This window comes from Porites lutea, chromosome 3 (genome assembly GCF_958299795.1).
Source record: "Porites lutea chromosome 3, jaPorLute2.1, whole genome shotgun sequence".
NCBI lineage: Eukaryota > Metazoa > Cnidaria > Anthozoa > Scleractinia > Poritidae > Porites > Porites lutea.
In genome coordinates, this window is record NC_133203.1 from 5,545,648 (window position 1) to 5,689,826 (window position 144,179).

A 144,179-nucleotide genomic window follows, 5' to 3' on the forward strand; every position below is an offset into this window, starting at 1 on the left:
GATGACTTGGGATGACTAGGGATGACTGGGCTTACTAGGGATGCCTTGCAATAACTGGGATGACTAAACATGACTAGGGATGACTAGAGATGACTAGGGATGACTAGCGATGACTAAGATCAATAGGGATGACTAGGGATGAGAAGGGATGACTAGGGATGAGTAGAGATGACTGGGATGACGAGGGATGACTAGGGAAGACTAGGGATGACTAGGGATGACTGGGATTACTAGGGATGACTAGGGATGACTAGGGATGACTGGGATGACTTAAGATGACTAGGGATGACTGGGATGACTTGGGATGACTAGGGATGACTAGGGATGACTGGGATGACTAGGGTTGACTAGGGATGACTAGGGATGACTTGGATGACTAGGGATGAATTCGGATGACTAGGGATGACTGAGCTGACTAGGGATGCCTGGGATGACTTGGGATGACTAGGGTTGACTAGGGATGACTGGGATGACTAAATATCACAAGAGATGACTAAGGATAAGTGGGATAACTAGGCATGACTAGGGATCACTAAGTATGACTAGGATGACTAGGGATGACTAAGCAAGACTAATCATTACTTGGGATGACTTTGGACGAAAAGGGATGACTAGGGATGACTGAGATGACTAGGGATAACTACGGATTACTAGCTATGACTAGGGATAACTGGAATGACTAGGGATGACTACGGATGATAAAGGATGTCTGGGATGAGTAGGGATGACAAGGGATGACTGGGATGACTAGGGATGACTAGGGATAACTGGGATGACTAGGTATGACTAGGGATGACTAGGGATTACTACGGATGACTGGGATGACTGGGATGACTAGGGATGACCAGGGATGACTGGGATGACTGGGATGACTTGCGATGACAAGGGATGACCAGGGATGACTAGGGGTGACTACGGATGACTAGGGATGACGGGGATGACTTGGGATGCCTGGATAAGAAGGGATGACTAGGGATGACTGGGATGACTAGGGAAGACTAGGGATGACTAGGTTAAACTAGGGATGACTAGCGATGACTGGGATAACTTGGGATGACTAGGGACGACTAGTGATAACTGGGATGACTAAAAAGGACTAGGGATTACTAGGGATGACTGGGATGACTAGGGATGACTAGAGATGACTGGGATGACTAACAATGACTAGGGATGACTGGGATGACTAGGGATGAATTCGGATGAGTAGGGATGTCTGGAATGACTAGGGATGACTTAAGATGGCTGGGATGACTAGGGATGACTAGGGATGAGTAACAATGACTGGGATGAATAGGGATAACTAGGGATGACTAGCGATGACTGGAATGACTTGGGATGACTAGGGATGACTGGAATGACTAGGGATAACTAGGGATGACTAGCTATGACTAGGGATGACTGGAATGACTAGGGATGACTAGGGATGATTATGGATGACTGGGATGAGTAGGGATGACAAGGGATGACTGGGATGACTAGGGATGACTAGGGATGACTTGGGATGACTAGGTATGACCAGGGATGACTAGTCATGACTAGGGGTGAGAAGGGATGACTAGGGATGACGGGGATGACTTGGGTGGACTAGGGATGACTTTTAAGAGTAGGGATGACTAGGGATAAGTAGGGATGACTAGGGATGACTGGAATGACAAGGGATGACTAGGGATGACTAGGGATAACTAGGGATGACTAGCGATGACTGGGATGACTAAGGATGACTAGGGATGAATGGGATGACTAGGGATGACTAGCGATGACTGGGATGACTAAAAATGACTAGGGATTACTAGGGATGACTGGGATGACTAGGGATGACTAGGGATGACTAGGGATGACTGGGATGACTAAAGATGACTAGGAATAACTGGGATGACTACGGATGACTAGGGATGACTGGGAGAACTAGGGATGACTAGGGATGACTGGGATGACTAGGGATGAATTCGGATGAGTAGGGATGACTGGAATGACTAGGGATGACTGGGATGACTATGGATGACTAAGAATGACTGGGATGACTAGGGATGACTAGCGATGACTTGGATGATTTGGGATGACTAGGGATGACTGGGATGACTAAGGATGACTAAAGATGACTAGGGATGAGTAGGGATGACTAAGATCACTAGGGATGACTAGGGATGACTAACGATGACTGGGATGACTAGGGATGACTAGGAATGACTAGGGATGACTAGGGATGACTGGGATGACTTCAGATGACGAGCGATAACTGGGGATGACTAGGTGTGACTGGGATGACTAGAGATGACTCAGATGAGTGGGATTGACTAAGGATGACTAAGGATGACGAGGCTCACTATGGATGAATAAGAATGACTAGAAATAACTGGGATGACTTAGGATGACTAAAGATGACTAGGGATATCTGGGATGACTAGGAATGACTAGAGATGGCTGCAAAGACTGGGATGACTAGGGATAACTAGGGATGACTTGGATGACTAGCGATGAAGTTGGATGACTAGGGATGACTGGGATGACTAGGGATGACTAGGGATAACTAGGCATGACTAGGGATGACTGGGATGACTTGGAATGACTAGGGATGACTAGGGATGACTAGGGATGACTAGGTATGACTGGGATGACTAGGGATGACTAAGGAGGACTAATAATGACGTGGGATGACCTGGGACAACAAGGGATGACTAGGGATGACTGGGATGACTAGGGATAACTAGGGATAACTAGCTATGACTAGGGATGACTGGAATGACTAGGGATGACTAGGGATGATTAAGGATGACTGGGATGAGTAGAGATGACAAGGGATGACAGGGATGACTAGGGATGACTAAAGATGACTGCGATGACTAGGTATGACTAGGGATGCCTAGGGATTACTAGAGATGACTAACGATGACCAGGGATGACTGGGATGACTGGGATGACGTGGGATGACTAGGGATGACCAGGGATGACTAGGCATGACTAGGGGTGACTAGGGATGACAAGGGATGACAAGGATGACTTGGGATGACTAGGGATGACTTGGAAGACTAGCGATGACTAGGGATAAGTAGGGATGACAAGGAATGACTGGGATGACAAGGGATGACTAGGGATGACTAGGGATAACTAGGGATGACTAGCGATGACAGGGATGACTAGGGATGACTAGGGATGACTAAGATGAGTAGGGATGACTAGCAATGACTGGGATGACTAAAAATGACTAGGTATTACTAGGGATGACTGGGATGACTAGGGATGAGTAGGGATGACTAGGGATGACTAGGATGACTAAAGATGACTAGGGATGCCTGGGATGACTAGGGATGACTAGGGATAACTAGAGATGCCTAGGGATGACTAGGGATGACTAGGGATGACTGGGATGACTAGGGATGACTAGGGATAACTAGGGATGACTGGGATGAAGAGCGATAAGTAGGGATGACTAGGGATGACTGGGATGACTTGGGATGACTAGGGATGACTTGCAATAACTGGGATGACTAAAGATGACTAGGGATTACTAGGGATGACTGGGATGACTGGGATGACTAGGGTTGACGGGGATAACTAGGGATGACTATGACGACGGGGATTACTGGGGATGAGTAATGTGACTAGGGATGACTGGGATGAAAAGCGATGACTAGGGATGAGTAGGATGACTTGGGATGACTAGGGATGACTGGGATGACTAGGGATGACTAAACATAACTGGGGATGACTAGGGATGACTAGGGATGACTAGAGATGACTGGGATGACTAGGGATGACTAGGGATGACTAGGGATGACTTGAATGACTAGGGATGAATTCGGATGACTAAGGATGACTGGGCTGACTGGAATAACTTGGGATGACTAGGGTTGACTAGGGATGACTGGGATGACTAAAGATGACAAGGGATGAGCAAGGATAACTGGGATGACAAGGCATGACTAGGGATGACTACGTATGACTGGGGTCACTAGGGATGACTAAGGGGGACTAATCATGACTTGGTTTGACTTGGGACGACGAGGGATGACTAGGGATGACTGGGATGACTAGGAATGACTAGGGATGACTAGGGATGACTAGGGATGACTGGGATGACTATGGATGACTGGGATGACTAGGGATGACTAGGGATGACTAAGAATGACTGGGACGACTAGGGATGACTAGGGATGACTAGCGATGACTGGGATGATTTGGGATGACTAAGGATGACTGGGATGACTAGGGATGACTAGGGATGACTAAAGATGACTAGGGATGACTAGGGATGACTAAGATCACTAGGGATGACTAGGGATGACTGGGATGACTAGGGATGACTAGGGATGACTAGGGATGACTGGGATGACTTGGGATGACTAGGGATGACTGGGATGACTAGGGATGACTAGGGATGACTAAAGATAACTGGGGATGACTAGGTATGACAAGAATCACTAGGGATGACTAGAGATGACTAGGGATGACTAGCGATCACTAAGATCACTAGGGATGACAAGAGATGACTAAGGATAACTGGGATAACTAGGTATGACTAGGGATCACTAAGTATGACTAGGATGACTAGGGATGACTAAGGAAGACTAATCATTACTTGGGATGACTTGGGACAAAAAGGGATGACTAGGCATGACTACGGATTACTAGCTATGACTAGGGATAACTACGGATTGATAGCTATGACTAAGGATAACTGGAATGACTAGGGAAGACTAGGGGTGATAAAGGATGACTGGGATGAGTAGGGATGACAAGGGATGACTGGGATGACTAGGGATGACTAGGGATAACTGGGATGACTAGGTATGACTAGGGATGACTAACGATTACTAGGGATGACTGGGATGACTAGGGATGACTGGGATGACTTGGGATAACTAGGGATGACCAGGGATGACTAGGGATGACTAGGGATGACTAGGGGTGACTACGGATGACTAGGGGTGACTACGGATGACTAGGGATGACGGGGATGACTTGGGATGCATGGATAAGTAGGGATGACTAGGGATGACTGGGATGACTAGGGAAGACTAGGGATGACTAGGTTTAACTAGGGATGACTAGCGATGACTGGGATAACTTGGGATGACTAGGGACGACTAGGGATGACTGGGATGACTAGGGATGACTAGCGATAACTGGGATGACTTAAAATGACTACGGATTACTAGGGATGACTGGGATGACTAGGGATGACTAGGGATGACTAGAGATGACTGGGATGACTACAGATGACTACGGATGACTAGGGATGACGAGGGATGACGGGGATGACTAAGGATGACTAGGGATGACTAGGGATGACTAGGGATGACTGGGATGACTATGGATGACTAGGGATGACTGGGATGACAACCGATGACTAGAAAGGATAAGGGATGACAAGGGATGACTAGGGATGACTAGGGATGAGTGGAATGACTAGGGATGACTAGGATAACGGGGATGACTGGGAATGAATAATGTGACTAGGGATGATTGCGATGACAAGCGATGACAAGACATGACAAGGAATGAGTAGGGATGACTAGAGATAACTAGGGATGACTGGGAAGACTAGGCATGACTGGGATGACTAGGGATGACTAGGATAACTAGGGATGACTGGGATAAGAAGCAATGACTACAGGTAACAAAAGATGCGAGTGGCTGACTAGGGATGACCAGGGATGACTGGGATAACTAGGGATGACTAGCAATGACTAGGGATGACAGGGATGACTGGGCTAACTAGGGATGACAGGGATGACGGGGATGTCTGGGGGATGACTAAGATGACTAGGAATGACTGGGATGAAAAGCGATGAGTAAAGATGACAAGGGATGAGTAGGGATGACTAGGATGACTAGGGACGACTAGGGATAACTGGGATGACTAGGGATGACTAGGGATGACTGGGATGACTAAGGATGAGTAGGGATGACTAAGGATGACTAGGGATTACTGAGATGACTAGGGATGACTGGGATGACAGGGATAACTAAAGTTGACTGGGATGACTAGGGATGACTAGAGTTGACTGCGATGACTAGGGATGAGTAGGGATGACAAGGATGACAAGGGATGACTGGGATTAAAAGCGATGACTAGAGATGACAAGGGATGACTACGGCTGACTACGGATGACTAAGATGACTAGATATTACTAGGGATGACTAGGGATGACTGGGATAACTAGGCATGAGTGGGATGAGTAGGGGTGACTGGCGATGACTGGTATGTAAAGCGATGACTAGAGATAAAAAGGGATGAGAGTGGCTGACTAGCGATGACCAAGGATGACTGAGATAACTAGGGATAACTACAGAAGACTAGGGATGACAGGGATGACTAGGGATGACTGGGATGACGGGGATGACTGAGGATGACTAAGATGACTGGGGATAACTGGAATGACAAGCCATGACTAAAGATGACAAGGGATGGGTAGGGATGACTAGGGATGACTAGGGACGAATAGGGATTACTAGGGATTACTGGGATGACTAGGGATGACTAGGGATGACTGGGATGACTAAAGATGAGTAGGGATGACTAAGCATGACTAGGGATTACTGGGATGACTAAGAATGACTGGGATGACAGGGATGACTAGGGATGACTGGGATGACTAGGAATGACTGGGATGACTAGGGATAACTGGGATGACAACTGATGACTAGAAAGGACAAGGGATGAGTAGGGCTGACTAGGGATAACTAGGGATGACTGGGATGAGTAGGGATGACTTCGGATGACTAGGGATGACTAGGGATGACTGGGATGACTAGGGATGACTGGGATGACAGGGATGACTAGGGATGAGTGGGATTATAAGCCATGGCTGTGGCGTCTTATCGGAGGTTCAACTATATTAGGGATGAGAAGGGATGAGTGGGATGACTAGGGATGACTAGGGATGACTGGGATGACTTGAGATGACGAGCGATAACTGGGGATGACTAGGTGTGACTGGGATGACTAGAGATGACTCAGATGAGTGGGATTGACTAAGGATGACTAAGGATGACTAGGCTCACTATGGATGAATAAGAATGACTAGAAATGACTGGGATGACTTAGGATGACTAAAGATGACTAGGGATATCTGGGATGACTTGGAATGACTAGAGATGGCTGCAATGACTGGGATGACTAGGGATAACTAGGGATGACTGGGATGACTAAGGACGACTGGGGATGACTGGGATGGCAATCGATGACTAGAAAGGACAAGGGATTACAAGGGATGACTAGGGATGACTGGGATGAGTATGGATGACTGGGATGACAGGGATGACTACGGATGACTGGGATGACTAGGGATGACTAGGGATGACTGGGATGACGAGGGATGACTACGGCTTACTAGTGATGACTAGAGATAAGTAGGGATCACTAGGGATGACTAGGGACGACTAGGGATGACTAGGGATTACTGGGATGACTAGGGATGACTAGGGATGACTAGGCATGACTAGGATGACTAGGGATGACTGGGATGAGAAGCGATGAGTAGAGATAACAAGAGATGCGAGTGGTTGACTAGAGACGACCAGGGATGACTGGGATAACTAGGGATGACTACGGATGACTAGGGATGTCAGGTATTACTGGGATGACTAGGGATGGCTGGGGTGAGTGGGATGACTAGAGATTAATCGGATGACTAGAGTACTAGGGGTGAGTAGGACTGACTAGGGATGCCTAGGGATAACTGGGATGACTAGAAATGACTAGAAATGACTAGGGATGACTGGGATGACTGGGATGACTAGGGATGACTAGAGTTGACTGGGATGACTAGGGATGGCTAGGGATGACTAGGATGACAAGGGATGACTCTGATGACAAGCGATGACTAGAGATGACAAGGGATGACTACGGCCGACTACGGATTACTAGGATGATTAGAGATGGCTAGGGATGACTAGGCATGACTAGGCATGACTGGGATGACTAGGGATGACTAGGAGGACTAGGGATGACTGGGATGAGAAGCGATGAGTAGAGATAGCAGGGTATGCGAGTGGTTGACTAGGGACGACCAAGGATGACTGGGATGAATAGGGATGAGTACGGATGACTAAGGATGAGAGGGATGACTGTTATAACTAGGGATGACTGGGATGACAGAGGATGACTAAGATGACTAGGGATGGCATGGATGGCAAGCGATGACTAGAGATGACAAAGGATGAGTAGGGATGACTAGGAATGATTAGGGATGACTAAGGATTACTGGGATGACTACGGATGACTAAAGATGACTGGGATGAATAAGGATGAGTAAGGATGACTAAAGATGACTAGGGATTACTGGGATGACTAGGGAGGACTGGGATGACAAGGATGACTAGAGTTGACTGGGATGACTAGTGATGACTAGCGTTGACTGGGATTTAGTAGGGATGACTAGGGATGACTAGGATGACAAGGGATGACTGGGATTACAAGCGATGACTAGAGATGACAAGGGATGACTACGGCTGACTAGGGATGACTAGGATGACTAGAGATGACTAGAGATGACTAGGGATGACTGGGATTACTAGGCATGACTGGGATGACTAGGGATGACTGGGATGACAAGGGATGACTGGGATGATTAGGGATGACTGGGATGACAACCGATGACTAAAGGACAAGGGATGACAAGGGATGTTTAGGGATGACTAGGGATGACTGGGATGACTAGGGATGAGTGGGATGACAGGGATGACTAGAGATGACTGGGATCACTAGGGATGACTGGGATGACAAGCGATGACTAGAGATGACAAGGGATGAGTAGGGCTGACTAGGGATGACTAGGGATGACTGGGATGACTAGGGATGACTAGGGATGAGTAGGGATGACTAGGGATGACTAGGGATGACTAGGGGTGACTGGGATGACTAGGGATGACAGGGATGGCAGGGATGACATGGATGACTAGGGATGACTGGGATGACTGGGATGACTAGGGATGACTAGGATAACTAGGGATGGCTGGGATGACAAGCGATGACCAGAGATGACAAGGGATGAGTAGGAATGACTAGAGATGACTGGGACGACTAGGGATGACTGGGAGGACTAGGGATGACTGGGATGACAGGGATGACTAGGGATAACAGGGATGAGTGGGATGACTAGAGATGAATCGGATGACTAGAGTACTAGGGGTGAGTAGGGTTGACTAGGGATGCCCAGGGATAACTGGGATTACTAGAAATGACTAGGGATGACTAGAAATGACTAGGAATGACTGGAATGACTGGGATGACTAGGGATGACTAGAGTTGACTGGGATGACTAGGGATGACTAGGATGACAAGGGATGACTGCGATGACAAGTGATGAGTAGAGATGACAAGGGATGACTACGGCTGACTAGGGATGACTAGGATGACTAGGCATGAGTAGGCATGACTGGGATGACTAGGGATGACTAGGATGACTAGGGATGACTGGGATGAGAAGCGATGAGTAGAGATAACAAGGTATGCGAGCGGTTGAGTAGGGACGACCAGGGATGACTGGGATAACTAGGCATGAGTACGGATGACTAGGGATGACAGGGATGACTGGGATAACTAGGGATGACTGGGATGACGGGGATGACTAAGCTTGTTTCTAAAAAATGACAAATTTCATTTTTAAGACAATTTGTGATTTTTCCTCAAATCCTCTATCTTTCATAGGGATTCATGTTCACTCGAATGCAATAAATATTTTGTCAAGTTTAAATCACAAAACAGAAAGTTATATCCTACCTGTACAATGCTTGTTACAAGGACTGCTAACAATATTAGCACCACAAATGTCTCGTAAACGCGTGCCATAATTCCCTGCAAGACAAAGAAATATTGGTTCCTTCCTGTAGGTACTGAGGCACAGTACAACAAAAGAAACAAAACAACTAAATAATAAAGCCCCCTGAAGAACTCTATTTTTTGTTCCTTTGTTTCTTTTGGGGGGGGAGGGTCAGGGGGTTTGAGGGGTGGTCATTGTTGGGGGTATTTCCATATTTTTGGAATAATTGAGGTAAGAACTTTATTTAGACTTGGTACTTGTTAGTAATGAGGCTTGCATTAAAAGATCCCGACCAGTAAACCGTTCCACAATACCACTCCAAGAATAACTGAAACTGTTTTTGAAAGTTTCAGTATGGGAAAGTAGCACTGTGAGTTTGTTTTCTGTATTTCTTTAGTTATATGGCGTTAAGTCCATCAATCAATCAAATACAAATCAAATACAATCAAAATACAAAGGTGTATAAATAAAATCTGTAATAATTACAGCTATGTTATAATATTATTCAATTTTAAAAACAACTCACTAAATATGTAAAAACTTAGTAATAAAGACACAAAATATAAAAAGCTAAAAACCTACTGAAAAGCCATATACTAAAAACGCGACTGGAAAACTATAATACACGTTCTAAAAAGCTACAATCGTGCAATATAAGACACGTTCTAAAAAGCAAAAATCGTACAATTTACTTTTGAAGTCATTACGATTAATAAATTTTGAACTCAGTAGTCTCATTATTAATAGCCTTATGCGTGAGAATACATAAATCAACCTTACGTTGCAGCTCAAGTTTACGCCAATTGGGTGACTAAAATAGCTCATCCAGGCTAGTATCGTAATTTGAAGAAGTACCTAAACAGGCTGGTCGAGTGACGGGGTTCTGTAGTTTCTGGAGGTTCTGGGAGAGGCCCTAGTAACAATTTCTACAAACTGCGCACCAGTAACTGAACTGAGGCCATAAAAGAGTGCGATAAATATAGTGAGAAGTGTTTCACAACGTTTCTGACAGTGAGAAAGGCTTAATTGAACTAATGTCACAAGCAGTTTTTTAAGAGATCATGTGAATATGGTCCTCCTGATTCGGGTTGCAGTCAATTTTTGCACCAAGAAATTTAGAAACCAAGACCTGTTTAACCGGAGCATCATTGAATCTCCAATTCGTTAGATAGTCTCTGTCTAGATCTTAAGCCAATGAAGAGAATCTCTGTTTTTTTTTTCATGTTTAGCGTGAGCTTGTTATCTACAAGCAAAACATAGACCTTATTCAGATTATAATTAAGCCGCACATTAATATCGTTGATATAACTATTAGCAAAGGTAATGCTAGTACATCATCCCGTTGGTGTACACTCTCAATTGACGATAATGCAGACAATTGGGCAAGTCATTTATGTACAATAAAAATAATAAGGGGCCTAAAATGGTCCCCTAGGGCACACTATTCATGACAAATGTCTCACCTGACTTACAGTCCTTTACTACAAAGGTATGTGTACTATGACTAAGATATGACCTGACCCAGTCTCCTTTGGAGCCAATTATACCATAGGGAAACACATATCCCTAGTGATTTGTTTTCCCCACCTGGGAAACGCATATCGCTAGTGTTCCCTCACCTGGGAAACACATATCTCTAGTGTTATGTGTTCCCCCACGTAGGAAACACATACCCTTAGTCTTATGTGTTCCCCCACCTGGGAAACACATATCCTGAGTGATTTTAATTCCCTCAGTTGGGAAACACATATAAATAGTTTTATGTGTTCACCCACCTGGGAAAATATCATTAGTTTTATGTGTTCCCCATCTGGGAAAAACATAGCCCTAGTGATTTTTGGTCCCTCAGCTGGGAAACTTATATCAATAGTTTTATGTGTTCACCTACCTGGGAAACACAGCTCTAGTGATACGTGTTCCCCCACCTCGAAAACACATATTCCTACTGTTATGTGTTCCCCCACCTGGGAAACACATATCCCTAGTGTTATGTGTTCCCCCACCTGGGAAACACATATTCCTAGCGTTATGTATTCCTTTACCTGGGAAACACATATCAATAGTGATTTGTGTTCCCCCACCTGGGAAACATATCCCCAGTGATTTGAGTTCCCATTTTGATTCAAAACACTTCTCAAGTTTTTGCTGTATTTTACTTCAATATAATTTGGTTAAAATGCTTGTGTTTAAGTTTTCGAATTTAACCTGAACGACAGATGCATGAACATGTGAGAAAATGTAGGTTTTGCAGGTTTTAATCAAGTACAGATTGGGTGAAAATCTAACGAGTGTAGAGCGATAACCTTATGATGATAATTTCATAGGACATAAAACAGAACAATAAAAAGAACTGCCTAAGGCTTCGCTAAAGTCATTAAACATCCTAGAACGCAAACCTAACAACTTTGCGTACGATTTAGACATTTTGAAACGAAATTTCGAATGACTTTTTCTCATGCTTTGAACGACCTCTGGACTAACGCTTTTAACAGTTTCGCTAACACTTCCAATGGTCACTATAAGGTAAATTTTTCTAATGGTTTTACTCACGGCTTTGAATGCTTTCCCAAGCCGTTTTAATGCTTAGTTAACGGGTTCATAATGCTTTAAGAGGCCAAAATCTCATTGGTTCCTAGTAATCAACTCATAGTTCCTCGAACCTTATTGGCCTGAGCAACACACATCCGAACAGACGAAGCCACAAACCCACAAAGATATATACGCTTAGACTACTGACATATGAGCTTTTTTTTTTTCAAAACAGCTCAAAAAAGGGAGAATTCTAAGGCAAGAATAACAGTTTTATGGGTCCTGGCTGATATTGTACAATGCTTCCTCAAGTGGTACAGTGCAGAGGACAATTGTTTAGTCTGTCTACAGACGTCCCCCTCCCCGATTTTTTTCTGAGGGAGGGGGGGCGTCTGCATACAGGCTAGTGATTGTTTTCTTTAAGAGAAAAATGTTCTATTATATACATGGCAGGTTTTTGTTTGAAATCTAATGTTATTTGTACATTTCACCACCCTGAGGGCCGCAGTCTCTTGCAGTAGCTGTTACGGTACACTCACAGAAGGGTACATTTGTAAGATAAGCCAAGTAACCTGACATTCATTGTAAACAAGGCCAGGAAAACAAGTGTAAACATACCTTCTCAGAGCTGCACGCAGAAGTAACTGATGAGCAATAATTCAAAATGTTCCTTACAAGACCGATCGTAATAACTGGAGTCTGTGAGCCTGGAGTTCTCGCCTTGTTTCTTCTATAAACATTGTTTGAAAATAAATTGAAAGAAAAAAATAATGTGTTTGATTAATTATCTCTGCTTAAACCGAAAACAGAATAATTTAACTTTATTTTGTCACCATTAGCATTGTTTACTGTGCAACTAACGTTTGCTTTGTACAGAACATATTCAACAAGCCATCAATCATAAAAACCTTTTGCGAATAAACAAGTTTACAACATAAAATAGGGCCTATTAATAAAACTAGAACACGACTACAGCCCTAGCAAACAAGAATCAGCGCCGTAGCTAGTATGAGGCCAACCGAGGCACTCGCCTCGGTAAAATTTTGACGAATTTCGCCGATCATTTTTATTTTACATAAGCGATCATCAGATATTTTTAACGCATCATGATATTACAAAGAATTCAGCAATTCAGTCAATATACTATGAAAAAATTACCATATCATCGATCTCAAGGGGCTACGTACGTTAACTCAAATTTTTTTTGAACAAATACTGATCAAAACCATTGGCGAGGTTAACGGTCACCCAGATTATGTAGCTTGTTTCTGATTATTGCTTTTTAAATTCCACTTAAATTAACTCGAAAAAAAGTTACCGAAAGGCCCAGAAAACGCTGCAAATCGCATTTCCGAGAGACTAAAGTTCAAAATTTCTCGGGGGGGGGGGGGGGGGCATACCCCCGAACCCCCCTAGCAACTCCCGCCTGCCTCGGTTGGCCGTTTGGTCTGGCTACGGCACGATTTTGTTAACTTATATAATTAAATCTTTCTCTAAACAAAAAAAACTAGGAAGCAAACTTCATGAACTACCTAAAGTCAAATGTTCAATGCTAATAATAGTTTGGTAAACAGTACATTGATACCTTAATAAATGCTAAAATGGAAATGACATAAGCTTCAATTTATGATCTTTCTAAATTTAAATCTATGCAAATCTCCCAGACGGGATATATGTACACAGGGAATGGCAAATTGTCAGCGGGTATTTACCACTGACTTAAGATATTAAAAAGGAAAATTAAAAAGAAATTCATAATGTGATATACTCACCAGCCAAACTTTAAAACTCGAGGATACAACAGTTCAACCAAAAGCAGCAATGTACTGTCAGTCCAGGTTCAGGATTTTTATCTCTACACAACAATTTTAAGTAAGAATTATGCACATTTGACCCTGAAAGGCTGAATAAAAGTCAAAGCCTATTAGCTAGAAAGTCCAGTGTTAATGTTGTGGACGATCTAAAACAACAATATTAGAGATAAAAAAGGAAAAAGTTAGAAATCTAGGAAGAAAATGCGCTCAACCATTACCTGTCAAGATTAAGGGTAACTAAAATGTTTCTGCTTTGGTAAGTATCTTAATGAAATGGTTTCCCAAATTAGAGTGGTATCCCTACGTTTCTCCGTTCCCTGATTTATTGTGTTATCGGCTTGAGTGTCACCAGTTTACGCAAAATACGTTTCAACAGCTGTACACTCGGTCGAATTTCAACAAAAAAACCAGTTCCTAAAGAAACCAGGATTCCTGTTGTCTGCGTTGATAATTTTAGATTGGTATCCCTGTTTCTCTGTTCCCTGATTTATTGTGTTATCGGCTTGAGTGTCACCGGTTTACGCAAAATACGTTTCAACGGCTATACACTCCGTCGAATTTCCACAAAAAATCAGTTCACAAAGAAACCAGGATTTCCACAGTCTGCGTAGATAATTTTAGATTGGGGTAATAAAAGTTGATGTGCTCTTTAACGGAACAGAAAAGGGGAAGAAAAAATGGCAGAAATCTAGGAAGCGGAAGACTTGCAAACTTAAAGCACTCACCTGTTGAAGCCGAGAATGAAATACACTCCTACTAAGAATGTAACCATGGACAGTTAGCAGCTTATACATCAATTCTGTCTTAGTTAGGCAGCAACAGTAGCTCTGAAAGCAAGGGTAACAAAACTTTGAAATATACATCGTAGTATTCTTTTTTATTAAGGTTGGGTACATACATAACGTTAGTGGTAACACTGTTTGGAGTTTATAGGATTTTTCTTAGCTCCAAAGAGCTGCAGATTTGCTCTTTCATCATTTGCTACACAGTGCTATGGCAATAGATATGTCCATTTAATCCTTTAAGCCCTAAGAGTGATCAGCATGGAATTTCTCCTTCTAATATCAATGCTTTGTAAAACAGATTGGTCATGAGAATTACATGATCACACAAGATAAATTTGCTTAATATTTTATCAACTTCTCCCCAATACATCTGTAGGAAATGAATAGGGGCAACAAAAGAGAATCCAAATTTTGATCTTAGGGTTTAAAGGGTTAAACGTTCCTCCCTCTACGCGATCCGCCACACAAATTACCCACGACTTGTTCTATGCAGGGTTCACAGCATAATCAGTAGAGCAACAGCAGATCTAACTTGAAGGTCGTACGTGGGTGCGAATCATACCAAGGCCAAAAGTTCTCTTTGCCTCATGTGGTCCCCAAATTTCTTTTATTTGGGCCAACCCTCATTGGAGTTTTATGGCTTAAACCTACCAGAAGTTGACAGGTTATTACTTTGTAGTTCCATTCTGTCCCTGTCAAACTTTTTCATATGGACTTGTTGAAATCTGATGCATTATTCAACTGGACATGTATCATTTCCCTTTACCAACATTTTATCCCGACAAAAAAGACAAAAGATGTTAAACATGAATGTTATTCTGGAGAAATAATGTTTACAAAAAATGAATGTATGTGAATCAGTAGCCAATATGAGCACTCTGAAGGGAGACAGTTGTAGTTTGCATTTGTATTTCTGTCCTGTAAGAAGGTTGTTTTGCTGGAGAATTTTAAAATTCTTTTTTTCCTCTATGGCCTCCCTACCTCCCTCCCTCCCTGTGTAGTTCCAGAAAACATCCATAATCCCCCATGAAGGGCAACAGAAATTCCGGGGGGAGGGAGTCCAAAAGGAGGCAATTTCTGAGGGAGTTGGGGGGTTGTTTACAGTGTTTTTTTGTTTTTTTTTTCCAGGGGAAAAATACAAATATCAAGATATAAATATCAAAATTTATGTCAGCTTCTCTGTTGAGCAATTAATAAGCTACCAGATATTTCACTGTTACTGGTCTTCATAACAGGTATTATTGTTTGCATTGACCATCTTTTGTCTATGGTGGGCTAAACACTTTTTTGTTTTCACGGCTTACATGCAGATAGTTTTCTTTACAGTGTAATACATCAGCTCATGAGCAAACTTCCGGTCATCTAGCTGTTGCTTTATTACGTTTGATCCTTCATATTAAATTAATTTTGGTCAAGTTCTAAGCATTCTCGTAACATGCTCGAACTAAAAATGAAGCACCGGTATAACCCATTTCTTATATGAGAATGAGGCACACAATTAGAAATTAATGATTGAGGCTGAGTAAGTTATGAGGAATTATGCAGATCAAGGAGGGTGTTATCCACCGTTTGGCTTTGGTAGATAACACCCTCAGAGATCTGCATAATTCTTTATACCCTACGAAAGCCAAATTCATTAGCTGCTTTATTATTCATTTGAAAAAAAATTCCACGTCGCCCACCTGGGAAACACATATCCCCAGTGATTTGAGTTCCAACACCTGGGAATCACATATCCCTAATGATCTGTGTTCCCCCACCTGGCAAACACATATCCCTAGTGATTTGAGTTCTTTTACCTGGGAAACAGATATGCCTAGTGTTATGTGTTTCCCCCACCTGGGAAACACATATCCCCAGTGATTTGAGTTCCAACACCTGGGAATCACATATCCCTAATGATCTGTGTTCCCCCACCTGGCAAACACATATCCCTAGTGATTTGAGTTCTTTTACCTGGGAAACAGATATGCCTAGTGTTATGTGTTTCCCCCACCTGGGAAACACATATTCCTAGTGATTGGAGTTCCCCTACCTGGCAAACACAAATCCCTAGTGTTATGTGTTCCCCCACACGGGAAACCCATATCCCTAGTGATTTGTATTCCCCCGCCTAGGAAACACATCTCCCTATTGTTATGTGTTCCCCATCCTGGGAAACACATGTCCCTAGTGTTATGTGTTCCCCCACCTGGAAAAAACACATATCCCTAGTAATTTGAGTTCCCCCACCTGGGAAACCCATATCCCTACTGTTATGTGTTCCCTCACCTGGGAAACACATATCTCTAGTGATTTGAGTTCCCCTACTTGGGAAACAGATATCCCAAGTTATTTGAGTTTCCCTACCTGGGAAACACATATCCCTAGTGTTATGCGTTTCCTTTCCTGGGAAACACTTATCCCTAGTGATTTGGTTTCCCCCACCTGGGAAACACATATCTCTACTGTTATGTGTCCCCCCACCTGGCAAGCACATATCCGTAGTGATTTGTGTTCCGCACCCGGGGAAACACATATCCCTAGTGATTTGTGTTCCCTCACCTGGGCAACACATATCCCTAGTGTTAGGTGTTCCCCTACCTAGGAAACACATCATCCCTAGTGTTATGTGTTCCCCCACCTGTGAAACACATATCCCTAGTGATTTGTGTTCTGCTGCCTAGGAAACACATCTCCCTAGCGTTATGTGCTCCCCCACCTAGGAAACACACCTCCATAGTGTTACATTCTTACAACCAGGGGTCTTACAACTAGAAGTCTTACAATCAGGACTCTCACAACAAGCGGTCTAACAACCAGGACTCTTACAACAAGGGGTCTTACAACCAGGACTCTTACAACTAGGGTTCGTACAATCAGGACTCCTTCAAACAGGACTCTTACAACATGGGGTCTTACAACAACAAGGGGTCTTATGACCAGGGGTCTTACAATCAGGACTCTTACAACCAGGACTCTTACCACCGGAGGTCCCAGAACCAGGACTCTTAAAACCAGGGATCTTACAACCAGGACTCTTACAATCAGGACTCTTGCAACCAGAACTCTTACAAGCAGGGGCCTTACAATCAGGACTCTTACAACCAGGATTCATACAACCAGGGGTCTTACAACCATGGAACTTACAACCAGGGGTCTTACAACCAGGACTCTTACAACCAGGGTCTGACAACCAGGGGTCTTACAATCAGGACTCTTGCAACTAGGTCTCTTACAACCAGGGGTCATAAAGCCAGAAGTCTTACGATAAGGACTCTTAAACCAGGACTCTTAAAACCAGGGGTCCTACATCCAAGTCTCTTAGAACCATCGGTTTTACCATAACGACTTAGAACCACAGTTGTTACAACCAGGACTCTAACAACCAGGACTCTAACAACCAGGGGTATTACAATCAGCACTCTTACAACCAGGTGTCTTACAAACAGAACTCATACAACCAGGAGACTTACAACCACAACTCTCGTAACCAGGGGTCTTACAACCAGGGGTCTTAACACCAGGACTCTTACAACCAGGGGTCTTACAATAGGGACTCTTACAACCAGGACTCTCACAACCAGGGGTTTTACAATCAGGACTCTTACAACCAGGGGTCTCACAACCAGGGGTCTTACAACCAGGACTCTTACAACCAGGAATCTTACAACCACGGGTCTTACAATCAGGACTCTTCCAACCAGGGTTCTTACGACCAGGGGTCTTACAATAAGGGGTCTTAAAACCAGGACTCTTACAACTAGGCGTCTTACAACCAGGGGTTTTATAATCAGAACTCTTAGAACCAGGACTCTTACAACAAGGAGTCTTACAATCGGAACTCATACAACCAGGACTCTTACAGCCAGGTGTCTTACAAGCACGGGTCTTACAACCAGGGGTCTACCAAGCAGGGGTCTTACAATCAGGACTCTTAGAACCAGGACTCTCACAACCAGGGGTCTTACAACTAGGTGTCTTACAATAGGGACTCTTACAACCTGGACTCTCAGAACCAAGGGTTTTACAATCAGGACTCTTACAACCGGGACTCTTACAACCAGGACTCTTACATAAAGGGGACTTACAAACAGGACTCCACAACCAGGGGTCTTAAAACCCGGACTTTTACAACCAGGGATCTTACAAGCAGAGGTCTTACAACCATGGGTCTGACAACCAGGGGTCTTACAATAGGGACTCTTACAATCAGGACTCTCACAAACAAGGGTTTTACAATCAGGACTCTTACAACCAGGATTCTTACAACCAGGGATCTTACAACCATGGGTCTTACAATCAGGACTCTTACAACCAGGGGACTTACAACCAGGACTCTTACAACCAGAGGTTTTACCATTAGAACTTTTACAACCAGGACTCTTACAACCAGGACTCTTATAACCAGGACTCTTACAACCAGGGGTCTTACAACAGGGACTCTTACAACCCGGACTCTCACAACCAGGGGTCTTACAACTAGGACTCTTACAACCAGAGGTTTTACCATTAGGACTTTTACAACCAGGGTTCTTACAACCAGTACTCTTACAACCAGGGGTATTACAATTAGGTCTCTTACAACAAGGGATCTTACAACTAGGGGTCTTACAACCAGGGGTCTTACAACCAGGACTGTTACAACTAGGGGACTTAAAACCAGGACTCTTACAACAAGGGGTCTTACAATTGAGAATCTTACACACAGGACTCTTAGTAAGAGCGGTCTTACAAGCAGGGGTCTTACAAGCAGGGGTTTTACAATCAGGACTCTTAATATCAGGGCACTTAGAACAAGGGGTCTTACAAGCAGGACTCTTACAACCAGGCGTCTTACATCCAGGAGTCTTACAACCAGGGGTCTTACAACCACGGGTCTTACAACCAGGAGTCTTACAACCAGGGGTCTTGCAACCAGGGGTCCTACAATCAGGACTGTTACAACCAGCACTCTTACAACCAGAGGTCTTACAAGCGGGGTCTAACAAGCAGGGGTCTTACAACCAGGACTCGTACAACCGGGGGTCTTACAACCAGGACTTTTACAACCAGGGGTCTTACAACCAGGAGTCTTACAATCATGGGTCTTACAATCAGAACTCTTTTAACCAGGACTCTTACAACCAGGGGTCTTACCACCAGGACTCTTACAACCAGGGGTCTTACAACCAGGACACTTACAACCATGGGTCTTACAATCAGGACTCTTACAACCAGGACTCTTACAAGCAGGGGTCTTAAAATTGGGACTCTTACAATCAGTGGGGTGGAGAGGGGGAGGAACTGGGGGCGGTCGTAAAAAAATTTTTTCCGCCTTTTGGACCTCACTGGAGTCTAAAAATAAGGGGGTACTTGGTGCCCTCCCCTGGATCCACCACTAGTGTAAAGGGTACCTGTGCATTGAAAATAAAGCAGTGGGATTTCTAAGGTGGCCTGTGTGAGAGACACTTATTATTCATTACTGTTTGAATTGTTACAAAATGGAGATACATCCTCGAGACGATAAATGATAAATGGTTTGTATGTTTCCTTTCCGAATGCTCACTGAGATATGATAATTTAGTATGAGAAAATAGAAGGGATTCCCGTCACGTAACATCTCCATTGAGCTGAGTGTACATCATGCCGAGAATTAAAAACTCTAAAAAGAAAATGGTCGGCTATTGAATACTATTCGGGTGAGAGAGGAAGTTCACGGAGGAGAGATTGTGTAGCATTTCTTCATTTTTTTACAAAGGCACAATTAAAAATCGTGACTTAAACCTATTTTTATCACGCGATCTCCTGTCTCACCGTACCAAAATTATCATATCTTGGTGAGCATCGGAAGTTAGCCAAGTGTGGTCATTGCACGCGAGCTAAACAAGAATGCTGTATAATGACAGACTAGAAACAATAGAAAACTCCCAAAGCACAAACTCAGCCAAAACGCTAAAAATCTTCAATGTTTACTTAAGTTTGGGCTTATAAAAGATAATGTCACAGTTTTTCAATGAAATTCAGAATCCGGGTAGTAAGGTAATCAATTGTGGCCCTGAAAAAATTTGAAGGAAAAAAAAAACTATGAGCTTTGAAGAAAATGCTTTTTTCGTGAGAAGGACTCTTAAACGCTGACAAACGTCAACAAATAGCTAAAACTATAATCTTTATATGTTTGCATTGCTCGAAGTCGTGCGTGTTTACAAGGCACTAAAGTTTTTTGCTGACTTGCAAGGACCCATCTGTTATAAAGATCCCCAAAATAAAGGGATAAATCTCATAGTTTATTAGACATAATTGTTTAAAGTTTGCTTATCATTTTCACATAAATTATGACCTAAATTTGGAAACTGCTGAATTTCTCACATTGGGTCTTTGCGATTTTGGTGAAACTCTGTTCAACACAAGGCACTAACGCGAACTATAAGTAGGCGAGAAATTTTCACGTAAAAATGCCGGCAACAGCAGAATTTCGACTCAGACCCCAAAAGGCATGGCACTATAACCACGTGACATTTACTTCGATCGCCAAAAATTTTATGCTATATTGTAGATTGATCTATATGTTATCCATGCTATATGTAAGACGTACGATCAAAGTAAAGGTGGGGATACCAGAGAGCTTCAAAGTAGGATGGTACCCTCACAAAATAACTGGGTCGAGTCACCTTCGATATTCCCGCAATCTCCCGCTATGCCGCGGGGGTCGGGAGGCCGGGGTTTCAATTGACTGACGCATAATTAAACTAGAGGCCAGAAGTTCGGATGGGGAAGAATTCAAAGCCTCACAAAGTTTAATTCTCGCAATCTTAAAATTATCTTATAAATCTACCTACCTGATGTCTGTGGCCTTCCGTTCGATCCCGTACTCAACGGATGGAGTGTTAAGGTGCCAATTAACGTGGTCTAATCAATCACACGCAAACTTTCTGACTCTTGTCGCAAAACTAAACATGGTGAAGACAAATTAGATAGTTTGTCCCAAAACATCCAAAAGAATGCTATCAAAACACGCACTACAACAAATCATTTTACCCTTCTTACCATTTCTGTAGTGTAATTAATTAGTCCAATGTGCAAAGGATTCACCTTCATGCAGCACAAACATGGCGCGTGTTGCTTGGCGCGGCAACTTAGCTATCGAGGCAGAACGAGAAGACCCTGGGAATGACAACAAATTTCGACATTTTTCTCTGTTCCAACTTCTCAATCGACTTTAATCAGGGACTTATCTATAAACTTAACATAGTGTATACTCACCTTGTCAACATCAGTAATCATTATTTCTTGGCTTATTTTGCCAAAAAAGGGATAACGAAATTTATTATATGAAAAACGTTTTGACCAAAACAATTATATAAACCCCTTCGCAAAAATCCAATTTAGAGAGCCTACATAATCGATAGTTATATTGTGGAAGGCCTATTTTTCTCTAAACTTCCACGAAACATCATTCCTAGGCTATTTGGCAGATAAGCAGGCAGTAGACAATTATTTTCAAAAAATCACTGCCTGACCCCTTAGAATTGGAAAAATCTAATTTGGCGACTATGTACTCTATGCTACTTTCGCACATCCCACGATGACTGATCAAAGTCGATTTTTTAACAGTCTAGAAAAGTATGATTTCTATGGAAAGTATTACTAAACATCATTTTACTCATTTTACTGATTAGGGTGAAGCACTTTTTTAACGGATTAGGGTTAAGCGCTGTTTAGGGTTAAAAACGTTTTTTACCGATTTATAGGGTTAAGCGCTTTTTGGCGTTAAACAGGTGGGCGGACACCATTCATAAAACCTAAGATGACTGCCAACATAAAATTACTCTTAATGGTCCAGATGTCATATTTTCTGCTCTAAAACATCGCTGAACTTCATTTACTTGTGTACTTAAACTTAAAATCAACATTGAAAAGAAGCACATTAGATCTGATAGGACTGGAAGAATTTTGGATAAAAGGACATGATATGGGCTCAAAAGGAATTGTAGATACAATAAGGCAAAGGCTTAAGGATATAGAACTCCGACACTGAATGAGTGAAATATATAACGACGTAAGAAGAATACTGACCAAAATAACAAAATGACAACATACCGAAAATTTAAAACAATAGAAAATTACAAATGTGAGGATTACCTTCGCCAGGTTACCAATACCCGCCACAGAATAATGTTAACAAAATTGCCATTAAGCAACCACAAACTCGCAATAGAAACGGGCCGATATTGACCTTAAAAAAAACCTGAAGAAAGAAAATGTGCAGTGTGTAAACTAGAAATGGAGTATGAATATCCCTTTGTAACTGTATGCTCGCTTACCTGGAAAAAAGAAACGTTCTACCCTATCATTGTAAATTAAGGCCCAGTTCAAACGTCGAATTTCACGTGCCGAATTTAATTGCTATTTTAGTCGACTAAAATAGTCAAATACGGCATTTGATTCAAACGTCAAATTTACCTCACTGAACTGTGTCGAATTTAACTCTCTTCGCTGTCAATATTCTCAGTAATATAATAATAATTTACTAAAATTCATTCATTAAGTTCGGCACATGTGAAATGCGACGTTTGAATCAAAAGTCGAACCTAAGTCGAATCTTCGACTGTTTCAGTCGCAGATACGGCAAACGTCGCATTTAATTTAAACAGTCGAATTTAATTGATTCGAACGTCGCAATTCACATGTATTTAACTCTCGCGTTAAGTTCGGCACATGTGAAATTCGACGTTTGAACCGGAGCTAACGCTCGTGTTAATTAAGGTATTTGAAATAAACGCGACTTAAATTAACGCGATTTGAAGATAAATTTGCTTCCCAGTAAAGGTAATTAACGTAAGAGAGGGAATAAAATTTCAAAATGAGGGAAATTACCGCGAATGCCACACCAAAAAAAGAAAACAAAGAATTTGTTGACATCAGCAACAAATGTATTTTAACAGTGTAAAGCTTGAAAATACAAACAAGGATCGTCCAATTGTCCTTAAACGTATGTCCCCTGTGTCCTTTGTGGCCCCTCTTTCCTCTGTGTCCCCTGTGTTCCTTGTGTCGCTTGTATCTCCTTTGTCCCCTGTGTCCACTATGTCCCTTGTGGGTCCTGTGTCCCCTTTGTCCCCTGCGTCGCTTGTATCCCTTGTGTCCCCTGTGGCCCCGGTGTCCCCTGTGTCCGCTGTGTCTCCTTGTGTCCTCTGTGGATCCTGTGTCCCTTGTGGCTCCTGTCGCACCTGAGGTCCCGATGGCCCATGTGTCTCGTACGTCATTGCTATGCCTATGTTGCAGGCGGGGGGAAAGTTACTCCGGATTTCAAGTGACAGATATGATCGGAGGAGTATTTTTCGATTCTTGGATTTTTTGGCTAGGAAAATTTAACAGTCGTGTTTTTCGGTATTCAAAACAATCTGAAGATTCGTGCTAGTGCCCACGTATCCTGGCCGCAAACAACCATTCTATTCTAATTTAGTTTTCGTGTTTTATTATTTAATACTTTCTGGAAAATTTTAAAACGCTTGGAAATTTGGCATAGGAGTTTTGGGGGGTTAATTTTTGGTCGAGGAGTTTTTATGGGTTTTATTGGAAGCCCTAAGCATTGGGTTGATTTTTGCCCCCATTCGATCATCCCCGTCACTAAAAATCCGAAGAGTATCCCCCTGGGGCCGCTATGACGTTAACTAACGATCCATCCACAAGGTTTACATGTATACGGAGTCATCGAAGCAAAAAGTTGCTTACATCTCCACCGGTGTGTGATAAACCCAGACTTGCAGGTAAACGAGGGAAACATTAATTGTTGTGAAATGCTTTAAAAGATTCTCTATCCCTAAACTTTAAGTCTTCTAAAAGTCTAGTTAACCTTTTAAGCCCTAAGAGTGATCAGCATCAAATTTCTCCTTGTGATATCAGTGCTTTGTAAAACAGAGTGGTCATGAGATTGACGGACGTGATCACACAACATGATTGTGCTTGATATTTTATCAACTTCTCCCCACTACTTTTGTGGGAAATTAATAGGGGCAACAAATAAGAATCCAAATTTTGATCTTAGGTTTTAAAGGGTTAACGGATTGGGAATCTGTTAGAGCATTTCGCAACAATGTTTACCTCGTTGACCTGCCAGTCCGCAAGTCTACAGTCTGCGTTTGTCGCACGCAGACAGCCGGCCTACCTTGCATCAGTGCTCGTGCTTTCTTCATGGGCTGCTTGCTGTTAACTCAATAAATATTCAGTGGGCATATTGTCCAATTGAATGCATGGATTTAATCAGATTCAGTGGCTGTTGTAATTGGTGAAATTCATCGAAAAAATAACGTCAACAGCAGAATTTCGACTCAGAACCCAAAGAGGCGTGGCACTATAACCACGTGACATTAACTCCGATCGCCAAAAATTTTATGCTATAATGTAGATTGATCTATATGTTATCCATACTTCATGTTAGACTTACGATCAAAGTAAAGGTGGGGATACCAGAGAGCTTCAAAGTTGGATGTCATCCTCACAAAATAACTAAGTCGAATAACCTTTACTTGATAACCTTTGTTATTTTCGCTGCTTTTGTTTAACATTGATAATCAACGCGTTTAAAAAGAATACATAATTTAGCAAAACCAAAGAAATGAAATACTCCGGTGAAACTGTTAAAACTGTTTAAAACACCCATAACTCGTCTTTTATCAAGTCCCTAGAAGCACTGGATTTTTAAACCTTAATAAAAAACCACTATTCGCGCTCAGCAGCCAAAACATAGGGTCGTGGGGAAGTTAAGGGTAGAAATTGATCACAGACTTGGTTAGGAGTGTTGTTTTTTAAGCGCAGTATGTAACAATCTGTAAACCCCACTACTACAGCATTGATGTAGGAATCAAATAACAATGATTAACTTTATTTGTGACATGTCCTTTTGTTCCACAAATTCAGCTACAGGAGAAATTTGTAGTTTACAAAATGTGCCACTGATTTTCACTGAGTCTTGTACAAAACAACAATAACTTAACGTACTTAAATGAAGTACTAGATGACGTACTAGATGTCGAACTATACGACGCACTAGGATACGAATGAGAACAGTTGCAATGGTGAACGGATGACAAAGTGTTAAGTATGAAAGATATGCACTATTTATATAACTAGTCATATAAATATGAAAATAATTTAACACTTATTATAAGATAATTATAATAATTGTTACATATGTGGAGAACTCCGCATTAAAGTAGGATGTCTACTTTATAAATTAACAGCCTTTGAAGAGTAAAGAATGGATACATAAACTATGATGTCGATCTGTTTTGCAACTACACATTATTTTACTAAAAAACTATATAAGGGCACTTTTCACTACCAGCTTCGAATGTCAAAACTGTTAACATGATTTTCATGTCGTCAAGCAATTTGAACGTCCAGGAGTTCAAAATCAGAAATGCAAGAATAATCACTTTTTCATAACAAAAATTGGTGTGGTCAGTTAATGCTAAGCCTTCCAAGCGTTCCTGCAGGAACGCGTAACGAACCCCTGAGAACGTCTGCGTAGGAGAGTAGTCAATGCTTTCTAATCATTATCAATCGACTTCCGTTAATAGATTGATATCGGAAATCGATGACCAATCGATGAGAGAAAACTTTGTTACTCAACCCATGACTGCTTTTTTGCTGATTATCGTCGTTTACTTATCCGTTGTTTACTAGTTGGATTACCTTTCTCGATGATCTCTCCATGAGATCAATTACCCTGCGATCAGAGGTTTCTCTCCTGCCCTCGCAGGGTATGAGATCAATTACCCTGCGATATACCATTTTTATCGATAGAAAATCGATGAAACTTTAAAATGAAGTTATTCTGTTTATCACAAATTGGCCAATAACAATCGATATCAATTAACTAACACCCACCGATTAACATGAATTGATCGCATGGTTACCGATAATCGCTTTTCATCGATTGACTACGCCAGCAAAACGGAAACAGGCGCAGAAAAACGCGAGCGGATCTGAAAATTGTTCTTAGCCGATTAAACCCTAGTGTCAAAATTTAAATTCTCACTTGCTGTAATTATACGTTTTCAACAAAAGTAATAGGGAGCATTTGAAGCATCAATAAGATTCATGTTATGCGATCATGTCTTGATTCTTGTGACCAATCTGTTTTATAAAGTAACAATATATTAAAGGAGAAATTTCATTTTGACGATACTTAAGGCTTAAAGGGTTAACAGTAAAAGGATTTCTTCTGCTAATATATTAAGATAAAGGAATATCCATAAATAAATGTAACACTATATTTGTAGGCAGTAAATGAAACCCCACTGCCTCCTTTAGTTTCTATCGCAGCTTAGTCCCTGCAAAATAATTCTGGTCATACCAGCATACGCGCTATTGATGCAAAGCATCTATGCATCACTTAAATGGAAGACGCCAAGGTTCTTTCTAGCCTCCCCCACAGACGTTCTTAGGGGTTAGTCACGCGCTCCTGCCCCGCGTGACAAACGTGACGCGTAGCGAACCCCTAAGAACGTCTTTGGGAAAGGCCAGGTTCTTCTTTGTGTAATGTTGCGTTACATTACCTCACCATACTGTACTTCTTTCTTCCCAACCAGGCCTCTACAGACACGAGAGGGATCGGGGCAAGAAGTAACTCCTTGACAGTATCTTAGCCACAATAATCTAAAAAGCTTTAACGTCATTGCAATGTGTCTTTCATACGAAGAACTGGTTCAGTTTATACCGTAATCAATATATTTCCATTGACTATCGACTCAGCTTCCTTTTTTATATCTCCATGAACAACAGACTTAAGACAAGGTATCCAGTTAATCGAAACAAACGCAGCACAATGTTTAGTTTCGAATAGTCAACTTGATAAGTGAGGCCACATTTGGGTTACCCAGACAGCTCAACCTCTAAAGTTGCATGTAATTGACCGGAAGTCATCTTTACACCTCAAAATAGCCTTGTTCCCTTTACCGTCCTTTAGGTAACCGAACACTCACACAGAAGCCTTCGCCTTGGGTCTGAGTCGCCTAAAGAACTGCATCGTTGGAACGTGTACCTGCTCATATAAAGCGTTTCTGACAGAAGCAGTGAACTTGTTTACCAAACAGAAAGCAGTTGAGACTTCAAACACTAAGTTATACAGGATAACCACGCGAAAGTTGCCAAGCCAGTCAAGCCGACCGAACTCGCCCAACAAGTCAAACTTGGTAATTCCTGAAATATAAGATTCGTGCATCACGAAATAAACAACCTGACCTCCAATACCATACACTACTGTACTTTTTCCGTACAATCACGAAGAGCAAGGACCCTCTCAGCCTCTCTATCAGCTTAACTGTGGTTTCTTGACGTGTTCTTCGCCCTCCACACGTCTACTGAATTACGGTAGACGAATGGGTGCCAGAAAATATTAAATGGAGGTGGGCAGGACTGCAATCAATAATGTCTCATTCAAGAAAGGACAAAGGTTGGACGAGAGGTAACTGTTTTAGTAGGACGAACAAACCAGAAAAGCTGTGGGACATACACTAAGTCGCCGTTTAATTTCTTAATTTATGAGTAAACCTGCCACTTCATAATAATAGTCGTAAGTTTTTTATTTGCCCAGTTATCGTGCCAGTCCGAAGGCAAGGCTTCGTTGGATTAACCCTTCCCAACAGAGACTGGAGACAAGAGCATGGATTATTACGTCTGTTCACGTTTACTAATGACTTACCAAGAGTCCTAGACAGAACGGGTAAAGCTGAACTGAGTATTAGGAGAACGATGCAATTGGCGATAACCTAAATTGAAAAAAAAAAAAAGAAGAGGTGAAAGGTAAAGGCGCACACGAGCCAAAGGCCCACACGGCCGGAGCTCATATCAAAAGCTGAGCACCTACCCTCGTTTTGAAACAGAGGCCCGGGGAACTCGGATATGGCCTATTCTGGTTTCGTACGAGGCTGTTATCCTTCTCGGCCTACAACATCCTCCTCGATTGGCAAAATTCGTCACGTCCTCTACAGCCTCATTCAGAAACTGCTAAATATCCCACCCTGATAATGAAACTTGGTTATTAAGCCAAGCGCGAAACGGGAGACACCTCTTCCGCTTCACGCAACGCTAAATGCACCCGGTATCCAAGCTACGAGAACCTCAGCTTCATGAAACTTTTCTAGTGGCGAATCTTTATCATGTCGTATATTTGTATCGTGAAAAATTACGCCGATGTCAAAATGAAGCTTTGAGACGTGCCATGTAAACCGATAAAGAGCAACTTATTGGTAACTTAACTCACCTTTGTAGTGGTAGTTTCGCGAACCACAGGTCGCATACGCTTAAAGTATGGAACGCTGTACAGACCTACCAAGGACGCTATCATCAAGTAGCTTAAAAAATGTTAAGGAATGTTTTACTAGAGGGTTTTCTCACAATAGCGATACTCGCACCGACGTCATCATTGATATTAATGTGTAACCAGAAGCACATTGTAATTTGAGAAATACGATGCTTTTGTTTTGCTCGTTACGTAACTGAATAACAAAAACAATGGTTGTAAACAGCGAGTATCTCTATACAACTCGTAGAAAGATAATATAAAGAAAATTACAGACTGGAGCATGTACTCCAACATGACAACGTGGGTTCTCTGTCGAGTTGTGTGTTAAGAATACAAAAAAATGGCACGATAATTGACTTAATATTCTTGCAAGTCAATTTTCGGGCAGGACGACTAGCCCAAGGTAGAGAAAGCAGGTCTGCTTGTCACAGAGATTGAGAATTAAACAAAACAGTAACTTCTATTGGCATTATTGAAATCGTGCAATGGGTCAGTATTGTGTCCAAACTGTACTGTTTTGCGACGCTACCACTTGTTTCATTAACTAATAGCATATTGCGCCAAAACTTGGTTCAATAGAGAAGAGAAGTGCCTACCCTAACTTGGGCTAGTTGTGGAAATGGTTGTCATACTCAGAAAGTACAAGATGAAAAAAACCCCCTTGCCAAAAATCATAGAGATTTAAGGACCGTTATGCCTAAATGACTCCATACAAATCCCTGCTAAAACTGGCTTAGATCATAATGGAGGTTACGTCTCTGACGCCCCACCAATTTGCACTAACGGGTTCATTTTTAGCAGGTGGACATTTTTCACATTGTTCTTCCTGAATATGCAAAACTATCCCTAAATTCCGCACATTTAATTGTTGTGACGTCATCACTCCTCTACAGTCATCACCAAAAACGGTACCATAATGCAATTCGACACAACACAGACCCAGTCCAAAGAGCAACCTAGAAATGGTCAATAAAGATATTGGTGACCGGAATGGTCCCCATCAACTCGCACTTAGGTATATTACGCAAGGTTTACTCGGCAAAAAAGATACAATATTAGGATTATTTCCAGAAGAGCACCAAACGTTCCCATCATTGAAGAGGACACCTTTCCCAGCACCATCACCTGCGAAAAAGCCGATCCAACATATAAACAATAATCATCGAAGACGACCTAAACTTGACAAATTGTACAGAGTATTATAAGAAGACAAGTGAATACAAAAATACCGTAGATTTCTTTGGAAGGGCTCCATGAACAAACAACAAACTGAGAACATTTAACGCTACCATAGCCATGCAGCTGGTCTGGAGATATACAAAAACAAAGTCAAATCACAATGTGCTTGTCTCCTACGCAGCAACACTCCTATCCTAGAAAAGGTTGCTCAGATTCGAACCAGGAGAATTGAAATAATTAGGATGACTCGGGTTACTGGGATAACTGGGATGCCTAAAAAATACTGAGATGGATCACATGGGTGACTGGGATGACTAAGACAAGTAGGATGTCAAAAATGACTGGGATGGCTGTTGTGACCGAAATGCGGTAAGTCACTAGGACGACTGCCGGAATGACTAGAATAACTGAAATGACAGGGATAATTACTCTGGGAAGACTAGAGTTGAGTGTAGCCTACGTAGCAAGCATTTCCCATCGAGGCATCGCACGAAAGTTGAAGCAAGAGCAAAAAAATAAAAGAAAGGAAAGGGGGAAGAGGTATCGTTGGCCACTAACCCCACGAGTCGGTTTATTTGTAAATTGACAGCACCAGATGATAGGGACGATTTGGCCGACTAGGATTACTAGAGTGACTGGGATATAAGACGACTGGGATAACTAGGGTAATTGGGATGAATGGGATGACTAGGATGACTGGGATTACTCAGGATGCCTGAGACTTCCAGTCACAGTGCGGTCAGTCTAGTGTTGGATGAAAGGCTGTCAGGGTTGTGTTACTAGAGAGATTAAACTTCACGTATACGTCAAACGTCAGATTCCAGTTGAGAATTTCTCAAAATAGAAAATGAGCAAATAAAAACAATTCTTATGGATAAACAAATTGAGTGAAACTACTAACTTGTACGTAGAAATAATGAACAGTAAACGACAAGTAAAGGGGAAACTTAGTCACGTGGTACAAAATCGTGTTTGCTGTTTGACGTAAACGTGAAGCTTAAACTTCTCTACTGAAAACAAATATATTCCGGTAACTACCGTTAGCAGCAAAAGAGCAAGAAGAAGGATTGGATAGACACAATTTCTTTGTAGAGATGATGCTCTGATACTTCTTTCTGAAATTAAAAGCAAAAACGTTTGAGAAAAGTGCTCACCTGCCAAAAGGACAAGTGCACGGCACGTTACGTTTAATGGTATTAAGAAATAAGACTCAGTATACAAAGAAATAACACCCTTTCAAGCAAAGCGATACCAACCCAGATCCAGTCTCTCAACTTCCAGTTCTCTTAGTTTACTTGCTTTATGATCAATACCGTTATGGATCGTGACACCATTGTGATAACCTGGAAAAAATCACAGCAGCGTTGGTTACTTAACAGGACCTGTAAGGTACCCCAATTCGTTAGAAAATATGAAAAAGCTAGGTAAAGACAGTTTACATGCTGTAAGATGTTAGCACGCTACGAAGGCTATCAGTATCATTATCTATGCTACCATTTTACCAGGTGTCCCTTGGTGTTAAGGAAACCATCGTTGATTCCCTTTTATGTTGTGTGGTGTGGGTATTCTTCAGTGTCTTTTGAATCTTTTGTATTAAGTCATTTGGTGATTGTAACCGTCCGCAACACCAAGAAACTACCTCTGTCTCCCTGTCCGTCCACACCACAGCGACACCAATGTAAAATGTTGCACTTTGTACCTAGTATGGGACCCTGTAACCTGTGTTTAACTTGATATTAGACATCCATTTTATGGTCAATTGAATCCTCCCAAAACAGGGTATCGTCTGACCATCGTTGCCTCACTTTTGTGTTGTGGTGTTGGTATTGTTTAGTGTCTTGAATTTTTTGTATTACGTCATTTGGCGATGGAACCCGTCCACGACACCAAGAAACTACCATGTTACCTATGTTACCTTAAAACCAAGATGAAAATTGGCCCAACGCTCGTACAGGTCACATAATGTGAATTAAAACTTCAAGATACTACAATCATAGACAAACGTCGTGGGACACTTTTGCGTTTCTGGGATGTTTCTCGACCCACAAACAACGTTAGACGCGTGTGTCCAGCATTTTTTTCCGAGTTTCAACTTTGGATAGGGTGGCAGGAGGGACAACTGCTAGAAAATGTCGAAAAGGATGCACTGTTTTAAGAGGGAACCGAGAAATGACAGAAAAATATAAATATTGCAGTACTGTCCCACGGACTTTTGTCCAGGATTGTAGTTCTTTCTTACCATTCATCTTCCTTTTTAGGCTCTCTTCTTCCAGTTTAATCGCAGTTATTTCATCATCGAGGTCACGAAGAAACTGAAAGAAACACCAAAATAATAAGACTCGTCACCCTTCTTTACTCAGAAGGGACCTTACGAAACAACGACGGCGAGGGCAGCGTCAAAAGGCAATAAGTTTAGCTAGCAAAACAACAACTCTGCATATGCATCACGCTTTTTTGTATATTGTTTTGGCCGTCACTGCACGATTACGACGTGAACTGACCAAATTTTAAGTCTTTTTTGAGGACGGGACGACAAGGCGCATATTCTACGATCTCTGTCTGAACTCGAGCGTGGCCTCCTCTCTTCAGCTCTAACATAAATTCCCTTTGAAAAATGGCAAAATGGTTTGAAAGGATGCGGAGTCTGTTTTTCGGGGACGTTTTCATGGGCGTCGCCGTTGTCGGATTGTAAGGTCCCTAGAGACACGCGCGCCGGCCGCAAAAAGTAGTATTATGCATATTAATGGTAACAAGGAACTACTGTGACTCAAAAGAAACTTTAGAGGCTGCTCGCAGTCTAAAAAATGATACACTTATCACGTTTACCACTACAGTCTTTTCTTTGAAAATTAGACGTCGTGTGTTGTACTACATGTGCAAGAAGGACTCCAATCCCAAAAAGAGAGAAATATGATTTACCATAAGGATTAAAATGAACAGGTCTTAAATTCCAGTAAGTGTAACAAGCGCATGGTTAATCATATAAAATTACTAATACTGGGGGAACGTTTAAGTAATGCTCTTTGTGCGAGCATGGTCACTACTGCGCAACTTCTTCGTTAGTGGGCTGACTTTACAGCTTCTTCTGTTTGTTGCATTTTCAATCCTACTATCACCACAGGTATGTTTCCTAGAGAATGAAAAGTTCTCGTCTTTCCACTACGAAGCAGAAAGTACACTCCGACCAGAATATCTAACGAAAGTAAAAGTCAACCTGTTAATTAAATTTCTGTGGTTTTTGCACTTCTGATGTGACAGGGGATTACAAGCGGTTAATGAGTTACAGGTGGTTAAGATGGATTACAGAAAACTTGTTTTCTAACTAGAACGTCCCTAGCAATATCTTCTTGGCGAATTCTATGGGTTTTTAAAACCGATGCTTTCATAGTCCAGAAAGACTTGTTTTCTATATAAAAGGTCGAAAATCGTTTTTTCACGATTTATTTTAGCGATCTATTACGTGGGGATACAGGGGTTAAAAGGGGTGACGGGGGGGGGGGGGGGGCGGTTACAGGAGGTTAGAAGGGGGTAGAGGAAATTACAGGGGGTTAAGGGGGGTTTATTTAATTTAATGTAAAACGTTGAAAATCGTTTTTTCAAGATTCATTGTCACGATTTATTCTTTATGGAGATACAGGGGGTTAAAAGGGGTGACGGGGGATTACAAGGGGTTACAAGGGGTGACAGGAGATTACAAGGGATTACAGGAGGTTACAAGGGGTTAAAGCAGGTTACAAAGGATCGCAGAAAAATTGTTTTCTAACTAGAACGTCCCCAAATACTTTTTCTTGGTCTATTTTGCATAAACATAAAAGTTTAAGAAATCTCAAATTTTGGATGAAAACGATGGATTAACCCCTTTGGAAAAATGCAAATTTTGCGTTTTTTTTATCAACAGATAGTCTTATAGTTTTAAAGGCTTCATTTCTATCTAGAACGTCAGGAACCACTTTTTCTCGATCAGTTTTTGATAAACACAAAAGATGAAAAAACTTCAACTTTTTGACCAAAATCATAGACTATCCCCTTTGCAAATATGCCAAATTTACGTTTTTTTAAATCCATGTTTCTATCGTCTGAAAAGACTTGTTTTCTAACGGGAACGTCGCCAAATACTTTTTCTTGGTGTATTTTGCTTAAAAGGAAACGTTAACAAAATTTCAAATTTTCTACCAAAACCATGGACTAACTCCTTTGGAAAAATGCGAATTCTGTGGGATTCTGAAAGCGATGTTTTCATGGTCCAGAAAGGCTTGTTTTTTTATATAAAACGTCGAAAATCGGTTTTTCACGATTCATTTTTACGATTTATTACATGGGCATACATGGGGTTACAATGGGTGACAGGAGGTTACAAGGGGTTACAAGGGGTTTGAAGGGGTGACAGGGCGTTACAAGCGATTACAGAAAACTTGCTTTCTAACTAGTACGTTCCCAGATACTTTTTCTTGGTCTATTTTGCATAAAAATCAAAGTTGAAGAAACTAAAACGATGGACTAACTCGTTTGGAAAAATTCTAATTTGTCGTTTGTTTTTTTATAAACAGATGTTCTAATAGTATTGAAAGGCTTCTTTTCAATGTAGAACGTCAGGAAACACTTTTTTCGATCTACTTTTGATTTGACAAAAGATGATTATCACGATCTGTTACATGGGGATACAGGGGAGTACAGGAGGTTATATGGTTCGTTAGTACTCGAAAGCAATTTTTGGTTACAGTGGGTTACAAGGGGCTACAAGGGGTTACAAGTGGTTAAAGGGGGTTAACCTTTTAAGCGTAACAAAGCATATTTGCTTAAATAATACTATACATGCGCTAGCTATTTGCTTCTTGTCTTACCTTCGTAGCAATCTTTTGGTTATTTATTCATAGCACGAAATGGCAGATTTACAATTATGAAAGAAAACAAACCAACTTCAACTTTTAATATCCACTTTATATCGTAGTTCGTTTGGCAGCAGTCCAAAACGCCAGTTTTTTTGGCCGAAATTCATTATCAAAAATTAAACCTGTTCGTCGTCGATTTTTTAGGCATAAAATTGATTTAAACAATCGAAGGACCACATTTGCGCAAGCATCAACGCCATACTTTGCTATCTAGTTGTACGTTTTTCCCTCGCTGTTTTCGCTGGACATGCTTTTAGAGCCGGTATAGAGTATCGTAACTTGGCTCTATAGTGCTCGAAAGGAATTCTTGGCAATTCACTTATACCGTCAGCGTGGACGTTTCCTATTCCTGTTTGCTATATTTTGAAGTGTTGGGCTACACAGCGCTGCCCGCAAAATAGTGTATCGATTGTTTTGTTTACAAGTCAAAATCCGTCCACAGAACGGCAAGAGAGATGAGTTTACTCGTGAACTGCCATGTCTGCTGAACTTCGAAGCATGTTTGGTGTCTCCGTAAGAGGCTTGCCTTTACCCATATTCCAGCTTAATGACGCCAGTATGGGGGTTTCTGCATGGGGAAAGTGGCCCCGCATAATTAAGTACGCGCGAACTGTCAAACAAAAGGTCTGGAGGGAGACTGAAAAACAGCTCGCGCGCTTTGCGCTTGTGAGACTCTCGAGGTATTCTTGCGTTACTCTAAAACAACTCTAAGGGCCCTGTTTACATGGAGTGGGGGACCCCGGTGTAATGGGGTTGGTTTCTTTTGTTTTCACGCTCTGGGGGACACACAAAAAAAGAAACCTACCCCACTAGACCAGGGTCCCCCACTCCATGTAACCAGAGTCTAAAACCGACTCTTTTGCAGTCTAGTCATGTCCATGAATCCGCTAAACCAACAGCAGCGCTTAATGTGCGTGACATTCGTCACATTTGACAAACATATGACGCAAATGTGACGCAGGTGCTTCTTTGGCGACGACTTACACGGAAAATTAAGCGTTTCTTACTATTTATAGCCCGAAATTACATTCTACATTCGAAACCCTCTGTAATCCCTTGTGACCCCCTTTATTCCCTGTAACCACTTGGTTCCCAAAGTAATCCCTTGTTATCTCTAGTAACCCTTTGTAACCCCTTTTCAATTCCTTTAATCTCCTGTAACCCATTGTTACCCCTTGTAGCCTAATGATATATGGATGAAATAGTCAAGTGTGACCTTTTAAATGAATGCTAAACAATGAAATTTTTATATGGTATTGCCGAGTTCATTCTAATTTTAAATTATTCGAAAAAACTTCTCAAGGATGACTATTCTAATAACAGCTGCTTTCATGTGACAGCTGTTTTTTGGCTGTTCCAGGTGCTTCTGACATTTCAAAACCACTCTTTATCAAAAAATGTCAACCACAAAGTAAGACTATTTACTGTTCTAAAATATAATAATTATTTTTAACGTACAATGCCTACTTAATTACCTGTGGTTTGACAACATATTGGCCCAATACAGTAAACATCCGTGCAAAGCCAACAGGAGTGCATACTAAAATTAGAAAAAAAAGAGAGCGGTTTAAAGCTCTGGGTAGCACTATAAATTACTTAGCCTGCAAAACAGGAGACATTTCGTGACCAATGCCAACTGATGACCTGTCACTACCATATGAAGGGTAGTGCTTCTTGTTGGTCGAGCCACGAGGGAAATAGGATTTAAATTGACACTATAATGCTACTACAAAAACAACACAGTGACCTTGACATAAAAAAATAAAATAAAAAATATGATTCCGTTATTTATCCTCGGCAGTATTTGTAGTCCTAATGCTAGTGGGGCTGAGCAAATGCCTGAAACAAATAATTCAAATGAAACTCAACAGGGTTAAGAATCCCAACTGGCCGGAGGCAAACCAGTTGGCTATTTACAAGCGTGGCCGAGGATTTGAAATCGGGACTACCCTGACGAAATCCAGCTGGCAGTCAGAGCACTAACCACTCGGCCACGCTGCCTCATGCATACTCGGTGATAGCTGTGGACAATCTTGGCTAGAAAACTTAAAGGGACGTTGAACAGTCTATGATGTGCATAAGGTGTCTGAATAAAATTATTGAACATTCTAATCAAGGAAATCAAGTTAGCCCGTTGACGCTGTTTCAAAGATCTGGCAGAGTATCACTTTTTTTGTTTTCGTGAATGACAATTGCAATTATTTCAATCGAACTCAATATTCGTTGGTATAAAATATAATCATGCTTAGGAACCTAGAACATGCCACTCTGTCCAGAATTCTGTAAAAAAAATAAACAGCACCTAATATTCAATCTTTTGTTAGCAAAATATTATTCTTATTCTTATTATTATTATACCATACATGACGAATTACTCAGTAATTTCGGCAGAAAATTTTAGGATTAATTCATAATTTCAAATGTGAAATCACAAAATTGCCATGGCAACCTTCCATACGTCTCAGTGCCAAGATGGCGAAGAGGTTTTAAAATTTTATGAATGAAGATAGCAGGGCATTAAAAGTGACTATTTAGAAAACCTAAACACACGAAAGAGCACATCAAGACATATTCTAACAGGTATTTTATCGAAAAGTTTTGAAAATTCTGAAATAAAAATACATTTAAGCTCTAAACTTATGTCATAACAGCTGGAGTTCTTGATCGCCAAATACGATAAAACCATGACAAACAAGTCAAAAATCCACGATTGCGAACGCACTTCATCACCCATGATATTATTGGGTAATCAAATGATATACTCATGAAATTAAGGAATAATAATACATGTATTTCACTCGCATTTTGTCCAAACCCTGAAATTATTCCCTCTAATTTCACTCGTCAAAATTAATTTAATTACACTTACTAATGGTATCATTCACAATCATACTCACACATAAAATAATCATACTTACACAAAAGCATAAGGCCTCCAAGAAGGGATATGCATGAATAAATAAAGGGCAGACCAGGAATCCAAACCTCTGTAAGAGATTACACACAAAAATTACTGTCGAGCCATGATTTAGCATCCACCCTATATTAAACAGCCAGTAATCAAAGTCCTGAAATAATTGTAGAAGACTGTTAGGTGTCGCCACCTTTTGCCTAATCTCACTGTGCAAACTGTTCGCTGCCCTATTGTCCCTGTTGTTACTGTTGTGGCTCTTGTTGATGTTGTCATTGTTATTACTGTTATCGCTGTTGTCATTGCTGTCACTGCTCTCGCTAGTGTCAGTGTCATCACTGTTGTCACTCTTCCCAGTGTTCTTGCTGTTCTCACTGTTATCACTCTCATAACTGTCGTCACTTTTCTCGCCGTTGTCACTCTTGTCACTTCTGTCGCCGTTGACACTGTTATCACTTTTGTTGCTGCCATTACTATTTTTGCTTTTCTTCCAGTTGCCATTGTTGTCACTGTCATCACTGTTGTCGCTGTTGTTGCTGTTGTCACTATTTTCACTTGTCGCTGTTGTCGTTGTTGTCACTGCTGTCACTGCTGTGGCTGTCGTCGCTGTTGTCACTGTTGTTGCTGTTGTCACTATTGTTGTCGTTGTTGCTGTTGTCACTGTTGTCGACTTGTCACTGTTGTCACTGTTATGACTGTTGTCACTGTTGTTGCTGTTGTCACTTTTGTCACTTTTGCCACTGTTGTCACAGTTGCCACTGTTGTTGCTGTTGTTAATGATGTGGCTGTTGTCGTTGTTGTCACTGTTCTCACTGTTGTCGCTGTTGTCACTGTTGTTGTTGTTACCACTTTTCTCACTGTTGTCGCAGTTGTCGCTGTTCTCGCTGTTGTCACTATTATCACTGTTGTCGCTGTTGTCACTTTTTTTCGTTGTTGTTACTTTTGTCACTGTTGTCGCTGTTGTCACTTTTGTCACTATTTGCGCAGTTGTCGCTGTTGTTGCTGTTGTAACTGTTCTCGCTGTCATCACTGTTGTCACTGTTCTTGCTGTCATGACTGTTGTCGCTGTTGTCACTTTTGTCATTTCTGTCGCTTTTGTTGCTGTTGTCACTGTTGTCATTGTTGGCACTGTTGTCGCTGATGTCACTTTTGCCACTGTTGTCGCAGTTATCACTGTTGTCACTGTTGTCTCTGCTGTTGCCGTTGTTGCTGTTGTCACTGTTGTACCTGTTGTTAATGATGTGGTTGTTGTCGCTGTTGTAACTGTTGTTGCTGTTGTCACTGTTGTTGCTTTTATCACTGTTGTCGCTGTTGTTGTTGTTGTCACTGTTGTTGCTCCTGTCACTGTTGTCGCTGCTGTCACTTTTGTCACTGTTGTCCCTGTTGTCTCTGTTGTCACTGTTGTCACCTCTGTCACGTTTTTCACAGGGTTTCCCTTTTGCATTTTTTTTACTTTTGGCTCCGTTGTCACTATTGTCCGTTTTGACACTATTGTCTTTTTTTGTGAGTGTTGCCACCATTGCCTCTTTTGTCCCCGTTGTCCCTTTTGACACTATTGCCACTCTTGTCAGTGTTGTTAGTGTTGTCCCTGTTGTTACTGCTGTTACGGTTGTCCCTGTTCTTACTGCCGTTGGTGTTGTCACTGTTGCCGGTGTTGTCACTAGTGTTGTCACTGTTGGCTGTGTTAACACTATTAAGGGGCCATCAAGCGCTTGATGCACTGATTTCCACTTAGTTTCGCTTCATTGAAAAGATTGATTATGGGGAAGAAAAAGACAGCCCAAGACAGAGGGTGACAATCGATTGTTGATCAGTAATGCTCTCAGTGGTGTGTGAGAAAAACATTTTCAACTTATTTTTTTACACTTAGCCAGTGGAAAATTATTTTTCTGCTGAGGATTATGCTAATTTATAATGAACCTCTATTGAGGGACAACTTCCATTAAGTGGTCGTGTTTGTCTGCTGTGTGTCTTTGTGCCCACACTGATTGAATGTTTAAATCTAACATGTACTCTAGGGCCTGTTTACAAGGTCGTGGGGGACCGCAGATATGTGAGGTAACATGTGGTGGGTCACCCCACATATCAGGTAAACTTGTTCTAATTATAATGAGACATCACATGGACAGGCGGGTTACCTGACCTACCTGGAGTCCCCCACCTCCATGTAAATAGGTCCTTAGAAACCACTGACTAGCATAATGACTAAGCTTGTTTCTAAACAATGACAAATTTCATTTTTGAGACAATTTGTGATATTTCCTCAAATCCTTTATCTTTAATAGGCATGCATGTTCACTCCAATTCAATTTTGTCAAGTTTGTTTAAATCACAAAATACAAACTTTTCCCTTAAATTCATTTTATCAGCATAACATTACGTGAAGTGTTTTAGCAATGTTTCAAGTGTTACTGACAGTATTGTTGAAAAGTAAATTGACTCGATTGGTTGTCAAATTCGCCCTGGTTTCCACTAATCTAATCTAACGCATCTTCAGTCAAACACAAGATTGCATTGCTTGCCTTCATCAGATGTGCGTCCCCTGTCAACCAGAGCTAACCCTACCCATACAATGCTTGTTACAAGGACTGCTAACAATATTAGCACCACAAATGTCTCGTACACGCGTGCCATAATTCCCTGCAAGACAAAGAAATATTGGTTCCTTCATGTAGGTACTGAGGCACAGTACAAGAAAAGAAACAATACATTTAAACAATAAAGCCCCCTGAAGAACTCTATTTTTTGTTCCTTTGTTTCTTTGGGGGGGGGGGGGGGGTCAGGGGGTTTGGGGGGTAGTCATTGTTGGGGGTATTTCCATATTTTTAGAATAACTGAGATAAGAGAACTTTATTTAGACATGGTAAAGTCCTTCAGGCAATCACAAAGGAAAAGCTAGAAAGAAAGAAGAAAGCAACTAATGATATTATACACAGTACAATAGAATATACAAATTAATCTAGTTAAAATGAACACAAACGGGAAAAAAGAAAACTTCCTGCTTTAAAAGGACACCATGTAAGAAAAACTTCTTTACTCTGGGAAATTGTGGCAACGAGAACTTGATTTGAAACTTGTCAGTGATGAGGCTTGCCTTAAAAGATCCCGACCGGTAAACCATTCCAGAATACTACTCCAAGAATAACTGAGACTCTTTTTGAAGGTTTCAGTATGGGAAAGTGGCACTGCGAGTTTGTTTCCTGTATTTCTTTAGTTATATGGTGTTAAGTCAATCAATCAATCAATCAATCATGGTCCCCTAGGGCACTCTACTCATGACAAATGCCTCACCTGACTTACAGTTCTTTACTACAAAGGTATGTGTACTATGACTAAGATATGACCGTAACCAGTCTCCTTTGGGGCCAGTTATACCATAACAGTCAAGTTTAGATAGTAATAAGGTATGGTCAAAAGTATTAAAAGCCTTTTTGAGGTCCAGAAAGACAACAGCATTAATGTTGCTGAGGTCAATATAATATGACCAACTATCAGTTGCGCCAAGTAAGGCAGTAAAAGTACAGTGAGCAGAATGAAAGCCAGATTGGTGACTTGATGGTAGTTTTCTATCTGTAGAGGTCTAGATAGGTCTGTGCCAGCCCGGGTCTGAAACTTGGACCCTCTAAAACAACATAAAACATTAAAAATGATATCCTATTTGGTGGCACATACTTGTCTAGCCCATATATGGGAAACCCCCCTCCCCTCCCCCCTACGTCCCCCTTAACAGGCCGAGGTAGAATAATACTACAGAAAAGGAAAATGTTACTCAATTTTAAGGAGCGTGTCTCCGTAAGAACCGACCGGCGAGTTTGGATCAAAAAATTAATTTCCCTTATATCCTGGATATTAAAGCCTCCACCTAAGTAGTTACAGAAATGCATTTCGTTTGCCCAAAAATGCGAAATATATTTTTTTAAGAATTTTTGAATTTTCAACAGGCTGGCAATGGCCCCATAGCCTTTAGAACTCCAACACCTACTACTTGAGCCAGTTGTTTGCTATCTATAGTGCCGCCAATGTTGGTGATTCCTGCAGTTTCAACGGCTATGGCGCGGGTGCTAACCGGCCGAAAATTCAAAAATTCTTTAAACTATATATTTCGAATTACTTAGGTAGAGGCTTTAATATCCCACAATATAAGGGAAATTAATTTTCAATCCAAAATCACCAGTCGGTTCTTACGGAGACACGCCCTTAACGTACTCATTAATTTAGTAACTGTGAGCTTAGGATTGAGGAATGTTACATAGACAGGGCCGTCTGGAGCAGCAGGAAGGGGCTAGTACTACTTGTATGTTTAGCAAATTTACCTTTCTTGATCCTGCAAATCCTTCTGACTCCGTGAAAAAATAGGCAAATGGAATGGCAACAAAAAGTGACATGTAGGAGCCTAGGAATATCTGATTCCACATCCCTGTTCGTACAAAAATAGAATTATTATAATTATTATTCACTATTCAATCATCAGAATAACATAATTTTGATAGGGAAATTCTATTTATGCTGCAAGTTTTTAACTAGCGGCCAGATCACCACCTTTGTTGATAACATTGTGCAACAACTTGTCTGTGTAAACTGCATGTAAGAATTGTGAGAGGGTATAATTATTTACAGATTGGTAAGAACTATATAAAACCACAATAAAAAATATTTTCAATTAAAAAGGTTGACTGAAAATTAAAATACAATTTTGTTATCATTTGTCCTCATGAGTGGGACAAGGTTCATGGTAACTAGTATCATTACGTAAACTTTTGTTTACTAAAGCACATTAGCTGCTGGTACTCTAGGAACAGAAAAAACTGTAATCCTTTTAAATAATTTTTTAGTCCATTCCTACAATCCTTACCCTATACCAGATCACTAAGTTTGTAAGGAGACAGCATGGCGCAGAAGTCAGGCCCTGCAGCCTTGAATTCCGTCTCCACATTCCCATTTAACCCAAACTGAGAATTAGTTGAGAGTTTGAAGACAGATAAAAGCATTTTCTATTTAGTGACAATTTTATTAACTCTCATAACCATTTCTCTTGGCAACATATGGATATTGTCACAAAAACTTTGTTGATGGTCACTATTGGGACTTAAAGGGTTAAAGCTTAATCCTTTAAGTTCAACTTCTCAGCAACACTTGAAAATTGCTTGTTGCTTCCCTCCTACCTAGGAAACACATATCCCGTACTTGGAACGTAGCGGGGCATGCTTATCGACACATTGAAAGAAAAGACTTTTCCAAGCTTTCCACATATCATTAGAGTCTTCATAGTTGTTTACACTGTCCCAGTTTTGCTGGGAAATATCGAAACCAAACCTAGCGGAATTAAAATTTTTAAATTTCCTATAAGTTACTGTAGAATGACCTTTAAAAGAGGATGGATCAATCGAAACCTTACAAAAAACATAAACTAGACTATGGTTACTTAGGCTTAAATGAGATACAACTGAACAAACAACTCTGTCCAAGCAATTTGTAAAGGCTACATCAATCAAGGAAAAGGAAGCACTTGTCACTCGAGTTAGGAGGTTGATAAGTTGATGAAGACCATTTTCAGAATCAAGTTTACTGATCAAAGTTTCAAAATAAGAGAAAATTTTTGTTGATGAAGTAGGAGGTCTATACCAGGTAGCAATGAGAAAAGGCTTGGATTTAGATTTAAGAATTTCAATACATAGATTTTCCAGGGATTGAATATTTAGGTCGGGCGCAAAGAATAATAATATCCCTAGTGTTCTGTGTTCCCCAACCTGGGAAAAACATATTCCGAGTGATTTCTATTTCCCTACCTAAAACACCTATTCCTAGTAATATGTGTTCCCTCACCTGTGAAAAACATATTCTTACTGATACATGTTCCCCAACCCGAGAAAAATATATCCCTAGTGTTATCTGTTCCCCACCTAAAAAACACATATACCTAGGGATTTGTGTTCCCCCAACTGCAGGGTTCTCCCTAAATTTTAGCTCAGCAGGTAAGGGACCATTCATGGACGGTAAGGCAAAAAATGTATATTTTTCTTGGAAGGGGGTGGGGGTGGGGGGGGGGGCAGTGGAGTGAGGGACATGGACCCCGCCCTCACTGGGAAATTTTTTTCTTCCCATATTTGAAGACCTATTTTACGCAAATCTGCTGTCGTGTTATCTTTAGACAACAAATTAAAATGTTTGATTCCAATAATTTTACTATGTCTTTAATGTCCTCTTTCCAAAATGCATGTCCCTAAAAAGGAAAGCGGTATATACAGTACAGCCCAAAAGTAATGCACGTGCAAAAAGTGGCATAAGAAGTTACTGCGCCACAAGAACATGCAAGCCACCGCAAGAAACGAAAGTGCCATATTTTTGCGGACCCTATGTGGTTTACCCGGAAGAACTTTGAAACGAAAGAAGTCAAAAATCTTCACCACAAGAAGCTACAAAATTAATTAAGAAGGCGCACCAAATTATTGATAAGTGTTCACCTGAAAGAAGTTTGTGGTGTTTGTCGCCTTTTTGTTACATCATTTTGTAGCCTTGATATCAATTCACTCTGTGGCAGCAAAAGGTAATCATGCAAGGACACAAGTAAAAAGTTCCCTGAGAAAGCGAAGAGCTTTCTCTGCTTTTTCCGCAAAGTGAACACTTCAATCGTTCAGTTTTGTGAAACATACTACAATCGCTCCTTATTTTTGAAGTGCTGCTTTTTTTATCGAAATTGTACACATTTCCTTGCTTTTAAAAAGGTTACCTTTGCACAAGATAATTTTATATATTCCGTTTCAAAATTCACTAATCCTTACTTTGCAAAACGAGCTGCAGTGTGCATTTTAAAAAAACATGAAAGTATTTTTAGTTTATCTTTTTTGTTTACACTTGTTATCTATACATCCCTGTCATTGTAAACCAGCAAGAACGAAACAATTTTAGGGTTTTGAATGTTCAAACACCATGTGCCTAAAGTATAGATTAGTGATCCGCTGACAAATACAGAAAGTGGCACAGCTATTTTATTGTCAGAATAAATTTTCACGTGTCTGCGGCAATCTCGCAAAATGACCCGATGATCGTTTGTGAAACTCCTTCAAACAGCTACTGAAAGAAGGGAAACAAACGAAAACTGTCAGAAACAATAGAAATCACTAGAAAAGGATAGAAATGATGCAAACGAAAAAATTGCCAAACGAAAATGTAAACGACTCAAACGTTGAGCGTAACGCCTCACTTGACCTTGATCTGACCTGTTGAATAATTTGCCTGCAAAACTTTCAATGAAATATATTTATGAAAGTAAAAATGACGGAAGAAGTTCTTGCGTCTTGCTGGATTCAAGCACAAGCGCCTTGCAAAAAGCCACATGAAGTTGCCAGCTTGCGGACGCAAAAGAAGTTCTTGCACGTGCATTATTTTTTGGGCTGTATATACGTACGTTTTGTTCTTAGGAGGCTATACTTTTCCATATATTCATTCATTTTCTTGTGAGGATAGGATCGGATCACAACTTGCATATTTTTTTAAAACAACTTGTTTAATTTTAGTAAACCTTCGAGCGGATGCAGGCGGTAAGAAGTGTTACTTCAGGCGGTAAATTTTACCGGTTACCGCCTGATAAGGAGAACACTGCAACTGGAAAACACATATAGCTAGTGATTTGTGTTCCCCCACCTGGGAAACACATATCCCTAGTGTTATGTGTTCCCCCACTTAAGAAACACAAATCCCTAGTGTTATGTGTTCCTCCCCCTGAAAACAACATATAACTAGTGATTTGAGTTCCTCCACCTCGGAAACACATATCCCCAGTAAGTTGAGTTCCCCCACCTGGCAAACACATATCCCAAATGTTATGAGTTCCGCCACCTGGGAAACACATATCCCTAGTGTTATGTGTTCCCCCACCTGGGAAACACATATCCCTAGTATTATGTGTTCCCCCACTTAAGAAACACATATCCCTAGTGTTATCTGTTCCTCCCCCTGAAAACAACATATAACTAGTGATTTGAGTTCCTCCACCTGGGAAACACATATCCCCAGTAAGTTGAGTTCCCCTACCTGGCAAACACATATCCCTAATGTTATGTGTTCCGCCACCTGGGAAACACATATCCCTGGCGTTATGTGTTCCCCCACCTGGGAAACACATATCCCTAGTGTTATGTGTTTCCCCACCTGGAAAACACATATTCCCAGTGAATTGACTTCCCCTACCTGGGAAACACATATCCCTAGTATTATGTGTTCCCCCACTTAAGAAACACATATCCCTAGTGTTATGTGTTCCTCCCCCTGAAAACCACATATAACTAGTGATTTGAGTTCCTCCACCTTGAAAACACCTATCCCAAGTGATTTGAGTTCCCCTTCCTGGGAAACACATATCTCTAGTGTTATGTGATCCCCCACCTGGGAAACACATATCCCTAGTGTTATGTCTTCCCTTACCAGGGAAACACATATCCCTAATGTTATGTGTTCTCCCACCTGAAAAACACATACAACTGGTGATTTGAGTTCCCCTACTTGAGAAACAAATATCCCTAGTGTTATGTGTTCCCTCACCTGGGAAACACATATCCCTAGTGTTATATGTTCCCCCACCTAAGAAACACATATCCCTAGTACTATGTCTTGCCCCACCTGGAAAACACATATCCCTAGTGATTTGAGTTCCCCTACCTGCGAAATACATATCCCTAGTGTTATGTGTTCCCCACCTGGGAAACAAATATCCCTAGTGTTATGTGTCCCCCCACCTGGGAAACACATATCCCTAGCGTAATGTGTTCCCCCACCTGAAAAACACATATAACTAGTGATTTGAGTTCCCCTACCTGGGAAACACATATCCCTAGTGTTATGTGTTTCCCCACCTGGAAAACACATATCCCTAGTGATTTGACTTCCCCCACCTGGGAAACACATATCCCTAGAGTTATGTGTTCCCCTACATGGGAAAAACATATCCCTAGTGTTATGTGTTCCCTCACCTGAAAAACACATATAACTAGTGATTTGAGTTCCCCTACCTAGGAAATACATATCCCTAGTGTTATGTGTTCCCCCACCTGGGAAAAACATATCCCTAGTGTTATGTGTTCCCCCACCTGGGAAACACATATCCCTAGTGTTATGTGTTCCCCTACCTGGGAAACACATATCCCTAGTGTATGTTCCCCCACCTAAGAAACACATATCCCTAGTACTATGTCTTGCCCCACCTGGAAAACACATATCCCGAGTGATTTGAGTTCCCCTACCTGCAAAATACATATCCCTAGTAATATGTGTTCCCCACCTGGGAAACAAATATCCCTAGTGTTATGTGTCCCCCCACATGGGAAACACATATCCCTAGCGTAATGTGTCCCCCCACCTGAAAAACACATATAACTAGTGATTTGAGTTCCCCTACCTGGGAAACACATATCCCTAGTGTTATGTGTTTCCCCACCTGGAAAACACATATCCCTATTGATTTGACTTCCCGCACCTGGGAAACACATATCCCTAGTGTTATGTGTTCCCCTACCTGGGAAACACATATCCCTAGTGTTATGTGTTCCCTCACCTGAAAAACACATATAACTAGTGATTTGAGTTCCCCTACCTAGGAAATACATATCCCTAGTGTTATGTGTTCCCCTACCTGGGAAAAACATATCCCTAGTGTTATGTGTTCCCCCACCTGGGAAACACATATCCCTAGTGTGTGTTCTCCCACCTGGGAAACACATATCCCTAGTGTTATGTGTTCCCCACCTGGAAAACACATATCCCTAGTCTTATGTGTTGCCCCAACTGGAAAACACATATCCCTAGTGATTTGAGTTCCCCTACCTAGGAAACACATATTCCTAGTGCTTTGAGTTCCCCCACCTGGGAAACACATATCCCTGGTGTTACGTGTTCCCCCACCTGGGAAAGACAGATCCCAAGTGTTATGTGTTCCCCCACCTGGGAAACACATATCCCTAGTGTTATGTGTTCCCCTACCTGGGAAACACATATCCCTAGTGTTATGTGTTCCCCCACCTAGGAAACACATATCCCCAGTGTTATGTGTTCCTCCACCTAGAAAACACATATCCCTAGTGATTTGAGTTCCTCTACCTGGGAAACACATATCCCTAGTGTTATGTGTTCCCCCACCTAGGAAACACATATCCCTAGTGTTATGTGTTCCCCCACCTGGGAAACACATATCCCTAGTGTTATGTGTTCCCCACCTGGGAAACACATATCCCTAGTCTTATGTGTTGCCCCAACTGGAAAACACATATCCCTAGTGATTTGAGTTCCCCTACCTAGGAAACACATATCCCTAGTGCTTTGAGTTCCCCCACCTGGGAAACACATATCCCTGGTGTTACGTGTTCCCCCACCTGGAAAGGACATATCCCAAGTGTTATGTGTTCCCCCACCTGGAAAACAAATATCCATAGTGACTTGAGTTCCCCTACCTGGAAAACACATATCCCTAGCGTTACGTGTTCCCCCACCTGGGAAACACATATCCCTAGTGTTATGTGTTCCCCCACCTAGGAAACACATATCCCTAGTGTTATGTGTTTCCCCACCGGGAAACACATATCCCTAGTGTTATGTGTTCCCCCACCTGAAAAACACATATAAGTAGTGATTTGAGTTCCCCTACCTGGGAAACACATATCCCTAGTGATTTGAGCTCAACCACCTGGGAAACACATATCCCTAGTGTTATGTGTTCCCCCACCTGAAAAAACATATAACTAGTGATTTGAGTTCCCCTACCTGGGAAACACATATCCCTAGTAATTTGAGTTCCCTCACCTGGGAAACACATATCCCTAGTGTTATGGGTTCCCCTGCCTGGGAAACACATATCCCTACTGCTTTGAGTTCCCCTACCTGGGAAACACATATCTCTAGAGTTATGTGTTCCCCACCTGGGAAACACATATCCCTAGGGTTATGTGTGCCCCCACCTGGAAAACACATATCCCTAGTGATTTGAGTTCTTCTACCTGGGAAACACATATCCCTAGTGTTATGCCTTTCCCCACGTGGGAAACACATATCCCTAGTGTTATGTGTTCCCCCACCTGGAAAACACATATAACTAGCTCCTTGAGTTCCCCCACCTAGGAAACACATATCATTAGTGTTATGTGTTCCCCCACCTGGGAAACACATATCCCTACTGTTATGTGTTCCCCGACCTGGAAAACAAATATCCCTAGTGACTTGAGATCCCCTACCTGGGAAACACATATCCCTAGTGTTATGTGTTCCCCACCTGGGAAACAAATATCCCTAGTGATTTGAGTTCCCCCACCTGGGAAACACATATCCCTAGTGTAATGTGTTCCCCCACCTGGAAAACACATATTATCCCTAGTGACTTGAGTTCCCCTACCTGGGAAACACATATCCCTAGTGCTATGTGTTCCCCCACCTGGGAAACACATATCCCTAGTGTTATGTGTTCCCCTACCTGGAAAACACATATCCTTAGTGTTATGTGTTCTCCCACCTGGGAAACACATATCCCTAATGTTATGTGTTCCCCCACCTGGGAAACACATATCCCTAGTGTTATGTGTTCCCCCACCTGGGAAACACATATCCCTAGTGATTTGAGTTCCCCTTCCTGGGAAACACATATTCCTAGTGTTATGTATGAAAATGTATGATGCCTTAGTCGCTCCTTATTTTGATTATTGCTCCGAAGTCTGGGGATGTATGGGAAAAGGTCTGTGTGACCGACTCCAGAGATTGCAAAATAGGGCTGGGAAATTATAACATTTAGTGTTTATAATACAAGATCTGCGGATATCCTCCAAGACTTGAGATGGGATACCCTTGAGCAAAGACGCTCTAAACAGCTCGCAATAAGTGTTTTTAAATCTCTAAATAACCTTTACCCTTAGAGTTTAAAGAACATGTTTAAACCAACGTCTGGGGTTCATTCCTACAACGTGCGAGGTGCCTCAAACAACATTTTTGTACCAAGGCCCCGTACTGAAGGTGCTAAGAGGGCCTTTAGCTATAGGGGAGCAGTCATGTGGAATGGCCTAGAAAATGTGCTTAAAGACGAGATCAATCTCAACTCTTTCAAGTCTGCCCTATCTTTGTCTTGAACCAGGTATTGCCTTGAGGGAGTTGAGATAGAATTTTATTTTAGTTATTTAATGTACCTTTAAGGTTGATTGATTTTTGTGTGATTAATTATAGGATAGATTTTCTTAATATATAGATATATTTTAGCATTAATGTAGTTTCTCTGAAAATTTTGTTTTGTAAACGGCTCTCTCGAAGAGCATTTTTAATGAAGTGATACCGTTAATAAAGCATTCTTTTTTATTGATTGATGTGTTCCCCTACCTGGCAAACACATATCCTTAGTGTTATGTGTTCCCCCCCCCCTAGGAAACACATATCCCTAATGTTATGTGTTCCCCCACCTGGGAAACACATATCCCTAGTGTTATGTGTTCCCCCACCTGGAAAACACATATCCCTAGTGATTTGAGTTCCCCTACCTGGGAAACACATAGAACTAGTGATTTGAGTTCCCCTACTTGAGAAACACATATCCCTAGTGTTATGTGTTCACCTACCTGGAAAACACATATCCCTTGTGTTATGTGTTCCCCACCTGGGAAACACATATCCCTAATGTTATGTGTTCCCCCACCTGGGAAACACATATCCCTAGTGTTATGTGTTCACCTACCTGGAAAACACATATCCCTAGTGTTATGTGTTGCCCCACCTGGAAAACACATATCCCCAGTGATTCGAGTTCCCCTACCTGGAAAACACATATCCCTAGTGATTTGAGTTCCCGTACCTGGGAAACGCATATCCCTAGTGTTATGTGTTCCCCCACCTGGAAAACACATAGAACTAGTGATTTGTGTTCCCCCACCTGGGAAACACAGATCCCTAGTGTTATGTCTTCCCCCACCTGGGAAACACATATCCCTAGTGTTATGTGTTCCCTCACCTTGAAAACACATATAAGTAGTGATTTGAGTTCCCCCACCTAGGAAACACATATTATTAGTGTTATGTGTTCCCCCACCTGGGAAACACATATCCCTAGTGTTATGTGTCCCCCCACCTGGAAAACACATATCCCTACTGACTTGAGTTCCCCTACCTGGGAAACACATATCCCTAGTGTTATGTGTTCCCCCACCTGGAAAACACATATCCCTAGTGATTTGAGTTCCCCTACCTGGGAAACACATAAAACTAGAGATTTGAGTTCCGCTACTTGAGAAACACATATCCCTAGTGTTATGTGTTCACCTACCTGGAAAACACATATCCCTTGTGTTATGTGTTCCCCACCTGGGAAACACATATCCCTAATGTTATGTGTTCCCCCACCTGGGAAACACATATCCCTAGTGTTATGTGTTCCCCCACCTGGAAACGAATATCCCTAGTGATTTGAGTTCCCCTACCTGGGAAACACATATCTCTAGTGTTATGTGTTCCCCCACCTGGGAAACACATATCCCTAATGTTATGTGTTCCCCCACCTGGGAAACACATATCCCTAGTGTTATGTGTTCCCCCACCTGGAAAACACATATCCCTAGTGTTATGTGTTCCCCCACCTTGAAAACACATATAACTAGTGATTTGAGTTCCCCCACCTAGGAAACACATATTATTAGTGTTATGTGTTCCCCCACCTGGAAAACACATATATTCCTACTGACTTGAGTTCCCCTACCTGGGAAACACATATCCCTAGTGTTATGTGTTCCCCCACCTGGGAAACACATATCCCTACTGACTTGAGTTCCCCTACCTGGGAAACACATATCCCCAGTGACTTGAGTTCCCCTACCTGGGAAACACATATCCCTAGTGTTATATGTTCCCCCACCTAGGAAACACATATCCCTAGAGTTATGTGTTCCCCCACCTGGGGAACACATATCCCTAATGTTATGTGTTCCCCCACCTGGGAAACACATATCCCTAGTGTTATGTGTTCCCCCACCTGGAAAACACATATCTTTAGTGATTTGAGTTCCCCTACCTGGGAAAAACATATCCCTAGTGATTTGAGTTCCCCCACCTGGGAAACACATATCCCTAGTGTTACGTGTTCCCCCACCTGGAAAACACATATCCCTAGTGTTATGTGTTTCCCCACCTGGAAAACACATATCCCTAGTGACTTGAGTTCCCCTACCCGGGAAACACATATCCCTAGTGTTCTGTGTTCCCCCACCTGGGAAACACATATCTCTAGGGTTATGTGTTCCCCAGCTGGGAAACACATATCCCTAGTGATTTGAGTTCAGCCACCTGAGAAACACATATCCCTAGTGTTATGTGTTCCCCAACCTGAAAAAAACATATCCCTAGTGATTTGAGTTCCCTCAACTGGGAAACACGTATCCCTAGTGTTATGTGTTCCCCCACCCGGAAAACACATATGCCTAGTGACTTGAGTTCCCTACCTGGGAAACACACATCCCTAGTGTTATGTGTTCCCCCACCTGGAAAACACATATGCCTAGTGACTTGAGTTCCCTACCTGGGAAACAGATATCTCTAGTGTTATGTGTTCCCCCACCTGGGAAACACATATTCCTAGTGTTATGTGTTCCCCCATCTGGAAAACACATACATTACAACTTCACGCCGATTTAAGTGTGTACCCCCAAATTTTGGGGTTATCAAGTATTCATATATTCAGGCTATTGTTCTTGCCATTGTCGATTACCTTCCGAAGAATCCACGAGCGGAATTCCTTTGATTTAGGTGCGATATGTCTGTTTTGTTTCGAATTTTGTTGCTTGATTGACTTTTTAATCCCCATTGTTACCTGATGAGTTTTAAATTTACCCATTAAAATACTCGGACTTGCCTGTTAAATTTGCTGCAGTCTGTGGGAACTCTTACAAGTCTTTTATGCATGGCGGACAACTCTGGTTGCATAACGTATTTTCGGTCACGCACCGTATTACAAAGGAAACAAGCCTAATAAATTTGAAGTTGATAAAAGCTTATAAATACCTGGTCTCCAATAGTATTTTTTTATTAAATACTCTCTTTCCTTGAAAATAATTTGGCGTTTAAAGAATTGCTGCGGAGGTTATTTATTAGAACGTTTTATTCATTCAGTAGCTCTGCAATCAAGAGCGAACAACTCTTTTCAAAATGTAAACAACGCAAGCGGTGAATGCATTTAACGGGATGACACAGTTTTATTAGAGTGTAATTTCACTTTTTTGGACGTTTTCGCTTGCCTTTCAGTTTTTTTTGTTGAACAAAACCTGGCGTTTCAGTTACGTGACTGCAGGCCCCGAAATAACCGCGTATTGTCAGTGAGACAGGAAATATCTAAAATCAAAACAAGAGCTGTAATCGACAGATCAAAACTTGCGGAGTTCATAATTCCTCGAAATAATTTTGTAGAAACGCTTGTATAGTTTCATTGCTCTGGAGAAATGAATAACTGTTATGATTGAATGAATGGATAACTCTCGGCCGGATTTTATTAAGCGATGGGCGAGAAAAAATGCTTCAGCGGCTTGCTTTGTACTTCGAAACCTCGACAAGAAAAAAAAATCCAATCTCGGTCCACAGTGGTCGAAATTTCTCGCTCAAGATCTCTTTTTGAAGCTCTCAAAATTCTCCTTTTTGAAAAATACGTGTCCAAGTCGAAGAAGTTTTGCGAAAGACTTATCCATAAACTTCTACCGCAATATGTGCGATAATTTTCTGCAGTTTTATTGACACACTTAGAACAAAAGGATACCTTTAAAACTTCGCGGCCCTGGCCAGCTTAATTAAGCCATTGTTCAATTCCTTTGAATTCGCTTCTGAGTCTTCCGCCATAAAATCTCACCTTCTTTGAACCGAGTCAAAACGAGTACTCTCGAAGGGAAAGTCCGGAGAAATAAATTGAGCCTTCAGGGTACAAAATCCAGCGGTTATGCCCATTTCTGAAATACACACTTAAATCGGCGTGAAGTTGTAATGTATCCCTAATGTTATGTCTTCCCCCACCTGAGAAACACATATCCCTAGTGTTATGTGTTCCCCTACCTTGGGAACAGATATCCCTACTGCTTTGAGTTCCCCTACCTGGGAAACACATATCTCTAGTGTTATGTCTTCCCCCAACTGGGAAACACATATCCCTAGGGTTATGTGTTCCCCTACCTGGAAAACACATATCCCTAGTGATTTGTGTTCCCCTACCTGGGAAACACATATTCCTAGTGTTATGTGTTCCCCCCTGTGGGAAACACATATCCCTTGTGTTATGTGTTTCCCCACCTGAAAAACACATATAACTAGTGATTTGAGTTTCCCTACCTGGGAAACACATATCCCTAGTGATTTGAGTTCCCCCACCTGGAAAACACATAGTCCTAGTGTTATGTGTTCCCCCACCTGGGAAACACATATCCGTAGTGTTATGTTCCCCCACCTGGGAAACACATATCCCTAGTGTTATGTGTTCCTCCACCTGGGAAACACATATCCCTAGTGTTATGTGATCCCCCGCCTGGGAAACACATATCCCTAGTGTTATGTTCCCCCACGTGGGAAACACATATCCCTAGCGTTATGTGTTTGTTTTCCTGCGAAACACATTATAGAAAACTACATGCATGTCAGCGGAAACTAGTTTTAATTTACCTGGGTGTGGCAAAACGTAGTATGTCCGATTGTCCGGGACAGGTAGAAATTTAGTTCGGACATGTAGCCTTTTGACATGACTTGTCCATGGGACAAGAACATTTTTAATTTTAGAAAAGATAAAGGAACAGTTGAAAATTGTCTTATCGAATTGTCTTATTAAATTACAGTAGAATGAAAAATCCATCTTAAAAGTCTTATACTTGATAAAATAAGGTTTAAAATTCCTTTTAACTTTGCCAGGAGCAAATTTTGGTCAGTGAAAACTATTTTTAATTGATGTGTAATTATTCCTGTAAACGATTAGTAAAAGTCAATTACAGACACGTCCCTTCTCTGTTTTTTTTTTCTGAGGGGAGAAGGTGGCTGTACACAGGCTACTATGGTCACTGCTGCATTAAATTAAGAAGTAATCACTTCAATCCATAATTTTCCATTATCATATTTATGACGAAAAGTTTTCCACTTTCTGTTGCCTAGAATAAAAAAAAATTTGGCAATTTTTTTTGCATTAGCAACATTTATCTCTTGTTGGCCAATGAGAAACCACTTGAGATTGTTTCTATCCCATCAGTACTTAGCCTGCAAGAGCATAGGGTTTTTTGGCTCAAGTTTCATGCAAAGGTGGCGGGTATTGTGAATTGGGTCTACTGCTCCTAATTACATTTTCAAGTAAATCATTCGCCTTTATGGCACATAATCCTGTAACTTTACTCACCATGAATAAGAGAACCATTGAGCCACTTGATATAGTAACTGTTGGGATACATAATCATGATCTCATTGCTAAAAATAGACATTGGAAGGAGAAGTACTGCGCCCAAGGACACTGTGAGGGTGAAATTACACAACCAAAACCTGAAATGTAATACAACATAGAATTTTAAAAATATCAGTACTCAAAAAAAGTCCTGTCCAGTAGTATCGTACAAGTATATAGAGAGGAGAAGTTGTAAACGTCATTTTGCCATGGTGGCAAATTTCTGGATGACAACAAACCAAAAACATCACTTATAGAGGGAATTTGCACTGTTCCAAACTTCATTGATCTTATTCAAATTTATTTAATATGTCAAATGTTGGCGAAATTTTCTGGGGTTAAGTCCAAAAGGAGTGTGTCTAAGTTAGAAGAAAAAGAAGGAGAATTTTGGCATTGTACACACTACTCACCTACTTCGTAAAGAGGGTGCGTGAAATTAGGAAGTTTCTCGTTGCAGTCATGCAACGATGGCTAAGAAACGAACAAAAAGCGTGATGCATGAGTGCAGAGTTCTTGTTTTGTAGATATAAACCTATTGGTTTTTTCCAGTTCTCTTTGCCGTCGCCAGCATCATTGCTTAAGTTCCCTATTGATGTGATCCAGAAATTTTGCTACCATAATTACCTATGTCACACTTCTTCTCGGGTCCAGGTAAGGAACTCTCTAATAAAATAATTAACCCTTTAAGCCCCAAGATCCACGTACAAATTCTCCAAACTAATCTCCATACATTTCTTTTTGGAATAGTTGAGGGAACTCTGTTTAAGATCAAAGCATTCTCCCTTTGTTAATCAGTTTAGTAATTCTCATAACCTTTACATTTGATGACCAGGCCCCGGTTGTTCAAACGTTGGATAGCTCTATTTACCGGATAAGTCACTATCCAGCGGATAAGTATTACAGAAATCAATTACGCTATCTGGCAGATAGTGATTTATCCAGTGGATAGCGCTATCCAACGTTTGAACAACCGGCACCTGCTGATGTTGTTAGGAGAAAATTGATTTTGGTCACTCTTGGGACCTAAAGGGTTAGCAAAGACATGAACTGCTTGCCCAAAGGACAAGCTGGATCAATTCAAGTTTTTTCGGAGCCCTGAATATATGCAGTGCAAAAAATATATTGAAATTAATTAGGGGTGTGCACCAGCAGAAACTGCTGGCCCCATTGTAATTGCCACTACATGTCTTCTCATTGGCTATTGAAGGGCTTACCGTTTGTAGATTAGTCTAGCAGATAATGCACTGCAGTGTAGCAAGCAAATTAATTACAAAGCTCGAGCACCAGACTTAACCAAGTTCATTTATTTATACATGTAATGGGCCATTTTACAGTCATGGACAGAAGCAAGGCTGAAGGTGACCTTGTTTTGATACAAACCTTCCTCCTTTGTTATGTAAATCAAGTTATTCTTATGCTAACTAGTATTTTTCAAGAACAATTTCCATAACAAAGCAAAGAAGGTTTATATCAAAACAAGGTCACCCTCAGCCTCACTTCTGCCAATAACTCAGGGCTGCAAATAACGGCCGGTCAACGCAGTGTTCTCCCTAAAATTTAGCTCAGAAGGTAAGGGACCATTTATGGACGGTAAGGCAAAATATATACTTTTCTAAGAGGGGGGGAGGGGGAGACAGTGGACTGAGGGACATGGACCCGCCCTCACTGGGAAATTTTTTATTCCCATATTTTAAGACCTATTTTACACAAATCTGCTGTCGTTATCTTTAGACAACAAGTTAAAATGTTTGATTCCAATAATTTTACTATGTCTTTAATGATCTCTTTCCAAAATGCATGTCCCTAAACAGGAAAGCTGTATACACAGTACAGAACCAAAATTATGCACGGGCAAAAAGTGGTGTAAGAAGTTGCTGCGCCGCAAGAACATGCAAGCCACCGCAAGAAGTGAAAGTACCGTGTTTTGGGGACCCTTTGTGGTTTACCCGCAAGAACTTTGAAATGTAAGAAGTCAACAATCTTCACCACAAGAACTTTGAAACGAAATAAGTCAAAAATCTTCACAGCAAGAACCTAGAAAATTTTCGCAAGCCTCAAGAAGGCGCATGAAGTTCTTTATAAGTGTTAACCTGAAATAAGGTTAATGGTGTTTGTCGCCTTTTTGTTACAACATCGTTTTGTAGCGTTGATACTAATTCACTCTGTGGCAGTAAAAGGTAAATCATGCAAGGACACATGTAAAAAGTTGCCTGAGAAGGCAAACAGCTTTCTCTGCTTTTTCTGAAAAGTGAACACTTCAGTCGTTCAGCTTTTCCAAAGTTATATAAAGCGTGTGAGGCGTTTGTTTAACGAAACGATCTGTAGTTTTGAACATCTCGATCATTTGGATCATTTCATAGTACAATACCATAGTCTCGGCAAAACAAACCAAAGGTGTTGAATTTCTGCCACAAGAAAACATGGGAATTATTTATTACTTTATTACACTAATTTGAAAGAGCCTTTAGTGAAAATATTCCTTACTTTACTTTAGTATTTTTTTTTCCAAGAGCGCTTTAAGTTGACACAGTTGCACATGCGGTCTCAAATTACACGGCTCTTTTGTGAAACATACTACGATCGTTCCCTATTTTTGAAGCCCTGCTTTTTTTATCAAAATTGTACACAGTTCCTTGCTTAAAAGGTTAGCTTTGGACAAGTTGATTTTGTATATACCGTTTCTAAATTCACCGATCATGAAACATGAAAGTAGTTTTAGTTTATCTTTTTTGTTTACACTTGTTATCTATACATTCCTGTCATTGTAAATCAGCAGGAACGAAACAGGTTTAGAGTTTTGAATGTTCAAAAATATGTGCCTAAAGTATAGATTAGTGATCCGCTGACAAATACAGGGGGCGACACAGCTATTTTGTTGTCATAATAAATTTTCACTTGTCTGCCGCAATCTTACCGCACTGAAAGAAGTTGTTGCGCTGCGGTTAGAAAATCCCACAGCAAAGAAATTCTTCCAGTTAAATTTACAACCGCACAAGAAGTTCTTACGTCTTGCTGGATTCAAGCGCAAGCGCCCTGCAAAAAGCCGCACGAAGTTGCAGCTTGCGGACGCAAAAAGAAGTTCCTGCACTCGCATGATTTTTGGGCTGTATGTTTTGTACTTAGGTGGCTATACTTTTCCATATAATTTATTCATTCATTTTCTTGTGAGGATCGGATCGGATCACAACTTGCATATTTTTTTTAAAAAATTATGTAATTTTGGCAAACCTTTAAGCAGTTGCAGGCGGTAAGAAGTGTTGCTTCAGGCGGTAAATTTCACCGGTTACTGCCTGATAAGGAGAACACTATCAACGGACAATGTCCGGCCTGATCGCAGACTTGACCAATCAAACTCCGGTCTTGCCGGTCATATTGACCGGTCATTTTTGGATAGAAACACTTTATTTTCCATACAGTTGTCGCTTAATGCTCTATAACGCTGCAATGATTTCTTTTTTCTTTGGCGTTTTTTGCTGCTTTGCACTAAACCCTTCTAAGAAAAAGAACGCTGCAATAAATTAATTTCATGTCGTCATGTCGTAATCTAACGCAACAAAGTGAATAACAGACTGAGTTGGAAAGTAACGCAATGTTGCAAGTCGCACTGTACTTTCTGCTTTGCTGTAATCAGCAATAAGACCTTCTTTGGGAATTCGAAGGAATTCAGGCAAATCAATCACAATTCTCAACAGGTCGTCCTGTGTTTCTCCGGGAATTAATGTTAGCGCATCAATTAATAATAATTTCTTTTATGTCGAACATGAATCTCGTTTGCAGATTTGATTCCAGAATGGTCTGATAAAAATTTAAGCTACTCAAGAGGGAAGGTCGTCGTCTATCACGGCGCTAGATTCTCGTTCTTGTAAACAACTTTATGCAAATTTCTGTTGACATTTGAGCCCTTCGCGATAAAATGTTGCGCGATGACCCAGATTTATTTATTGACATCTGATCATCAGCACGCTGTTTGTGGAACAAACTTCTCGCCAATACAAATCAACTTCTTTGCCGAAAATATCAGCGACGTTTCTTCTTTGAGGAAGTGACTTTCGATCACGTGCCAGGCAAGGAAAAAGATCAAGTTTCACCGATGTTCATTTCAGAACATCAACGTAAAACAAGCGTGTGCAGATTTTGTAAAATAACCCAATTTTTTTGTTGTTTTTTTTCGTAATTTCTAAAGTTTGCTGAACTGTATGTGTATTCCATTTCCTGAACCTTGGGAGTTTGAAAAGGATTTACGCTTCACTTTTTACCTCTAGAGACTTCAGACACTGCCGTGCAATGATACTCAAGGTAGAAGGTAACATTAAAACACGCGAAAACCGCAGAAAGGAACTCTACAACTTGCAAATGCATTTTTCACCAATTTGCTGTCAAAAATGTGAACATCAATGTAGTAATAACGATCTATTGCCAGCATAATTGGATATTCCTTAGGGAAAAAAAAAATTATTAGTATTCATGCATTATTTGACCGGCCAGAATTGGGGTTTGTCCGCGCTAAAAAATATTTGGGCGGTCATCATGACGGCAACCTGCTGACCGTTCTTTTCAGCCCTGATGACTGTAAAATGGCCTATTTTGTTAGTGTGAAACTTTGCACTACTCGGTCATTTTTCCATACTTTTATAATTCATACATGGAATAAAGTCTGTAACATAAACAAGACAATTGCCATCAATAACAACTTCAACAAGTGCCCTTATATTCAACTTTTAGCTACCAGTTATACTTACGATATCCTATACACAAAGGCATCTTCCTCGTCTAATGAAGGCAAATACATAAAAAATAACAAAATTTAAGGTTTTAATGATTAAAAAATGTACCAAAAATTTCAGGAAATTATAGGCTATTCCTTATTCTTGCCTACCTGAATCAAGTTCATCTCTCTTTCTCTTGTAAGTACTGATAATGACATGTGAAATACCATACAAAATAATAAACACGAGGAGGAAAATCTAAAAATGAAAAAATGAAAAAAGGACACCATCAATATTTTACCAAAAAATGTGAGAGTAAGTAATTAAACAAGGTACATGTAACTATGAAGAAGCCAATTTTGTGTTACTTCCTCCCCCATCTCTGAACACCTGAGAGGAGATATGACTACATGTCCAATGACCTGTTTATATTGGGTAAGCCAGCCCAGTAAGTAGGGCTGACTGGGCTGACCCACTTTACATTTACTACCAGTAAGCTACAATACTCGTCACAAATCTTGAAACACTTGTGTGATTTCCCCCTTCCCCAATGTTGATTTAGGTATTGCAGTCATCTCAGTGCTCCAAAATACGCATGGCTCAACATTGGGGAAGGAGAGGGGCACATTTGAGTGAGAATAAAGGTGTGAAGAGTGATTGTAAGAAATCTGTAGAAAATTTAAGACAAATGGCTTCTGTTTCAACAATTTGTGACAAGGATTGTCTTTGTGTCAGTAGGGCGTGGACGGGTAATGAAACGTATGAAGGGTAACTATTGCCACCTTCAGTGTTAACAATGTGACGAGCATTCTTGTTTTCACTGTTCTAGATGTTAAGTCGGACTAAAAATTATATAGCAGCTATGCATACTTTTGAGTATGGATGATTTAAATGTACATTTCTCCAAAACCAAAGGCGCTGCCTATGAGTACATCAGGATTGGACAAGGGGTGCATATTTCAAGACTGAAGGGGAAGAAAAAGTCAGTTCTTCAATTTCTCAGTCTTCATGTCTTAAAGCTGATTCAAGCTTTATTTGGAAAACGACAACACACAATCGCTTTGTACTTTTATTTACCAGTGAGTTTCATCGTGTTTTGAAACGAAACTCTTCTGAGTTGATTGCCATGAAACATAAGCTTAATTATACTGTTGAGGTTGACAGCAAGTTGACAACTTTATCTATTTTTTTCATTCTCAGAATAAGAGAGCGAAAGCTGGTTCGATGGCTTTTAGAAGTTGAAGTGTTTGCATGAGATGCAGCCGAGCTGCACAGTCTGAAATTATTGAAGTCTTCAACCAAACACAAACATGTAAAAGAATTAAATAGGCATTTTCTTGAATGAAAGTCATTTATAGGTATGTTTAGTTTCCCGGCACTGAAAGCTCCGGGTGTTCGTGACTGCAGTCATCAAAGTCGAGGTTGTTATTAAATCCCGCACAATTTTGTTTTGAATTCTTGTTTTCTCTGATAATAAAAAAATTATTGAAAGGACTAAAATTTTATCCCCTGGTTCTAGTGTTAATGATAATGATGACGTCTTTATTTTGGTTTCTTTCATAAGTATTGCCATTCTTTTCTTAGTTATTGCCTTCTCCCAAATTAACTTATGCCAAACCAGTAGCATGCAAGAAAGCCAGTAAAAACAAATTTGTCTTGTCGAGCGCTCGCGACCTGCAAACTTCAAACATCATTTTCAGCATTGGTGCAACCAGATAACCATGTGGTGCAAAAGTTTGACTCTGGAAAAATATATAAGCTTTCGAATGAAGTGATTTTTTTCGCCCCCTTTTTTGTCTGTTTCTCCCTTTTTGCTTTTAAACTTGGTGCGACGGCAATGTTATGCTTACCCAATTGGTTTATATACTAGACCGGAAATAAAAAGCTGACCGGATGTTAAATTTTGTGCTCATGCACAGTGCGTTTTGCCGCGGTGTTGGTTGCACTTAGGAGGATTATAACACCTCATTCATGCTTAGCAAACTCCCCCAAAGCATCTGTGGTAGTTTATGGGTCATTTATACGAAAACGATCTATACCAATAACAAAATAATATACTACAACAAAACCCTATTGACATAGGGTTTTGTCAAGGCTGAGGTAATATATGCAGGCATCAATCAAATCAACTTGTTTACATTTTAGATTATCTTGCTGTGCAACAGTGCACACCAAGGACAGTTGTGTAATGAATTGTGTGTAAATGTGTTATTATTACAATTACTGATTTAAAGTGATCTAAAATAAGAACTAATAAACTTAATTAACTCCGATCCACGTTAGTTTACCCTCTAAGCTCAAACGTGCAAATAAGTTGGTGGAAAATATGCCATAAAAAAATTAATTAGCAATGCATATTTTCGTCACCAAACGATTACCCTTTTATTGACCTTTGGCGTTTGGGCTCAATTTGTACATCAAAGAATTAAAAACATTATAAAAGACTGTTCATTGCTTACCACATATTCCCTAACTGTATCGTAAAATATCTGTTCTTCCTCGCTTCCATCGTAGTTCGTCTCCATCACTCATCCAGTTGCCAAATTGTACCGTAAAAATCGTGCCATCTTCCCATGCATCCTCAATAAATTTCGTAGCAAAAAATATCTTACTTTGAAAAGCTGTGACTCGACATAAATTCCTTTTTATCAGCTCAAATGTAGCAGGCGACAAAAGGTGTGTTCAAGTTCGAAGTTATTGCCATTCGAATCGCGGTAGGAAACTGCAGCGTGTAGACTCGGCCACCACTAAAACTCACGTGAACCGTATAAGGTTTCAAATTATTTCAAGAGGTGCACAAATCTTGAGTAATCAATAGGGGTTATTATTTTATCTTGCTGAAGTTCAAAGATCACTTCCCCTCTGTGAAATTGTCGAAATCCTGGGAGTTAAAATGACGATGGTTGTTCCTCGTTCAAATGACCAAAGACAAAATTTGTTTTGCTAGTTCCAGTCCTTCATCGAGTGCACAACTGTTGGGAATGGTACCGTGGGTGGGGTGAGGGTGGGAGAGGGGAGGAAAATGGGAGGGAAGGGTGGGGAAAGTTTAGCAGAGATGGAGTGATCGGCCCCACCCCGTCAAAAGTACTCGAACTACATGGAGGACAACATATCACTGGTTTAATTTGCACAGACGGATAAAATCTTGCATACACCATCTCAGTGCCACAAGCCTGGACTTAACCTCCACAAAACTCACTCCAAAGAGGTCACAAGATTCTTGATCATATTCAAAAGCACTTTGAGTGCTCCAAAATGTTTTATTGGTTTAATTTTTATAAAATTTTGCCCATATATCTCTTTTTCCCTAACTAAGAAATATTGACAGGGAGGTATTTTCAAATTGTGTGTGCATGAAAACAGTCATAAATAACTTAGGAAATTTGGCAGGGTGGACCCAGGCCGGGGGAGGAACCTGTGGGGACCCCTTATTTTTGGACCAAAATGAGGCCCAAACAGCTGAAAACTTATTTTTGGAGACAGAGCCCCTCCCTCATCTCAGAGTCTGGATGAATACCCCCCCCCCCCCCCCCCCAAATCCGAAAGTCTGAATCCGCCACTGTTTGGTTAGGACCTGCCTTTACATAGAGGCTTTTGGCTGGAACAAAACCCACATCCTATAAGCCAGATTTGATCTGAAGGGTGAGATCCTAGCCCTCTTTACCCTTTCAAGGCATGTGCACACATTACTTTGAATTGACAGATATTATTGCAAATATGATAATTATCAAACACCTCCAAGAAGAGACCAATCTGGGTGTGGTTGAAGTGTTCAATCACCCCTGAACACAGCTAAATAAGAGCCGTAGTGATTTTAATGTTATTGCAAGTTAGACATTGCCAATGTTAAGTGTGATGTTACATTTTTATCTGAGGTATCAATAAATTATCCCCAACCCTTTCACATCAAGCTCCTTCCAGCTCTCCAGTGCCCATATGGCTTTCACCTGCAGAGCAGGCTTATTTTTTGTCTGTTTCAGGCGAGCAAAGGCAAGTATGAAGCAGGTATGGGGCATAACAAGATCGCACTTGCCTTTGCTTGTCTGAAAAGTGCAAAAAAACATAATGCTTGTTTTGTAGCAAGCAAACTTCCATTCTTTCTCACTATGCAAAAGAAAGATAAATTAATGATTGAGGGTTAAAGACTGGATTTTTTAAGATAATTCCACAAACAGTTGTTTTACAGTATTCAACATTCAGACTAAAAGGAAATTTTTCTTGCTCGATTTTAGACGGGTCCAAGTTTTAAATTGTTGGCCTTAGTGTATTTTTTACCCACTCCCCCATCCCCTCCCCCCACCATCCATGCAATGTTTCATTCAACACAAACTTGTAGTATCCCCACGTAGGCAATATAAAACATTTTCTAACTTGAACTTAAACTTGGCTTTAATGACAAAATTGTAAGGATCAATGGCAGCAGTGCAAGTAAAAATATACTACCGTGGAATAAATTGCAAAGATAACCGAATCATGTAAGTCCTCAACAAACCCACACTCGAAAAAGTTTCACAAGTTGTTTACCTTCTTCAAGACTTCACCTTAAAGTTCCAATACAAAAATAGGATAAGGCTTAATGTTGCAAGGGTACAGAGCATATATTTAATATTAACAATAAAAATGACTATCTTACGAGGCTTATAGTATATATTGTATCCGCGTTTATGGTCACCACTCAAATGCCATAACAAGAACAGCTAAAACAATACTTAAAAGAATGGGCGCAATGCAGATTGATTATTAATTATAAGTTCCTCTCGAGTGAACCCCATTTACACGTAAGCCATAAGGTACCAACTTAAAAATATGCTGAGCATACTCATGAGATGAAACAAACGCTTTCTTAAAGAGGTAGCATTAAGTTAAATCCAAGGGAGTTAAATCATAGAACAGTAGTCTCATTTCAGAATTGGAGTAAACAGAAATAAGAAGCTCTTGTAAAAACGTTTCGAGTTACATGCATGCTATACGATTGAACGTACATGTATGTATACAGGTATATAACATAACATAACAGGCAGACGTGTATATTGTATCTCGAGTAACAATGTCCGTGTTTCTGATAGTATCCCCTGTAGTAGATTATACTGGAAGCTATCTCTCATTCGCTTGACTTTTTCGGCGATTTCTTTGGGCTTGGAGCGGTTGTTTTCTTCACAGAACCTTTCGGTCGTCCACGAGGTCGTTTCGGGCCTGTCGGTTTAGGAGGGGCGTCCTTCTTTTTTGTGGAACCCTTGGGTCGGCCTCGTCCTCTTTTCACAACGGGATCTCCAGACTCTCCTTCGGCTGGAGCGGGTTTTTCCTTAGGGGGACGACCACGCTTCTTTGGGCTCGCGCTCACGACTTCTTCCACGTCTGGCATTCTGATCGAACGTTCTTTTCCAAAATCTATTAGGGAAGCGTGAGATAAGACAAAAAAATTACGATAGGAAAAAAATAAATCACATCAACAGGTACAAGATTTTTAAAATATTTTTAAGAAGAATTGTTGAATCTAACTTGAAATCCGCCTCGAGATAAATGGCGCGAAATTGATCACGCAAACAAATTTGCAACAAATGTTGCAAGAATAATGAAAAATGTTGCAAATAAATCAACTTTCTGGAAGCAAAATGATAGCAAAGGATAAATACCTTACCAGATTTAACCGCGCGCACCTGAGCACTGCAGAATGAAAGACCGTCGGTAAAACAGAAATGCAAACAATCAACAATCAAAGGAACGGAAGCGAAGCGAAACGACGCTAACCAAGACGCGCAACAAAACTCCCATCTTGCATTGCGCGCTTGAAGTCCTCGAAAGTAATCTTGTGACCAGCGGATTGCGCGCTAAAAACCAAGATGGCGGTTACAGGATTCGCATGTCCTTTTGCACGCCTTCTTTCTTGCAAGCATATAGTTTCTCGAAATCTTATTCGTAGTGTTAGAATATGTGAACGAGTCTGCAGCCGCTATTCATATCATAGTATTTCTTTGCTGTCATCTTGCCATGTTGCAGCACGATCTCTTTCTAGCTCGTCCTTCGTGAAGCGCACAAATTCCAGAAATAGTATAATTTTCTTCGCCTCTTCACAAGCATTGTTTCAGCATGATCGTAGGTTAGTAGACTCTCGTGAGCAGAATGCTCTCCATCCTTAATGTAATTCAGAATTGTTGCAGACGGTGTGGCTGTTTTAAAGGGATTGTTATTGTGAAATTATTTAAGTTAAGGTATTATGTAATAGTTAACTCATTGACATTATTTGCCCTCTTTCGTGATATTGTACCACCTAAATTACGGTCAACAGTATGTGCCAGCTGTATTTTAAAATACACCACATTAAAAAAATTGTAACAACAGAGTATTTCTTTCCTAAGGCTAGGAGGGGATTCCCCTCTTTAAGGGAGGCACATCTCTTTATCATATTGCTGGGCAGGGTATGGTGTTTTTCATCTCTATCCTGAATGGCATGTGAAATTTTAAACAACCTCATCTTAAACAGAGTCTCTTGTAGAACTTGAGTTCAGATTTCCCCTTGGAGAAGTAGGTCTAAAATTTGATTTACTTCAGGCAACTGCATGGCTGTCTAAATTTACCTTTCTTCATGTAAATTACTTGCCCACGCCCTTATCCATAGTTTCTTGGAGGACTGCAAAATTTACTCATCCCAGACAACCAAACAGGACTGTTTTCAAATCCTGTGATCTGGTCATAATAATGTATTATTCCAGTACTTACATGTAAAGTGCATAAAATCACAAAATGTTTTTTTTATGAATACCATGCAATGCACTAAAATCTATTTTTCCTTATTTTCTTTTAGCAGATATTGTTCAACCAATCCTCAGGTTGAACAATCTGAAAGTGATCCACAGCTTTTAACAAAATCACATTTATTACACCTTTGTGAAACAATAAAAAAGGTAACAATAATGTATGCATAAATTTTAATAAGTGGGGATCTACACATGTAGGATTGTTACAAATTTTGACCCCACCTTCCCCCCACCCCCACCCCACCAGCACCCAAAAAAAGAAAAGAAATTGGAGTTGCTTCAACAGGATAGACCTATTCGGCTAACTCAATGTTGTACCCAATTCAAACCCTTTGGGAATAAAACGTTTTGTTTCAGCAATTTCCATATCATTTAAATGTGAATGCCACATTATAATGCAAATACAATACACAAAGAATCTTATCCCCGGGAGATTTGAATTGGGTACAACATTGAGTTAGCCGAATAGGTCTATTTGAGCCCACAGCTTCTGTATTAGCATTGCATGTAGTGTTCTACCAATTGAGCTATGAAGACCCATACATTTGGAGCAGGCCAATTTGTTGAGTTCATCTTAACATGCAAAAGAAATGACATGCTTATGATGATGTGGACTGTAAAGACAGAAATTATAGATAGTAATTAATCATATAATTAACATCAACAGAAAGAAATATAAACCTGTTAGGTTCCTTTGCCAAGCTGAATAAATTTCTCCTCAATCAGCCATTAATAATATGTATTATTATTATGATAAGCTTCTAATTTCTTCACAGTGGTTACTGGAGAGCAACCCTTCCTTCCTACCCCAAAATAAATTTTATTGATTAATAAATCCCTTAGTAGAGCCATATGAAGAAACTCTTCATCTCCAAAAATTATATTCACTAAGGAGTTGTTGAGCCAGTCAGCCAGGCTTTTGAGGGATTTGTGAACAGAGTAGAGAGGGAAGCACTACTACAGGGGTGGATCTAGGGGGAGGGTGCAGGGGGTGCGCACCCCCCCCCCCCCGAGATGACCTGCGGTTTTCTAATACAACTGGTGTTCTGCAAAAAAAAAAAACTATGTGGTGTATTGGTGTTGAAGTAGAGCAAGAGACGAGTGCATCCCCTCCTAAAAAAAATCCTGGATCCGCCCTGTACTAAATACATTTAAGTAGTGAATTTACAGGTCTTAGAAGTAAATTTATTGTAGCATTGGCTTTGAGAATGTTGCTGAAATATATTAAAATTTTGCCCTTTAGGAACTGAACACTTCCATAAGACCACTTAGAGATGTAAGCCATTACTACTTCGATGGACAGGGGAAATATATTAGACCAATGATTGTATTACTAACAGCTGGAGCATGTAACAATCACACTTGTAATTCAAGGTTTGTGTAAATCTGGGGGTTGGAGGGCTGAAGGGTGTGGTTTTTGACCCCTTTTGGTCTGAAATTGGGTACAGATTTTAACCATTTGTGTGTTAAATGGGGAAAAGTTTGCTTTGTAGCAAAATTAAGTAATTAAGTAAGTAAGTTTAGGTCTGAAATAGGGTAGAAAAAAATCACATTTTGATATTGCAAAGAGAAATTTGATGCTGATATGTCTTAGGCTTTAAGGATTAAAGGTTAACCCGTTTGCCCCTGAACCACCCATGCAGATCCATGTCCCTTCTACCACTTGTGATGCCATCAGATTTAATGGTTAAGGACAACTAACTTGTACAGAGTAAAATGACCTTTCAAACCATACCAGAATGAGCACAATTCAGTGGAGAACCCCAGAGAAAAAAACATACAAAAAACCATGTAACATTGACCTGAACATTTCCATGAAAATCTTGTTCCACCATCGACCTACCTTTTCTTTCATTTTATATTTCTAAGATCCAAAAAAATTTCCTGAACACTTTTTTCAACTTCACAAACTTCAAAATTTTATGTCTGGATCAAAAAGCTGTGAAGTGTATCCCCTGTAGACGGCTTTGTGGTATGTTTTAGCTCTTTATAGCAAGACAGTGACCAGAAAACTGCTCAGCTAGCTTCAAAATGCATTCTTCAGTAACATTTCCAGGGGCAAATGGGTGAAATATGAGTGCACAGTTATTAATATAGAGATTAAGAATCATGTTTATGGCTTAACTAACAGCAAACGTCATGTGCATGCAAGGTGACAATTTTCCATTTTAGGAAATGAGCGGATAAAAACTTTCTGAGACAATTCACACACATGTATGGATGAACTGGCAAAAATCTACTGATTTCTGTGCTGACAAAGTAAATGTTAAACAGCAGATTAGGGCAAAACTTGCTCACGTGGTACAAATATTGATGTTTGTCATTTGCCGTGAAAGTAATTCTAAATCTCCCTAATAATATCGTATTTACCGGTATTCAATTTTTTAGGACCATACTACCTTCCCAAGAAACTGTTGTCATGGTATCAGAGATGATCCACACTGCCAGCTTAGTTCATGACGATGTTATAGATGGTGCCGATACAAGGCGGGGCAAGACATCTGTGAATAAGATGTTTGGAGAAAAGATGTCTGTCTTAGCAGGGGATTACATTCTTTCTTGTGCTTCCCAGGCACTGGCTCGGCTTGGAAACGCTGAAGTTGTCGAATTGTTAGCTAAAGTTGTAGATGATCTTATCAAAGGTTATTAAATCTGTGCTGTATTTCCTAAAATAATAACCCCCCAGTATTAACCCCAGGACTGAAATTTTGCTAATAGATTAGAAATAAATACAGTGTATTACAGATGGTATTTTACAGACCTGACCGAAAAACATGTTCACAAGGTTGTGCTCTAAGAAAAGTTGAAGGGAGCCTAAGGCTCTGGACCTCTGGAATCCAGGGTGACCAGTATATGATTTCTGTGAAAACAGCTAAGATTTGCTGGTCGCCCATGGGGCCACCCAGCAGTGTTAGAGAATAGTCTTCTTACACATTCAGTCACTTTCTGTGTTTTATATTTTTGTCAACTGGTGATGTTGTTTTCTTGTTTAACATGGGCATGATAAATCAGATGAGGAGGCTGTTTTCAGAATTTAGCTTGTGTCTCCTCAGTTTTAAGCCATTTTTAGATTATTATTAATGTCAAAAAAAAAAACTTTTTGGAGTGAAGCCTTTTTGTTGTTTATTAACTACAGTGATCACACGTTTTAAGTCTCAAACATGTGATGGAGGAACATTTTACTGGATTAGATAAACAGAATATTTATGTTTGTTGCAGGAGAGTTTATGCAGTTGGGATCTAAAGAACACCCAGATGAGAGGTTTAACCATTACTTAGAGAAAACATACAAGAAGACGGCCAGTTTAATAGCTTGTTGTTGTAAAGCGGTAAGTCTTCAGACATTAATGTACTCTAGTAGGAACTGTGAGTTTAAAATGTTTATTCTAAATCCCTCCTATTAAAATATAGTTTACTTGTACGCTAATTCATGGTTCCAAATGGAAAATGCCTTGAAATTGTAATAACCTGATTCTAAAAGTGGTCGAAAGTCACTCAATCAAAAGGGAGGGGTTTTAGAGGGTGACTTTGAACCATGTTATCAGGCTAGCCATTGTAGTGTTTCAAAGATTTTTAAAACAACAACATTGACTTTATTATATTGAACAGGTATAATTACATCAACATGGGGAATTTATAGGAAACCCTTATGGGCTTTTACAAGATTCCTCTTATTTGAAGTACACTTTAGTGTAACTTAACGGATTTTATACATTTTTAGGTTTCTGTATTTGGTGGTTGTAGCCCTGAAATTCAAGAAATAGCCTATCAATATGGAAAAAATATAGGAATGGCTTTTCAGGTATGTTTGCTGCATTTTAAGATCATTAATTAAGGTGTAACATTTGTAAGTCCTAACTTCACGTCACTTGTTTATCCTTTTTCTTCCAGAATCAATTGTGAGACAGACTGTAAATAAAACTCTATAGTATGACCATTGAAATGAAACTTTTTCAGCAGTAATTTTTTTTGGTACCGTTTGGATAATTTAGAATTTTGCTGAATCTTGCAGATTTTTAAATCGTTTAGTTTATAAGGATAAAATGGAATGTGTTTCTCCTTCCCCCTTACCCCATTGGAGGTTTATAATAATACTGGTTTTAACATTCCCACCTTTCTGGAAATCCCAGGCAGTTTTGGTTTATACTTTCCTGAAACAGGAAAAAAGTTGTCATTGATAATAATTTTTTCATCCAATTATTTCAAGTCGTTATTACTCCCTCAGTTACGTCGTTGTTGAGAGGAGAAAACGACTCGAAAAAATGGGATGAATTTGAGGCTAAATAATTTTATTACAAATTGTTCTTTTTGGCATTATTTTAGGTTGTAGATGATATTCTAGACTTTATATCAACTGACGTGGAAATGGGAAAACCAACAGCCACAGATTTGCAACTTGGGCTGGCAACAGCTCCCGTGTTATTTGCTTGTGAACAGGTGAAGGAAAATGTTAAGAAAATTGTCAAACCAAAGGCATACCCCTGCAGTTTTTTCTTTATGGTTGTCCTTTAATAACGAGAATATGAATAAATGTCAGTGCATTTTAGAACATGGTGTAGAGTCAAACAGGGTCTATTACTTTAGACAGAATTTAAATGATGATAATTAAAGAAAAGATATTGAGCTTCACATCCCACTGCCTTAAAATAACAGTAATGGGTAGTATGGGTCCTGGTTGTTCAAACGTTGGATAGTGCTATCTACCAGATAAAAATCTATCCAGTGGATAATGCAATGGGTTTCCCTAAGACCTTATCTATTCGATTAACTGCCCTGGGCGCTTATTAAATTTTTGGACTTTCAGAGTGGGCGCTCATTCAAAGTGGGCACTTATATAATTTTCACCATTTTCGGCAAGTTGAATAAGTTTATTTAGTAACAATAATTGGTAATAATAAAATGCGAAGATGTAACAAAGCAAGGTTTCTGTGAAATATGCTGAACAAAACTTTGTCTTCAAGCAAGTCTCTTATAAGTATGTATTCAAGGTTTTTTGGGTGGGAAGGAAAAGGGGGTGCGGTGGGGTGGGCGCTTATTCAAGGCTTGGCGCTTATTAACTTTTTCTGCCTTTAGGATGAATGCTTATTTGAGGTGGATGCTAATTCGAGGTTTGGCGCTTATTTGAATAAATATGGTACTTTTCTGCTGGATAATGGTTTATCCAGTGGATAGCATTTTCCACCTTTTGAACAATCAAGGTCACACATTTTTGCATTTAGTGCAGGCAAGCAAAGTTAAATGTGAGGCGAGGGGTGAACAAGACACACCTTGTCCTTCACCCTCTAGCTTCACACATCTCTCACAATCAATTCTTGCCCGTGCTTTCCTTTGCTTGTCTAAAGAGAAACAGTGATATAACCTGTTCTGCAGGCTACACAGTAAGTACTAGCCATAAATATAAACCTCTCTCAGAAAAAATTTCTTACATCAATAAGGCCCCTCCCTCAAGAACAAGGCGGCAGATTGTATAACAACTCATACTCAGTCTTATGCTGTCGTTAGCATGCTAACTTAACTCATTTCGTGTACTTTTTTCATTACAGTTCCCTGATCTTAATGCTCTTATTATGCGGAGATTTAAAGGACCCAATGATGTAGAGGAAGCTCGACAAGCAGTGTATAAGGTAAATATTGCCAGAATTAAAAGGGTACCCCTTAGTTTTCATATTTTGTCATTCACTTACTATAGGTTGACAGGATTTAGAGAAGCTCATTGCCCTGCTCTAAATATCCATTGTACATGGAAAAAGGCCCCTTTGATCATGAGATCAAGTGACATGACACATGGATGAAAACCTCGTGTTATGAGGGTGAAGTAGCATACATTCAGTCCAGCACAAAGCATGCGTGGATTACTTTGTTTCCCCTTATATTGTGCTCTGTTTTTGTGCCCTGCTTTCTTTCTGGAATAGGTAATGCATATTATGAGAATATCATGGAGAAAAGACAGGCAAAAGCCTCATGGCCCGAGCTTACATATAATACGAGGGGTTTCTTTTAGCCTAGTGGGGCATGTTTTCCTCTATTTGACATGATTTATAGGCACAGTTGTTCCCATAACTGATGTCAAATTATTGTGCGCCACCAAAGTTGTTTTGAACATCATTTGTCACGAGTGTCATGATATCTGGTTTAATAGTAATTTTTCACGTGGGTCAGTCACTTTTTTAATATTGCTTTTTTTTTCAGAGTGATGGTATAGCCCGCTCCTATACATTGGCAAGCCAGTACGCTAAGGAAGCAGTGAGACAAATCAACAAGTTGTCTCCATCTCCTCACAGAGATGCCCTGGTTAAAATCACACAGGAAGTCTTAAAACGAAGAAAGTAGATCCCTTCAACGTCTACCACTGCCGCCACTGGGGGGGGGGGGGGGGGGGGGGGTACTCAACAGATGTTTACACGGGGAGGCTCCTCCCCAGAGTTCTTACCTCTTACCCTTTTATATACCATTTTTTCACGATAATGGTACCCGTTTAGTATACTTTCTATTGACAAATGGTACCCCTTTCACATACCTTTTAACTGCTGTAAATGCACTGTCTGTTAAAAAGGAATCAATCACAGGTATAGAACGTTTTCTCGACTTTTAAAGCCGTAACATTCATCTGTTATCCCTTTTGGAGCCTTTTACAGACCCAAATGACAGATTTCCCTTGCCTTTAATATACTTCAACGAGTGGGATCCCTTACCCCTTTCGAGCAGGGCCTCCCCGTATAGGCCATCATAGAGAGTACCCCCCCCCCCCCCTTAGGGACTGCCGCAAGCCTCTCTGTACCCCTCTCTTTGGTCTTGAAAACGTACCACACGAAAAGAGTTAATAAACAAGTCACCCTCCCTTTGATAACTACTTTACTTGTGATTTTACTATCAAACTCGCTAACGGGATACCTACCTCGCGCCACAGTCTTATAGTTTCTTCAGTTGAGTGTGGACATCCTCCTGGAATAAATCTTTCTGAACTCCTCGATAAACATGATTTTTCACGTAGGACATTGTCGGGTACGCCTGTCATTTTCTGTAAAATAAATTGTAATTTATTAAAAAGTGTCGTTAAATTTTAATAAACAATAATATGAAGTTTAAGTTGTTTCATGTCCAACGGAATTAAAATCACAGAAAATGAAAGGTTTTTGGTATTGCACAACTCATTCGATTTAACACATGATGTCTCAACTAATTTATCGAGAATTTCACGTGATACAGAAGGGGCCAGGGCTGTGCATTAAATAGAATACAACGTGGTTGTGTATCCGCACATACAAGCAAAAGTGAACCGAAAAAACGCCTCCCCCTTTCTTTGGTTTTATATCCTGGGATTTTTGAAAAAGTATCAGGAGCATATATTTACCCGGAGCGAGCAACTCCCATATATTTGCCCATGTAAGAGAATCCGAAATCCTGGGCTTTGGATTCCGGAATACATCTCAAAGAATCCGGAATTCAACTAACGACTTGAATTTAGAATCCAAGTTCCACTGACAAAGACTGGAATCTAGTACCCGGAAACCGGAATCCGCGGCACGAAATCCACAATCCAAGACTGTCTTGGATTCCCGTTAGTACATGGGGAGATATATTTTAGCCCTACAACTGTAGGTCACGGCGTTTTACTTCCCGGTTTATTTTTAGATACATTTTACAGTACTTGTTAGAGTACCCGCGAAAATGGAAGCGGGGGAGTCCGCTCCGTCTATGAGCGCATTAAAAACTATTCAAAATTCGTGCTTATAATAAAATCGTTCCAAAACTAAACCAAACTAATAGCAGTCCGGGAAAACGCCGTGACATAAGTACATAACTCATGGAAGCTACTCGCTCCGGGCTTGAGGCTCTAAAAGTATCAAACTTGGAAAGCAACAATCTGCAAATTTTTCTCGTTTAAACGCAGTCAAGTGCTTCAATTTGTGCGCATATTTGAGTAACTTAGTTATGACAGTGAAGGTCGTTGCTTTTGGAAGGAAGGCACTGTAAACCATGCCCACTGTTGCTCAAACGTCTTATGTTCTTCCTTATGTATTTTTCGCTTTTCTTGCCATGTAAATTGTTGAACGTCTGTTTGCGCAATGAATGATTAATAAAGACCATTATTATTATATTATTTTATTATATAGACACGAGTGTTTTACTGGAAAATATACCACTCGTAAAATTCATAAAAACTACATCCGGGACCCGAGTGGTTTATTTTCCATAATCTCACACGTGAGTTTATCGATGACGTAATTTCGGTAATTTCCCTCCAAAATTTGTAGGCGTTTGGCGTCCTTTGAATTTTAATTACACATTTTTCAAAGCTTTGCTTATATTTTGTCATTGTAGAATCCTATTCAGCTCAGTGTTGATTCTCAAGATTATTGTAAGCAATGTCTTATATTGCTGTACTGTAAATTTGAGCGGTCACAATTACTTTTCGGCGAATAAAAATGTATTATTTTATCGATGTCTTTTTGTCTATATAATAAAAAGAACATTACACGGCGGCTTGAAGATATGAACTCTATTTTCGAGTGGCAAAACAATATTTTACTCACTCGCTGCGCTCGTTCGTAAAATATTGTTTTTGCCACGAGAAAATAAAATTCATATCTTCGCGCCACCGTGTAATATCCTCTATATCATTATTATTACTATTATTATTATTATTATTATTATTATCATTAATTAGGGATTTTAAAAATACGAGATTTTATACTTTTATTTTTTTTCTTTTTAAGGCAGAGACGGATAATTCTCTTTTGTAATGACTTGATTTAAAACTCTAAACTGCTTGCAAGAGTCATTAACCGCATCTGAGCCGCCATGAATGTATTGCGAAATCGTTATTGACAAAGCTAAGTGAGTCAGAGAAATGGCGCAATTCAAATGGTACGACATCTTCGTGGATCTTTTTGGAACCATTCTTGGCTTTGCAGACCCCATCGCCGATATTCTTACACTGGTGGAATTCTACCGCGCAGATCACAAGACGTGGTTCGTTGTAGGGCTCTGTTTCATCATTTTGCCATTAGTTTTTTTTTCAGTCATTAATTTTTGTCAGCACGACGAAGACCAGAACCGGTGTGGCTGGTGGACTATATGTATATTTGGTTGCAGTCCATTTTTTCCCGCTTTTATGAAACTGAGAACGCTTTTTGTTCACCTGAAGAAGTTACCAAACCTATTGCGAGGCAATCAAATCGAACCGACTGACATTAAGGAAAATCCACTGACTGATCTGGATAACCTACTGGACAAAAGCTCGTTTGCTGTTCTGGTCGAGGCCGCTTTTGAATCAGCTCCACAGTTTATTATTCAGTTGTACGCCATCATTGTTCAACAGGAATCCGTGACGATCGTTCAAATGGCTTCCCTACCTGTGTCTTTCCTCAGCTTAGCTTCGGCGTCTACTGTTGCTGACAGAATCAAATTACTTCACCGTGATCGTAGAGACCTGAATCTCAGTGTGAGAGAGAAAGTTCTACTTTTTGTAACGCACTTATTTATTTTAAGCAGTCGACTTTTTGCAGTTGCTTTGTTCACTGTAAGCTACAAGTGGTGGGTTATAAGTGCTTTGATCCTTCACTGTACGGTGATAATGATAAGTGACATAATTTGGAGATGTTGGTCTTCCGGAATAGGAGACTGGAACGTAGATGAATTACTGTTCTTTTGTTTTACTTTCTGCTTCCATTGGCTACGAGATGATTGGTCACTTGGAGGACTTGGTGGAAGGAACAGAGAGAAACAGCAAAGAGAAATGACGCTCTCGAACGTGCTATTTGTGATAGAAAACATTACCATGATCCTGTTGTTTTATTTCGGCCATTTCCCCGACACCTGGTACTCCTTGCCAGTCACCATCTGCGTCTGTTTGTTTTCTGTTCTTGGAGCCGTAATGAGACTTACCCATTTCTATTTCTCAAAGAAAGAATGGGACAGTGATGTTTAAACGGGAAAACAATAAAAACAAGCAACCCATGATAGAGTAGCAGCCATCTCGGACGAGTCTGAATTATTGACATTCATAGCTAGAAAAAAATTAAGCAACAAGTTACGGTTTAGGTATCAGTCAGGTAGAATCAGCCAGATTCTTAGGAGTTCATATAGACGTAAATATTAAGTCGCTTTTGTAGAAGCAAAACTTTCTGGTATACCTTGTCGAGCAAGGCATTATCTACCTCGCGTTGTTATGCGGGGTCTACATTACGCATTTATCTCTCCCTACTAAGTTATGGTAACATTGTATGGGGAAATACGTACACAACAAGACAAGAACCAAAAAGAAGGCTACAAAAAAAATTACGGTATAAGGATCATTACTTTTTTAAATTAAAAGAAAAACATACTGGTCCTATCTTCAAACAACTATCGATTTTACCTTAAGATGATATAGACAATGAAGCCATTGCTTTTTTTGCCCATGTTTCGATACTTCAATAACAATATACCATCATCTTTTCCATGATTTGATTTGTCTGAATAAAGATGTTCATCAATACAACACAAGATGGTGCTCTAATGTTCACGAATATCAAGCAAGAACTAACTACCAATTAAGACATTCGATTTATTCAGGAAAAAATTAACACTGATTTTCTCCACAAGCAAGACAATTAGAATTTCAGTATGCAAACGTATTTACATAAATGATTAATCTTAGTCACTTCTCCTTGTAACACAGCCATATCCTTTTTATATTCTTAAAATAAATCATTCCAGGAAACTTGTTCAGGGGCTCCCCTCGTAAAGCCCAGGTATAATATTATCTTTTAAATATTTTTCTGTAATGAGCACGTGAAAGGGTGAATAAATGAAATGAAATGAATCTGTGTCGCACTTTTCCTCATCCTCTTCAACCTCTGCTTTATCTACTGCTTACCTCTGAATGCGTTCGCACTATGTTCGCGTGACATAGAAGTCATTGCTCTTGTAGCTGAAGGAACACACTGCTTATCGACTGCAGATGGGCTGAACGAGTCAGGGTCTCCAAAGTCGGTCTCCAATGTAAACATTGTATAGTCTCTTGCCTCACACTCGGGACTCTGTCGCACAGCTTTTCCGTTGCTTGATGCCCAATCAATCTTGAGTTTTGTTTTCTGTCTGTTAAGCTGCCTAATTACCTTAAGATATTCCAGTTTCTGGAAAACGCTTCATTACCTTCTTTTCCTTTCTGAAAACGACAGAATTTGAGCTCAAAACTTCGACCAAGGCCACGTTTCTTAGCCTCTGCCTTTAATCCCACAAATTCTTCGAGTTTTCTGAACATTACCTGGGAGGGGTGTTCGCTAGTAAAAGAAAAAACGAATTCTGCCCGGCTTTCCAAGGAAAGGCATTGAACCCACTGAATTTAAGTCAAGGTAAAATATTACGCATTCAATTGGAAATATATCTGATTACCCGTTTACCCTGCCATGTTAACAATGACGAGTCTTCCAATACTTATGAAGTATCTAAGAAGAATAGTGAGGTCCATGTAAGAGTTATGCAAGATAGGTGTACGTTATTCTTACGACACTTGTCTTATTTGCTAATTCATGGTCTTTTGGAGGTCGGGAAACTGAAATCAGGAGAAAAATCGACGTAATGAAATCACGATTATCGATTCTCAATTCGAATAAGGAATAATTATTTAAACTCACGATTCACGAAAAATAAAAACGGCTCTAGTAATCACGCATCACGAAAATACCCCTGTACGATCCTCTTAAAGTATTATTTACTTAAACGGAGGACATGGTTAGTGACGCAAAAACAATGCACGTGTTTGACCTCAATCCATTCTCTCTAGACTAGTAGGGTATGTTTGCTTCTATTTGCCAAGAAAGCCACACTTTTTCGATGATGTCACCCCTAAAAAGTATCTTAACTGTTTTGGTTCAGTGCCTTTTTCACATTGCCTTTTTTTTTCCAGGGTCATGGTATAGTCCGCTCCTATACATTGGCAGGCCAGTACGCTAAGGAAGCAGTTAAACATCATCGCCCCACAGAGATACACTGGTCAAAATCACAACATACGCACGCGCATTCTTTGATAACTATTTTACTTATGATTTTTAAAGTCGGTAACCGGTTACTTACCCCGCACCTCAGTCTCTTAGTTTCTTCAGTCTAGTGTGGACATCCTCCTGGAATAAATCTCTCAGAACTCCCCGATAAACATGATTTTTCACGTAGCACATTATAGGGCCCGCTTATCATTTTCTGTGAAAAATGAAACTTCGCTAGTATTGCTCATCCGATTTAACACATAAAATCTCAACTAAGTTTAGAGTTACAGGTGATACAGAAGGGGTCAGGGCTATGCACTAAATAAAATATAGCGGGGTTGTGTGTCCGCACATACAAGCAAACGTGAACCGCAAAAAACGCCTCCCCCTTTCTTTGGTTATATATACCTCTGGGATTTTTGAAAAAGTATCAGGAGCCCATTAGCAGTAGCGAGCAACTCCCACTTTTGCCCATGTAAAAGAATCCGGAATCCCGAGCTTTGGATTCCGGAATACATCTCAAGGAATCCGGAATTCAACCAACGACTTGAATTTAGAATCCATGTTCCACTGACAAAGACTGGAATCCATTACCTGGAATCCGGAATCCGCGGCATCAGTGCAATGCATATGCAGCGCAATCCACAATCCAAGACTATCTTGGATTCCCGTTAGTACATGGGGAGATATATTTTACGCCTACAACTGTGTGTCACGGCGTTTCACTTCCCGGTATATTTTCAGACACATTAAACAGTGCTTGTTAGAGTACCCGCGAAAATGGAAGCGGGGGAGTCCGCTCCGTGTATGAGCGTATTCAAAACTATTCAAAATTTGTGCTTATAATAAAATCGTTCTAAACTCAAAGTAGTCTGCAAAAATGCCGTCACACAAGTACTTGCTCAAGGAAGCTACTTGCTCCGGGTTTAGGGCTCTAAAAGTAAGTTGAAAAGTAACAATCTGCAAAGTTTTCGCGTTCAAACGCAGTCAAGTGCTTCAAACTGTGCGCACATTAGAGTCAGGGACCTTACGATCCGACAACGGCGACGTCCATGAAAACGTCGCTGAAAAAATAGACTCCGCATCCTTTCACTTTTTTGCGATTATTCCAAGGGGTACAGTTACTTAAAAGAAGGGAATTTGGGTTGGAGCTGAAGAGAAGGGACCGCGCCTGAATTCTAACAGAGATGGTAGACTTTATCGCCTTGCCGTTCCTGTTCCCAAGTAAACTTAAAATTTTCTTATTTCATGTCGTAGTTGTGCAGGGACTGAAAGGAAATGTACAAAAAAGAGTGGTACTGTACACGTGCAGAGTTGTTGTTTTGCTCTGTAAACATATATTGCCTTTTTGACGTTCCCGTTCCTGTTGCCATCGCCGTCGTTGTTTCGTAAGCTCCCTGATAACTTAGTTATGACGGCGAAGGTAACTCGTTGCCTTTGGAAGGAAAGCACTGTTAACCATACCCACTGTTGTTCAAACGTCTTAAGTTCTTCCTTATGTATTTTTCGCTTTCCTTTATTCATTTTCTTGCCATGTAAATTGTTGCACGTCTGTTTGCCCAATGAATGATTAATAAAGACCATTATTATTATTATTATTATTCTTATTATAATCATCATTGTTATTGGATAACGCTACCCATCAGATAAATCACTAAGCAGCTGATAAGTATTAGGCGAAACAATTGCGTTATCCGCTGGATAGAAATTTATCCAGTGGATGGTGTTATCCGCCATTTGAATAACTGGGGCCATAACTAACAAAATTCTCTAATCTGATTGGCTATATATATGAACAGTTCCGATTTCAGCATTGACAGGGCAGTGCGCATAATGCCTAAGTATCTGAACGGCACTCGCCATCGCGTGCGCAACTGAGTGTTTTCTTTTTGTTTGTTTGTTTTGTTTTTTTTTCCAGTTCTAGCAAAACTCTCCAAACCTCTGTGTTCTAATCGTTAAAGTATCACGTTTTTTTTTTTCATAAAAGGTATGGTTAATTGGTGATGACATCGTGTCGTCTTATTTGGCGTAAAGTCATTGGAGTGACTTGTGTTTACCCACAAGTATGACTGACAAATAAGGCCCTTAGACTCAGTCTCCTATATCATATATATGAGGCTTAAATTTCTTCCAGCCAATAAGATCAAACATTTATGTGATCAAAGATCAAGTAACAACTTCAATGCACATTCCATAGGGCGGGTGATTTTACTTTCGCATTTTGTGCCAGTCTTCCGTTGTCTGTGTTGCCAGTTCACTCAAAATATCTCTCGCAAGCTTAGTTAATTGTGTTACTGGAAAAGCTACGTAGATAATGGGGATAAATTCTCCCTTGTAAAATCCAGTCCACCTTTCCTTGTGGCTTTTTGCGTGCTCAAATAACGCGCATTGATAGAAATAAGCTTACAAAGGGTCACATACTTCGCACATTATCCAATCACAGTAAACCACTTACTCGGACAGGATGTTCTGATTTTCTTTAGTCATTTAGAAAGGTCAGAGCAATGGCGCAAAAAGAACTCAAATGGTACGACATCTTGTCGATTCTTTTTGGAATCATTTTAGGCTTTGCTGACCCCATCACTGATATTCTAACACTAGTAGAATTCTACCGCGCAGATCACAAGACGTGGTTCATGGTGGGGCTTGCATTTATTATTTTGCCATCAGTGTTGTTTTCATTACTTAACATGGCAACGACGAACAACGATCAGATCGACGAGAGTTGGTGTCGCAGCTGCACTACACGCATATTTGGTTGCAATCCACTTTTTCCCGCTTTTATGAGACTGAGAACGCTTTTTGCTTACCTGAAGAAGTTACCAAACCTCTGGCGCGACAATCAAATCGAACCGATTGACATTCGAACGAATGAAAATGAACTGAACGATCCGAATGATATAGACAATCTACTGGAGTGGAGCAAATTCGCTTTTGTGATTGAGGCCGCTCTTCAATCAGGTCCTCAGTTTATTATTCAGCTGTACGCCATAGTTGTTCAACAGGAATCGGTGTCGATCATTCAAATGGTTTCCCTGCCTGTGTCTTTCCTCAGCGTGGCTTGGGCGTCTACTGGTGTTGATAAGTTACGTCACGGTAACGAAAGAGGCATCAATTTCAGTGTAAAAGATAGAATTCTACTTTTTGTAACGCACTTATTTATTTTAAGCAGTCGACTCTTCGCAATTGCTTTTAACATTGTAAGTTTCACGTGGCCGTTTATCTGTTTTATCATCCCTCACTGTCTGCTGATAGTGATAAGTTTTTGCGGAGATGACGGTCACGAGTTAACCGCTTTTTTTTGTTCCTGCTTCCATTGGCTACGGGATGATTGGTCATTTGGATTATTTCATTCTACCGACAGGGACGGAGAGATAAAGCTAAGAAAAATGATGGTGGTCTCTAACATTGCGTTTGTGGGGGAAAACTTCATGTTCATCCTGTTCTTTTATTTCCGCCATTTCCCTCACACCTGGTACTCCTTACCAGTCACCATCTGCGTCTGTCTGTTTAGTGTTCTTGGAGCCGTAATGAGACTTACTCATTTCTCTTTCTTAAAGAAAGAATCGGAAAACGATGTTTAAACGGGAAAACAATAAAAACAATCAACTCATGATAGAGTAACAGCCATCTTGGACATTCAAAAACTGACAAAGATACGAAAGATACGTTTCACCTTTGATGAATTGTCTCGAATACGATGTATCATTGTGCCTTTTTGTGGTGAGGCAAGATGCCAAAACTAAAAATCGGTATACTTGCGCGCCAAAACCTCTCGGTACTGCAGTCGTCATCAACTGTCTGTGATTGGCTCTTAATACAACTGTTAGTAAAGCTGTTATGAGGAGTGGTCTGTGCTTTACTGAGAGCGACAAATACTGGTCGTACTTATATTCCTAGACGTGTAAGCATTCTTTTTGTTCTAAAGGAACACTGATATTCCAGTTTGAGCGAATATTCAGCCCAGAGGATTTAATCACGGTTCGTAATTGTCTTTGAGATGCCACGACGGCAACGACAATGAGAACTTCAATAAAGCAAAAGGTTCAATAGTCAAAACAACAACGCTGCACTTCTTTTTTGCACATTTCTTTGCCGTCACTGCACGGCTACGACGCCTAATTGCACGTTTTATGGAGGACGTCAACAAGCGACGGCTAAATTTTCTTTCCCTTTCTGAACTTCAATATGGTTCTTATGAATTCGGCTCAAAAAGAGTTCGCTTGCATCTGACAAAGTAAATGAGTTGGAGTAATCGCGATAGAGATTAAAAGCCACGTTTTCGTGGCCGTCGCCGTCGTGGTATCTTAAACTCCCTATTATGAGTTGTACCACATCAGGAAGCCCAAGGCTCCTGTTCAGATCTGTATTTCATACGGCATTGCTGTTATACGAATACCCTTTATTTCCGGCAAACTAATCATACGTTCCCTCTTGAGCTGAGCTAGCTTGTTGGGCTACTTTTTGAGATACTCATTCGCTTTTGTAAAAGTCCAGTCTCTAAAAAAACCGGAAATAAACACTCCCGACTGACATTCGCTTGGGATTGGGCCACTAACAATATATCCATTTTAAGTGTCACACGGTTCACAAGTTATCCAATCGTTAAGGCGCGTTAACTAGCTCAGACAGAAGGCCCTTCAGAGTTTTAAGTCATTCAGAAAGGTCGAAGCAACGACCGAAAAGGAGTTCGAATTAATCTTTTTGGAACATAGCATGTCTTCTTGGTTCTTTCTGGAACCTCGTCACTGATGTTCAGTTTCACACTAACGCACGGGAATCATGGAATTCTTCCACGCAGAGCATCATATTCGCCGTGGGACCGAGTTTCGATCAGTTTTGTTTACATTTTATCACCCATGTTTTATTTCAAACTTAAAAGGAGGGTCATACAGGGGGAGGGGGCGGTTAGTCCACAGGCACGGTTCACGAACCACAGAAAAGACTAATCACGGATCACGGGATAATGATAATTAGCATGCCTTGAAGCACTCCTTGATCCTGTCCTTACGCTAGAAAAAGTCACAAAGACATGTCTGAAAATACAGCAAAGGGGCGATAAGGAAAAGAAATACTACAAATTCAAATTTGAGACTTTCATTACTCTTTAGAGATACCTCTACCCGTTGTCCACTACGTGTAGTGACGGCTGGAGGAAACATTTTAAAAATTGTCATCGGCAATATCTTTCGTAGGATCGTCCGAGTTTGAATTATTGACATTCAGAGTAAAAACAAAATAATTAAGCAACAAGTTAACATTAGTTTAGACGGTTTAGGTATCAAACAGGTGGAATCAGCCAGTCTCCTAGGAGTTCATATAGACGGAAATATTATTTAACTGGAAAAATCAAATAAGTCGTGTTTGTAGAAGAAAAACGTTCTGGTATACTTCGTCGAGCAAGGCATTATCTACCTCGCGTTGTTATGCAGGGTCTATATTACGCATTTATCTGTCCCTACTAAGTTATTGTAACATTGTATTGCTTTTTTTGCCCATGTTTCGATACTTTAATAACAATATACCATCATCTTTTCCATGATTTGTTTTGTCTGAATAAAGATGTTCATCAATACAACACAAGATCGTGCTCTAATGTTCACGAATATCAACCAAGAACTAACTACCAATTAAGACATTCGATTTATTCAGGACAAAATATGAAAACTGAAGAGAATTTCAGTATACAAACGTATTTACATGAATAAATAATCTTAGTCACTTCTCCTCGTAACACAGCCATATCCTTTTTATATTCTCAAAAATAAATCATTGCAGTAAACATGTTCAGGGGCTCTCCTCGTAAAGCCTTAAAGACTTTGCTGAGAGCTCCTTCCCGGGTATAATATTATCTTTTAAATATTTTTCTGTAATGAGCACGTGAAAGGGTGAATAAATGAAATGAAATGAATCTGTGTCGCACTTTTCCTCATCCTCTTCAACCTCTGCTTTATCTACTGCTTACCTCTGAATGCGTTCGCACTATGTTCGCGTGACATAGAAGTCATTGCTCTTGTAGCTGAAGGAACACACTGCTTATCGACTGCAGATGGGCTGAACGAGTCAGGGTCTCCAAAGTCAGTCTCCAGTGTAAACATTGTATAGTCTCTTGCCTCACACTCGGGACTCTGTCGCACAGCTTTTCCATTGCTTGATGCCCAATCCATCTTGAGTTTTGTGTTCTGTCTGTTAAGCTGCCTAATTACCTTAAGATGTTCCAGTCCCTGGAAAACGCTTCACTATCTTCTTTTCCTTTCTGTAAACGACAGAATTTGAGCTCAAAACTTCGGCCAAGGCCACGTTTCTTAGCCTCTGCCTTTTATCCCACAAATCCTCCGAGTTTTCTAAAGATTACCTGGGAGGAGTGTTTGCTAGTAAAAGAAAAAACGAGTTCTGTCCGGCTTTCGAAGGAAAGGCATTGAACCCACTGAATTTAAGTCAAGGTAAAATATTACGCATTCAATTGGAAATATATCTGATTACCCGTTTACCCTGCCATGTTAACAATGACGAGTCTTCCAATATTTACGAAGTATCTAAGAAGAATAGTGAGGTCCATGTAAGAGTTGTGCAAGATAGGTGTACGTTATTCTTACGACACTTGTCTTATTTGCTAATTCATGGTCTTTTGGAGGTCGGGAAACTGAAATCAGGAGAAAAATCGACGTAATGAAATCACGATTATCGATTCTCAATTCGAATAAGGAATAATTATTTAAACTCACGATTCATGAAAAATAAAAACGGCTCTAGTAATCACGCATCACGAAAATACCCCTGTACGATCCTCTTAAAGTATTATTTACTTAAACGGAGGACATGGTTAGTAACGCAAAAACAATGCACGCGTTTGACCTCAATCCATTCTCTCTAGACTAGTAGGGTATGTTTGCTTCTATTTGCCAAGAAAGCCACACTTTTTCGATGATGTCACCCCCTAAAAAGTATCTTAACTGTTTTGGTTCAGTGCCTTTTTCACATTGCCTTTTTATTTCCAGGGTCATGGTATAGTCCGCTCCTATACATTGGCAGGCCAGTACGCTAAGGAAGCAGTTAAACATCATCGCCCCACAGAGATACACTGGTCAAAATCACACAGGATGTTTTAATACCAAGAAAGTAGCTTTCTGCAACGTCTATCACTGCCGCACGCCTCTCTATGTTAACGAACAACTTACGCACGCGCATTCTTTGATAACTATTTTACTTATGATTTTTAAAGTCGGTAACCGGTTACTTACCCCGCACCTCAGTCTCTTAGTTTCTTCAGTCTAGTATGGACATCCTCCTGGAATAAATCTCTCAGAACTCCCCGATAAACATGATTTTTCACGTAGCACATTATAGGGCCCGCTTATCATTTTCTGTGAAAAATGAAACTTCGCTAGTATTGCTCATCCGATTTAACACATAAAATCTCAACTAAGTTTAGAGTTACAGGTGATACAGAAGGGGTCAGGGCTATGCACTACTCTGGGATTTTTGAACCCATTAGCAGCAGCAAGCAACTCCCACTTTTGCCCATGTAAAAGAATCCGGAATCCCGAGCTTTGGATTCCGGAATACATTTCAAGGAATCCGGAGTTCAACTAACGACTTGAATTTAGAATCCATGTTCCACTGACAAAGACTGGAATCCATTACCTGGAATCCGGAATCCGCGGCATGGAATCCACAATCCAAGACTATCTTGGATTCCCGTTAGTACATGGGGAGATATATTTTACGCCTACAACTGTGTGTCACGGCGTTTCACTTCCCGGTATATTTTTAGACACATTTAACAGTACTTGTTAGAGTACCCGCGAAAATGGAAGCGGGGGAGTCCGCTCCGTCTATGAGCGTATTCAAAACTATTCAAAATTTGTGCTTATAATGAAATCGTTCTAAACCCAAAGTAGTCTGCAAAAATGCCGTCACACAAGTACTTCCTCAAGGAAGCTACTTGCTCCGGGTTTAGGGCTCTAAAAGTAAGTTGAAAAGTAACAATCTGCAAAGTTTTCGCGTTCAAACGCAGTCAAGTGCTTCAAACTATGCGCATATTAGAGTAGGGACCTTACGATCCGACAACGGCGACGTCCATGAAAACGTCGCTGAAAAATAGACTTTGCATCCTTTCACTTTTTTGCGATTATTCCAAGGGGACCAGTTACTTAAAAGAAGGGAATTTGGGTTGGAGCTGAAGAGAAGGGACCGCGCCTGAATTCTAACAGAGATGGTAGACTTTATCGCCTTGCCGTTCCTGTTCCCAAGTAAACTTAAAATTTTCTTATTTCATGTCGTAGTTGTGCAGGGACTGAAAGGAAATGTACAAAAAAGAGTGGTACTGTACACGTGCAGAGTTGTTGTTTTGCTCTGTAAACATATATTGCCTTTTTGACGTTCCCGTTCCTGTTGCCATCGCCGTCGTTGTTTCGTAAGCTCCCTGATAACTTAGTTATGACGGCGAAGGTAACTCGTTGCCTTTGGAAGGAAAGCACTGTTAACCATACCCACTGTTGTTATAATAATAATAATAATAATAATAATAATATTTGTTTATTTCCACCATTCGCAGATTTCTCTGAATTACAGGTAGGGTCAGGCAAAGACTTACAAACATTCAGTTATACATATAAATATATAAATATAACAACATAAATATAATAAAGTAGTAACATGGTAGAAATCGCATACACATTATTACACACAATCGATATACGGCGAATATTTAACTGACACGAATTCTTATTCATTTTCTTGCCATGTAAATTGTTGCACGTCTGTTTGCCCAATGAATGATTAATAAAGACCATTATTATTATTATTATTCTTATTATAATCATCATTGTTATTGGATAACGCTACCCATCAGATAAATCACTAAGCAGCTGATAAGTATTAGGCGAAACAATTGCGTTATCCGCTGGATAGAAATTTATCCAGTGCATGGTGTTATTCGTCATTTGAATAACTGGGGCCATAACTGTAACAAAATTCTCTAATCTGATTGGCTATATATATGAACAGTTCCGATTTCAGCATTGACAGGGCAGTGCGCATAATGCCTAAGTATCTGAACGGCACTCGCCATGGCGTGCGCAACTGAGTGTTTTTTTTTTTTTCAGTTCTAGCAAAACTCTCCAAACCTTTGTGTTCTAATCCTTAAAGTATCACACATTTGGATAAAAGTTATGGTTAATTAGTGATGACATCGTGTCATCTTATTCGGTGTAAAGTGATAAGAGTGACTTTTGTTTACCCACGCATATGACTGACAAATAAGGCCCTTTGACATCAGGCTTATCTTTCTTCCAGCCAATCAGATGAAACGTTTATGTGATCAAAGATCAAGTAACAACTACAATGCACATACCATAGAGCGGGTGATTTTACTTGCGGATTTTGTGCCAGTATTCTGTAGTCCATGTTGCCAGTTCACTCAAAATATCTCTTTCAAGCTGAGTTACTTTTGGTGGTGAAAAAGCTAGATGATGGGGATAAATCCTCCCTTGTAAAATCCAGTCCACCTTTCGTTGTGGCTTTTTGGCCCTCAAGTAACACGCATTGATAGAAATAAGCTTACAAAGGGTCACATATTTCGCACATTATCCAATCAGTAAACCAGAAACTCAGACGGGAAGTTCTTCAATTCATTTTCTTTATTCATTTAGAAAGGTCAGAGAAATGGCGCAATTCAAATGGTACGACATCTACGTGGATCTTTTTGGAACCATTCTTGGCTTTGCAGACCCCATCACCGATATTCTTACACTGGTGGAATTCTACCGCGCAGATCACAAGACGTGGTTCGTTGTAGGGCTCTGTTTCATTATTTTGCCATTATTATTTTTTTTTCATTCATTATTTATAAGCAGTATGACATAGACGAGAGCCGGTGTGGCTGGTGGACTATATGTATATTTGGTTGCAGTCCATTTTTTCCCGCTTTTATGAAACTGAGAACGCTTTTTGTTCACCTGAAGAAGTTACCAAACCTATTGCGAGGCAATAAAATCGAACCGACTGACATTAATGAAAATCCACTGACTGATCTGAATGACCTACGGGGCGTAAGCGCGTTTGTTGTTCTGGCCGAGGCCGCTTTTGAATCAGCTCCACAGTTTATTATTGAGTTGTACGCCATGGTTGTTCAACAGGAATCCGTGACGATCGTTCAAATGGTTTCCCTACCTGTGTCTTTCCTCAGCTTAGCTTCGGCGTCTACTGTTGCTGATAAGTTACTTCACCCTCATCGTAGACACCTGAATCTCCGTGTGAAAGATAAAGTTCTCCTTTTTGTAACGCACTTATTTATTTTAAGCAGTCGACTTTTTGCAGTTGCTTTGTTCACTGTAAGCTACAAGTGGTGGGTTACAAGTGTTTTAATCCTTCACTGTACGGTGATAATGATATGTGATATCAGTTGGATCTGGTGGATTTCCGGAAGAGAAGACTGTAACATATTGGGCTTGTGTTTTACTTTCTGCTTCAATTGGCTACGAGATGATTGGTCTTTAACATTTTTTTCTGACGAAGAGAACGGAGAGAAACATCTAAGAAGAATGATGCTGCTCTCGAACGTGCTGTTTGTGATAGAAAACATTACCATGATCCTGTTGTTTTATTTCGGCCATTTCTCTCACACCTGGTACTCCTTACCAGTCACCATCTGCGTCTGTTTGCTTTGTGTTCTTGGAGCCGTAATGAGACTCACTCATTTCGATTCCTTAAAGAAAAAATCGGACAACGATGTTTAAACGGGAAAACAATAAAAACAAGCAACTCATGATAGAGTAACAGGCATCTCGGACATTAAAAAACTGACAAAGATACGAAAGATACGTTTCACCTTTGATGAATTCTCTCGAATACAATGTCTACCTTTTTGTGGTGAGACAAGATGTAATTGGCTCCTAATACAACTGTTGGTAAAGCTGTTATCAGGAGTGGTCTGTGCTCTACTGCGGACAGGGACAAATACTAGCCTATTTCTAGACGTCAAACTATTCCCTTTGTTTTAAAGGACCACTAATATTCCAGTTTGAGCGAAAATTCAGCCTTGAGGATTTATCATGGTTCGTACTTTTCTGAATTTTCTAACTTATCAGCGACTCGGAGGAGTATTTTAATACTCTTTAAAAAGACTTTTAAAAACTGAGATGTCATGACGGCGAGGACAACGAGAACTTCAATAAAGCAATAGGTTGAATAGGCAAAACAACAACTCTGCACGTGCATCACGCTTTTTTGTACATTTCTTTGCCGTCACTGCTCGACTACGACGGGAAAATGCCTAATTTCACATTTTATGGAGGACGTAAACAAGCGACGGCTAAATTTTCTGTCTCTTTCTGAACTTGAACATGGTTCTTTGGAATTCGGCTCAAAAAGAGTTCGCTTGCATTTGACAAAGTAAATGAGTTGGATTAATCGCGATAGAGATTGAAAGAACGCAAATTTACTTAGTTTTAAGCGACGTTTTTGTGGCGTTCACCGTCGTGATATCTTAAACTCCCTATTCTGAGTTGTACCACATCACTTAAGAAGCCCAATGCTCCTGTTCAGATCTGTATTTCATGCGGCATTGCTGTTATACGAATACCCTTTATTCCAAACTAATCGTACATTCCCTCTTGAGCTGAGCTAGCTGGTTGCACCGCTTTTTGAGATGCTCATTCGCTTTTGTAAGAGTCCAGTCTAAACAATCGCTTGGAATTGGGAAACCTACCAATGTATCTATTTTAAGGGGTCACACAGTTCACAAGTTATCCAATCGTTACAGCGCATTAGCTAGCTCAGACGTGAGGTCCTTCAGCGTTTTAAGTCATTCAGAAAGGTCGAAGCAATGGCCAAAATGGAGCTCGAATTTATCTTTTTGGAACATAGTATCAGTTTTCTTAGTTTTTTGTGGAACCACATCACTGATATTCAATTTCACACTAGTGCACAGGAATAATGGAATTCTTCTGCCCAGAGCATCATATGATAGAGTTCGCTTGATCATTTTTTTTTTACATTTTGTCACGCATGATTTCTTTCAAACTTAACCCTTTAATCACTAAGGGTGATCAGCATGAAATTTCTCCTTATGATATTAATGATTAATTTAGAAAACAGATTGGTCATGAGAATTGAATACATGATCAGGGAAGATGACTCTAGTTGAAATTTCAAGAAATTCTCCCCACTTCTTCTATTGAAAAAGAATAGGGACAGTAAATGAAAATCTCAATTTTGATATTAAGGTTAAAAGGGTTAAAGGGGTGGGGGTCCACGGGTACGGTTCACGGACCACGAAAATGACTATTCACGGATCACGGATAATAAGATTTCATTTTCACAAATCACGATATAGTCGGCAAGTGAAGCACTCCTTGATCCTGTCCTTACGCATAGAAAAAGTCGCAAAGAGGTCTGTGAAAACACAGCAAAGGGACGACAAGGAAAAGAATGACTACAAATTGCAAATTCCAGACTTTCATCACTCTTGATAGATAATTCTAACCGTTGTCCACTACGTGTAATGACGGCTGGCGGAGACATTTTAAAAATTGTCATCGGCACTACCCTCCGTAGGATCATCCCAGTCTGAATTATTGACATTCAAAGCCAAAAAAAAAAAAGAAAGAGAAAAAAAAATTAAGCATCAAGTTAACATTAGATTAGACGGTTTAGGTATCAAACAGATAGAATCAGCCAGATACTTAAGAGTTCATATAGACGGAAATATTAACTGGAAAAATCAAATAAGTCATGTTTGTAGAAGAAAAACTTTCTCGTATACTAGTTTTGTGGAGCAAGGCATTATTTGACTACCTCGCGTTATTATGCGGGGTCTATATGACGCATTTCTCCATCCCTACTAAGTTATGGTAACATTGTATGGGGAAATACGTACAAAAAAAATTACGGTATAAGGATCATTACTTTTTTAAATTAAAAAAAAACATACTGGTCCTATCTTCAAACAACTATCGATTTTACCTTTAGATGATATAGACAATGAAGCCATTGCTTTTTTTGCCCATGTTTCGATACTTCAATAACAATATACCATCATCTTTTCCATGACGCGTTTTGTCTGAAAAAAGATGTTCATCAATATAACACAAGATCGTCCTCTGACGCTCACAAATTCCAAACAAGAACTAACCACCAAAAACACTGATGCAGTAAAATAAAAAGGAGTTTCAATATGAAAAACCTTGACAAAACTATAAACATGATAAAATAAATTAAGACATTCGATTTACTCAGGAAAAAAATTAACACTGATTTTCTCCACAAGCAAGAAAATTAGAATTTCAGTATCCAAACGTATTTACATGAATAATTAATCTTAGTCACTTCTCCTCGTAACACAGCCACATCCTTTTTATATTCTTAAAATAAATCATTGCAGTAAACTTTTTCGGGGGCTCACCTCGTAAAACCCAAAAGAGTTTGCTGAGAGCTCCTGCCCAGGTACAATATTATCTTTTAAATATTATTCTGTAATAAGTATGTGAAAGGGTGAATAAATGAAATGAAATGAATCTGTGTCGCACTCCTCCTCATCCTCTTTAACCTCTGCTTTATCTCTGCTTACCTCTCAATGCGTTCTTTACTATCTTCGTGTGATATAGAAGTCATTGCTCTTGTAGCTGAAGGAACAGACTGCTCATCGACTGCAGTGGGGCTGAACGAGTCAGACGCATGGTACATGTTTAATGGCAGGGTCCCCGATTTAAATATTGTATAGTCTCTTGCCTCACACTCGGGACTCTGGCGCACAGCTTTTCCATTGCTTGCTGCCCAATCCATCTTGAGTTTTGTTTTCTGTCCGTTGAGCTGCCTAATTACCTCGAGATGTTCCAGTCTCCGGAAAACGCCTCACTACTTTCTTTTCCTTTTTCCAGACGACAGAATTTGAGGTCAATGCTTCTGCGAAGGCCACGTTTCTCGGCCTCTAAATTAATCCCATAAACTCTTCGAGTGAAGATTACTAGGGTAGAGTGTTCGCTTGGTAAGGAAAAGAAATTCTTTGCTTTCCAAGAAAAGTCATTGAAACCAGGGAATTTGGATCTACGTAATATATAACGCTTTCAATTGAAAATATATTACCTGTTTTCCCAATTTCAAATAAGCGTGAGAGACACTTGTGCAAGGAAAAGAGTTGGATACAGGGTTTAGCACCGAAGTACGGTGATTAGGGTTAAGTACTGTTTTAATAAAAACAGTTAGCTTTCACTAATGTAACGATCAATACCATGTAACGTAAGTTAAAATTAACTGGTTTCGGCAGTTAGCCCTTGATGGTGTAGTGGACACGGATGTGGATTAAACATCAAAAGATGCGGGTTGGAGTCCTACATACTACCTACTGTTTTCTTGTTTTCTCTTCTTTACTACTTTACGTTGCAAGACTCCTATCATGCATTTTGAGTGAAGACGACAATCTGACTTTGGGGTCTCCAAGCTTATCCATTCTAGTCACTATTTTCACTCTCCATAATCTTCCTCAGTCATAAGATCAAAGATCGCGGCTACAATACGAACATAAACAAGCTTTCGCCCGCCCAAAAAAATACGCGTGCACTGCAGGCTATGTGATGAAAGAAAATACAGTGGGAAATAGAAGTTTACGACTGATTGTGGACTTATTGTGGACCAGTAATGCTGCTCCCGTCGCATGTTTGTTTCTGCTTAAGATTATGCTATTTTACGACGAAATTCTGTTGAGCGGCCAACCTCCCCCAGGAGTGCAAAATACCAAAACTAATGACATCAAAAGAAGACGAAAACGGCTCAGCTGTGTCATGGAGAGTTCCACATTTTTCGATCAAAGCTGAGCCGCAATTATAACCACGTATTCTCAGTCTTTTTTTCTCTAACTTGGTACTCTATAAGGTAACAAGGCATGATCGTTTGACCCTTTAAGTCCCAAAATAGTGACCAAGATAAATTTTCTCCTAACAATATCCATACACCGTCAAGAGATAAGTTATGAGAATTAATAAAATGATCACCCGAGAAAAAATGCCTTGATCTATCATCAAATTCTCTCAACTAATTCTTCAAGGAAATGTATGGAGATTAGTTTGGAGAATTTGTATGTAGATATTGGGGCTTAAAGGGTTAAACGAGTTAACCTTGAAAAGGTTGGCCCAATTTTCAAGTTGCAATCCGTTGACATCATGACCATCGACAAACTTTTATGGTTGAAGTGTCGTAATAGGATCATTTTGAATAAAATTGAACCATTATTTTGGGGGATTTCTTTAATTCCTGGTTACTTAAGTTCAAATTTTACAAATCACCGTCAATTCTAAAAATGTCAAATTTAACCCGTTCGTATCCTGCTTTGAGACTCAAAGAAACTTGCCTCTCTAATTCCGCTCTAAAATTGGTTGCTATTTACATAACCAGAGATGCCAACCACTAGATCCAAAATTTTGCAGTTCACCCTCCGAGATGAACTCTACTTTCCAACATGAACCTCTCCCCCACCAACACAAACCTTCCCTCCCCCTCCAACATGAACTTCCCTCTCCAATATAAACCTCCCCCCCTCCAACATAAACCATCCCCCGAGAAAAAAAAACGTAAATCGACGCAGTCCCCCGATTGTAATATGGGTGTGGCTCAGGACATTATACAAAGTCTTACATGACGTACAGGTCGTCATAATTCGCAAAATAATCGTCTCATTGTCTTGTCAATATTTTTTTTAATGTGTTTTGGCCAGGAGACACTGAAACCAGCCTCGAAATTACCATTCAAGGCTGTGAAGTGTGAAATGTCCTTAAGAATTATTCAACTCTACGTTATTTCCTTTCTTGGTATATAACACCATCCATCTGTGCAAGATTTTACAAGAGTTCAGTAATAAAACCAGCAGGCATTTGACGAAATCTTCTAGCAGCTCTGGACTGTTGTGTCTTGAGGGGGACCAATATGGGCGATGTCTCAAATGCCTAACTGCGCCAACTGGACTGTATTATTTTTATGTGCTAAAGGGTGAAAATGAGGAAAACAAGTCAGCGGCAACAACAAACTAATATCTTATATTATATACCTATAACAAACTCTTTCTCAAGTCGTAAGTTGCTTTCACCTTAAAACTAAAAGCTGCAATAAAGGCCTTAACAAGCCTGCTTCTTTGTCATGACAGTAAATTTCAATAGGACAATTGAAGATGATGTTATCTTACTACAAATACCAGAAACCTTCGGTTTGATGTTTTTCCGTGAAAATTACTATTTAATTAGGGCTTTTTTCTTCTAAAGGGATGGCGGAGTGGAGAAAACGCTCGCCCCACCAATGTGGCCCAGGTTTAAATCCGGACCTTGTGACTGACCAATCATCCCACATAACTTTCTCGACCAATTAGAAGCAAAACCGTGACGTTTACCATAACCACCCCCCCCCCCCACCCTAGACGCCGGCTCTCGCACCTTTGAAGACTCAATGATGAAGAGTCGTGAATCCGTAACTTGACACTGCACAGGGACCGTAACATCCATGACTTTACTGGGACCTGGACGAGCGTCCTGTGAACTAAAAGTACAAAAAGAAAACGTTTGTAAAAGTATTAAAGTACAATTATTAGACATGATAAGCAAATTAACATACTTTCCCTTCTCCATCTGCAAAAATGGATTAGGAACAACAGCTGTAGGAACCACGGTGCCATAAACAATGGCGGTTCGATAAATCTCTTCTGACAGGTTGATGGGGAAAGTGTATACTCGATTTTCACGGGTCAATCAAAAAAATTATTTCATCCATCAATTAGTACAAGCTCTGCTGTGGCGGATCCAGGGGAAGGGGTTCGGAAGGGGGGGCGGCTCCCCCTTATTTGAAAACCAAACGGCCCGACGGACCGAAAAAAATTTTTTTTTCTGAGACCGGCCTCCCCCCGTTATCTAAGGGTCTGGATGACCGGCGCCCCCCTTATCTCAAGGTCTGGATCCGGCACTGCTCTGTAAAAGATCAGTTTACTGGGTAGTGTATTCTTCTTTCTGCCAATCAGAGCGCGGCATTTGCACCCGGCACAAAGGATTAAGCGAAAACAACACAATGTTCTACTTATAACTGGGTGTGCGACCAACAGAACAGACCTGTGGCCAGATTTACGAAGGCTTTCTTAGTAAAGTAATACATAATTTTCTCAATTAATAGCCACGACGTTTATATTTTAAGCTGACCTCAGTTGTTCGAAGAGTAGTATAGGAGCTGCTCGTAAGGCCTCTTCTAATTGGTCGTCGAAAACAATGTCATGTCATTCTTTCAATTGTTTTAGTATTGTTTGGGGTCAGGATTAAGCACCATTGGTGAGTTGTCTTCAGAGCAGCGGCGACCCTGTTTGAAAGGTGGATAACACTATCCATCGGATAAATCTCTATCTAGTGGATAACGCAATTGGTTTCGGCCCTAGTACTTACACAGGTAGCCCAAGCTCGAAATATGAGCATCGGCGAGCATCGGCATTGTTGCGTAACATTAAAAATATAAGGATTTTTAAGGGAAAAAAACCTAACGTTTCTGTAACCTACGAAAATGAAAGGATTTCAATGAAAAACAGCTTACCTTACCTTAAATGTGTCTTACATCTCTCCTGTGTGGTCCACGGGCCGATTTATGGCCGTTTTATGTCAGTTTCATGGGTTTTTATGTAAACGGTTTTCTCCCATACAAATCCTTATATTTTGAATGTTACGCAACAATGCCGATGCTCGCCGATGCTCATATTTCGAGCTTGGGCTACCTGTGGTACTTATCCATTAGATAGTGATTAATCCGTTGGATAGCGCTATCCAATGTTTGAACAACCGGGACCTGGTGAGTAAAACCGTTTGCTTGTATCTACAATTTATTCGCGCTATTTTCTATGAAAGGGGTTTTACACTGCTTGACAGCACGAAAATGTCCTATCCTGTGGCTCACTATATGTAGGATTTGTGCCTTATCATGGAATGAAAACACAATGACAGTCTACGTACTTGACTTCTGGCAATACATCAAAAGGCAAACCAATGCACATTGTAACAGCCAATCGAAATTTGAATTCACATCCGTACTCAACCATAGAACCAAACGTTCCACTTTTAAAAAATTAGCAGTGGAAAGATGCAGTGATCAGATAACGAAGTAATATATCAAACATGAGACGCAGTGTTTCATCACCAGATGAAACACCGAGAAGGGAGTTGAAAATACGACGCGTAGCGGAGTATTTTTGACGAACTTCGAGGTGTTTCATCTGGTGATGAAACACTGTGTCAAATGTTTGATATTTCTTCTCAAACAAAATCATTTTTGAAGGAGAAATTAAGGATGCAAAAATGAGCAGTTTTTCATCCGATATCCAAACACTCTTTAAACATTAATTTCCTTTGAATTTTCTTTATGAATTATTAATGAGTTTGAGAAAGGAAAAAAGAAAATTTATTGCAGTAAACGAAAGGTTTAAGAAACGCAAGTAATAGTCTAGTCTGAGAAAACAGCAGACATTTCGCGACCCTACCACTAGTTTTCCCGCGAAATGAGGTCTGAGAAACAACTGGAGAAATTCTATGCTGATGACGCGTCACTAGCCAGATCTGGGTAGCGTTTCTGATTGGTTGTGCTGCGCAGGAAATTTCTCCAACCAATCAGACACACTACCCAGATCTCGGTAATGACACGTCATCAGTACGGAATTTCTGCGCTCGTTTCTCAAACGTCATTTCATGGAGAACGTAGAGGTGGCGTCGCCAAATGTCGGCTGTTTTCTTCACAAGCTAATTATATTCACAACAACAAGATTAGCCCACGTGTGATGAAACCTCAACCCTGGTCAGGCTCATATAACGGGCTTTAAGTGACCATTAACTATATAGATTTGAAAATGAATTTGAATGTCACTTGAACAGTTGAAAGGGATCATCATCTTTCCTTACTTTTTTTCTATGTGTCATATAAAAATTTTAAAAGTGATCGTTAATTTGCGCGGAATAATGAGGCCTAGGGACTAGGCAAATCGTTAATAAAATCTCCCGATCGGCGGATGGTTTCGCATAAAGGTTCTACGCTGTATACCACACAGAAAACACACAAAAAAACCAATGAGCAAAATACTGGTGGTAGGAAGCGCTTAAATCTAAGGGTAAAGGGACCAGGAGAGAAGCTCTCCCGGGGGAAGACAAGATCGAGTGGTACCGCCGATAGCCACCCTTGACAGGAGTCCTGATCAGTCTCTGGGGATGAGGCCCAAATCCCCTTCTCACTAGGAACTAAGGGAAACCAGGAGGGGGCCCTACAGGATGGAGTACAGACCAGGTGGAACCGGGGATTACCCTGGAGTAGCTATTAAACACACGGTACTCTCCAGCGTCAGTGACTGATATCTTGGAGACTGGGTGGATCTACGGGAAATACATTATGTACCCGTGAAACAATAGAGGAACAATACATACTTTATAGTGCCTTTAATTTTCGTGTCCTTCTCTAATTTTCTTGTTTGGGCACCTACTACAAATGAATTTTAAATTCCAAGACATAGCTGAAAAAGAAAAAGACAAAAACAAAAAAAAATACAAAAATAACACGATTAGATTGCAAACGAGTAAAATCAAAGACAGTGAAGAAGCGGGAAATGTTATGCATTTTTATCTTCCAACTGAATCTGAATTCAAATGGTTAAAATTCTCCCACTCTAAATAAAGATGTTTTGAGTTAAAACATTCTGAGTTGAAATGTTCGTAGTGATGACATCGTAAATCAAATTTTCGAAGTTATAACATATCCGATGATATTCGGAATTCAACTGTTTGGAGTGAAGACATTCGGAATTCAAATGTTTGGAGAGATGACATTCGGTATTCAAATGCTTGAAAGAATGATATTCGGAATTCAAATTTTTAGAGTGATGATATTCGGAATTCAAATGTTGGGAGTGAAGATATTCGGAATTCAAATGTTTGGAGTGATGACATTCAGTATTCCAATGTAAGGAGAAATGACATTCCGAATTTAAATTGTTGGAATGAAGAAATTCGGAATTCGAATATTTGGAGTTATGACATTTGGTATTCGAATGTTTGGAGAGATAGCATTCGGCATTCAAATGTTTGGAAAAATGACATTCGGAATTGAAATGTTTGAAGTGATGATATTCGAAATTCAAATGTTTGGAGTGATGACATCGTAAATCAAATTTTCGAAGTAGTTGAAATGGAATAAAAATGTTTCAAGAGATAACATTCCGAATTTAAATGTTTGGAGTAATGACATTCGGTATTGAAATGTTTGGAAAGATAGCATTCGGTGTTCAAATGTTTGGAAGAATGACATTCGGAATTCATATGTTTGAATTGATGGCATTCGGAATCCAAATGTTTGCAGTGATGATATTCGGAAATCAAATATTCGGAGTAAAGAAATCCGGAATTCAAATGTTTGGAGAGATGAAATTCGGTATTGAAATGCTTGAAAAAATGACGTTCGGAATTCAAATGTTTGGAGAGATGACATTCGGTACTCAAATTTCTTGCCAGATGGTTTACTTTGCCGCAAGCTTAGTCTTGTTTTAGCTGTGACAATACGGTGATCAGATCCCACAGAACAGAAGGTGTTATATGCTTCACAGTTTAAAGCACTATTTTTCCATTTGTTGTTTATTAGGATATAATCTATTTGACATTTGGCTCCAGATGGTGATGTATGAGTCCAAAGCTTACCTTCGCGCTTTTTAAAACTGGTGTTCAGCGGTTTGAGATTGCATTCTAACACGTAGTTTAGGAGTAGTTGCCCATTCTCGTTGGTGTTTGTGTTGTAGACTGACCCCTTAGCATCACTTGCACCAATCTTTCCATTCATATCTCCGCCAATTAGTAAGACACTGTGTTTGGGAACAGCCTTAGTCAGTTCTGATAATTCTGCATAGAATTCCTCTCTGTCGTCAACGTTAGATACATTGGTAGGGCTGTAGCAGGATATGACAGTAACAGCAGGATTTCCAATGAAAGTGGCAATGAGAGTCCTTGGATTGATGGTTTCTACCGAGTTCAGTGCTTTGTGTGCTTTCGGACTGAGAAGTAAGCCAACACCTCGTATTGTTGAGTTATTTGTAGCCTTTTCAGCGAAAGATGTGATCATAACCCAACCTTTCTTCATGTCATGGTACTTCAACTCGATGTCATCATGGTAGATCCGATGTTCTTGGATACATGACATCAATGTTCTGTTCCTGAGGTAGTGCAGTTAGTTCACCTGTCTTTCCAACGGAGCTCAGAGTGCGACAGTTGAAAGTTGAAACAAGAGTAGTCTTTCTACACTTACAAAGCCGGCAATCCTTCGAAATGTTTTGGCCAGTAGCATTCTTTTCGATCCCAGCCTGACATCCCACTGGGGGACGCGCTCCTTGGTGACCCACGCGACGAGCAATGTGGTATGAAGAAGTTGTAGAATTGCTGGTCATGTTGTTTTTCAATTGCTTCCACACTTCCAAGAGGAAGTACGATTCAGTACTAGTGGTCGCAACTCCTACTAGTAACCGCAGTTTTCTACTAATGAGAAATGGTTGGTCCATACCGTTGTGTTTAACAGTGTCATTCATCATCCGCCATTGATCAAAACCTAAATAGCCATAATATCTGTCTGCCGGTATTTGCGTATCAGTGCCACACAGCGTGCAAAGAAAGTACTGTCCGACAGCCCGGGGCTAGTGGATTTTGCTATCGGGCTAGTGAATTCTGTTTTTAACTTGCCCGACGGGCTAGTGATGTTTTATGAGGAATTTGAATAACAGAAGAACAAAACGTTTTTGGGGCTAGTTGAAATGACGTCTGGGCAAGTAAATGCTAGCTTCAGCTTGCCCGAATGGCAAGCTGTAAAAATGATTTTCTTTGCACCCTGGCCACAGAAGAGCTGCTGCCCACTCCTGGATTTTTTGTCATCGAGGTTTACTCCTCTAGTTGATTAAGATTTCGTCTGGTTCCTACCCTTCAACCTGTCTGGCATGGTTAAACCTGCCAGGAGACTTGCTCCCGCCAGCTTAGCTCTCCGGGTCATAGGAACACACAAGCTAATCCACCACGCCAAGGTACTTAATCAGCGGATCAGAAAAAAGAAAAAAGAATTCTAATATTTCGAAAGATAATATAAGAATTCCGATGTTTGGAAGTATAAGATAAGAAATCTAATGTTTGGAAGAATAAGTTAAGAATTCTAATGTTTGGAAGGAAAAGATAAGAATTCCAGTGTTTGGAAGGATGTGATAAAAATTCCAATGTTTGGAAGAATATTATCCGAATTCCAATGTTTGGAAGGACAAGAAAAGAATTCTAATATTAGGAAGAATGGGATAAGAATGCCAATGTTTGGAAGGACGAGATAAAAATTCTAGTGTTTGGAAGAATAAGATAAAAATTCCAGTGTTTGGAACGATAAAATACGAATTCTAATAATTGGAAGGAAAAGATAAAAATCCTAATGTTTGGAAAGATAAGATACGAATTCCAATGTTTGGAAGGATGGGACAAAAATTCCAGTGTTTGGAAGGATAACATAGGAAATCTAATGTTAGGAAGAATAAGATAAAAATTCTAATGTTTGGAAGAATAAGATATGAATTCTAATGTTTGGAAGGATAAGATAAGAATTCTAATGCTTCGAAGGATAACATAAACATTCCAATGTTTCAAAGAATAAGATCAGGATTCCAATGTTTGAAAGGGCGAGAGAAGAATTCTAATATTTGGAAGAATGGGATGAGAATTCCAATGTTTGGAAGGATGGGATAAAAATTCTAGTGTTTGGAAGAATAAGATAAAAATTCCAATGTTTGGAAAGATAAGATAAGAATTCTAATGTTTGCAAGGATAGATAAGAATTGTAATCTTTGGAACGATAAGATAAGAATTCCAATGGTTGTAAGGATGGGATAAAAACTGTAATGTTTGGAAGAATAAGATACGAATTCTAATGTCTGGAAGGATAAGATAAGAATTCCAGTGTTTGGAAGAATAAGATAAGAATTCCAATGTTGGGAAAGATAAGATAAGAATTCTAATTTATGGAAGGATACGATAAAAATTCCAATATTTGGAAAGATAACATACCAATTCTAATGTTTGGAAGAATAACAGACGAAAACTAATGTTTGGAAGAAAAGATAAGAAATTTAGTGTTTGGAAGGATAAGATAACAATTCTAATGTTTGGAAAAATAACATAAAAGTCTTTATGTCTGGAAAAGTGGGATAAACATTCTAATGTTTACAAGAAAAAGATAAAAATTCTAATGTTTGGAGGATAAGATAACAATTCCAATGTTTGGAAGGATAAGACAAGAATTCTAATGTTTGAAAGGATAAGATAAGAATTCTAATTTTTGGAAAGGTAAGATACGAATTGTAATCTTTGGAAGGGTAAGATAAAAATTTCTAATGTTTGGAAGAATAAGATAAGGATTCCAATGTTTGGAAGGATAAGATAAAAACTTTAAATGTTTGGAAGGATACAATAAAAATTCGAATGTTTCGAAGCATAAGATAAGATTTCTAGTGTTTGAAAGGATAAAAAAAAACCAATTGTAATGTTTACAAGGATAAGATAAGAATTCTAACGTTTGAGAGAATAAGATCAGAATTCCACTCTTTGCAAAAATAAGATAGGAAATCTAATGTTTGGAAGAATAAGATAACTATTTTAGTGTTTGGAAGGATCAGATAAGAATGGTAATTTTTGAAAGGGTAACATAAAAATTCCAATGTTTGGAAGGATAACATAGGAAATCTAATGTTTGGAAAAATAAGATAAGTATTCTAATGTTTAAAAGAATAAAATAAGAATTGCAACGTTTAGAAGGATAAGTAAGAGTTATAATGTTTGAAAGGATAAAATAAGAATTCTACTATTTGGAAGGATAAGATAAGAATTCCAAAGCTTCGAAGGAAACGATAAGAAATCTAATGTTTGGAAAAATAAGATAAAAATTCTAATGTCTAGAAGATAAGATAAGAATTGTAATGTTTGGAAGGATAAGATAAGAATTCCAATGTTTGGAAGCATGCGATAAAAATGTTTGGAACGATAACATAGGAAATCTAATACTTGGAAAAATAAGATAAGTATTCTACTGTTTATAAGAATAAAATAACAATTGCAATGTTAAGGATAAAGTAAGAATTCTAATGTTTGAAAGCACAAGATAACAATTGTAATGCTTAGAAGATAAGATAAGAATTCTAATGTTTGGGAGAATAAGATCAGAATTCCAGTGTTTGGAAGAATAAGATAGGAAATCTAATGTTTGGAAAAATAAGATAAAAATACTAATGTTTGGAAGGATGAGATAAAAATTTCAGTGTTTCGAAGGATAACATAGCAAATCTAATGTTTGGAAAAGTAAGACAAGTATTCTAATGTTTACAAAGATAAAATAAGAATTGTAACGTTTAGAAGGATAAAGTAAGAATTCTAATGTTTGAAAGGATATGACAAGAGTTCCAATGTTTGGAAGGATAAGATAAGAATTCCAATGTTTAAAAGGATAAAATAAGAATTCTAATGTTTGGAGGATGAGATGAGATTTGTAATGTTTGAAAGGATAAGGTAAGAATTCCAATGTTTGAAAGGATGCGATAAAAATTCCAGTGCTTGGAAGAATTACGTAAAACATCTAATGCTTGCAAAAATAAGATAAGAAGTCTACTGTTTGGAAGGATAAAATAAGAATTGTAATGTGTAGAAGGATAAAGTAAGAATTCTGATGTTTGAAAGGATAAGATAAAAATTCTAATGTTTGGAAGGATAAGATAAGAATTCCAATGTTTGGAAGGATGAGATAAAAATTCTAATGTTTGGAACAGTAAGATAAAAACTCTAACGTTTCGAAGAATAAGATAACAATTCCAATGTTTGGAAGGATAAAATAAGAATTGTAACGTTTGAAAGAAAAAGATAAAAATTCTATGATTGCAAGGATAAGATAAGAATTCTAATGTTTGGAAGGAAAAGATAAGAACTCTAATGTTTGGAAACATAAGACAAAAATTTCAACGTTCGAAAGGATGGGATAAACATTCCAATGTTTGGAAGGACAAGAGAAGACTTCTAGTATTAGGAACTATGGGATAAGAATTCCAATGTTTGAAGAATGGGATAAAAACTCTAACGTTTGGAAGAATAAGATAAAATTTCCAATGTTTGGAAGGATAAGATAAGAACTCGAATGTTTGGAAGGATGGAATAAAAATTCCATTGTTTGGAAGGATAATATAGGAAATCCAATGTTAGTAAGAATAAGATAAGAATTCCAATGTTTGGAAAGATAACATAAGAATTCTAATGTTCGGAAAGGTAAGAAAAGAATTCTAATGTTTGGAAGGATAAGATGAAAATTCTAATGTTTCCAGTAATAAGATAAGAAATCGAATGTTTGGAAAGATAAGATAAGAACTCAAATGTTCGGACAGATGGAATTAAAATTCCATTGTTTGGAAGGATAACATATGAAATCCAATGTTAGGGACAATAAGATAACAATAAAAATATTTGGAAGGATGGGTAAAAAATTCCAACGTTTAGAAGAACAAGATCAGAATTCCAATGTTTGGAAGGATAGAAAAGGAAATCTGATGTTGGAAAGGATAAGTTAAGACTTCTAATGCTTCGAAGGATAAAATAAAAATTGTAATCTTTGGAAAGATAGAACAAGTATTCTAATGTTTGGAAGGACGGAAAAAATTCAAATGTTTGAAAGGATAAAAAAAATTCCAATGTCTGGAAGGATAAGAAAAGAACTCTAACATTTAAAAGAATGGGAGAAAAATTCCAATGTTTGAAAGGAGAAGAAAAGAATTATATTCTTTGGATGAATAAGATAAGAATTCTAGTGTTTCGAAGGATAAGACAAGAATTTTAATGTTTGGAAAGATAAGATAAGAATTCCAATGTTTGGAAGGATATAAGAAGAATTCTAATATTCTAAAGGATAAGATAACAATTCTAAAGTTTAAAAGAAAAAGAAAAAAAATACAATGCTTGAAAGCATGGGAAAAATTGCAATGTTTGAAAGAACAAGATCAGAATTCCAATGATTGAAAGGATACAAGAGGAAATCTAATGTTTGGAAGGATAAGATAAGACTTGTAAAGTTTAGAAGGAAAAGATAAAAATTCCAGTGTTTTTAAGAATAAGATAAGAATGCTAATGTTTGGCAGGATAAGACAAGTATTCTAATGTTTGGAAGGAAAATATCAGAATTCTAATGTTTGGAAAAATAAGAAAAGAATTCCAATGTTTGGAAGGATGGGATAAAAATTCTAATGTTTGAAAGGACGGAAAAAATTCAAATGTTTTTAAGGATAACAGTAGAAATCAAATGTTTGGAAGGATAAAAAAAATGTGAATGTCTGGAAAGATAAGAAAAGAACACAAATGTATAAAAAAAATGGGATAAAAATTCTAATAATTGGAAGAATAAGATAAAAACTCTAATATTTCGAAAAATAACATAAGAATTCCAATGTTTGGAAACATAAAATAAGAATTCTAATGTTGCAAACATAAGAAAAGAATTCTAATGTTTCGAAGGAAAAGATAAGAATTCTAATGTTTGGAAGGATGAGATAAGAATTCCAATGTTTGGAAGGATGGGATAAAAATTCCAATGTTTGGAAGGTCAAGAGAAGAATTCTAATATTTGGAAGAATGGGCTAAGAATTCAAATGTTTGGAAGGATGGGATAAAAACTCTAATGTTTGGAAGAATAAGATAAAAACTGCAGTATTTGGAAGGATAAGATAAGAACTCGAATGTTTGTAAGGATGAAGTAAAAATTCGATTGTTTGAAAGGATAACATAAGAAATCTAATGTTAGGAAGAATAAGAAAAGAATTCTAATGTTTGGAACGATAAGATAAGAATTGCAATGTTTGGAAGGATAAGATTCGAATTCTAATATTTGGAAGGATGGGATAAAAATTCCACTGTTTGAAAGTATTAGATAAGAATTCTAATGTTTGGAAGGATGGGATAAAAATTCCAATGTTTGGAAGAATAAGATCAGAATTTCAATCTTTCGAAGGACAAGAGAAGAACTCTAATATTTGAAAAAATAGGATAAGAGTTCAAACGTTTGCAAAGATAAGATAAGAATTCCAGTGCTTAAAAGGATAAGATAAGAATTCTAATGTCTGAAAGAAGATGATGAAAATTCCAATGTTTGGAAGAATGGGATAAATATTCTTATGCTTCGAAGGATAACATAGGATAGCAAATGTTTGGAAGAATAGGATAAGAATTCTAATGTTTGGAAGGATAAGGTAAGAACTGTAATGTTTGAAAGCAAAATATAAGAATTCTAATAATTGGAAGGATGGGATAAAAAATCTAATATTTGTAAGGATAACAGTAGAATTCAAATGTTTGAAAGGATAAGATAAAAATTCCAGTGTCTGCAAGGATAGGATAAGAATTCTAATATTTGAAAGGATGGGATAAAAATTCCACTGTTTCGAAGAATAAGATGAGAATTCCATTGCTTAGCAGGATAAGATAAGAAATGCAATGTTTGAAAGGATAAGAAAAGAATTCTGATGTCTGGAAAGATAATAACAATTCCAGTGGTTACACGGATAAGATCAGAATTCTAATGTTTGGAAGGGTAAGATAAGAATTCCAGTATTTGGAAGGATATGAGAAGAATTCTAATATTGGAAAGGATAAGAGAAGAATTCTAATGTTTAAAAGGAAAAGATAAGAAATCCAATGTTTACAAGGATGAGTAAAAAATTTCACTGTTTGGAAGAACAAGATCAGAATTCCAATGTTTGGAAGGATGAAATAGGAAATCTAATGTTTGGAAGGATAAGCTAAGACTGCTAATGTTTCGAAGGATAAAATAAAAATTCTAATCTGTGCAACGATAAGACAAGTATTCTAAAGTTTGGAAAAACCGGATAAAAATTCAAATGTTTCTAAGGATGACAGTAAAATTCAAATGTTTGGAAGAATAGAAAAAATTCCAATGTCTGAGAGGATAAGAAAAGCCCTCTAATATTTAAAAGAATGGGATAGAAATTCGAATGTTTAAAAAGAGAAGAAAAGAATTCCATTCTTTGGAAGAATAAGAAAAGAATTCCAATGTTTCGAAGGATAAGATAAGAATTTTAATGTTTCAAAAAATAAGATAAGAATTCCAATGTTTGGAAGCATGGGAAAAAATTGCAATGTTTGGAAGAACAAGATCAGAATTCCAATGTTTGGAAGGATAACAAAGGAAATCTAATGTTTGGAAGGATAAGATAAGAATTCTAATGCTTGGCAGGATAGGACAAGAACTCCAATGTTTGGAAAGATAAGAAAAGAATTCTAATGTTTGGAAGAATAAGATAAAAACTCTAATGTTTGGAAGAATAACATAAGAATTCCAATGTTTAGAAGAATAAAATAAGAATTGTAATGTTTGGATGTAAGAAATAAAAATTGTAATGTTTGCAAGGATAAAATAAGAATTCTAATGTTTGGATGCACAAGATAAGAATTCTAATGGTTGGAAGAATAACATAAAAATTCCAATGTTTGGAAGGGTAAGATAAGAACTCGAAAGTTTGAAAGGATGGAATAAAAATTCCATTGTTTGGAAGGATAACTTAGGAAATCTAATGTTAGGAATAATAAGATAAGAATTCCAATGTTTGCAAGGATAAAACAAGAATTGTTTGGAAAGAGAAGAGAAGAACTCCAATGTTTGGAAGGATAAGATAAGAATCATAACCTTAGGAAGGATAGGACTAATGCTTTGAAAGAAAACATAAGAAATCTAATGTTTTGAGGAATCAGATAAGAATTCTAACGTTTGGAAGGATAAGATAAGAATAGCAATGTTTGGAAATATAAGATAAAAATTTCAATGTTTGAAAGGATAACATAGGAAATCCAATGTTTAGAAAAATTAGATAAGTATTCTAATGTTTGGAAGGATAAGATAAGAATTCTAATGTTTGCAAGGAAAAGACAAGAATTCTAATGTTTGGGAGGAAAATATAAGAATTCTAATGTTTGGAAGGAAAATATAAGAATTCTAATGTTTGGAAGGATAAGTTAAGAATTTCAATGTTTGGAAGCAAACGATAAGAATTCTAATAATTGGAAGGATGGGATAAAAAATCTAACATTTGTACGGATAACAGTAGAATTCAATTGTTTGAAAGGTGAGTATAAAAATTCCAATTTCTGGAAGGATAGGATCAGAATTCTAACATTTGAAAGGATGGGATAAAAATTCCAAGGTTTCAAAGAATAACATAAGAATTCCATTGTTTAGCAGGATAAGATGAGAAATCCAGTGTTTGAAAAGATAAGAAAAAAATTCTAATGTTTGGAAGGACAATAACAATTAGAATGGTCGCAAGGATAAGACCAGAATTCTATTTTTACGAATGGTAAGATAAGAATTCCAATATTTGGAAGGATATGAGAAGAATTCTAATATTCTAAAGGATAAGATAAGAATTCTAATGTTTAAAAGGACAAGATAAGAAATCCAATGTTTGAAAGGATGGGTAAAAAATTTCAATGTTTGGAAGAACAAGAACAGAATTTCAATGTTTCGAAGGATAAAAAAGGAAATCTAACGCTTGGAAGGATAAGTTAAGACTCCTAAGATTTCGAAGGATAAAATATGAATTCTAATGATTAAAAAGATAAGAGAAGTATTCTGATGTTTGGAATGACGGGATAAAAATTCAAATGTTTCTAAGGATAACCAGTAGAATTCAAATGTTTGGAAGAATAGAAAAATTCCAATGTCTGAAAGGATAAGAAAAGAACTCTAATATTTAAAAGAATGGGATAAAAATTCCAATGTTTGAGAGGAGAAGAAAAGAAATCTATTCTTTGGAAGAATAAGATAAAAATTCTAATGATTTGAAGGATAATATAAGAATTTTAATGTTTGGAAAGATAACGTAAGAAGTTTGGAAGGATATAAGAAGAATTCTGATATTCTAAAGGATGAGATAAAAATTCTAAAGTTTAAAAGAAAAAGAAAAGAAATCCAGTGTTTAGAGGCATGGGAAAAAATGTTTGGAAGAACAAGATGAAATTCCAAGGATCCGAAGGATAAAAAAGGAAATGTAATGTTTGGAAGGATAAGACAAGAATTCCAATGTTTAGAGCGATAAGATCAGAATTTTAATGTTTTGAAGGATAAGATAAGTATTCTAATGTTTGGAAGCGAAATATAAGAATTCCAACGTTTGGAAAAATAAGAAAAGAAGTCCAATGTTTGGAAGGATGGGATAAAAATTCTAATGCTTGGAAGAATAAGATAAAAACTCTAATTTTTTTAAAGAATAAGATAAGAATTACAATGTTTAGAAGGATAACATAAGAATTCTAATGTCTGGAAAGATAAGATAAGAATTCTAATGTTCAAAAGGATAAAATAAGAATTCTAAGGCTTCGAAGACAAGGATAAGAATTCTAATGTTTGGAAGAATAAGATGAAAACTCTAATGTTTGAAAGAATAAGATCAGAATTCTAATGTTTCGAAGGATAAGATAAGAATTATAACCTTTGCAAGGATAAGATGAGAATTCTAATGTTTGGAAGGATAAGATAAGAATTCCAGTGTTTGGAAGGATGGTATAAAAATTTCAGTGTTTGGAAGGACAAGAGAAAAATTCTAATATTTGGAAGAGTGGGATAAAAATTCCAATGTTTGGAAGGATAACATAAGAAGTCTCATGCTTGGAAAGATAAGATAAGAATTCTAATGTTTGGAAGGATAAAATAAGAATTCGAAGGCTTCGAAGGAAAAGATAACAATTCTAATGTTTCGAAGGATGGGAAAAAAATTCGAATGATTGGAAGAATAAGAAAAAAAAGTCTAATGTTTGGAAGAATAACATAAGAATTCCAGTGTTTAGAAGGATAAAATAATAATTCAAATGTTTGGAAGGATAAGATAAGAATTTCAACGTTTGGAAGGACGCGATAAGAATTCCAATGTTTGGAAGGACAAGAAAAGAATTCTAATATTTGGAAGAATGGGATAAAAAGTCCAGTGTTTGGAAGGATAAACTAACAATTCTAATGTTTCGAAAGATTAGATAAGAATTGTTATGTTTGGAAGGAAAAGATAAGAATTTCAATGTTTAGGAGGATGGGAGAAAAATTCCAATGTTTGGAAGAATAAGATCAGAATTCGAATGTTTGGAAAAACAACAGAAGAATTCTATTAATTCAAAGAATAGCAATAGTTCAATTGCTTAAAAGTATAAGATAAGAATTCCAATGTTTGAAAGGATATGATAAGAATTCTAACGCTTGAAAGAATATCATGAAAATTCCAATGTTGGGAACGATGGGATAAAAATTTTAATGTTTCGAAGGATAACATAGGTTATCTAAGGTTTAGAAGAATAAGCTAAGAATTCTAATGTCAGGAAGGATAAGATAAGAATTCTAATAATTGGAAGGATGGGATGACAAATCTAATGTTTGTAAGGATAACAGTAGAATTGAAATGTTTGAAAGAGTAAGATAAAAATTCCAATGTCTGGAAGGATAGGATAATAATTCTAATATTTCTAATTCTAATAAAAATTCCAGTGTTTTGAAGAATAAGATCAGAATTCCAATGTCTGGAGGGATCACAAAGGAAATCTAATGTTTGGAACAATGAGATAAGAATTCTAATGTTTGGAAGGATAAGATAAGAATTCTACCTTTTCGAATGATCAGACCAGAATTCCAATGTTTGGAAGAATAAGATCAGAATTCCAATGTCTGGAAGAATCAGAAAGGAAATCTAATGTTTGGAACAATGAGATACCAATTCTAATGTTTGAAACGATAAAATAAGAATTCTAATGTTTGGAAGAATAAGATAAGACAAGTATTTTAATGTTTGGAAGGACGGGATAAAAATTCAAATGTTTGCAAGGAGAACAGTACAATTCGAATGTCTAAAAGGATAAGATAACAATTCTAATATTTAATAGGATGGGATAAAAATTTCAGTGCTTCAAAGAATAAGATGAGAATTCCATTGTTTAAAAGGATAAGATGTTGAGAAATCCAATGTTTGAAAGGATAAGATAAGAATTCTAATGTTTGGAAGGATAAGATAACAATTTGAATGGTTGCAAGGATAAGATCGGAAATCTAATGTTTGGAACAATGGAATCAGAACTCCAGTGTTTGAAAGAATAAGAGAGGAATTCTAATGTTTGGAAGGATAACATAAGAATTCAAGTGTTTGGAACGATGAGATAAGAATTCCTGTGTTTCGAAGGATAAGATAAGAATGTTACTGTTTGGAATAAAAAGATAAGAATTCCAATCTTTGGAAACATAAGATCAGAATTCTAATGTTTGGAAGGATAAGATAAAAATTCTAATCTTTGCAAGGATAAGATGAGAATTCTAATGTTTGGAAGGATAAGATACCAATTCCAGTGTTTGGAAGGATGGGATAAAAATTCCAATGTTTGGAAGGACAAGAGAAGAATTCTAATATTTGGAAGAATGGGATAAAAACTCCAGTGTTCGGAAGGATAACATAACAATTCTAAAGTTTGGAAAGATAAGATAAAAATTCTAATGTTTGGAAGGATAAGATAACAATTTGAATGAAAAAAGAATTCAAGTGTTTGAAACGATGAGATAAGAATTCCAATGTTTCGAAGGATAAGATAAGAATGTTACTGTTTGAAATACAAAGATAAGAATTCCAATCTTTGGAAAATTAAGATCAGAATTCTAATGTTTGGAAGGATAAGATAAGAATTCTTATCTTTGCAAGGATAAGATGAGAATTCTAATGTTTGGAAGGATAAAATAAGAATTCGAAGGCTTTATGATAGATTTTATTCGACACCAATAGATCTCTAACAGTAACGGGCTTCCATTCCATCACACTTGCCCAAAACGATAGGGTTCCACAAAGTAACGGGCTTGTAAACCGATACACGTGTCTTCGACAAAAATTGCAATTCTCTAAAACGAAAAACTACTCCATTCAAAGTGTCACATGATCACGTGTTCGAAGCGTAATCGGCTACATCTAAGATCAAAAAATGTCACGCGCAAAATGTAACACAAAACTCCGTGACACACTCCCCCCTTTACCAGTCGAATCACTGGTCAACTAGTCTCCGAATATAATCAGCATTCCGAGCGGCAAGACGCCTGGGTGGCCTGATGCCATCAATTATCTGCTCCTCCCGAGGTTGTTCATCATTACTCACGACAGGTATCTCCAGGGGAAACAGCCTTTGCACTGGCCTCTTCATAGTAACAGGTCTACCACTCTTATTGATAACCTTGACTCTAGCTGCTCTAACGCGATCGTCCGCACCAAGGATCAACTACTCCACTGATCCAAGTTTCCACTGACTACGGGGCAGATTGTCTTCCAAAACGGTGACAATATCTCCCTCAGATACAGCAATACTGGATCTAGGCCTGGATTTCTGCCGATGCAGGTTCCTTAACTCTGTAACATATTCTCTGCTCCAGCGCCTCTAGAAGTGTTCCAGTAGCAATCCCAAGTACTTCCGTCTTCTTAGGAGATCGTCCGACGACACTGTATGGTCAGGTGAGGCTTGTCGATTTCCTGTTACCTCCGGCAGTCATAATATTCATCTTCCACACATCAAGTGACTTGGTGTCAATGGTTCTTCAGGATCATCTGACGATACGAAAGTTAAGGGTCTAGAGTTAAGAGTTCCCTCAACCTCGACGAGAACAGTGTGCAATGCGTCATAGTTTAACTTAGCGTTCCTAAGTGTCTTCCGCAAACATCTCTTTGTATTCTGAATCAATCGCTCAAAAAAGCCACCCCACCAGGGCGCTCTGTCCACATTAAATCTCCAGTCAATTCTTTTACTGGCTAGGAATTTCTTGACTCTTGGGTAAGAAAATAACTTGCTCAAAATTTTATCTTCAGCCTTAAACGTTTTAGCATTGTCCGAGATAATCATTTCTGGTAAACCTCTTCTAGCTGCAAATCTCCTCAGGCAACGAATGAATACATCAACTGACAGGTCCGTAGCAAGCTCCAAATGTACTGCTCTCACAGAACAGCAAGTAAACAGGAGAACATAGACCTTCTGTAACGCTGACTGTCCTGACACCTTAATGTAAAAAGGTCCAGTATAATCTACTCCGACATAAGTAAAGGCAGGTTTCTGGCTCAATCTAAACGCGGGTAGGTCACTTTGAGGAGGCACTCTGTAACTCTTCCCTTCATATCTGCGACAAACTGTACAGCTAGCCAGTGTTCTTTTAACAAACTGTCGTCCCTTGACAATCCAAAATCTGGTTCTCAGCTGGGCCAGCGTAGCTTCTACCCTATTGTGATGCACCCTTTCATGAGCATCTCTCACCAACAGAGTTGAAAGATAATGATTCCTTGGTAGTAAAGCTTGGAACTTCGTCTCCTGTGGTACATTAGCATTAGCAATTCTCCCCTTACGCCTTAGGACTCCACTACTGTCTTCGTACACACCAAAGTCTCGCTCTAACTGACTGTAATTTGCTTGGGACTTCAATTCTTTCTGGACACTTCTTAACCACTTCACTTCTGCATTTCCAAGTTCTTCTGCAGTAACCTCTCCCAGGTAAACAGTTCCTTCCTTTAGCAACTTGGCCTTGATTTTTAAATTTTTCACAAAGCGCAACACCAAGGCTGTAATACGAAACAACTTGTCACAGGAGCTAAAATCTGTGATCGGAATAATAGTGTCCATATTGGGCATTCCATTTGTAGTTAACAATACTGCTTCACCAACTGCTTCGATAGCGTGGCCTTTCTTCATCTCTACGCAACACTCTTCAGCAATTGTTTCGGAACATTCCTCAGAACTGGGCCAGTTTCTCATGGGCTCCGACAGCCACAATGGTCCCTTCCACCACAACACATTACTCTTTAACTTAGCTGCACCTTCTCCACGAGATCCTATGTCCGCTGGGTTCTCAATGCCAGGACAATGGTTCCACGTGTTCTCTTTGGTTAAAGACAAGATTTCATTCACACGATTTTGCACAAACTGCTTCCACTCCTTCGAACCCTTTATCCAGCAGATTGCAGTCTTGCTGTCTAGCCACAAGTGCGTCTTGTCAATTGTAATCTGTGACGCCAAGGCTTCTTTAACTGAGGACACCAATCTTGCTAAGATGACCCCAGACAGTAATTCGAGTCTAGGGATAGACTGCCTCGTCAGCGGTGCCACTCTGGTTTTGGATGACAACAAAACTGGAAAAAAATCACCACTCACTTCAAGAACCAAGTAAACAACAGCACAATAAGCCTTTTCTGAAGCGTCCCCAAACCCATGAATAACATACGACGTAACACCTTCCTCTAATCCAGCATACACACACCTCGGTACTAACACTTGCTGCACCTCTCTCAAGTCCTGATGCCACCTGTTCCACTGCTTCCAGGCAGACTCCGGGAGTGGTGCATCCCATTTAAACTTGTCCTGGCAAAGAGACTGAAACAAAATCTTCATTTCCACCAGTATTAGGCTGAGTACTCCAAGGGGGTCAAAGAAACTTGAAGTAACCTTTAACAAGTTTCTCCTGGTCGGCTCCAAGTTTTTTGAAAGTCTCAGTAAGGCTTCAAATTTAAAAATGAACTCATCAGTAACACAGTTCCAATTAAGACCAAGTACCTTGTGTTCATCCTTCATATAAAGCTTCTCCAAATGATTGACAGTAGTTTTCGCATAAGACTCTGTATCCTCCACTACAGCACAAGTTCCGACAGTTCCAACTTGGTCCTCACAAATCAATTCAAGCAATTTAGGTGAATTTGAAATCCACTTTCGCAAGTTAAACCCATCTCCAATAGCAGCTCCTACATTAAGAAAGGCCTTTTCAATGTCTCCTACAAGTGCAGTTCCTTTCTCTCTAAACCGGAGGAGAACATTGAAGATCGTTGGAGTTAAGGCTGGTCCCGATTAAAGACATCTGTTAAGACTTGGAATATCACTGCTGGGCCTTGACGATGCATCAAAAACAACACGAAGTTTGGTTGTGAGGGCATCCCTGCGTACCACCCCATGATGCGGTAAATAACGCACCCTTCCAACATCAGGACGCTTGGCACTGTCTACTTGCTCAATTATACCACTCTGCAACTGATCTTGTATGATGGAGTCATATTCTTTCAAGATCTCTGGATCCTTTCTAAGACGTTTAAGCTGCGAGCTCAATCTTGCTACACAGTTCTCAAAATTATCTGGCAACAGCCCATGTTGCTCCTTCCAAGGTAGATGGACCAAATACTTGCCATCTTCAAAACTCAAATTCTTTCAAAGGCTTCAAGAACAGTATCCTTATCTCGAATGCCGACAGAATCCAGATCCCACAATCTATCCAAATCCCCTTGCAGCGTATAATCAACAACCCTTGACTCCGTCCTCAACACGTGAGTCGACGAAAACTGAATACTTGAAAGTTTCTCCCTCGGGAGATTTTCCACCGGACCCGACAACACCCATCCAACCTTTGTAGAAACAGCCACAGGTCCACCCTGACCTGACTCCTCCCCCCTTACTGACTTGCCATTAAAGAAATCCCAGATATAATCTGAACCAATCAACAAATCAATCTGCGTTGTATTGCTAGAAGGGCACACATCAGCAAATTCAATGTTGTTTAAGCTGGAATACCTTTTGTTAACCCATTCCAAATCTTGACCTTGTAAATCATTACAAATGTGAGGGACTGCAAATGCATTAAATGTTGTTTTAAAGTCTGTTCCTGATTTGGTTAGAGAAAGTTCGACCAGGTTGACAGCTTCCAGCTCTTGGTTCTGATCCCCAAATGGGCAACTTCTCAATGAATATAGGAATCAAAAGAGCTCCATACTGTGCAGAATCAATTCCCAGTGCTTGTAAACCTCTAACCTGAATTTCCAAATTATCGAGAACAGCTCGGATTCCCTTAACGTTAGACATGGCATTTACAGGCTGTAATTTGAGTAAGGCCTCCATGTGAGAGATAACAATTATCTGCTTGTTTCCAAATCTATCGGTTACGATTTCAATAGCCTCCTTATAGTTCAGTTCAGTTAATGGTAATTCAGTGATAGAATTTAGAGCTGGGCCATCTAATAGACTTCGCAGGTAATTAAACTTGTCAACATTGGTTAGCGAAGCATTCTTATGCACCGCAGACGAGAACGAATCCCAAAATGTTTGCCAGTTTTTTGGGTTGCCAGCAAATCTTTTTATGTGTAGTTTTGGTAGCTTTGCACCGTTACTAGAACTAGATGGAACAGACCCACCTTGACTTCCTTGAGGCGATTCTTGTTTGCCATGAGAATTTTCACATTTCTGCAACTTGACAAGGGCGCCATAAATACGCGCGCGGAACTCTTCAGATTCCTCTATCTCCGGTTCTAAATTTCCTTTGTCGATTGCGGCCAAAATGGATTCGTCCAAGGCCTTTAAGGTCGCTAATTTTTCATTGAGTGTAATAGTTATCCGTTTTATCTTGTCTTTAGTGGTATCAGACCCATCGTAATCCATGAGAAGTTCATCAACTGATGCAAGAACTTTCCTTGTGTGTAAGCGATGCGCCGCACGTATTTTCAGGTTCTTTGCTAGTTTTCCAGGCATAATTCAGCTAGTTCTGACTCCAAATCCGGCTCTTGGGACCAAATGTGAAAGATTTTATTCGACACCAATAGATCTCTAACAGTAACAGGCTTCCATTCCGTCACACTTGCCAAAAACGATAGGGTTCCACAAACTAACGGGCTTCTAAACCGATACACGTGCCTTCAACAAAAATTACAATTCTCTAAATCGAAAAACTACTCCATTCAAAGTGTCACATGATCACTTGTTCGAAACGTGATCGGCTACATCTAAGATCAACAAAATGTCACGCGCAAAATGTAACACAAAACTCCGTGACAGGCTTCGAAGGAAAAGATAAGAATTCTAAACTTTGGGAGGTTGGAAAAAAATTCTAATGTTTGGAAGAATAAGATAAAAACTCTAATAATTGGTAGAATAAGATAAGAATTCCAATCTCTGGAAACATAAGATCAGAATTCTAATGTTTGGAAGGATAAGATAAGAATTCTAATCTTTGCAAGGATAAGATGAGAATTCTAATGTTTGGAAGGATAAGATAAAAACTCTGATGATTGGTAGAATAAGATAAGAATTCCAATGTTTGAAAGGACGGGATAAAAATTCCAATGTTTGAAAGGACAAGAGAAGAAATCTAATATTTGGAAGAATGAGAGAAAAATTCCAGTGTTCAGAAGGATAACATAACAATTCTAATGTTTGGAAAGATAAGATAAGAATTCTAATGTTTGGAAGAATAAGATAAGACAAGTATTTTAATGTTTGGAAGGACGGGATAAAAATTCAAATGTTTGCAAGGAGAACAGTACAATTCGAATGTTTGGAAGGATAAGAAAAATATTCCAATGTCTAAAAGGATAAAATAACAATTCTAATATTTAATAGGATGGGATAAAAACTTCAATACTTCAAAGAATAAGATGAGAATTCCATTGTTTAAAAGGTTAAGATGAGAAATCCAATGTTTGAAAGGATAAGATAAGAATTCTAATGTTAGGAAGGATAAGATAACAATTTGAATGGTTGCAAGGATAAGATCAGAATTCTACTGTTTGGAACAATGGCATCAGAATTCCAGTGTTTGAAAGAATAAGAGCGGAATTCTAATGTTTGGAAGGATAACATAAGAATTCAAGTGTTTGGAACGATGAGATAAGAAGTCTAATGTTTGGAAGGAGAAGAGCAGAATTCTAATGTTTCCAAGGATAAGGTAAGAATTCTAATGTTTCCAAGGATAAGATAAGACAAGTATTTTAATGTTTGGAAGGACGGGATAAATATTCAAATGTTTGCAAGGAGAACAGTAGAATTCGAATGTTTGGAAGGATAAGAAAAAAATTCCAATGTCTAAAAGGATAAAATGACAATTCTAATATTTAATAGGACGGGATAAAAACTTCAATGCTTCAAAGAATAAGATGAGAATTCCATTGTTTAAAAGGTTAAGATGAGAAATACAATGTTTGAAAGGATAAGATAAGAATTCTAATGTTTGGAAGGATAAGATAACAATTTGAATGGTTGCAAGGATAAGATCAGAATTCTACTGTTTGGAACAATGGCATCAGAATTCCAGTGTTTGAAAGAATAAGAGAGGAATTCTAATGTTTGGAAGGATAACATAAGAATTCAAGTGTTTGGAACGATGAGATAAAAATTCTAATGTTTCCAAGGATAAGATAAGAATTCTAATGTTTGGCAGGATAAGATAAGAATTCCAATGTTTGGAAGAGCGAGATAAAAATTCAAATGGTTGCCAGGAGAACAGTACAATTCGAATGTTTGGAAGGATAAGAAAAAAATTCCAATGTGTAAAAGGATAAGATAACAATTCTAATATTTAATAGGACGGGATAAAAATTTCAATGCTTCAAAGAATAAGATGAGACTTCCATTGTTTAAAAGGATAAGATGAGAAATACAATGTTTGAAAGGATAAGATAAGAATTCCAATGTTTGGAAGAGCGAGATAAAAATTCAAATGGTTGCCAGGAGAACAGTACAATTCGAATGTTTGGAAGGATAAGAAAAATATTCCAATGTGTAAAAGGATAAGATAACAATTCTAATATTTAATAGGATGGGATAAAAATTTCAATGCTTCAAAGAATAAGATGAGAGTTCCAATGTTTAAAAGGATAAGATGAGAAATACAATGTTTGAAAGGATAAGATAAGAATTCTAATGTTTGGAAGGATAAGATAACAATTTGAATGGTTGCAAGGATAAGATCAGAAAACTAATGTTTGGAACAATGGGTTCAGAATTCCAGTCTTTGAAAGAATAAGAGAGGAATTCTAATGTATGGAAGGATAACACAAGAATTCAAGTGTTTGGAACGATGAGATAAGAATTCCAATGTTTCGAAGGATGAGATAACAATGTGACTGTTTGGAATACAAAGACAAGAATTCCAATCTTTGGAAACACAAGATCAGTTCTAATGTTTGGAAGGATAAGATAAGAATTCTAATCTTTGCAAGGATAAGATGAGAATTCTAATGTTTGGAAGGATAAAATAAGAATTCGAAGGCTTCGAAGGAAAAGATAAGAATTCTAATGTTTGGAAGGATGGGAAAAAAAATTCTAATGTTTGGAAGAAAAAGATAAAAACTCTAATGATTGGTAGAATAAGATAAGAATTCCAATGTTTGCAAGGACAAGAGAAGAATTCTAATATTTGGAAGACTGGGATAAAAATTCCAGTGTTTGGAAGGATAATATAACAATTCTAATGTTTGGAAAGATAAGATAAGAATTCTAATATTTAGAAGGAAGAAATAAGAATTCCAATGTTTAGAAGGATGGGAGAAAAATTCCAATGTTTTGAAGAATAAGATCAGAATTCCAATGTTTGCAAAAACAAGAGAAGAATTCTAATATTTGAAAGAATAGTATAAGAGTTCAAATGCTTCAAAGTATAAGATAAGATTTCCAGTGTTTGAAAAGATATGATAAGAATTCTAAAGTTTGAAAGAATATCATGAAAATTCCAATGTTTGGAACGATGGGATAAAAATTTAATGTTTCAAAGGATAACAAAGGATATCTAGGGTTTGGAAGAATAAGATAAGAATTCTAATGTTTGCAAGCAAAAGATAAGAATTCTAATAATTGGAAGGATGGGATGAAAAATCTAATGTTTGTAAGGATAACAGTAGAATTATAATGTTTGAAAGAGTAAGATAAAAATTCCAATGTCCGGAAGCATAGGATAGTAATTCTAATATTTAAAACGATGTGATAAAAATTCCAATGTTTTGAAGAATAAGATCAGAATTCCAATGTCTGGAAGGATCAGAAAGGAAATCTAATGTTTGAAACAATGAGATAAGAAATCTAATGTTTGGAAGGATAAGATAAGAATTCTACCTATTCGAATGATAAAACAAGAATTCCAGTGTTTGGAAGGATGGGATAAAAATTCCAATGTTTGGAAGAATCAGAAAGGAAATCTAATATTTGGAACAATGAGATACGAATTCTAATGTTTGAAAGGATAAGATAAGAATTCTAATGTTTGGAAGAATAAGATAAGACAAGTATTTTAATGTTTGGAAGGACGGGATAAAAATTCAAATGTTTGCAAGGAGAACAGTACAATTCGAATGTTTGGAAGGATAAGAAAAATATTCCAATGTCTAAAAGGATAAAATAACAATTCTAATATTTAATAGGATGGGATAAAAACTTCAATACTTCAAAGAATAAGATGAGAATTCCATTGTTTAAAAGGTTAAGATGAGAAATCCAATGTTTGAAAGGATAAGATAAGAATTCTAATGTTAGGAAGGATAAGATAACAATTTGAATGGTTGCAAGGATAAGATCAGAATTCTACTGTTTGGAACAATGGCATCAGAATTCCAGTGTTTGAAAGAATAAGAGCGGAATTCTAATGTTTGGAAGGATAACATAAGAATTCAAGTGTTTGGAACGATGAGATAAGAAGTCTAATGTTTGGAAGGAGAAGAGCAGAATTCTAATGTTTCCAAGGATAAGGTAAGAATTCTAATGTTTCCAAGGATAAGATAAGACAAGTATTTTAATGTTTGGAAGGACGGGATAAATATTCAAATGTTTGCAAGGAGAACAGTAGAATTCGAATGTTTGGAAGGATAAGAAAAAAATTCCAATGTCTAAAAGGATAAAATGACAATTCTAATATTTAATAGGACGGGATAAAAACTTCAATGCTTCAAAGAATAAGATGAGAATTCCATTGTTTAAAAGGTTAAGATGAGAAATACAATGTTTGAAAGGATAAGATAAGAATTCTAATGTTTGGAAGGATAAGATAACAATTTGAATGGTTGCAAGGATAAGATCAGAATTCTACTGTTTGGAACAATGGCATCAGAATTCCAGTGTTTGAAAGAATAAGAGCGGAATTCTAATGTTTGGAAGGATAACATAAGAATTCAAGTGTTTGGAACGATGAGATAAGAATTCTAATGTTTCCAAGGATAAGATAAGAATTCTAATGTTTGGCAGGATAAGATAAGAATTCCAATGTTTGGAAGAGCGAGATAAAAATTCAAATGGTTGCCAGGAGAACAGTACAATTCGAATGTTTGGAAGGATAAGAAAAAAATTCCAATGTGTAAAAGGATAAGATAACAATTCTAATATTTAATAGGATGGGATAAACATTTCAATGCTTCAAAGAATAAGATGAGAATTCCACTGTTTAAAAGGATAAGATGAGAAATACAATGTTTGAAAGGATAAGATAAGAATTCTAATGTTTGGAAGGATAAGATAACAATTTGAATGGTTGCAAGGATAAGATCAGAAAAATAATGTTTGGAAGAATGGGATCAGAATTCCAGTCTTTGAAAGAATAAGAGAGGAATTCTAATGTATGGAAGGATAACACAAGAATTCAAGTGTTTGGAACGATGAGATAAGAATTCCAATGTTTCGAAGGATGAGATAACAATGTGACTGTTTGGAATACAAAGATAAGAATTCCAATCTTTGGAAACACAAGATCAGTTCTAATGTTTGGAAGGATAAGATAAGAATTCTAATCTTTGCAAGGATAAGATGAGAATTCTAATGTTTGGAAGGATAAAATAAGAATTCGAAGGCTTCGAAGGAACAGATAAGAATTCTAATGTTTGGAAGGATGGGAAAAAAAATTCTAATGTTTGGAAGAATAAGATAAAAACTCTAATGATTGGTAGAATAAGATAAGAATTCCAATGTTTGGAAGGACAAGAGAAGAATTCTAATATTTGGAAGACTGGGATAAAAATTCCAGTGTTTGGAAGGATAACATAACAATTCTAATGTTTGGAAAGATAAGATAAGAATTCTAATATTTAGAAGGAAGAGATAAGAATTCCAATGTTAAGAAGGATGGGAGAAAAATTCCAATGTTTTGAAGAATAAGATCAGAATTCCAATGTTTGCAAAAACAAGAGAAGAATTCTAATATTTGAAAGAATAGTATAAGAGTTCAAATGATTTAAAGTATAAGATAAGATTTCCAGTGTTTGAAAAGATATGATAAGAATTCTAAAGTTTGAAAGAATATCATGAAAATTCCAATGTTTGGAACGATGGGATAAAAATTTTAATGTTTCGAAGGATAACATAGGATATCTAGGGTTTGGAAGAATAAGATAAGAATTCTAATGTTTGGAAGGATAAAATAAGAATTGTAATGTTTGGAAGCAAAAGATAAGAATTCTAATAATTGGAAGGATGGGATAAAAAAAAAATGTTTGTAAGGATAACAGTAGAATTATAATGTTTGAAAGAGTAAGATAAAAATTCCAATGTCCAGAAGCATGGGATAAAAATTCCAATGTTTTGAAGAATAAGATCAGAATTCCAATGTCTGGAAAGATCAGAAAGGAAATCTAATGTTTGGAACAATGAGATAAGAATTCTAATGTTTGGAAGGATAAGATAAGAATTCTACCTATTCGAATGATAAAACAAGAACTCCAGTGTTTGGAAGGATAGGATAAAAATTCCAATGTTTGGAAGAATCAGAAAGGAAATCTAATGTTTGGAACAATGAGATACAAATTCTAATGTTTGAAAGGATAAGATAAGAATTCTAATGTTTGGAAGAATAAGATAAGACAAGTATTTTAATGTTTGGAAGGACGGGATAAAAATTCAAATGTTTGCAAGGAGAACAGTACAATTCGAATGTTTGGAAGGATAAGAAAAAGTTCCAATGTCTAAAAGGATAAGATAAGAATTCTAATATTTAATAGGACGGGATAAAAATTTCAATGCTTCAAAGAATAAGATGAGACTTCCATTGTTTAAAAGGATAAGATGAGAAATCCAATGTTTGAAAGGATAAGATAAGAATTCCAATGTTTGGAAGAGCGAGATAAAAATTCAAATGGTTGCCAGGAGAACAGTACAATTCGAATGTTTGGAAGGATAAGAAAAAAATTCCAATGTGTAAAAGGATAAGATAACAATTCTAATATTTAATAGGATGGGATAAAAATTTCAATGCTTCAAAGAATAAGATGAGAATTCCATTGTTTAAAAGGATAAGATGAGAAATCCAATGTTTGAAAGGATAAGATAAGAATTCTAATGTTTGGAAGGATAAGATAACAATTTGAATGGTTGCAAGGATAAGATCAGAAAACTAATGTTTGGAACAATGGGTTCAGAATTCCAGTCTTTGAAAGAATAAGAGAGGAATTCTAATGTATGGAAGGATAACACAAGAATTCAAGTGTTTGGAACGATGAGATAAGAATTCCAATGTTTCGAAGGATGAGATAACAATGTGACTGTTTGGAATACAAAGACAAGAATTCCAATCTTTGGAAACACAAGATCAGTTCTAATGTTTGGAAGGATAAGATAAGAATTCTAATCTTTGCAAGGATAAGATGAGAATTCTAATGTTTGGAAGGATAAAATAAGAATTCGAAGGCTTCGAAGGAAAAGATAAGAATTCTAATGTTTGGAAGGATGGGAAAAAAAATTCTAATGTTTGGAAGAATAAGATAAAAACTCTAATGATTGGTAGAATAAGATAAGAATTCCAATGTTTGCAAGGACAAGAGAAGAATTCTAATATTTGGAAGACTGGGATAAAAATTCCAGTGTTTGGAAGGATAATATAACAATTCTAATGTTTGGAAAGATAAGATAAGAATTCTAATATTTAGAAGGAAGAAATAAGAATTCCAATGTTTAGAAGGATGGGAGAAAAATTCCAATGTTTTGAAGAATAAGATCAGAATTCCAATGTTTGCAAAAACAAGAGAAGAATTCTAATATTTGAAAGAATAGTATAAGAGTTCAAATGATTTAAAGTGTAAGATAAGATTTCCAGTGTTTGAAAAGATATGATAAGAATTCTAAAGTTTGAAAGAATATCATGAAAATTCCAATGTTTGGAACGATGGGATAAAAATTTTAATGTTTCGAAGGATAACATAGGATATCTAGGGTTTGGAAGAATAAGATAAGAATTCTAATGTTTGGAAGGATAAAATAAGAATTGTAATGTTTGGAAGCAAAAGATAAGAATTCTAATAATTGGAAGGATGGGATAAAAAAAAAAATGTTTGTAAGGATAACAGTAGAATTATAATGTTTGAAAGAGTAAGATAAAAATTCCAATGTCCAGAAGCATGGGATAAAAATTCCAATGTTTTGAAGAATAAGATCAGAATTCCAATGTCTGGAAAGATCAGAAAGGAAATCTAATGTTTGGAACAATGAGATAAGAATTCTAATGTTTGGAAGGATAAGATAAGAATTCTACCTATTCGAATGATAAAACAAGAACTCCAGTGTTTGGAAGGATAGGATAAAAATTCCAATGTTTGGAAGAATCAGAAAGGAAATCTAATGTTTGGAACAATGAGATAGAAATTCTAATGTTTGAAAGGATAAGATAAGAATTCTAATGTTTGGAAGAATAAGATAAGACAAGTATTTTAATGTTTGGAAGGACGGGATAAAAATTCAAATGTTTGCAAGGAGAACAGTACAATTCGAATGTTTGGAAGGATAAGAAAAAGTTCCAATGTCTAAAAGGATAAGATAAGAATTCTAATATTTAATAGGACGGGATAAAAATTTCAATGCTTCAAAGAATAAGATGAGACTTCCATTGTTTAAAAGGATAAGATGAGAAATCCAATGTTTGAAAGGATAAGATAAGAATTCCAATGTTTGGAAGAGCGAGATAAAAATTCAAATGGTTGCCAGGAGAACAGTACAATTCGAATGTTTGGAAGGATAAGAAAAAAATTCCAATGTGTAAAAGGATAAGATAACAATTCTAATATTTAATAGGATGGGATAAAAATTTCAATGCTTCAAAGAATAAGATGAGAATTCCATTGTTTAAAAGGATAAGATGAGAAATCCAATGTTTGAAAGGATAAGATAAGAATTCTAATGTTTGGAAGGATAAGATAACAATTTGAATGGTTGCAAGGATAAGATCAGAAAACTAATGTTTGGAACAATGGGTTCAGAATTCCAGTCTTTGAAAGAATAAGAGAGGAATTCTAATGTATGGAAGGATAACACAAGAATTCAAGTGTTTGGAACGATGAGATAAGAATTCCAATGTTTCGAAGGATGAGATAACAATGTGACTGTTTGGAATACAAAGACAAGAATTCCAATCTTTGGAAACACAAGATCAGTTCTAATGTTTGGAAGGATAAGATAAGAATTCTAATCTTTGCAAGGATAAGATGAGAATTCTAATGTTTGGAAGGATAAAATAAGAATTCGAAGGCTTCGAAGGAAAAGATAAGAATTCTAATGTTTGGAAGGATGGGAAAAAAAATTCTAATGTTTGGAAGAATAAGATAAAAACTCTAATGATTGGTAGAATAAGATAAGAATTCCAATGTTTGCAAGGACAAGAGAAGAATTCTAATATTTGGAAGACTGGGATAAAAATTCCAGTGTTTGGAAGGATAATATAACAATTCTAATGTTTGGAAAGATAAGATAAGAATTCTAATATTTAGAAGGAAGAAATAAGAATTCCAATGTTTAGAAGGATGGGAGAAAAATTCCAATGTTTTGAAGAATAAGATCAGAATTCCAATGTTTGCAAAAACAAGAGAAGAATTCTAATATTTGAAAGAATAGTATAAGAGTTCAAATGATTTAAAGTGTAAGATAAGATTTCCAGTGTTTGAAAAGATATGATAAGAATTCTAAAGTTTGAAAGAATATCATGAAAATTCCAATGTTTGGAACGATGGGATAAAAATTTTAATGTTTCGAAGGATAACATAGGATATCTAGGGTTTGGAAGAATAAGATAAGAATTCTAATGTTTGGAAGGATAAAATAAGAATTGTAATGTTTGGAAGCAAAAGATAAGAATTCTAATAATTGGAAGGATGGGATAAAAAAAAAAATGTTTGTAAGGATAACAGTAGAATTATAATGTTTGAAAGAGTAAGATAAAAATTCCAATGTCCAGAAGCATGGGATAAAAATTCCAATGTTTTGAAGAATAAGATCAGAATTCCAATGTCTGGAAAGATCAGAAAGGAAATCTAATGTTTGGAACAATGAGATAAGAATTCTAATGTTTGGAAGGATAAGATAAGAATTCTACCTATTCGAATGATAAAACAAGAACTCCAGTGTTTGGAAGGATAGGATAAAAATTCCAATGTTTGGAAGAATCAGAAAGGAAATCTAATGTTTGGAACAATGAGATAGAAATTCTAATGTTTGAAAGGATAAGATAAGAATTCTAATGTTTGGAAGAATAAGATAAGACAAGTATTTTAATGTTTGGAAGGACGGGATAAAAATTCAAATGTTTGCAAGGAGAACAGTACAATTCGAATGTTTGGAAGGATAAGAAAAAGTTCCAATGTCTAAAAGGATAAGATAAGAATTCTAATATTTAATAGGACGGGATAAAAATTTCAATGCTTCAAAGAATAAGATGAGACTTCCATTGTTTAAAAGGATAAGATGAGAAATCCAATGTTTGAAAGGATAAGATAGGAATTCCAATGTTTGGAAGAGCGAGATAAAAATTCAAATGGTTGCCAGGAGAACAGTACAATTCGAATGTTTGGAAGGATAAGAAAAAAATTCCAATGTGTAAAAGGATAAGATAACAATTCTAATATTTAATAGGATGGGATAAACATTTCAATGCTTCAAAGAATAAGATGAGAATTCCATTGTTTAAAAGGATAAGATGAGAAATACAATGTTTGAAAGGATAAGATAAGAATTCTAATGTTTGGAAGGATAAGCTAACAATTTGAATGGTTGCAAGGATAAGATCAGAAAACTAATGTTTGGAACAATGGGTTCAGAATTCCAGTCTTTGAAAGAATAAGAGAGGAATTCTAATGTATGGAAGGATAACACAAGAATTCAAGTGTTTGGAACGATGAGATAAGAATTCCAATGTTTCGAAGGATGAGATAACAATGTGACTGTTTGGAATACAAAGACAAGAATTCCAATCTTTGGAAACACAAGATCAGTTCTAATGTTTGGAAGGATAAGATAAGAATTCTAATCTTTGCAAGGATAAGATGAGAATTCTAATGTTTGGAAGGATAAAATAAGAATTCGAAGGCTTCGAAGGAAAAGATAAGAATTCTAATGTTTGGAAGGATGGGAAAAAAAATTCTAATGTTTGGAAGAATAAGATAAAAACTCTAATGATTGGTAGAATAAGATAAGAATTCCAATGTTTGCAAGGACAAGAGAAGAATTCTAATATTTGGAAGACTGGGATAAAAATTCCAGTGTTTGGAAGGATAATATAACAATTCTAATGTTTGGAAAGATAAGATAAGAATTCTAATATTTAGAAGGAAGAAATAAGAATTCCAATGTTTAGAAGGATGGGAGAAAAATTCCAATGTTTTGAAGAATAAGATCAGAATTCCAATGTTTGCAAAAACAAGAGAAGAATTCTAATATTTGAAAGAATAGTATAAGAGTTCAAATGATTTAAAGTATAAGATAAGATTTCCAGTGTTTGAAAAGATATGATAAGAATTCTAAAGTTTGAAAGAATATCATGAAAATTCCAATGTTTGGAACAATGGGATAAAAATTTTAATGTTTCGAAGGATAACATAGGATATCTAGGGTTTGGAAGAATAAGATAAGAATTCTAATGTTTGGAAGGATAAAATAAGAATTGTAATGTTTGGAAGCAAAAGATAAGAATTCTAATAATTGGAAGGATGGGATAAAAAAAAAAAATGTTTGTAAGGATAACAGTAGAATTATAATGTTTGAAAGAGTAAGATAAAAATTCCAATGTCCAGAAGCATAGGATAGTAATTCTAATATCTAAAACGATGGGATAAAAATTCCAATGTTTTGAAGAATAAGATCAGAATTCCAATGTCTGGAAAGATCAGAAAGGAAATCTAATGTTTGGAACAATGAGATAAGAACTCCAGTATTTGGAAGGATAGGATAAAAATTCCAATGTTTGGAAGAATCAGAAAGGAAATCTAATGTTTGGAACAATGAGATACAAATTCTAATGTTTGAAAGGATAAGATAAGAATTCTAATGTTTGGAAGAATAAGATAAGACAAGTATTTTAATGTTTGGAAGGACGGGATAAAAATTCAAATGTTTGCAAGGAGAACAGTACAATTTGAATGTCTGGAAGGATAAGGAAAAAATTCCAATGTCTAAAAGGATGAGATAAGAATTCTAATATTTAATAGGATGGGATAAAAATTTCAGTGCTTCGAAGAATAAGATGAGAATTTGATTGTTTAAAAGGATAAGATGAGAAATCCAATGTTTGAAAGGATAAGATAAGAATTCTAATGTTTGGAAGGATGAGATAACAAAATGGTTGCAAGGATAAGAATGGTTGCAAGGATAAGATCAGAATTCTAATGGGATCAGAATTGCAGTGTTTGAAAGAATAAGAGAGGAATTCTAATGTTTTGAAGGACAACATAAGAATTCAAGTGTTTGGAACGATGAGATAAGAATTCCAATGTTTCGAAGGATAAGGTAAGAATTTAAAGTTTGGAATAAAAAGATAAGAATTCCAATCTTTGGAAAAATAAGATAAGGATTCTAATGTTCCGGAGGATAAAATAAGAATTCCAGTTGTTGGAAACATAATTATGAGACGAATTCTAATATCCTGACAGATAAGATAAAAACTCCAATGTTTGGAAGGATGGGAAAGAAATTCCAATGTTTGAAAAACAAATAAGAATTCCAGTGTTTGGAAGAATAAGAAAGGAAGTGTAATTTTTTCGAAGGATAAGATAAGAATTCTAATGTTTGGAAGGATAAGATAAGAAGTCCAATGGTTGGAAGGATATAAGAAAAATTCTAATAATTATTCTAAAAGATAAGATAAGAATTCAAATGTTTGGAAGGATGGGATAAAAATTCCAGTGGTTAGAAGAATAAGATCAGAATTCCAGTGTTTGGAATGGATAACATAGGAATTCTAATGTTCGGACAGATGAGAAAAGAATTCCAATGTTTGGAACGATAAGATAGGTGAAATCGAATGTTTGGAAGAATAAGATAAGAATTCCAATGTTTGGAAGGATAAGGTCTGAATTCTTGTTGTCGAAGAATAAGGGCAGAATCCCAATGTTTGGAAGGATCACATTCAGAATTTTAATAATTGGAAAGATTTTATGCAGAATTAAAATTGTTGGAAGAAAGACACGGAATTTAAATGGTTGGAGTGATGCCAGTTAGATTTTAAATGTTTGGAAGAATAACAATCAGAAATATTTCGAAGTATGATTTTCGGAATTTAAATGCTTGGAAGGATGACATAAAGTTGAAGTCCAAATGTTTGAAAGAGTGTCATTCTCAATTCTAAAGTTTTAAGTGATAAAATAATGTTCGTAAGAGAGGGGGCTCATGGATGGGTTGTGGGGATTTGCCAGCCATGGGGGTAGTACTCTATCTAGGGGCTGGCTGGCCACAGTGAAAGCCCTTGGGTATTCCCAGGCACCCACCTTCAACTTAAGTGAGACAGTTGGTTAAATTTTTGGAAGGATGACATTCAAATGTTTCAAATTATTTTATTATTCTAAGTCATTACCTGAATGGTAAACTGTATTCAACTTTGTTCTGTTCCCTAACCACTGTTGCGTTCATGGAAGAGTGAAGGCTGCCCTTGCATGTTACATATCTCACTGTGTGTTTGTCGAGTTGCCAAGCAAGCACTGAGTGAAGTAACAAGAGACAATATTGTTACTATCTTAAAGTAAAGGAACACAACCACTCTTTTCACAGGGACAACACTTGCCGCATGCAGTAACAAAAAATAATAAATTACATAAATTATAATGATAACTTTTTTATTGTTGAGAATTCTCTTTAACTTTTTGTTAAGCTTTTAATTGTTTATTTTTTACCGAGAGTACCAAAAAAATATTGATTCCCAAATTTTTTTCACGCCACTCCCCGAGAGGAAAATGAGTCATGAACTACTCATAACTTGATTTCAAGATCTCCCCCAGTTACTGTTATCATAATATTATTTTTTATATGGTCACTTACGGCCATTCGTTCCCACAGACACCCCTTTCCATGACCTCCAATCACAATTCCTCCAATGCAATAACTGTGAAGAGCAAAGAAAGGTTTTGTCACACAATAAATTGCACACTCAGTAAGAGGCAATTATAAATTAAGCGATTAAAGGTGCTATTTCACGCCATTTGCTATCTCTTTGTAAAGCTATAACGTGTCTTTGCATCATTGAATTCCAAAAATAATGGTACAATTCAGTTATTTAATACTATATTTAGCCACTGAAATTGTTCAATAGGATGGGCAGATATGGATTGAAACTGAAAAAAAGTTAGTCCAACTTTTTCAAGTTTAAAGGGACACAGTCAGCTATGGGACCACCTGAACCTGGACACTACTTTTGCCAGTTTGAAAAGCATTTACCTCAACCGGAAATCAAATCTACGCATTGGATACATCTAGAAATCCACTTCAATCCTACCTAGTGTTTCATTCAATCCTGGATCTTTTACTAATCCTATTACATTATTTTATCACATTAATTGGTCAAAATTAGTATTCAAAGAAACATAAGCAGAAGAGGTGAGAAACCTGTAGGTACCGGGTGGGAGAAATCGTCTTTGTTTACCAAAATAACAAGAGAAATGAATCAGTAACATCGGCGATAATCGTTATATAATTTTATTTGGAAAATGGATGGAAAAGGTTACACATATTTGGAAAATCAAGCATTCTTGACCATGAACCTTTCACAATCATTCAGACTTCTTGCAATTTCTCACCTCTACTGATGTTCGCATTCGGAAGTATTCGTCGATGTTTGGCTTTCCCTGGAAAAATCTATCGGTGAATTCTCAATGGTATATAAAAAACGAGTGCTCTGATGCGGCTTAGGGCCTATAACCACGATTTTGGCATGTAACTACAATATTGTAGTTCAACTCTTTAAGGTTTGTTTAGAGGATTCCGGATACGCTTTTGTTTCACGTGCGTCTTGTGACAAATCAGCTAAGAAATGGTATCTATGCGCATGTACATCAGCTGACTGTGTCCCTTTAATACTATGTCTTAAAAAATTTCGCCCTAGATAAAATAATATTATTTCATATCTTTTGCACAACTCTATAAGAGAATCAATTTTTGTGTATGGAGACTATAAGGAGCTAAGTAATAACTTCGACACAGAATGGACTACCAAAGAGATGCATGTTTTACACCCAACAGCTGGATTGTTTCAATTGGGTCATTCGCTTGTAACTGTGTCAGTAATGTGTATAGAGGGCGTGTATAGAGGGGTGGAGTGGAGGCCATTTATACATGAAGGGCACACATACTCTGTTGCCTGCTAGACTCAAAATACAGTCAAACAATAAGTAATGTTTTAAGATCACAGAAAGGAGGTGCTAACTCAAAGGCAAGAACTTATTTAAAAATGGCACTATTTCAGGCATTTACAGTGACCTCTCTTATGCTTCAAAGCTTCTGATGAAAGATTGGCCAAAAATCTCACTTTCTTTCAAAAGATCAGCCAAAAATCTCACCTTCCTTCAAAAGAATCACAAGTTTGTGGCATTCACTCCAACAGAAATACTGCCCTGCAAAGAGAAAAAAAGTTAATACAGCTTATGTTGAACAACATGAAAGATCAAAGTACGGGTGAAGAAGTATTTAAAATAAACAACATCACTTGCAAAATGACTCCATTCACCTTTGGATTTGTAAGCTGCATTCTTCAATAATTATTTGTAAGCAGCATTCTCCTTTTCTCTGTGGAGATGCTCATATTCTTCATGGATCTGTAAAAAGCAACCCATAATATTGAACAAAACAAAGAAAACAATCTTCCGTGACATCATCTGTGTATCTGTGCTCTAATAGATCACAGTCAATGACTAATCACAGCACCCGTAGCGTTCACATCAATGTATAAAACAACTTACAGTAAACAAACCACAGTTATTACAATAATACATACTGAGAAATACTCACCAAAAACCTGTCGAATATTTTCATATGCAAATGAGTTCTAGCCAATCAGAGGAGCAAACAATGTTTTCCACACATGAAAAGAAAAGATACTTTAATAGGAATACTCCTAAAACAGTGTACACGTATACTAGGAGATAAAAATAAATAAAGAAATAAATAAAGAAATAAATAGTAATTATGGATGAAAGAGAAAAGTATTTACATGTCAAATCTTAAAACAGATATCTACATTATAAAATTACTGTTTACAAGATTTTATCTACACTAAAATTTAATATCATAACAGCCTACATGTAATTATGCTGAGCATTATGCCATTAGTGAAGGGAAAAATCCGTAGTTACAGGTAACTTATTCCAGGCTACTACAAATGTTACAACTGGACTAACCTCACCCCACAAACAATGTTGGACGCGTGTATCCTAAATTTGTTTCGAGTTTCAAGTTCAACTTTGTATAGGGTGTGGGGAGGGAGAACTGCAACAAAATTTAGAAAATGATGCACTGTTTTAAGAGGGAACCGACAAAATAATGACAGAAAAATATGAATATCGCAGTACTGTCCCGAGGACTTTTGTCCAGGATTGTAGTTTGATTTGGTGAATATTCCATTTAGTATATGGGTTCCACACAGAGCAAGCAATGCCTTGGATTTGACATCTGTGGAACAATCCGCCAACACCGTTCTCAGAAGACCAACCGTGCTATTAGCCTTATTACAAAATTAATATTATCACAATGTTGATCCCAATTCAGATTATGAGTTACAGTTACTCCAACATATTTGGTGGAGGCTGATTTAGCAACAACAATATCATTCATGGGATAATTGTCGGAAAAGGGAACAACCTAATCCCTATTGAGTGATAACATTTGGAATTCGTGTATTTCTCTGTTGACAAAGAGAATAATATTGTAGACAGCCCGCTAAACAACAGCGGAAGGGGAAAAACAGAATGAGACATACGCTCACAGTGCAAGTTGTTCTTTTTATCTGAGCTACTTTGTCTTTACAGTATATTCAAACATTGCAGATCACAGTCTTAATCTTTTTGTGAGCTTTAGCATCAATGTCACTTCTTGCAAATGCTGTTAAAATTACAGCAGCCATTGTCAAAGTAAGTATTGTTTATCTGCAGTGTTCGTAGACATTAATTTTAACTTGCTGGTATGTACAATTTTTGAAAAATTAATATAATTATGCCTTCCTTTTTTCTACATAAATTAAATTCTATTTACAGGCAAAATTGGTCTGGTGAGGGAATCCCAAGTGCACAAAACAATGACAAATCAGCCTTGTTAATTTTGCTCTGTCGTGGTAAACATTGATTCGAGCGTATAAAAAGTCAGCTACAGTAAATCACTCCACAATAAATCACACTGTTCATACACCATGAAGTCTTTTCTTAGCTTCAGAATCATCAACACTAGGATATTCCTTTCTTTTCAAAAAGTTCTTACACTGAAACTTTAGCAAAACACCCAGTTTAAACAACAATTTTGTTTTGCTTAATATTCAATGCCTAGCGTGATGAACATAAAGTCATAGTCTGAGGGAGCAAACCAATCAGATTGCTGAATTACCAAGAGCACTGTGTGTGTAATACTAATAACATTAATAATTATTATTACATATATTGAAATTGGGCATTTAAAGCAAATTCATTATTTGAGTAGAGGCAAATTGAAGCATTTTGGAAAGATTTGAAACAAAAGGACTGTCAAAATGATGAATATCTCAGTACGTATTATAATAAACGCAACACAATATGGAAAGTGCTTTAATGAATAGTACAGTTGTGTATATACACACTCATTGTTTTCGCATCAGAAATCCCAGTTGTTCTCTGTGCTCACTTGTTAGATTTCTGATACGTCAACAACTCATGCGTAAATACTATCCATGAAGTATTCCATATTTTATCTACACTATTGAGGTTGTCAACACAGTTAACACAAACACAGTATACTGTATTTCGGAGAATAAGAACCTCAAAGCTTTTTAGCTAAAAGGAGAAGTGCTTATTGAAAGAAGGGCACTTAAACAGAGGGGGGGGGGGGGGGTGGGGTTCTCATAAAGTTTTCCTTCTGCTGGTAATAAAGGGTCCTATTATACATTTTACACACGTTTGTATTGGTATAAATGTTTAGTGGTGGAACCTTTAAAATTTATAAATCGAGTGGCAATTGAACAGTGCTCCAGGCTGCGAGCATTTTGGTCGCCATGCGAGTAGAAAAAAAATTTGGGCAGCCTGTGTTCAGGGATCATGTGACAAGCTATTCCCAAGAAAGTCACAATATTTTGCACCACATCTTTTTGTAGTAGATAGTGTTAATTACTGGTATCTTTTAAGTACAGCGGCTTAGCTAGAGAATTATGTGATTTTTGACACAAGCACCAAACTTTGTAGGAATATTTACTTTCCCACGCTAGTCAATTCCTGATGTAGTGCAAGTTAAATTTTTTCATTCTAGCTAGTTAGCAGCAAATGAAATTATCAGACCTGAGACCCCCCACGAGGTACTTTGTCTTTCTCTTTTTGTTTAAATTTAATTTACATCTTATTTCAAAATACATGTACAACAATACAGATGTTAAATTTTCATGCGAAGTGTAATTTTCTCTATAAATACAGGCCGTAATTTGGAATATATAGATCTGCACATGCTTTTTCTCTTGTTTTACTTGGTTCTGATGGTTAAGAGTTTGCATTATCTCATTCTAAATGTGCATGTGACTCCATGGACAGTACATTGAACTTTTGTTAAAACAACACACGTACCGCTTACGTTATGCACATTTTCAACAGTTTGAGACTCATCGCTTTTTCACAGCGGCCATCTTGTTATCTACAGTGAGAGGTGCACCAAGCAAAACTAGAGAAGCACCTTAAGTTTATTCCGTAACGAAAATGCGAAATTAACTAGGCAACAAATAGTTCAGTCAATCTAGGCATTTTTGAGGCTCAACGTCAAACTAATTGCCACAGAATTATTTTCAACGCCATTTAAGTAAGGGTGGCCTATCTAACAACATACTAAAAATCTGCCAAAATCGGTTTGGCGGAACATGTCAAAATTAAGCGTTAAACATTTTGAGCTTTTAATACAGGGCTCCCACGTTAGTTGAAATTATATGTTTAAACAAAAAATACCCAAAATGTGTTTGTTACTTTTATGGAAAAGTGAAAGAAGAACAAATACCATGAAATTGCAAAAATAAGCTCCTCCATGTATAAGCCCCTCCAAATATAAGCCCGTCCAAATCAGTAACACAAAAAACCCTCTGTTAAATTGCCCCTCCAAATATAAGCCCCCCAGGGGCTTGTACTTGGAAAATTGCCCTCAAATACAAAGTAAAACAAAGCAAAAACGGTAAATTTACTTCCAACTACAAGGCTAGCCCGATTGAGTTTGAAATGCAAATTTCCTTCCGTAGATAAGCCCCTCCAGAAATGAGCCCCTCAAAAAGGGCTGCGGCCTTTGAAAAATATAAGCCCTGGGGCTTATTTTCGGAATTTTACAGTAACTGCTACCTAGTTTTCAGTGATAAATATGAAGTGTTTCTGTGTTACAAAAATAGGCAGTCTATGACTGCATGTGGCTTACTGGATCAGGGATGACGTCTGACATTTTCAGACTAAGCTAAATCATAATGGAATTAACACCAAAGAAACCAGAGTAGAACAAATAGCAAGAAAGCTATGAGTATGCAGTTCTAAATATATGTGACTTGTAGGTACCATTCAAATGGTAAGTCAGAAATAACAATAACGAGACTACCTGCTGACCGAAAGCAGTATGTACACCAATGTAACGTTGTGATCAATCTGATCAAATCTCGTAAGTCAGAGCACTATTCGTCTATTATTAAAGAAACCTCTGGTAATCAAAAAGTTCTGTTCAAAACTGTTCAAAAGCTACTTCAAAAGCAAACTGTTAACTTCTATCCACCCTCCAAAAATGACCGTATGCTAGCTGATGAATTGGCTACCTTTTTTATTGCTAAGATTGATACACTACATAATGATCTCCATGTTAAAAAGAAGGCTCTTATTGATTCGGCCGAATATTTTTCTGATGAGGTACTCACTATATCTTTGACTAAATTTTCAACTTTAACTGAAATGAAACTTGATGACATCAGGGAACTAGCTGCAACAGTGTTCTCGAAGTCCTGTGTCTTGGATCCATTACCATCTTCCATCACCAAACAATGTACAGACCTATTGCTGCCTACTAATTACTAACATCGTCAACCTCTCTCTCCGTGAAGGCTGAATGCCTACATGTTTGAAATCTGCAGTATTGTCACCTTTGCTCAAGAAACCTGATGCACACTTTATACAATTCAAGAACTTTGAACCTATATCGAATTTAAAAGCGCTATCGAAGATTATTGAGAAGAATGTTGCTCTTCAGTTAAACAACTATCTGATGAACAATAACCTACATGAGAACTTTCAGTCAACCTGTAAAGTACATCATTCCAATGAAACTGTCATGGCGAAGGTACAAGATGATATTCTGCATGCAACTGACAGCAATAAAGCCGTTGTACTACTTATGTTAGATTTATCTGCTGCATTTGATACTGTGTCTTATGAAATACTACTGGATAGGCTGTCTCAACATAAATGGTATTACAGGGTCTATACAAGAATGGTTCATATATTACCTGTCATCTCGTACGCAATACATTCAAATTGAATGTTCAAGATCTTCTTTACATGAACTTAACTGCGGTGTACCACAGGGGTCCGTCCTTTGGCCTCTGTTATACATTTGTATGTTTAGTACACTTCACCAGTGGCTGATATTATCATAAAGAGACACAATCTTACGTACCATCTCTATGCTGATGACACTCAGCTCTATGTGTCATTTAAATTAGGAAGTGATGATCTTCTCTCCCCTGCTAAATCTAGCATTGAAATATGTGTAAAGGAAATCAACAATTGGATGATTCTTAATAGTCTTCATCTAAATGAGGAAAAAACTGAGCTGCTTCTATTCAGTTCACGTTATCAGCCCAGTCCTTCACTGGGATTTGCTTGTGTTGGGGATGAAACTATTCAACCGTCTTCTTCTGTTCGTAATCTTGGAGTGATACTCGATCCCAGTGCTGATATGGAAGACCACATTAAAAAGATTTAAAAGACATGTCATTTCCATTTAACAAATATTAGTAAGATAAGAACATATTTGGATTGTGAATCTACTGAAGCAATTATTCATGCTTTTGTGACTACCCGCTTGGATTACTGTAATGCAATTCTATATGGACTACCTAAAGTTCTCTTGAACCACCTACAGCTAGTGCAGAATAGAGCAGCGCACATCGTAACATTTACCAAGTAACTTATTTGAGCACGAACGCAAAGAGTAGGAGCTGCTACAAAAACTGAGCAAATTGAATATATAACTTGGTGCAAGTCCATTGATAGCCTTATATACTAAAAATAAGATTTTATAAATAATATGGTATTCAACAGGCAACCAATCTAAGTCTATTAAGCTGGGTGTTATGTGTTCGATTCCTTGAATTCTTTCAAAAATCACTTAAAGACATATTTATTTCACCAAGCTTTTTCTTAAATAGATTTTTATTCATTTTTCATACTTATATATGTAGTTGTTAGATTTTTTAGAGTTTTAATCCATTTTTTGTAAAGCCCCTAGAACAGTTAATGATATAGACGCTATATAAATAAAGTCATGATACAAAACAAGAGACGAAAACAAAAGCTAAATGATGTCAAACTGAAAGGCTGTGATCTGTGATCTCGCACAAAAACGTGGCAAAACCAAGCAGTAAGCTAAAGGAATAACAATGGCTTTGTTCAGATGAATTATATGTCATTTTTCACGTTTTTGTTGACTTAAAATAAAAGCTATAGAAACTATCTTCTCTCCCGATGAAGCTTGTTTATCGGAGTTTATAATTACTTGTACTAATACTCATTGTAAAACGGATAAAACATTTTCTTACACTTGTGTCTTAGCTTTCTAAATTTCAGTGACTGTATAACTTTTGTAATTGTCCTGTCCAATGCACAACAATGCAGAGTTTTTGAACAGGTTTAGCTCCAATGCCTATGAATTTGATAAGAGGGAAATGCATATTCATTTAAGGACAAGTGTTAAGTTGTTACCTTTGCAAAAAATATATATATATTTAGATTAACAGAACATTCATTGCATAAGAACTTTGGTTCCAGCAAAGAAAAAGAGAAAACGAATTAGTATAATAAGGAAGCTGGTTTTTAAGGGAAAGATTAACTCTGGGTAGCCAAAACAATGCGTATGTAAAAATATCTTGTAAGAGGCTATGGAGTTAATAGAAATTCCCCACGCAGAGCATAATTAAAGCAACTCAGTCAGAAGGTTAGCATGCAGTAAGCTGAAGACTGTGTTACACAACGCTCATCCGAAGAGAAACATAGGTTCCGCAAAAGAGGTGAGCCATCAGAAGCTAAGTCAGGCAAGCCCATTCATGTTGTACATGTGTCCAGGACTTTTATGCCTTTATTGACTACTGTATTTATTTCAAGATGTATAGGATCCTATGAGGTCTTTATTTGCCAATGGACGAAAAAAACTGGTCAAGGTTCAGGGTTGTTCTCACAAAAGAAATACAAGGAGGGAATGTAAACACCTTTACACCACAGAGCGATTAATCTACTTAGGTATTCATCTTATCAAGAAATGAAGGGCTGCCACAGAAAATACAAACTGAACACACAGATACATGTATAATAAACTAAATCTGAGACTGGCCACAAGAAGAAGATAAAAAAGAACAATCAAGCTGCGCATGCTTGGTTTTCTGTATTTTCTTTGCAACAAATTCAGCCAATTATAATGAAAAGCGCAGAGCGTTATGATCTAGCAAAAACCAAATAGACGGACTCCATAGCAGAATATTTCATTCACTCACATGGTAAAGTACGGAGTCATAATCCTAAAGGAGGTGCACATGTCATGAGAAAAAAAAATCCCTTGTGTCCAAGGTTTGAACATAACTACCTCACTAAACTCAATTGCAGAAAATGGGAATACATTAAACAGTTTGTACTGATAGAAAGCTATCGTCCATCACACACAGTTAGTCACACGTATCCTTCAGCATGGATGCAAATTTAGTAGCTGACTGAAGGTGAACAAAATATCAAATCAAACTGTTCACCATCAGTCAGCTACAGTTGTACTAAATTTGAATCCAGGATATAAAAAAATTACAAGCCTGTAAAACTGCTAAAATACTTACTGCATTTCTGATATTGCACAAAAAAAAAACAATAACTATTACTAATATTTTTAACAATGTTAACACAGACTGACTACGTAACAATTTCCTTTTTAAATACCGTCATAGAAAAAAAAATAAAGCTTGGAAAACAGAATGCCAGAAGACAGATGAGTGGCTGGTTATCATGTGCAAAGCCGTCAAGACGAAACACTGACCCAGTTGTTTCTCGCACATTAATTTTAGTCCGATTTTTTTTTTTAAACAAAACTACTCAAAATACATTAATGATGTTGTATCGAAAATTCTTGAGAAAAAAAAAAAACAATTATCAGATGTTTTGTCTGAATTTGTGATCTTCCTGAAATTGGGTCTCCGGTAGTGAAAGTTGAAAATCTTTATTCCCAATTTTTCTCATGTTTCACCGAACCAATTTTGGTGGATTTTAATAAGCCATCCAACAACAAAATGGCATTAAAAAAAAAAAAAAAAAACTGTTGCTATTAGTTTGATGCTAAACCAAATTATTTGACGGGACTAAAAGCTTTGTGCAAAGACGCAAGTTTTACATAATTTATAATGATCAAACCAACTAAAGGCACATTAACTTTATACAGTCGTTTCAATTGTAGTTTTACAAATGTAGCTTTCTGTTGTTTACAGTTGCCATGGTAATGCACAGTTAAGATTAAGTAGAATGTGATAAACAAGACGTATATGGTAAACAGGTTGGTATCACTGACTGAAATGATACTACTGTATGTCTTGATAAACTACGAAAATGAATTTCATTGAATTTTAATTAATTGTGGTTTCTATGGAAACCAATGTAATTCTGGCTTGGCATCTGAAAATGTTTGTATTGGTGACTACTATCAGTGTGCCAGATTTAATGCTTGTATCAAAAAGTGCACAGTTTACCTGAAATTTCGAGCTATGCTGCCGCACTATTTAAGTTAAAGTGAGATCACCTATAGATATTTATACATGTATTAAATATCATTTATGCTCAGTTTTCACCCTGGTTCTCTGGGTATTAAGCCTATAGATGGCGTGGCACCCATTTTGTTTTTTTCAAACCGTTACATAAGGATGCGCAAAGTGTCCCTTTTTTCTGGTGACCAACATTTCATGTCTGGCGACCATTATTTTTATAATTTTAGGTTGCCAAAAAAACATTTGTGTTTGGAGCACTATAGAAACAGGTTTTCCTTGTGTCCCTACTAATTTAAGAAAGTGAGAAGGGATAGGTGGGGGTGCTTATTAGAGAGGGGATTGATATTTTGGCCTAGGGGGTGGGTGCAAATTTGGGGGAGTACACTGTACATCCTGTACATGAATTAGAGCATTGGTGGTTATTTGAAGAAATACAGTAAATTGCAGAGCACCTTTACGGAGAAAGTGAGAGTTTTCACTACAGCTCTATACGATGTACTACCGCCGCTTGGATGGAAAGATGAGTCACCAATAGCTTAACCATACCATTATGTCACTTGTTCAGTCTGGGATTCTTTAGAAGCGACAAAAGCTGACTAAAATCAGCAATAAATCCATCCCCTTGTTTCATTTGTGCATCTGCTCATTTTATTGGTTTGTTTATTGTAGCAGAATGTGGGGCAGGTCAGTCTATAAATAATGTAATCTCACTTACATCAGCAGGTGTTCTCCATCTTTCAATGCATGTAACCTGAAAGGAGAGTAAAACTGGCTGATTTCAGTCTTTCTGTTTTCAAGAGCTAGGCAGAATGTCTGTTTCTGAACCATTCAATCTTACCTCCCAGCCTGTCTCCAGTACCTTGTGTCCATAAACATCATAAATACTTCTTGTTTCAGGATTACTCAGGACTAGAGACTGAAAAAAAAGGGTTAAAATCAGATACAGCTGTATGTGTACATAGATTTTCTATTTCTAGTCTTGTCAGACAGTCATTACAGCACTCCAAGCTGTGACCATTTGGGTAACCATGTAGGGTTAAAAAATTTGGCAATTTGCAACCTGTGCTTGGCAGTCATGTGCCAAGGTTTTCAAAGTTCTTTTATCAGCTAGTGCTAAAGGTCTTTCTAAAGTTAAATTGTTTTCTTTCCAATCAACGCAGAAAACCGGAATGTAATCTAACACACACTTGAGTTTTAGGAGATAAAACACATTAAAGTGAAGTAGCAGCCAGCAATCGATGTGGTCAATGGTAAAACCTTTCATGTGATATTGCACCAAGCATGTTTTTATTATTTTTTTTATCATTAATTTTTTAATGGAAACCAATATTTATGTCTGATGACCATTTTATAATAATTACAATGCATTTTAGGCCGCCAAAAGGTGACTGAAAAAAATTGAGCTTGGAGCATTGCGTTGCCAAAGAAGATATTTACTCGAATAATAATATCATTATTGCCATGGTGCTAATAGTGCTGCAGACAGATTCTAAACGATGTTAACATCAGATGAGAGCCCCACGTGACTAAGACAGTCTTTGCTTCTCACTCAAAGGCTTTGTATGCACGTTTACAGAGTGTTGAGTCAAAACAATGTTTTTTGGTTTATTTTTATCAGGAAATGGTAAACAGCAAGCTTTGCAGCTGGGAAGAATGTAAGAGGGACTCAAGGATCCCTGAGTGATCTTGAAAGGCAAAGTAAGCTGTGGTTTATGAAGTGACCAGGCACCCGGGAAATGTTTAAAAATGTTTGAAATACAGGGCAGTCTGAAATTTAATCCATTTTCACAAATTATACAGTTTAGTTCTTCTAAAAACATAAACTGTTTCTTTATAAATCTCAAGCAATTTCAAACATTGCCAAGTGGGTTTGAAGTGGACTCATGGAATCGTTGACCTTAGGCATATAGGGAAATCTCAATGTTTTCAACACTTCACTGGCATGATGCACTGAGTCAGTTATCAAAGGATATCCTAAAAACTTATCGTCAAAACCTCTCCGGAACATTTGAAATCCCCAACAATTCTAAAAAAAGTTTGGTCTTGTAGTGGACAAATACTCCAAGCTTGAGCATATTCGAAACTCAAATCGCCGGGCCCGGCAGTCTGAAATATTACTAGGTCTCTCTATGTTTCACAAAAATCTGAAATTATCGAATATCTCGTATGACTAGGACTCTTTCTACTTTGGCACAGCAATCGAAATTTCTAAACAAATATCAAATTTTCCTTAAATTGGCTGGGCTGATACTGGGAGGGAAATATACCTCTCAAAATCCATTGGGCTAACTATATAGTTGGAAGGAAATTTACGTCAGTAATTTGCAGCAAGCTTTTACTGAAACTTGCCCTGAAGACGAAGATCTTTCTAAACCTCAGCCATACAAGTACTTTGTCTATATAGACCAAGGAAATCCAAGCCAAGACTGAAGAGTGAACTACACAGACAGCAATATACTGTGACACTTTTTGACTCCAATCATTTAGCACACATAATACCTGTAGTTCTTTGGCAAATGCAAAAATTTGTGTCACTGTAGAGTTTTTGCTTTGTTTTATTCTGAATTTGAGAGCAATTTCCAAGTATTAGGAAGGGTGATTTATCAGAGGGTTTCTTGCGAGTTTGGGGGACTTACATTACTTGAGGGGCTTATTTTCGGAATTTTACATTATTTACTAGCTGCAATAAGGTATCAAGACACAGTGTTTAAAAGTCCTCTCATTATCTGCTCTGCCTTAATCCTTTGTAGGTCTTTGTACTTAAGCCATGTTTTGATTTGTTCTACATTATATCCTCCAGGATCTTGCTCAAATTTCGAAACTGGAACACTCCTAAAAATGTCAAAAGGGCCAGCAAAACTGATAGCAAACTGTTTTTTTTTTCATACAGCACTCTTGCAGAAATGGCCCATGTTTGCCTGAGTCTTGGTAGGGGTCACATTTAGGTGACATCATCTGTGCACAGCCCTTTTTAATTTTTTTACTCCTTAAAGGAACAGTATCCCGCTACTGCGCATGCACCAAACTTTGATTTTTGGACAGGATGTCGCGAAATCAAAAGAAGCGAGGAGAGTAAGAGAACATTGAAAAATCCGTTTGCATCGTGCTTGGCCGAGTTCAATACGACACTAGAACTACTCAGGATTTCAGATCACTGATATATTGTTCCTGTTATGTTTCGATTTGGGCAAAATCTGGATTTTTTGGCGTTACTTTTATTGCCGTTGGCCGGAGGACCAAAAGATTGGAAGCGCTTTGATGCCGATTGGAGGCTTATTTCTTCTGCTAGCTTCCATACAAGCTCAGATAATTGTGAAAGGAATACACAGAAATGAAACAGCAACAATAAAGACTGTAAGAAAGAAACCATTGAGACATTGATTGACTGAGATCTTGTGGAGGGGAGCTTCGTGAAGCAGAATGTTTTGCAACGACGCGTTAGTAAACTTTTAAATGAACTTCCCTACGGCCGACAAAATCAAACAAACAGGCATACATGTTTAGAAAAACTAGTGCCATGAAATCATAATATAATTTTAGACTAACCTTTCTGATGATTCATAGCGTTGAGATTGCATTTTTATTTATTTATTCAAACGTTTGAGGCTAGAACGCGAGCAAATCAGGCAGATATTACTGGACTTGGAACAATTGACCTCTGACAGGAATTTCAAATTAGAAAATATGTTTTTAAAGCGAGTGGAACGAGATTTTCGGGTCGCGAGGCGGACCTGCTAGCGATAAAATGGTGATGAGTCTTAACCACGAGCCAAATTTTTATATAAGACAAAAGACTTCTTCGAAAGTCTAAAATATTACTTGAGAATATAAACAACAAATCTCCGTCAGCGGTGCGGTCCGGAAGGAAATCTTGTCGAGTCAACATGACAGTTCTATTGTCTTTTGAAGAAAAAACAGATGACATTCGCGTGTGCGCATAATCGGGACACTGTCCCTTTAAATGTGGTG

The 144,179-nt window shown here is 38.2% G+C and overlaps 5 protein-coding genes and 1 long non-coding RNA gene across 7 annotated transcripts; 3 read left to right on the plus strand and 3 right to left on the minus strand.

Annotated features, from left to right (window-relative positions):
• Positions 1–25,705: 25,705 nt before the first annotated feature.
• LOC140930274 (limb region 1 protein homolog) lies at positions 25,706–63,178 on the minus strand. The gene is made up of 16 exons (XM_073379951.1): positions 62,704–63,178; positions 60,415–60,502; positions 60,278–60,308; positions 55,497–55,636; positions 42,451–42,554; positions 40,660–40,777; positions 38,145–38,213; positions 36,702–36,766; positions 32,577–32,649; positions 31,594–31,680; positions 31,376–31,452; positions 30,388–30,465; positions 30,210–30,283; positions 29,117–29,207; positions 28,556–28,622; positions 25,706–28,053 (listed from the first exon to the last, which is right to left on the minus strand). The coding sequence occupies exons 1-16, from the start codon at positions 62,767–62,769 to the stop codon at positions 27,833–27,835; spliced, it is 1,449 nt and encodes a 482-aa protein (XP_073236052.1). The 5' UTR covers positions 62,770–63,178; the 3' UTR covers positions 25,706–27,832.
• Positions 63,179–64,747: 1,569 nt separating this feature from the next.
• On the minus strand, positions 64,748–65,994 carry LOC140930289 (uncharacterized). The gene is made up of 2 exons (XR_012164834.1): positions 65,883–65,994; positions 64,748–65,632 (listed from the first exon to the last, which is right to left on the minus strand). It is a non-coding gene; the product is annotated as an uncharacterized lncRNA (long non-coding RNA).
• A 71-nt stretch (positions 65,995–66,065) lies between these two features.
• Positions 66,066–73,364, plus strand: LOC140930286 (all trans-polyprenyl-diphosphate synthase PDSS1-like). Its single transcript, XM_073379968.1, has 9 exons — positions 66,066–66,341; positions 67,050–67,146; positions 68,243–68,373; positions 69,388–69,641; positions 70,219–70,328; positions 70,721–70,801; positions 71,323–71,436; positions 72,543–72,623; positions 73,189–73,364. The coding sequence occupies exons 1-9, from the start codon at positions 66,085–66,087 to the stop codon at positions 73,327–73,329; spliced, it is 1,266 nt and encodes a 421-aa protein (XP_073236069.1). The 5' UTR covers positions 66,066–66,084; the 3' UTR covers positions 73,330–73,364.
• Positions 73,365–75,850: 2,486 nt separating this feature from the next.
• On the plus strand, positions 75,851–77,681 carry LOC140930288 (XK-related protein 6-like). Its single transcript, XM_073379969.1, has one exon. The coding sequence runs from the start codon at positions 75,851–75,853 to the stop codon at positions 76,928–76,930; it is 1,080 nt and encodes a 359-aa protein (XP_073236070.1). The 3' UTR covers positions 76,931–77,681.
• Positions 77,682–81,472: 3,791 nt separating this feature from the next.
• Positions 81,473–82,374, plus strand: LOC140931471 (XK-related protein 6-like). Its single transcript, XM_073381284.1, has 2 exons — positions 81,473–82,090; positions 82,333–82,374. Exons 1-2 carry the CDS (start codon positions 81,473–81,475, stop codon positions 82,372–82,374), a joined length of 660 nt encoding a protein of 219 aa, XP_073237385.1.
• A 12,149-nt stretch (positions 82,375–94,523) lies between these two features.
• LOC140930275 (uncharacterized) lies at positions 94,524–100,334 on the minus strand. Of its 2 annotated transcripts, XM_073379952.1 has the most exons (6): positions 100,202–100,334; positions 99,653–100,166; positions 98,390–98,475; positions 96,140–96,293; positions 95,387–95,489; positions 94,524–94,942 (listed from the first exon to the last, which is right to left on the minus strand). In XM_073379952.1, exons 2-3 carry the CDS (start codon positions 100,146–100,148, stop codon positions 98,402–98,404), a joined length of 570 nt encoding a protein of 189 aa, XP_073236053.1. In that variant the 5' UTR covers positions 100,149–100,166; positions 100,202–100,334; the 3' UTR covers positions 94,524–94,942; positions 95,387–95,489; positions 96,140–96,293; positions 98,390–98,401. The 2 variants fall into 2 exon arrangements, 1 of the variants encoding a protein (XP_073236053.1); XR_012164831.1 differs by lacking the exons at positions 96,140–96,293; positions 98,390–98,475; positions 99,653–100,166; positions 100,202–100,334 and adding an exon at positions 96,935–97,041.
• Positions 100,335–144,179: the final 43,845 nt, after the last annotated feature.

Bases quoted from the DNA above. Each gene is read 5' to 3' on its own strand.
- LOC140930275 (XM_073379952.1), bottom strand. From the start codon at position 100,148: ATGTCATGTATCCAAGAACATCGGATCTACCATGATGACATCGAGTTG. The intron at 98,476-99,652 runs GTAAGCTTTGGA...TTTCTTTTTCAG, and splicing joins CAGTTTTAAAAAGCGCGAAG to CTATGTCTTGGAATTTAAAA.
- LOC140930286 (XM_073379968.1), top strand. From the start codon at position 66,085: ATGGCGGTTACAGGATTCGCATGTCCTTTTGCACGCCTTCTTTCTTGC. The intron at 67,147-68,242 runs GTAACAATAATG...TTTGCCCTTTAG, and splicing joins TTTGTGAAACAATAAAAAAG to GAACTGAACACTTCCATAAG. The intron at 70,802-71,322 runs GTATGTTTGCTG...GCATTATTTTAG, and splicing joins ATATAGGAATGGCTTTTCAG to GTTGTAGATGATATTCTAGA.
- LOC140930274 (XM_073379951.1), bottom strand. From the start codon at position 62,769: ATGGAGACGAACTACGATGGAAGCGAGGAAGAACAGATATTTTACGAT. The intron at 60,503-62,703 runs GTAAGCAATGAA...TTTCATTTTTAG, and splicing joins ATACAGTTAGGGAATATGTG to ATTTTCCTCCTCGTGTTTAT. The intron at 31,453-31,593 runs GTTGGTATCGCT...TTTTAATTTCAG, and splicing joins AGTTGAGAGACTGGATCTGG to AAAGAAGTATCAGAGCATCA.
- LOC140930288 (XM_073379969.1), top strand. From the start codon at position 75,851: ATGGCGCAATTCAAATGGTACGACATCTTCGTGGATCTTTTTGGAACC.
- LOC140931471 (XM_073381284.1), top strand. From the start codon at position 81,473: ATGGCGCAAAAAGAACTCAAATGGTACGACATCTTGTCGATTCTTTTT. The intron at 82,091-82,332 runs GTAAAAGATAGA...TTCTACCGACAG, and splicing joins AAAGAGGCATCAATTTCAGT to GGACGGAGAGATAAAGCTAA.